Source organism: Grampus griseus (genome assembly GCF_964374135.1).
Source record: "Grampus griseus genome assembly, chromosome: 18".
In the NCBI taxonomy this organism is placed as follows: Eukaryota; Metazoa; Chordata; class Mammalia; order Artiodactyla; family Delphinidae; genus Grampus; species Grampus griseus.
Window position 1 is genome coordinate 62147648 of NC_139012.1, and position 103576 is coordinate 62251223.

General features: G+C 43.2%; 2 protein-coding genes and 1 long non-coding RNA gene across 4 annotated transcripts; 1 reads left to right on the forward strand and 2 right to left on the reverse strand.

Moving 5' to 3' along the window:
- Positions 1–2422: 2422 nt before the first annotated feature.
- On the reverse strand, positions 2423–52576 carry RCBTB1 (RCC1 and BTB domain containing protein 1). 2 transcript variants are annotated; one of them, XM_082676016.1, is made up of 14 exons: positions 52471–52562; positions 51852–51956; positions 36871–36946; positions 36586–36755; positions 35680–35830; positions 26597–26763; positions 23795–23953; positions 20740–20847; positions 20110–20252; positions 18896–19086; positions 15176–15302; positions 12910–13061; positions 11772–11902; positions 2423–4669 (listed from the first exon to the last, which is right to left on the reverse strand). In XM_082676016.1, the coding sequence occupies exons 4-14, from the start codon at positions 36709–36711 to the stop codon at positions 4529–4531; spliced, it is 1596 nt and encodes a 531-aa protein (XP_082532142.1). In that variant the 5' UTR covers positions 36712–36755; positions 36871–36946; positions 51852–51956; positions 52471–52562; the 3' UTR covers positions 2423–4528. The 2 variants fall into 2 exon arrangements, with proteins under 2 accessions (XP_082532142.1, XP_082532141.1); XM_082676015.1 differs by lacking the exon at positions 51852–51956 and having other exon boundaries at positions 52471–52576.
- Positions 52577–54880: 2304 nt separating this feature from the next.
- Positions 54881–69335, reverse strand: LOC309836005. Its single transcript, XR_014298079.1, has 3 exons — positions 69186–69335; positions 68047–68174; positions 54881–55212 (listed from the first exon to the last, which is right to left on the reverse strand). It is a non-coding gene; the product is annotated as an uncharacterized lncRNA (long non-coding RNA).
- Positions 69336–79521: 10186 nt separating this feature from the next.
- On the forward strand, positions 79522–80887 carry ARL11 (ARF like GTPase 11; the record flags this gene model as incomplete). The annotated part of the gene is made up of 2 exons (XM_082675749.1): positions 79522–79632; positions 80282–80887. The coding sequence occupies 2 exons, from the start codon at positions 79522–79524 to the stop codon at positions 80885–80887; spliced, it is 717 nt and encodes a 238-aa protein (XP_082531875.1).
- Between the last annotated feature and the right edge of the window lie 22689 nt (positions 80888–103576).

Below are 103576 nucleotides of genomic sequence, written 5' to 3' on the forward strand. Positions count from 1 at the left end.
GCTGCTAACACTAGGGAAATGCAAATCAAAACTACAATGAGATATCACCTTACACCTGTCAGAATGGCCATCATAAAAAGACCACAAATAGGGGAGCTTCCTGGTAGTCTAGTGATTAGGATTCACTGCCGTCACTGCTGTGGCCCGGATTCAATCCCTGGTTGGGGAACTGAGATCCCACAACTTGCACAAAGTGGCAAAATAAATAAATAAAAAGACCATAAATACCACCAAATGTTGGCAAAGATGTGGAGAAAAGGGAACCCTTGTACCCTAATGGTAGGAATGGAAATTGGTGCAGTCACTGTGGAAAACAGTATGGAGGTTCCTCAAAAAACTAAAAATAGAACTATCATATGATCCAGCAATCCCACTCCTGGGTATATCTCCAAAGAAAATGAAAACACTAATTCGAAAAGATATGTGCAACCCAATGTTCACAGCAGCATTATTTACAATAACCATGATATGGAAGCAACCATGTGTCCATCAACAGATGAATGGATAAAGATGATGTGTGTGTGTGTGTGTGTGTGTGTGTGTACTAGTCAGTCATCAAAAAGAATGAAATTCTGACATTTGCAGCAACATGGATGTACCTGGACAGTATTATACTTAGTGAAATAAGTCAGAGAAAGACAAATACTGTATGTTATCACTTATATATGGAACTTAAAAATAAAACCAAAAAAAATAAAACCAAAAATTTAAAAATAAAAATGGAATTTAAAAATAAAAATATTGAGTATAACAAAAAAGAAACAGGCTCACAGATACAGAGAACTAGTGGTTACAAGCGGGGTATGGGAAGGGGGGAGGGGCAAGGTGGGGGTAGGGAATTAAGAGGTAAACTAGTATGTATAAAATAAATAAACTATAAGGATATACTGTATTGCACAGGGAATACAGCCAATATTTTATAATAACTATAAATGGAGTATAATCTATAAAAATTTTGAATCACTATGTTGTATATCTAAAACTAAGATAATATTGTAAATCGACTATACCTCAATTAAAAAAAAAAAAAAACCAAGACTCCATCCCAGACCCACTGAATAAAGATTTCCCCTGGTCTAGATGATGCTGTAACTTCAGCTTCCCTCCCTGATGATACATCCTATAGCAAAGCTTATCTGAGTAACAGTTCTGATGTCATGATGTTTATTTCTTAAAAAAACCCTCTGTCCACCACTTTACTTTCAAATTTCACCATTCATGGTGGTAACTCAGCACAAGGGAGCAACATGTATTTGTCATCAAGTGGCAAATATCGGGCAAATTAAAACAGACCTGGATTTTTACTTTAGCTGTGTCACTGCTGAAACAATTATTTAATATGAGACTAATTCTGCCTACTTTACGGTACAAAATATGGGCACTAAAAAAGAAAATGCGTGTGAAGCACAGGGCATTAAAATGCCTGGCATTGTGGGAAATAAATGTTCTCATCCACACCACACGCACAAACACATGCCCTCCCCTTGCCAACATTTCCACCTGAGGGGCCCTGGTTTATTTTCCCATTCTAACCAAACAAACTTGCTTATGGTAAAGTTCTGGAAGGCTCATTATTCCGAACCACCTCTAAGCCCTTGCTTGGGCCACTGACCGTTGTTTTGGAAATGAGCTAAAAGGACATTTGTGTTGCCCCCTATGCTGCACAAACATGACCTTCAGAACAATTGCTTCTCATGCTAACCCTACTGGGTTTCCTCTCAATGACTTACGAAAAGCTGTTTATAAATGTTATTATGTTGTTAATTCCTAAACCTCTCTCCCAATAATTTTTACATTCCTTGACGATAGGGACCATGTCTCTCCCTTCATTTGTAAGTCCCCAAAAGGATCCAGATACGTTTTTCTACTGCGACAGTTCAATTGTAGTATCTTTCAGCAGGAACAAAACCAAAGCATATCTTCTGGGGTGGGAAGGATAATTGAGAAACAGCATGTTCATGGTGGTACCTGTTTTTAGTCTGATACCCAAGAATCACAGTACTGGTTTTTTTTTTAAACTGTGGCAAAATACACATTACCATGTTAACCATGCTAAAGTGTACAGTTCAGTGGCGTTAAGTCCATTCACATTGTTGTGTATCGTCCACGCATAGAACTCTTTCCATCTTGCAAAACTGAAACTCTGTACCTATTAAACAATAACCCCTTATACCCTTTCTCCCAGCCCCTGCCAACCACCATTCTACTTCCTATGAATCTGACTACTCCAGGGACCTCATGTAAATGGAATCATACAGTACTTGTCCTTTTGGGACTGGCTTATTTCACTTAGCATAATGTCCTCAAGGTTCATCCAAGCTGCAGCATGTGTCAGAATTTCCTTCCCTTTTAAGGCTGCCAGATTATTGATTTTTGAGAGGGAAAAAATAACTCTACATGCCTATTTTAACAGATTGCTTTATTTATTAATATGTCACTCTAAACATTACATATATACAACCTATATAACTAGCGTATCAAACCTTGTTCCAGTAGGAAGTTCAAGAGTACATTTTAGGGCTATGTGAAGAAATACCAATACTTTGGCTTTCACTATTATATCAGATGAAAAAAACAATTCAAAGAATAGTTTTCATCTCCTGCTATGATTAACAACAAAACCAAGTAGAAAAATAAGAGAGCCTATTTTTAAAAAAAAACCAACACAAGATACTCAAGTACTTTCTGAGAGACTTTTTTCTGTTCTCTTCACTGAAAATATAGTCATACAAATTACTCAGTAATCTAATATGAGAAGTGGTTCTTCACCTATTGGGAACTCAGTAAATATTTGTTTAGTGAATGAACTATCTATGGAAATGGATCTATGTTAATTTGTGCTTTTTTAAAGTTTTTTTTCAAGTAAGAGCAATAGTAAACTTACTGAAGTTCTTGTTTTGTCCAGATCATAAGCCTATAGACAGTGACTGTTAGAAACACTACCCATCATAGCTAATAATCAAATTAATGTACATTTATCAACCTAGTAAGAAAATTCTATTATGTTGCAGAGCTAATTCTAACCTAATAACTCATTGGGCTTCAATCACTTGCAACATGGTAAAGAAAAGGGGGCTGAGACTTCCGGGTTTATTTCATCTATCAATGAATTTCCATCTTTGGGCCCTCACCCCTCCAATATACACTTAGAAACATTGCTAAAAACAGTAGCTGCAGCATCTCTTCACCCTCTTTTTAATTGGGGTCTGAAAATGGATTCGGTCTCTAAATTCAGAGGGAGGACCTTCCAAACATGACACAGTTCACTAAAGGAGCCCCCACAAATGGAAATGAGTCCGTGGGCCAGAGAGCAGAACAAAGCTTTGTCCTTGAAGCAAGCTCAACGGGCACACGTGATAAAACTCAGAGTTGAACACTCTTACTTCCCAAAGTCACATTTCATAGCCAGACCAAAAAAACACCCTCATAATTTAGATCCTTTTTCAAAGTTACCTAACACAATTAAAAGGAAAGGAAAATCAAACGTGCAAGCTGGTGACATTTCAAATAAGCAAAATGTGTGACAGCATTTGGCATAGATAAAAATCGATTAAAAACAAATTCTATTAAGTCCTGTAAGAAACTTGGTTTTAAGAACCACTTATTTGAGTCGGACGTAGCAGATCTGATGATTCAGCAACCACAATTCAGGAAGGCAAGAGTACATTGAATATATCACTATTTTCCTCTTATATGATTAGCATTTATAGGAGAAAAGGTGGAGGGATTTAAATTTGGGTTCTCAAATTTAACCTTAAGAAAACGCTGTTAGTAGTGGAGACTCTGAGTTATAAAATATCCACTTTCACCCAAATGAAGTTTCTTTCATTATCAAGTTTTCACAGATAGTTCTACATTACGACTCTTTACGTACTTAAGTCTTAAGAGAAACCCCGACTAACCTAGAAATTCATCTTCACATAATCATTTCAATAGGCTTATGTTAAACTGAATATTATTTTGAAGTTAAAAAAGTCATCAATAATGCAAATACACAAACAAAAGCCTCAGACAATCTTAACTATTCCTTCACAGTGAAGCTACTGAACTAGCAACTAATGCAGCCCTTCAACAAGCCCCCAAGTCAGCATCTGTCATTCCCAGTGGGGCCTCTACACCTCTCACAGTTGGCACCCTATCCCAACCCCTGGCGTCAAAAGGGTTGTCGATATGCAAGCCAGGAGACTTGCCGCAAAGCCCCCTTTCCAACTTCAGGAGTTCCTCTAATCAAAACCAAACCAAACAAAAATCAACCAACCAGCTAGACTTTCACCCTTGTACAATGTCCCAGCCAAACGTTAAGGTCACATTTAAAATATACACATCTGGAAATAAGGGTTGTTTAAAATGGGTTCAGGAAAAGCCGTACACCCTTCCTGTATCCTTACACAGAGAAGTGTATCTCCATGTGAGCAAATCAACCTGATGGGCTCTTTTACCTGCAGAATTACATCACCCATAGAGCACAAACGACACACCATCACCAGCAGCCCCAGAGCACTCACACAAAACCCAGCAGTCTTGGGCTTCAGTTCTTAAAGGCTCCACATTTACTGGCTTTAGCAATGAATTCCTTTAGCAGAGGGCCATCCATTTGCCAAAATGCTGCAGTCTGTGTAACTTCTGTCAAATGATTGATGCAAAACTTAAAGCAGAATTCTTCTAAATCCTGGACACACACAACAAAAATAAAAACAAGAAGAGGCCTTTTTTAATTAACTTTGAATTACTTCTCTCCAGCTCCCTCACCCTCCCCCAGAAGAGATTTGAGGCCAGAAACCTCAAACTAGGCAAACAAGTGACCACAGGTACATGTCAGAAAAATACAAACTATTTACTCACCACACAGTAAAAGCAATGGTTCCCCTACTCAAGTCTGACTCTTCAAAACACACACACACAAACACACACACACACACACAGTGGGGGGTGATTTCCTCATGGTTATCACATAGTCTAGTCACTCAAAGACATGGTTTTAAAAAAGCTGAAACAACTTTTGTCCATATCATGTTTTACCACATTCAAGAAGTCAGAGAAAAGAATTAAGATGTGGGTCATTTGGTCCAAGGAAGCGAAGACTTTAAGAAACAGAAAAGTGATGAAGAGAAATGGTCAACCTAAAGTGACACATTAAAAATAAAACTTCCAAAGACCTTAAATTCACTTTCATGCTCTCCTATATAAAAATGCCTTCATTTTTAAAGCCACAAAGAATAATATACTACAACTTCCACCATGCTAATTTCTCGGATAGTCAATCCACAAAAGAATAGTCACAGAGACTTGACTTTTCAGTTAGACAAATGGAAGTTACCAACTACCAACATTCAGAGGGAGAGTAACATACACAAGTGGCAAACCAGAACAATTTAAAAATCTATTTCTGGGCTTCCCTAGTGGCGCAGTGGTTAAGAATCCGCCTGTCAATGCAGGGGACACGGGTTCAAGCCCTGGTCCGGGAAGATCCCACATGCTGCGCAGCAACTAAGCCCATGCACCACAATTACTGAGCCCGTGTGCCTAGAGGCCACGAGCCACAACTACTGAGCCCGTGTGCCACAACTACTGAGCCCGTGTGCCACAACTACTGAAGCCTGCGCGCCTAGAGCCCGTGCTCCGCAATAAGAGAAGCCATCACAATGAGAAGCCCGCGCACCACAACGAAGAGTAGCCCCTGCTTGCTGCAACTAGAGAAAGCCCGCGCACACAGCGAAGACCCAACACAGCCAAAAATAAATAAATAAATATTTTAAAAAAGATCTATTTCTACCTATGCTAAGACATGCTTTCATCTCCAGCAAAACTCCACTATATTGTTGTTTGTCCCTTCAAGCATTGGAACAGGGGCTTCCCTGGTGGCGCAGTGGTTAAGAATCTGCCTGCCAATGCAGGGGACACAGGTTTGAGCCCTGGTCTGGGAAGATCCCACATGCCGCGGAGCAACTAAGCCCGTGCGCCACAACTACTGAGCCTGCACTCGAGAGCCCGCAAGCCACAACTACTGAAGCCCGCGTGCCTAGAGCCCGTGCTCCACAACAGGAGAAACCACCGCAATGAGAAGCCCGTGCACTGCGATGAAGAGTAGCCCCCTCTCACTGCAACTAGAGAAAGCCCGTGCGCAGCAACGAAGACGCAACACAGCCAAAAATAAAATAAATTAAAAAAAAAAAGTGGAACATATTTACTAAATCAATTAGGTACCTGGAATGTACACAAAGATGAAGTCTAAGAGCTCAGTTTCTGTAACGTGGCCAACAATACTGAAGGTCAGTACTCAGGGTTCTGTCAAACTAGGATCTCAACAACTGTTAAACTGTAGGGTCTTGGCTTCGTGTTTCCCAGCCACCACCAAATGAGAATTTTAGGCAGGGTGGGGAAGGGCCGCATCCGCATACAGAAACACCCCTTTCAGACCCCTGCAAACGAATACTTCCCTATTCTAAGAGTCTCTCGTCCCTCCCCTCCAGGCAGATAACCAGTAAGAGATAAACCACATTTAATGTCTCTCAGCCAGCTACTGTCAGAGTTTTATTCTCCAGATAATTGAAAATGCATTTAACATGTTAGCACAATACCTGAATCCATGTTTTTTAATAAGAGATTCCCAGTGGGGTGGACAGCTGAATGCTCGGGTGTATTACAATAAACTAAAATGTTAAACAATAGAAAACATTTTCTCTCTCACATTATTATTAAAGAAAAAGGACTACTCCTGGTATCATAACCCAATGGTTAATAAATAGCTCTAGGGACTAAATGATACCCCACGGAAAGATGAAAGTCATATTTTAATCTTGTTTATCAAAAATAGAAAACTAGTTTATCTACATATCACTTAGGAAGAAGGAGCCAGTCATAGCACAAAAGGTTCTTCAAACCATGTAATGTATCAGATAAGGATCTTAAAATACTAAGTTTTAATTATATAATTTCAAATTCAAAGGAGAAAGAGAGGACACTAAATTCTGACACTGCAAAACCTTACCACTTCTATATCTGTTTATTTGGAATTAAAGACCTTGGTAGTATAATGAAAAAGTGAGTTTATTCAGTTTACCTACTGTATAGATTACCTTGAGTATAAACTTTAAGAACTTTTTTATATGGTACAGGTATACAAATGGTGCTTCTAATTACAAATCAGTTCATATACCTATGAAAATAGTCTTATCAAACTGCCTTCCCTTCCCCTCCAATTAGTTTGGAAAGATTTCTCAGTACAGTTGATACTTGAAAACCACAGGGGTTAATCCAAGTACAATTAATAGTTGGCCCTCCACAATCGCAGGTTCAACCAACCGTGGATCATGTAGTACTGTAGTGTTTACTACTGAAAAATACCCACATGTAAGTGGATCTGTGCAATTCAAACCTGTGTGGATCAAGGGTCAACTGTATTCAACAAATGTTTAACAGTTTCAAGAATACTGAAAATAATCTAAATCTGGGTTGTTTAAATAACTAATTACACGTTGGATAAGGCAGAACTTGGGAAAAGGAAGCATTGAACACACTTGAAGAGAGAAACTGGAATTTGCACGTTCATTTGCCTGAACCAGAGAGTGGCACAGCCAAGCACATTCACTTCGCAACCTGAGCCAGTGTGCTATTGATGTTGACGTGTGGATTAGATAAACACCCTTCTGATAATTCTTAAATACTATAAAAACCTACATGATCTGTTCACCTCACGCTGCAAACGATCAGATCTTCAATTACCCAGAAGAAAATGCAACTCTTACCCAACTAATAAGTCAACTATAACAGGACTGCTGGGCTTAAAAAAAAAAATTTTCTAAGAAGGATGAGAAGGACCACTTGACCAGTAGATGAAAAAAGTTCCTAAGAGTCTTCTCAAGGCCATGGAATAAGAAAGTGGGGAAGGGTGTAAAATCAAGGAGTCTAATATGGTATTCTTGGTGTTTTAGAAACCAAAGTCCATGTTTATGACATTCTGTGGTGAAATTATTGTAAGTGGTTCTGGGGCAAATCAGATATCAGATTTGTTATAATTAATAAGGAAGATCAAAATAAAATATTGCTATTCTAAATTTACAAATTTGCTCCAAATCTTTAAGCATTTAAATTAAATTATTCCAATAACTCTACACACTCTGAAAATAAGTTGTTTTTCCTTTCCACAGATTTTCTTTAGAAACAAAACACAGAGAACTGATGGTCTTAATATCCACATTTTAAAAATGCTAATGCAGCCTTCAACGGAGTTCTTATCCAGCCTTAAAATCTAAAATACATGAGAGTGCTAAGACTTCCTGTGGGAGGACACTTGGCCAGGGTGAGACCTCTGTGTCACAGGCCACCCTTGAGACACATTTGAGACGGCAGATACCGAGAACCACACCTAACTGTCCAAACGTGTTGTTAAAATAATTAGATAACAAAACCCAAACACTATAGTCTCTAATTCACTTGATAGTATAGTTGACCCTTGAACAACGCAGGTTTGAATTGCGCGGGTCCACTTACCCAGGATATTTTTCAATACTACATACTACAGCCCTACAGGATCTAAGTTTGGTTGAATCCGCAGATGCGGATGAACCAGGGATATGGAGGGCTGACTGTAAGTTATACGCGATTAATCCCTGCATTGTTCAAGGGTCAACTGCATATCAAGCACAAAATATTCCACATCAAAGTAGGTTTTGATTTTGTTTTTTAGAATGTATTTAAGTGTCTCACTGTACTGGAAAAAAATTTTAAAGGTGTCTTCTCTCACTACCCAAAAAGTATTTTACAGTCTACTGATCACAAAAAACTTTTAATTTAACCCCTTGAAAAAAGAAATAAATGCTGACCATCTGGCTTTAGCGTGAAGCTTTCCAATACTCATATCCCAAATCAATTTTGGAATTAGATTCCTGGCTCATATTTATTGCTTCTCCCACCAAAAGCAAAATTTTAAGACATAGCTGCTCAGAAAGTAGGATTTTCTGGAAAGTTCTCTATTCTGGTTAAACAGAAAAAAATCCCCAACTGTTTCTTCTAATGTTCAAATAGACACAGAAAACAAAAATCTCCTGAAAAGAAACAGTATAAATAGAAGCATTTCAAAATATTAAAAAAAAAAAAAAGTTTATAATGTGATCAGAAATATCACGAGACAATGTTTTATATGCATTTTCTCCCTTGATGTCGATACTTATTCAGGTTTGTACTAGAGGAATATTTAAGTGCTCCTTCTCCAAGTCCTTCTTTACTTTATAAAGACATGCAGAAAGTTTGACAATGCATTCATTAATGCAAGGGTTCCACAACAATTAGCTTACTTTTTAAAATCTCCACAACTACTGAGTCAATACATTTTCGCTCTTTTTATGTATGTCCATTTGCTTCAAAATTCTCTTGTTAAAAGGAGGCATGGGGCTTCCCTGGTGGCCCAGTGGTTGAGAGTCCGCCTGCCGATGCAGGGGACGCAGGTTCGTGCCCCGGTCTGGGAAGACCCCACATGCCGCAGAGCAGCTGGGCCCGTAAGCCATGGCCGCTGAGCCTGTGCGTCCAGAGCCTGTGCTCCGCAACGGGAGAGGCCACAACAGTGAGAGGCCCGCGTACCACCAAAAAAAAAAAAAAAAAAAAAAAGGAGGCATGGAGGAACCACAGTAATTTTTATAGCAAAGAGAAGAAGCATGAGAGGCAGGTAGTAGTCTCCATCCTCCCAGCATTTCAACCAACAGAGTGAAGGGAAAGTCAAGTAGGGTCCCCAAGTTCAATGTCTGAAAACAACGGATTTTGCAGCTAATTTCCAATCTGTCTTAGGAGCAGCTTCCCATCAACTAATAGATATAGTAAGTGGGTTTTATTTTTATATTCTAGAGACTTCATTTATTTACTTTCTACATTCTACAGTATTAAGGAAATAAAACGTAAAGCTACATTAGTCGATTACATAACTCCCAACACAATCAAAACCAAACAACCTAGAAAGAAGGCTTTTTGCCTTCTATTTTCTAATTTTTCTACAGTGAATGTATAATATTTGTGGGGTTGTGAGTTGTGGTTTGTTTTTTTAAAAAAGCAGAACTTCATGGTGAGGTGTTTCAAATATTACACATTCATTCGTTCATTTAACTCAACATACATTTCTGAGTGCCAACTATATGCCTGCACTGTGACAGACTTTGTGGAAGCACATGTGTTTGTGGTCTCAAACAAGGGACAGCTTTTAATGTATCTATACTTGATATCAGAAAAGTGAAAACTACTGAAGGAAATGATCAACCGGCCTGGGTAGAAGTGGAATAAGGCATTTTCTATAAATGTTCTGGGGTAGAAAAGCTGAAAGTGCAGAAGAAATTTCCAGCAACTCAAGCCGAGATATCTGCCTCTGCCCACGTGGTTCTGACTGGTTTTGGTCAGCAAGATGCTAATCCCAAGAATATGGAACTCATCAGCACTGAGGAGGAGTATGGTGAGACACAGAGGATTCTCAAGTCAATCACCAAATGGACAGAAAAGCCATGGACCAATTTAAAATTACATCATTGGGCAGAAATAAAATCTAAAGAAACAGCATTTCTAATAAAAATGTTCACGATGACAAAGAAAGGGTAGGAAAAAAACTATATTTCCATTTCCCATGAGAAATGATTGACTTTGATCATCATTCCATCTGTTGAAAAGGTCACAGAGAAAATCAGCTATATCTGACCTTACCAAATATTTATAATCATAACATAATCTGAAATAAAGATAGGGTACATTTTGAAAACGCAAGACACAATGGTCCATTTCGATCCCCAAATGTGACAAAGATGAAGTCTATCCACCACATCTCCAAAGCCACAGCTGCAGATCTTTGCAGGTGTCTGGTAAATTCCCTGATACCAGGTAATCTGCCTCATCATATGATGACAAAATACCTATAAGAAAGACTAATTGTTCCATTTAGGGTGCACACCTTAGCTAGACATCTGTAACTCCAAAACTCTTGCTCTTTGACTTTTATTCTTCATGAATATGTAGAACCAACCATACCAGCCTTGAGTTCACTAATTATCCTTCATGTATCCTTCACGTGGTACAATCTTCATTCAGTTCAACAAACATTTATCATGTGCCAGGCACAAGGCACACAGATGAATAAGATACAGTTCCTGCTCAGAGGGAGCTTACAATCTGATGATATCGTGGCTCTTAACTTAAAGAAAATGTACATAAATGTCCGAAACACAAGACTCCCAAAAGCTCATTCATTCAGAGACTCTCTAGAGATCCATCAATCAATCCAATATAAAAAGCAAACAAACAAAAAGGAGTCCAGAGCAAGCTCTTCACCCATGAATAACTGTGAGTGATAATTAGACGATGACAGAATTTTCAGAGCACACACAGCTAGCTATAAATCACAGGGCAGCCTTGGTTTACGACAGGGGAGAGCTGGGGAGACAGCAAAGTGGATCTTGAGAAAAATATATTAAGCTGACCTGGAGAAACACTTGAAACTAAAATATGCTGTTTGTTAGTCCCACTAGGTATGGCACTTTATATTCCAACCTGCAGTATAGCTGCTGGGACTTCAGTTAGCTTCCTAGCTTAGGTAAAAATATAAGTAGAGAAACAACCGTGTTTGAAACTATGAACAGAGAATAAAGCAAGCCAGATTTCATTTTTTAGGGGTCAGTCAGTTCAATGATTCCCTACATAGAAGTGAAGTTACTCATCACGCTTCTTGTCTCACACAAGAAAGGAGAAACGTGCTCACGGGGTGTTAAGGGCGGTTTGTGTTTCTGCTTATTATTTTATGTTACCTCTGCATCATATCTGACCGCGGCAGAGAACAATGAAAAGGCATTCTCCACGGTGATTCCTCGCTTGATAATGTGCTGACAAAGTTTCTTCAGTCTGTTTTCACAGTACGATGTCGCCAAATCCAAAAGACCTGAAAGTAAAATGTGGAAAGCTTAACTGAGGTTACAGTAATTTCCAATCATTTATAAATATATATATATTTCACTTTGGTGAAGAGTTATGTAGATAAATCAGCAGAAGCTTCTTAGGGAATAACACTCTGAATTTTATTAAATAAGTTCTCTTTTTCAGTCCATCCCTTCCCCACCTCCCAAACATACCTCTCCTATACTCACTTTATACAATTTCTTCTGTAGTACAAAGGAAGGGGAAAAAATTGAATTTCCCCCCTCATTTTGTTTCCAAAATGATACGCTAAATCCATTAGCAACTTATACTTCAGTATTAAAAAAGTAAAATAAGACCACAGTCGTATAGTGTCCATAATTATTAACCATATCGATACAATACTATCTTTAAAACAATTTTTATTGAAGTACAGTTGATTTACAATGTTGTGTTAATTTCTGCTGTACGGCAAAGTGACTCAGTTATACACAGGTATACATTCTTTTTTTTTTTTTTTTTTTTTTTTTTGCGGTACGCGGGCCTCTCACTGCTGTGGCCTCTTCCGCTGCGGAGCACAGGCTCCGGACGCGCAGGCTCAGCGGCCATGGCTCACGGGCCCAGCCGCTCCGCAGCATGTGGGATCTTCCCGGACCGGGGCACGAACCCGCGCCCCCCGCATCGGCAGGCGGACTCCCAACCACTGCGCCACCAGGGAAGCCCTACATTCTTTTTTATATTCTTTTCCATTATGGTTTATCCCAGGATATTGAATATAGCTCCCTGTGCTATACAGTAGGACCTTGTTGTTTATCCATCCTATATATAATAGTTTGCATCTACTAATCCCAAACTCTGAGTCCATCCCTCTCCCAAATACAGTACTATTTTTTAAAGGCATTTACTTCAAATCTTTCTTAAAAACCATGTAAAAACCAATAAACCTGAAACTTTTTACATTTCAATACTGTAAGAATACAGGGAGTTATATTTTTGACCCTGTGCCCTGGCCAGTCCCAATGTGGCTGGTACCTATGGCATCTTCAGGCGGCAGATCCACTGTATCTGTGTAGAGGTACTGGAGAAAGGCACGGTACACTGGGTAGGAAAACTGGTCTATTTCTATCACCTCCTTCATGTCCTCATTCCAGTAAGACTGGAACATGGATCGAAAGTGCTCACACCTAAAACGGAACAGCAAAAGTTACCTAATTAAGTTGATGAAATCAGGGATAAACAAATATTACAAGTATGCTTAACTACTAATATTTGAGTAGTATTGCGTTGGCCAAAAAGTTTGTTCGGGTTTTTCCATAAGATGTTACAGAAAAACCCAAATGAACTTTTTGGCCAACCCGATACATTCATTCCATGTACAAGAACCCAAACATATTCCGCAGGCAAGGGCTTTTACATTCACCTTTTACGTCCGCTCACTTTCATTTTCTATACTGCCTATTAAATAGTAAGAATTATACATGGAGCCTGGAAGTACCTACCACTTCAACAGTACCACTGTTTGCATCTGATAGACCCCAGTCAGATCAAGCCTTTCTGCTTGCTTGCTGTTTTTAAAAAATGTTGTAGAGAAGGGCATTTTAAACAATGAAATTAAAAGAAATTCAGAAATGAGTGTTCAAACTTTTGATATATGTTCATGTCATTCAAATGATTCATTTTTTGTGTGTCATGTAATCAGCATATTCTTAAAACTGTTTTAAATGTTAACTGAATGACATTTAAGAAGATTTTTTTTCATTACCTTACATGACAATTCTCCTTCTTTTCTGACTCATCTTCAAAACAGCCACCACCCCTATTTTGTTCCTTTGCTCTGACCTGCTCCCCTCCCTCTCCTCCCAAGCCAGTTACCAATTTATTTATGAAACACATTCACTAGAATAGTCACATATTTCAAGAAAACCTAAATAGGTCTTTTTGTACTGTATTTCATACACAAATCCACCTATATGAGGAACTGATTTCTTTCTATTTGTTTATTTATAATTTTGGCTGCACTGGGTCTTCATTGCTGCACGTGGGCTTTGTCTAGTTGCAGTGAGCGGGGGCTACTCTTCGTTGAGGTGCGCTGGCTTCTCATTGTGGTGGCTTCTCGTTTCAAAGCACAGGCTCAGCAGCTGTGGCTCACAAGCTCTAGAGCACAGGCTCAGTAGTTGTAGCGCATGGGCTTAGTTGCTCCGCAGCATGTGGGATCTTCCCAGACCAGGTATTGAACCCGTGTCCCCTGCATTAGCAGGCGGATTCTTAACTACTGCGTCACTAGGGAAGTCCCTATGAGGAACTGATTTCTGAATATTCAATTTTCTTCAAGTACAATATACTTTATAATTTTTTAAAAATCACCTTTTCAAATCCTTTTAAAATGAGTCACACTATAAACACAAAAATACTTTCAATATCCACTCAGAATACTAAAAGAATGGCTCCACTTGCAAAGGAACTTACCTCATCTGGGAAGTAAAAAGATGCAGTTGTCTAAGCAAGAACTAATAGATGAAATCGGTCAGAAAACTATACAGGAAAGGAACAGACTGGATGGCCACAGGTTCACAGATAGAAACATTTCCCGTTCACCTTTTCAGTTAATACTTTGGTGCAGATACTTACTCCCTTAAAGTAATGAATGACATAGCTTTTCGGTTCCTTAAAACTTGTTATTTTTGTAAATAAATATTTAACTACATTTTCAAAAAAGACTTGTAAGTGGCTAGTTTAACTCTCGATGGTCTGATTTTATGTGCCTCTTTCTCTGTAATGGTAGCCTCAGTGAGCAGTGGTCCAGGTACTAATAAATACAAAGTTCCCTCACATTTATACGAAGAACTCCTGCCATTCGCTATATTTAAAAACATTTCTTTAGTTGGGAATTAGATGTCTCTCAGGGCTAGGAAGTCCAGTATTCCTAAGAGTTTTCTGCTTATGGAAAACAAATCTTTAATTAAGAGTAAAAAAAGATATATAGGCTTTTCACTGATAATCTTTTATATTTTCTTAAACCTTATATACAAATTTTTGATCAAAATAAGTATTCACGATCTCCTTCATTTGAAAAACAATACAGAAAAATACTACATTACACTTTTTCTAAAAGGCACGTGAGTGCACACACACACACACATAACACGCAAAACTCTTCATAATAAATAGATTGAGTTGTGCCATTTCTTTCTACTACCAAGATTATTTCTTATTAGTCCCCATTTTGTGGAATAACAAAGAAATGGAGATTGTAGAAGAAAGTAAGGTTATTGATGACTTTAAACTCATGCGAAAATACCTGATTTTCAAAACAGCTTTATGGACATGGATATATTTCCCATCAATTCGAAACTTCAGATCGGCAGTTTCCGGACTGTCAAATTCTTTCTTCAGTGACTCTGCAACTGTTAAAAAGTCTTCATGCTCTGAAGGAAATGAGCACATTAATACAGGAAGCTCAGGAAACATGTTCAAGCTTTGAAAGACTTCAGAAAGATAATGATTAGCATGATGGATAATTCCATCAGATATTTTTCAGAAGAGTTCAGACCTTACTCAACAAATCAATTTCACAGTATTAAATTAAAATCAATGTCACAGAAATTAAATTAAATTTCACAGGCTAATGGGGAAACAAAATCTCAGGGATCCTCATTGGCACTGAATGAAGGTACTATAGATGCAGGAGACAATTTCTGTCGTCCCCTGAGATGAGAAGGTGATTTTCAGCAGCTGCTGTTACCTAAGTGTCCTAAGTGTATAAACTTCAGAAAAAAATACATATTTGGAAAGGCCAAATACCAGTCTGACATGCTAAGTTAGACATTAAAAACGTGTATTTTTTTTAAAAAAAGAGAAAGTTATAGATCATCATGATTAGGTAACTACTTCTCTCAAAAACTGAGTGGTGCTCTTCTAAGGCTAAGAATTTATCAATTTTCTTTGACAGAAACTCTAAGGACACCTTTGCTCTGCTTCAAGGAGTTGGTAAATTTGACTCAAGGAGTCCTAAGAAATTTGACTCAAGGAGTCCTAAGAAACAAACTCACCACTTAGGCTAAGAGTGTGTTCTTTCACAGGGTGACCCTTTTCCCTCAATATCTGGAATCTAAACGTCCTTCTTAACGCTAAAACTTAATGCAGTACAAGCAATAATCTCTACACACTATCTAAAAGCAGAGCAAATTTACTTAGTCGGAATGTATACTTAGAAAGAACAGCTTTACAAAACCATGATCACACTGCCTGACAGGAAGGTGTAAGTACATGTAATTCTTATATTTAAGTAGAATTGTGCTATCATGAAGAAAAGTTAAGGCACTTGTACAAACTCATGCAACACTTTCCTGTGCTTTCCATGTGTGAACAAAGGGCAAGAGGTAGAAGAAGGCTAACGGGGAAATTTTTAAAGTCCAGAGACCCACCGCTGGCACTGAATGAAGGTACCATCGATGTAGGAGACAGATTTCCACGTCCCCCGAGGTGAGAAGGTGATTCTCAGCAGCTGCTGTTACCAGGGCACATCTTAGAGCAGGGACAACTGCTGAAAACTAGGCTGAAGCTTAACAAAGGAGCTTTCCACGAGCTTATCAGAATCTCCCAAGGAAATAACATTTGCCTAAGCCCTATTCCCTTAACGCACATCCTCCCCCTTCCCTGATAATGCAGAGCTCTCTTGGCTGTGGAGGAGGTGGACAAGCTCTCAAAAACCAGGCTTTCCCTGACCCTGTAACCTGAATCCCCAGTGAATGAAAGAAAGGAAATAACTAAGATGGGCAGAGTCCAAGAGTCTAGATTGCTACCAACCTCCCCACAGAAAAAACAGCTTCTTATCAGTGCCTAACTCCTGCATCTAGTCCTAAGAGTTGGACCATCTTGGTTTCTGGCAACAAGTATAGTACCTCCCTTCAGAGAAGAAATGTTCTTCATAGGTGTGAATTCATCCTCTGACTTTCTTCCTGACACACAGCTGAGATCAGAAACTGAGAGGAAACAAACACTTCTGACTTTTGGCGGGTGCAAGAGAAAGAAGTCACCTGGGAGATATATTCAGGGACCATACTTTTTCCAAACTTAATAACAGAAAGTATTAGGATGTTTGGTCTGAAAGGAATGTCTTTTCAGGATTAGGATTTTAAAATGCAAGAACCTGAGGGAAGCCTTTTTTTTTTTTTTTTTTTTGCGGTACGCGGGCCTCTCACTGTTGTGGCCTCTCCCGTTGCGGAGCACAGGCTCCGGACGCGTAGGCTCAGCGGCCATGGCTCACGGGCACAGCCGCTCTGCGGCATGTGGGATCTTCCCGGACCGGGGCATGAACCCGTGTCCCCTGCATTGGCAGGCGGACTCCCAACCACTGCGCCACCAGGGATAAGGAAAGCCTTTTATAAACAGGTCCAGGTTAAGCAGTATATGGGACTCTGAGATGTGTACAGGGTCTATACATAGGTGTGATTACGGCCAAAGAGTCCCATTCCATGAACTAAATTTTCTTTGATCACAATATTCACTGCAAAAAAAAATACTGTATTATAAAGAACCTGAAAAAGTTCCATTTGTTTCACTTTAAGTTGAGCAGCAGTTTCACTTTTCCTAAACATACTCTTGCCCCCATGACCATATAGACTGGTCACCTGATGACAGGACAGCTCCAGCTACCTGACACACCTGAGCATGACATGTTATTACAAGACCTTCAATATCAATTGCTGAGCAACCCAAACCCCATGTTGTCAACAGCTATATTAATTTTCAAGCACAGCGTATCATGACACTTATTTCCTCTGCATCACAAACAAAAGAATGATTTAGAAGAAATACATTAGCAAAAAGTTAGAAATAAACAAGAAATAAAAGAAAAAGAGATTAAAATCATCATGTTAATGGCTACTCAGCTTGATTACATTTTAACATTTTCAATCAACAATGGACCCTTGAAGAAGACAATATTCAGAAAAGGGACAGATTATATAACCAAACATCAACCTGAATCCACTATCCTTTTTTTTTTTTTTAAGGCCGGGCCGTGCGGCATGTGGGATCTTAGTTCCCTGACCAAGAATCAATCAAACCTGGGTCCCCTGCAGTGGAAGCTCAGAGTCTTAACCACTGGACAACCAGGGGAAGTCCCCCACTATCCTTTATAATACCTCTGTTTTGATCCCCTCCTCCCCAAAAAAGTATTTGAGATTCATTGAGAGAAAAATAGGGAAAGAAATTGGAATTAACAACTCCACAAAGTTAACAAAACCACAAGTTTTTCATTTTTTTTTTAAGTTCATTTTTGGTTCATGTTATATGAGATTATGTAATAAATTTAATATAACAAAAGCACTTAAGAACAGGTTCCTCAAACAAATAATTTGTACATGAACGTTCATAACAGCACTATTCACAACAGCCAAAATGTGGAAACCATCCAAAATAAATGGATAAACAAAATGTGGTCTACGTATACAACAGAATACCACTCAGCCATAAAAAGAAAAGAAGTACTGATACGTACCTACAACCTGGATGGGTCTCAAAAGCATTGAGTAAAAGCCAGACATAAAAGGTTGTACATTGTATGATTCCACTTACATGAAACACCCAGAACAGGTAAATCCATAGAAACAAAAAGCAAACTGGTAGTTGCCAGTGGTTGGGGGAAAGAAGGAATGGGTGTTCTTTTAGGGTGAGGAAAGTGTTTTAGAACTTGATATAAATGACAGTTGCACAACATGGTGAAGGTACTAAACGCCTCTGAATCGTACACTTTAAAAATGGCTCATTTTATGTACGTGAATTTCACTTCAATTAAACTGAAAACACTGAAGGGGAGAAAATAATAAATCCATATAATATTCCATAACGTTTTAATAAATTGTATTATGCAAATCTAATTTGGGGAAAGGTATTAAAGCTAAAGGAGGATAAAACATCTTGAACCTAAAAAAAAGCCCACAGCCAGCAAATGTGCAGGAACACCCGTCAGCTGATGACACCCCTCGCTGGGGGGAGCAGCCCTGAGTTTCCTTACCTATAGACAGGAGGCGCCAGGTGACGGCGGGCGTGGCGAAGCAGGCGAACACGTCGTCGGTGGAGGAGAAGTGGGTGAGGTGAGGCAGGGTCACCGACTGGCCCCGGCACTGGCCCCACATGTACACGTGCCCTCCCTGCGTCTTGGCTGCAGACGTGTGGGCAGAGTGGCAGGCCGCAATCTCTATTACCCTGGGAAGTTTTCAGAAAAATGCACGTCACTTCTTTTTCACAGAAGCCTAAGCGTGCCACACAAGGTAAATAAAAAGTTCATGCTCAGAACACCTCAAAAAGCCCAAGATCCAGGGACTTTAGCTAGCACGTCATACTGACAAAAGCAAAAGACTAGAGCAAGAGTACTGTGTGTCTCCCTTCCTGGCTACCCCACTTCTCACGCTAACCTCATTCTGAGTTAGGATAAATAATGCATACTGTTGAAGAAAACCTGGATAAAGGGAATAGAAACCAAAGTAAATGAGGGAAGTGGACACTGGAAAAAAATGTCCTGACAGTTCTGGAGGCTTAGACAGTAGCAAAAAATACTGTATTCAATATACCATTTCCTTACAAATACAACTTTATCTCTCACCCCCTACCAGTGCTCAGAACACTCAGTAGGCTGATAGGCACTGGTCCGGGGGTCATGGACTCTGAATGTCCCAATCCAAATGGACATCAAGCCAAACTTACTACATTCTCCGTATGCTTCTTAGGCAGGGTCCCAGAATCAGAAGTCAACATTCTAACACTGAGTGGGTAAGACCTTACAATATGGCTGAACGAACATTAAGCATCTATTCTAGTAACACACATTAAATCAAATCAATATTTAAACAGATAATGCCCTTTCAAGGGCAGATTTTATTTGTTTAAAAGTTGTTTTAGTTGGCTCAAAAAGAAGAGTTTACACTACGCTTTAAATTTCAACATGGTGACAGACCTTACTTTTCTTCCCTACTAAACAGGCAACAAGAAGCTGCAGGGATTATACCCAGATGCATTAATGCCTGCCTACCAATCTCAGGTGGTTATCTGAGAAAGCTGTGTAAGGATCACGTCAACTTCACGTTCATTCTGACTGGTACAACACTCCTTTGTTCAAAATGAGAATGTTAATAAACAGAAGAGCTACAAAGCCAAAGACCACAGCTCCAGCACACACAGTCCCAAGTCCCAATGCACACACAATTCCAAGACACGGTACTGACAAGTTACCTTTCTTTCTCCACCATGATGTGTGCTGGGCTTAGCAGGTTATTTTTATTGCCAGTTCCCAGCTGCCCATATGTGTTAGCTCCCCAGGCATAGAGCAAGCCCTCATCAGTTAGTGCTAGAGTATGTGCATAGCCGCAGACAATCTGCAAGTAAATTTAAATGGTTACCATCAACAGGAGAACAGGAAGGGCAGGGAAAACATCTACTTAAAGATTAGGGCCAGCTTCTGCAGAATGCCAATTCATCATCAGGTGTGGGCTGACATTCTCTGGAACATTAAAAAAGCATTAGAAAAGCCTATGCCTGAGACTACTCGATATTTTTCCATTCTTTTTTTTACTTATCAAGACCAGTGTGCCAGCACCATGGTCTTGCTTCCCATCATGGGAATTTAGGAAAGATATAATATTAAATGTGGAAGATGAAGGCCCAGGGTACTCTTCAAAAAGACTTACTAAAGAGTAAATCTCTGGGAATTCCCTGGCGGTCCAGTGGTTAGGACCCCACACTTCCACTGTAGGAGGCATGGGTTCGATCCCTGGTCGGGGAACTAAGAGCCTGCAAATATTCCGCCAAGTCAGAGGAGGGAAGATAGATGGGGACGAGCACCTAAGGGTCCACAATACATACCTGGTTCACACAAACGCTGTGCAAAGCTGCCACTCTCACGGGGGTCAGCTGATTGCCGTTGTTTCCCAAGCCTAGCTGACCATTGCCGTTGTAGCCCCAGCCGTATACCTTAGACAGAGAAAGGGGGAGAACAGGCTTTTGAAACTGCTGGTAAGAGGGAAGAGCTAAAAAGGCCATCCATCTAAACAAATCAGATACTTTTTTCACTTCCAACACTCATATTCCACTAAATGTGATCCTACAACTGATCTCCAAACAGAAGATGCTTTAGGGGTAGGGATGACAGAATCTAGCAGACTCCATAGCTTACTAGTTGGATAGCCTTGGGCAAGTCATGAACTCTTGTTTTAGGCATGAGGAAGCTGAGGCTCATTAACAATTACTAAGTACCTACTGTATCTCAGGACCTTGTGAAAGGTACTAGGAATAAGCCTTTGGAAACAGTTTAACAGGAGAGACGGACACATGCAATTTTTTTGCAGCCAGGCGGCAAGTGCTATAATAGAGAGATAATCAAGGCACTACAGGTAGAGAGGAGAAAGGATTTAGCCACAGAAGAAAGTTTAGGCAAGACTTTTCAGAAAGCAGAGGTCTGAGCAGGGCTGAAGGCACTTCAGGGGGAGGGCACAGAATGTGCTAGAGACAGCTGGGGTGGCGGCTGGGGAGAGAACAGAAGGAAAGGTAAGGGCCCAAAGGGCCAAAACACAAACCGAGGAAAGTGCAATGCATCTGTGCATCTCCCACTGAAATATTCCAAAACTGAGATCAATATGACTACATTTGTATTCTGGAAAGATCACGCTGGCGGCAACATGAAGGGTGACTGCGGCGTGTAAGACCAGAGGCAGGGAGACCTCGACATATAACCTCATCTCCCATCAGCAAACAGGTGAGCTCTGATGAGGGTCCAATGAAGGCGGTGACAGCGGCACCACAAGAGGGACCAGGAAAGAGGTTAAAGAAGGAGACATAAGGGAATGTGGCGATCCCTTAGACACCCTAAGCAAGAGGGGGTCATCAGCTGAAAGCAGCAGAGCTGGGCATAGGTTTGACAGCGAGTGTTAAAGGTTTAGAATGACCAGCATGGGACATGGGTAAAGTACTGGTCAGGAACAGACAAGAGGCCTGGCTCAAATCAGAAACACGAGATATGGGTGGCAACAAGCCCCATGGCAACACAGGGCAAACGGGCATCGGCGAGGGCCTTTCCAGTCAGGGTGACAGAGGGAAGTGGAGTTTAGGGTACTAACAAGAGATGGTTACAAGCACTTTCAATGCCAGAAGTCTAATACGTTTGAACTTTCTGGGGAGAAATTTGGCAATAGCTATCAAAAATTCTAATGACATACTCCCTGACCCAGAAATCCTATTTCTGGGAAATTATTCTATAGACATACTTGCATGAGTGTGCAAAGATATACACACTCACAAACAGTAACACAGAAAAGCAGTGCAACAATGTTTATAAACAAATATAAAGAACAATTGGAAGGCCCATCAGGAGAGCTCTGGATGCGGGTCATGTCACAAGGAAAACCAACACCCATACAAAGAAAACTAAGCAACTATTATAATGGAAGCAACTATCAATGGTCTGATAATAGATTCAGGTAAAACATACGTTGTTAAGCAGAAAAGCTGCAGACTGGCCGAAAAAAGCAGTAGGTATAACAATCCCATTGTTTAAAGAAGGTACTTATACTCAACCATACATAACTAACTACAGAGAAAAGTCCAAAAGGATATACATCAAACTATTAACAAAACTGAAGGAAAGGTATTCACTTTTTACTTTGTATCTTTCATTTGTTTTCCTTTGTTGAAATAATCACATATAATTTTAAAATTAAATTCATTTTTTAAAATAAAGAAGTGGAAAATACTGGAATGGAGGATGTTAGATGACTATCCCAAGGAATTCGGAAGCCCTCTGGCGTGATATCAGGATTGATTCAAAAAGTGAGCTAGGGCTTCCCTGGTGGCGCAGTGGTTGGCAGTCCGCCTGCCGATGCAGGGGACACGGGTTCATGCCCCGGTCCGGGAAGATCCCACATGCTGCGGAGTGGCTGGGCCCGTGAGCCATGGCCGCTGGGCCTGCGCGTCCAGAGGCTGTGCTCCGCAGCGGGAGAGGCCACAGCAGTGAAAGGCCCGCGCATGGCAAAAAAAAAAAAAAAAAAAGAAAAAAAAAGTGAGCTAACAAAGCCGAGCATTCAGTAAACTCTAAGCCACCCTCGCACCCCAATGCAGGACGCCGTACGTCTGTGTCCAAAGAAGCATCTTTGAATAATTTTTGTGCACTGAAACAGGCACAGGTGGTAACAAGTCCATTGACATAGAAGCTTCAACCAGAATTATTTTATAGAAATAACGATCAGCTCAAAGGTGACTATGGTAGAAGGTCACTGAAAGGTGGGTTTTTAAAAGTAGCCAATAACAATCAGGACCCAAAATTCTCCTTTTGCCAGTTGCTTCTTCCTGTGGACAAACATTCCAGATGTAGGTAGGTACAGAGCCTTCACGCCCATTAGAGTTACTGCTTATAAACATCACCAGCTAACTTTAAAGAGTGCACATTGCCTCTTGCCTTCTGAGATGGCCCGCACACTCTGTCAGTGGAGTGTGTTTCTCCCAGGGCCGCTCTCACTTTCTGAGATGGACCGCATTCTCTCTATGCAATGAGTATCTCTCTAAATAAACCTGCTTTCACTTAAAAAAAAAAAAAAAAAAAAAGAGTGCATAGTTCACTTTTTCATTGGAAGAAAGAGGTAGTATTAAATTCTTTTATCTACTACATTAAACCACAAACAAATACCTATAAGCATTGGGCTATCTGGATCTGGCAAAAACACATTAGAACCTTTACTTGCAGATAAATCTTGGAATTTAAAAATTCATAATGAGGAGCAAACATCCTGTGGTTACAACCTCAATCAGTTAACTGTCTAAGGAGCTATGAAAACAAAGCACTCTTCCTTCCAGAATCTACCTGGAAAGAAAAGGACATTTCACTGAAGGAGGAGGTAGGAGGAGAAAGGGGGATGCAGACATCGCTCACCTCACCATTGTCCAGAACAGCCATGGACGAGGTCTGACCGCAGGCAATGCCAACCACCCTCTTAATATGTAAACAGTTTGTAACTTTGCGAGGAGTTGGTTGATTTGCTGTAGATCCTGATCCCACCTGGCCACAGTTGTTATAGCCCCAAGCAAACACCTACACAACGGAAGGGGAAAAGAAAAAGAAAGAGTAAGGGTGAAAATTCTACCTCTAACACACAATAACAATCATAAAATAAAAATAAACCCACTTAATGAGTACTTACAATGTGCTAAATGGTCCTAAGTGCTTTACATGCATTAACCCATCTAATCCTCATAGTAATCCTGTAAGATGACCCTGGGATAGGTACTAGTATCATCCCCATTTTATACATGTAAAATAGAAACAGGTTGAGTGACTTGCTTGAGACTCCACAGCTAGCAAGCAGAATTTACTACTAATCTGAACCCAGTCAGTCTAGCAGTGCTCTTAACCACTACGTTATACTGCCACTATAATTACGGCAGCTATATAGGATTTTTAATCCGGCATCAATAGGAAATGGGGTATATGCCACATAAGTATGCCACAGTGATATGAAAAAATCAGCCTAACTCTCTGGGCACAAATAGTCATTTTTTTTCATCGAAACTTTTGAAACCATACTATGCTTTTCCCTCTCTCACTAATCACCAAAAGGAGACATTATATAAATTTTCCTGATGACACAAGCCTACCATCATTGTAATTATCAATCATAGTTCCACGTCCTAACACAGTCATGCTCACAAGTACTAAGGAGATGCTGTCCCTACAGGAATGACGTGGGGTTGTTAGGCTATTCTTGATGACATTTTATGAGTTCTCGTTTGCTGTCTGTCAGCTCCAAGCAGCTCCCCTCCTCAACTGCATCCTGCTTACTTTTGGCCTGTGATCGGCCGTAACCTGAAAACCAGATTTCTAAGGGAGGGAGACACAAATAGAGCTCTACGCAAAGTTAAAGAAGAAAAACAAAACTAAAAATCACTTTAAGTTAATTATTAACTGAGCCTATCAAACAAGAGTGGGACCAGAGAGAAGAATTACAGAGGATGGGGGATGCTGGTAGCAGAGGAGATAACTTCCTCCATCACTAGGAGAATTTGTAAGGACCCCCTCACCCCCTTCACTTGCCTGTGGGAAGTGGTCCTCACACATCCTGAGTTCCGGCTTCCACAATTCTCTTTTCCTCTGCCAGCACTTTCTATCTAAGTTCACGTGTCTGAGGCTGCCCACGTGATGTCTTAAAACCCATGGCTGATGTCTTAAAAAGAATATGTGCTACAGGTTCATTTCATAGGCACGAAAGAAATAACCTGCCATACTTCCTGAAAGTGGATTCACAGGACTAGCTAGTGTAATAATGCAAATATTTATCCAAAGTAGCATATGCTTCAGGTTAAAATAAACCAGGAATCCAGGCTGCACAAATTAGCAAGTTCTAATTTCAACCATCATTCTTCTGCACTTCTTTTCAAATATCCCAAGTTCCCTTCCAATGCAGTTGCCTTTTATTTTAAAAATGGGGACGAGGGTTCCACTAACCAAGAAACAGACTAGGAACAGCAGATTCTGCACATAAAGCCTGCTAGGCCTGGCTCCAGCACATCCCAGCCATGAAACCTTGATCTCCCTAAGGTGCTTTGGTTTGTTCACCCATAACCTACCCTACTTAGTAAAATCACGGTAACAGCACTGAAGGACTTTAAACAGGGAACGATCTGATCTGATCTGCATTTCATAAATCACAGGGGGCAGAGAAGTAATACTGCACAGGCAGACCAACTAAAAAGCTATAGAATAAAAGAGACCATGGCAACAGTCCAGGAGATGACAAGGCCTGACCTAAGGTTATGGAGATGGAGAGGAACAAGACGATACAAAAGACTGGAAGGTAGCACCAACAGGATGAGTAACATTTAAGATAAGCATGGAACTTGGGGGGTGAACAGGTTGTTCAGAACCTACTGGAATGTTGGTAAAGTTATTTTCTATGACATCATTACATTTACTGAAAAACAAAATAGACCTTAGGGGATGGGGGTCATTAAAAAAACAAAAGTATAGAACACTGTCATACACATCTGATTTGTAATCTTAGCAAAAAGCATGAGACTCAACTGCCTTAAGAATTAACTCTACTGTCTTCAAAAGAGTGGTCCTGATCACACAATATAAGTTGTATTAGGAAAAGGGTTCATTCCCATACTGTTCTTAGCGACGCACACGGGGCTGCTATGTTCACACCATATCCAAGTACAAATATGGTCATTTTTTTTGGAAAAGCAAGGCACTTTCACAATAGCCAAAGGTAGAAATGACCCAAATATTCATCGACAGATAAATGGATAAACGAAATAGACAATGAAACATTATTCAGCTTTAAAAAGGAATGAAATTCTGCTGCAGGCTGCCACATGGATGAACCTGGAGGATATTATGCTGAGTGAAATAAAGGCGGTCACAGTGGACAAATACTGTATGATTCCACTCATGTGAGGTACCTAGAGTAGTCAAATTCTTAGAGATAGAAAGTAGAATGGTGCTTGCCAGGGGCTGGGAGTAAGAGAAAGGAGAGAGAGTTAATGTTTAACTGGTACAGAGTTTCAGTTTTGCAAGACGAAAAGAGTTCTGTGGATGGATGGTGGTGAGGGTAGCGTAACAATGTGAATATACCTGTCACTAAACTGTACACTTAAAAATGGTTAAGATGGTAAATTTTATGTTACATGTATTTTACCACAATTTAAAAATAAAGAATAAAGGCAGGGCACTTACCTCTCCATCAGCTGCCAGAGCCATTGAATGATGTGAGCCACAAGCTACTTCAACCACTTGCTTGATCAAGAGGTTGGTGCAGACTTGGATGGGAGCAATGCCTTGGTTGGTCGTCCCATTCCCAAGCTGGCTATATCCATTGTGGCCCCAGGCATAAACAACTCCATCTATACAGGATGGCCGCACACAAAGAATCAGCTCAAAGAAGAAACAGTAACCCCTGTACTTTGCTCAACTCATCTTCCAAGCTTAATTTCTTTTTGTGACATTGTGATTTATAAGAAATACGTATCTGGTCATCCAGATTACAAAAATACACTTATCTTGTATATTTAGTCTTCACCCACAGTTCCAGTCTCACAGCTCCCAAAACCGGTGGAATATCCTAAGTGTTGAGAACGATAAGGGTATCTTTTGTTATGTGACTGAGGTGACTTTTGGAAGCACCTAAGGACGATGGGTCTGTTGCCAGAAGAGCCAACCACAAGATGAGAGGGTTGGAGGGGAGAGGGGCTGGCGGCGGAATTAACTGCGACTACCAATGACTTAGACAATCATGACTATATAATGAAGCCTCCATAAAAACCCAAGAGGACAGCTAATTCTGGCCCCTGTTCAGAGAGCTGCCATGTCGGGGAACCAGAACACTTACATGTGCCACTGTGCCAGGCACCAGGTTCTACGAGGACAGAAGGTCCTTTCTTCGGGCTGTTAACTCATATCCTTTAATATCCTTTTATAATAATCAGTAATCTAGTGAGTAAATGGATTTTCTGGAGTGCCGGGAGCCATTCTAGCAGATTAATCAAGCCCAAGGAAGGAATTCCCTGTCGGTCCAGTGGTTAGGACTCTGTGCTTCCACTGCTGAGGGCCCGGGTTCGATCCCTGGTCGGGGAACTAAGATCCCACGTGCCACATGGCGGGGCCCAAAACAAAGGAAAACCCAAGGAGAGGGTCGCGGGAACCTCTGATTTGCAGCAGGTTAATCAGAAGCACAGGTAACAACCTGGGCTTGTGACCAACATCTGAAGTGGAGGGTGGTCTTGTGGGACTGAGCCCTTTACCAATGGAATCTGATTCTATCTCCGGATAGGTGGTATCAGAATTGTGTTGGATTCCTGGACACTGTGCTGCTACCCGAGAATTACTTCTTGTTGGGGGATGCGTGCGCGTGCGCGCACACACACACATGCACACGCACGCACACACACACGCACACGCACGCGCGTGCGTGCGCACACACACACAGAACTGGGTCCAGGAACTCTCTATTCAGTTGATGTCAGAAACAGGATTTGCAAGAACAGCCCTGGCTCACAGACACGTGGTTTTTGAAGACAAAGGATAAAAGGGCAAGGAATGAGGAACCTTTGATTCCCAGATGGCTACCTAGTCACCATGGTATGAAACTGCAGCTGTGGTGCAATCAGTTACTAAAGGTGAAAGTTACCAATGCCGTTTAGAAATGGGAGCAGACGCAACTCCCAAAGAGTTGGCTCAATGGATATATAAGGAAATGCAAAATAAGAAGCACACTAAATAAACAATCCCTGGGACTTCCCTGGTGGTCCAGTAGCCAAGACTCCACGCTCCCAATGCAGGGGGTCCGGGTTGAATCCCTGGTCAGGGAACTAGATCCCACGTGCTGCAACAAAGATCCCACATGCAGCAACGGAGCTCCTGCGTGCCACAACTAAGACCCAGCACAGCCAAATAAATAAATGAATACTTTTAAATCAGTAAATAAACAATTCCCCGCTTATTTCATATGCAAGAGCCAAAACAAAACAAAAGGCTTGGCCTTGATGCTGATTCAAGCTCAGATCTGGGTCAATCTGAGCTCCAGCCATTAGCCTCGAAGCTGCCTAGAAAGGGAAATGTTATGCAACAGAAAGTACCTCGAGTACCTCTGGGTCGCCAAGAAAATAGTTCCCATAGGAGAAGGGCAAAAACAAGAAACAACTGAAAGCAAGGGATATAAGTGTGAAGGAACCGGCCTGCTTTGAGGAGCAGCAGCAGCAGCTTCCTGAGGAACCTTTACTGAACCGGATTGTGAGAGGAACTAATTCAAGGGCTGTGTCGTTGACGTTGAAGGCTGCAGGGTGGAAGAGCATGTCTGCATTGATGCAGGACCCACTGCTCTCTACTGAACAATCACAGGTGGCTGTACATGATCCAGACACTCAGGGGGTTATTCCCGAGCGGACAGCCAAGGTTGGTGGACTGGACGAAAGCCACTGTAAAGTCTGTTTATCCTGATGAGAGGGATTTCCCAGCTCCCCCTATTGATGCCAGGGGGAACACCCCAGATGAAGCAGCTGAGATGCTTCGTATGCAAGCCATGTGGGACTGGCGTTATGATGACTGGGATATTCACCCACTGAATACGCCCATTACCCAGATTACGGTAAATGCTGTGATTAAGGGGGTCCCTGTTACATGGGCACCTCATGTAACTTTACTGCTACAAAATCAAACAGTTTGAGACACCTTATCTAATTTGCTATCTCAACTTCCCCATAGGGGCCTTACTAAGAACATTAATTATGAAAATAAGGAAAGACAAAGGGGGGAGGATCAAGGGACTCACCCCAGCAGAGCGGAAGTCTTCAAACGGTTGTTACAAAGTGGGATGAATAAATCGGATGCTGATGCAGTTGAAACCAAGGTGTGGCTGCAGCACGACCAGAGACTGGTGAACCAATGGGACCCCATGTTGGTCTCTAAAATTAAAGGGCCCCAAACAAGTCCGCTCTATTTATCCCAGCTTGGAAGGCATTAAAAAGCCAGAAGGTAAAGATTAAGATAAGAAAATTGACCAGGATGCCCTGGGGCAATGGTAAGGAAGATTAATCAAGATAAAGATTGACCTAAAGGCCAGGATCTTCTGGCCCGACCCCCAGCAAGGCACCCAAGGGCATAAGCACATGTGTGGGTGAAACAGCCCTGGGGAGGAGAGGAAACTTTTCTGATACAGGACCCCAATGCACTGTGATTCCAAAACCTGTTGGTGAAGTCTTAACAGCTAAGGTTAGAATGGGGGATACAGATGGGTAACAGTTGATGGGACTCAAGTGAAAATCTGAATGAAAACTGGGGTTTTGGAACAGATTCTGTGTGATGTGGACGCATCCCCCTTACCTGAACGGAGTCTTGGGATGGATATTACATCGGACTGGGGACTGCTCCCCCAACCTAACATTGTAAAACAGAAGGCGTGTAAATCTGCCCTCAGGCCTGTTTTACTGGGCGCTAGATGGGAACCACTAGAACTGCCTGAGCCCGCACAGGTGCTGAACTTAAATATAGAACACCTTGTGGACAGAAAGAGCTCACCATTTTAATTAAAGCTGGAACACTGGTACCAATGCACTCACCGTACGGTAGCCCTGTGAGGCCTGGGGAACAGGCAGGTGGCTCCTAGGGGCTAACGGTAGGCTGTGGAGGCGTAAATAAAGTTGTGCCGCCTACAGCCTCAGCAGTTCCGGTCGTGGCTTCAGCCCCAAAGAAGATGCAGCAGGCCAGCAGAAGCCGGAACCCAGGGGCTGACCTTGCACGTGCTTCCTTCTCGATCTCAGAAAAAAGCCAGCAGCAGTTTGCCTTCATGTGGGGAGGATCCCAGTTTACTTTTACTGTGTCATCACAGGTTTATCTGAACTCACAAGCTTACGATCACAATTTGGTCAGAAGGGATCTGGACTTGACACAGGTCTCAAGTGCAATCATACACTATACTGATGACATTATGACCATGTTGGAAACTGAAGAGCAGGCAAGGAGTGATGTGAATGCCATGGTGACACACATGACCCACTGGGGCTGGTTAATAAATCCCACAGAGGTCCCAGGGCCTCCCCAACAGTAAAATTCTTAGGAATAACCTGCCGAAGCCACGAAGAACATTCCGCCAGAAGCTAAACTAAACTGCTGTCGCCACCCACCCCTAGGACCAAAGCAGCAGCAGCAAGCCAGCATTTGGGTGGTTTACCTGGCATTTGGAGAATACATCTTCCACATCTGGAAACCACGCTAGCTCCCATCTATAAGGTTACCCGAAAGACAGCAGTATCTGAGTGGGGACCTGCGCAAGAGCAGCCCGTGTCTGAATTAGCAGAGGGCGGCAGCTCTCCCAGGGCTTACGGGGCTTTACGGCCCCATCAGATATGATTCTGAGGGTATCTGCCACCTGCACTCCGCAAGAGGAGCTTATGGCAAACCCGGGAGCACCTCCCAGCAGTGACCACTGGGATTTTAGACCAGAAAATTCCCAGATGCCGCTGTCTGGTACACACCATTTGAGAGAAAATTAGTAGCCTGGGCATTAATTGAGACTGCCTCAGTGATTGAAGGACATAAAATAATCATGAGACCTCAGATGCCCATAACATCCTGGGTGGTGTCGGAGAAGCCCTCTAATAAGAAAGGCGGTGACCCGAAGAGTTTCATAATAAAACAGAAATGGTTTACAGGGGAGCGTGCTGCTGGGGGGATGCAGACAGGCGTGAGCAGGGAGCCTCTTTTCATCTAGGACTGACTTTGGAGCTGCCTGAGGAGCTGCTGGAACCCACTGCCTTGTGGACATGCCCTGTGAAGCTCTAACTGAACACCAAAGAGCCGCTTGCTTTACAGACACAGTTCCAAGGTGAATGGACAATATCCCATTTGGAGAGCGCCCACGTTAAGACCAGTGGATGGCAAGACTGACTGAAGGAGTCAAGAATAAATCAGTGCAGTGGGCTGAACTGCAGGCTGTTTTCCGAGCAGTGATGGAAGAATTAAGCAATGGTAAAAACCCGTATGTTTGGGTCTTTACCAACTCATGGGCTATAGCCAATAGCCTGGCTGTATGGTCAGGTAGATGAGCAATGGAAACTAGACTGTTAAAGGGATGCCCACATGGGGCATGGCCCTATGAAATCACTCTGGGAATTTAAGAGGCACATTAAAGTAGGACACGTTGATGCCCATCACAAGAAGCTGACTGGAACCACCAAGTGGACCATTTGGTGCACTCCCTTGACGCGGCCACCTGGGTCCATGGAATGAATGGGCACGGTGGGGCTGCAGCAATGCAGAGGTGGGTTGAATCTAGACATATTTCTCTTGCACTTTGAGAGGCACAAAATGCCAACAAGAACCATTCTGTCAACAAGAGAGCCAGGGACTGCAGATGGCTATGGGGAAAACTCCCTGGGGGGAAGGCCACCCCCCCCCCCCCCCCCCCCCCCGCCAGAGCTAGCAAGGGGATTACACTGGAGCAATGCCAGTAGCCTCAGGGGCTATAAATGGGATCCTAACAGGAAGAGATCCTTTACTCTGGACTGAGCCTTGCATACCAGGTAGTAGAGGCAAATACTCAAAATAGTATAAAGGACTGGAACAGAAAATACTGTACCTTTTTTTTCTTTTTGCTCAGACAAATCACTGATCAATGGCATGGGTAAAATAAAGGCATTTTAAAACAGTGTCTCAAAGATTTCTCTCACACCTGCTTCCTTGAGAAGCTACTAGGGATGTGTTTCACCCAAATGAGGGTATAATCCAAGGAGGAAGACACAGGACACAAAAAATAGGGGATCCAGAAAGGACAAAGGATCCAGAAAGGACAAAGGATCCAGAAAGAACAAAGAAGGGACATCCGAGGATGACGGTGAAATGAAGTTTTAGGCCGACGGCTGTGCAACAGCCTAGAGTGACCAGTCCAGGCTAGAGTAGGGCGATAGAACACTCCGGAGATGTACTGATATGCTCAGAGGTGCCCAGAAGCAACACTGTGCTATAGGGACTTCCCTGGTGGCGCAGTGGTTAAGAATCTGCCTGCTAACCCAGGGTACACGGGTTCGAGCCCTGGTCTGGGAAGATCCCACATGCCGCAGAGCAACAAAGCCCTTGCGCCACAACTACTGAGCCTGCACTCTAGAGCCTGCGCGTCACAACTACTGAAGCCTGCGCGCCTAGAGCCTATGTTCTGCAACAAGAGAAGCCACCACGATGAGAAGCCCAGGCACTGCAACGAAGAGTAGCCCCCACTCGCTGCAACCAGAGAAACCCCGCACACAGCAACGAAGACTCAACACAGCCAAAAATAAAATAAAATTAAAAATTAAAAAAAAAAATACTGGTGCTCGCTTCGGCAGCACATATACTAAAATTGGAACGATACAGAGAAGATTACTATGTCCCCTGCGCAAGGATGACACGCAAATTTGTGAAGCATTCCATATTTTTGTAGTGAGGTGGATGGACCTAGAGTCTGTCATACAGAGTGAAGTAAGTCAGAAGAGAAAAACAAATACCGTATACTAACACATATACGTGGAATTAAAAAAAAAAATGTTACGAAGAACCTAGGGGCAGGACGGGAATAAAGATGCAGACCTACTAGAGAATAGACTCGAGGACACGGGGAGGGGAAAGGGTAAGCAGGGACAAAGTGAGAGAGTGGCATGAACATACATACACTACCAAATGTAAAATAGATAGCTAGTGGGAAGCAGCCGCATAGCAAAGGGAGATCAGCTCGGTGCTCTGTGACCACCTAGAGGGGTGGGATAGGGAGGGTGGGAGGGAGACACAAGACGGAGGAGATATGGGGATGTATGTATATGTATAGCTGATTCACTTTGTTATAAAGCAGAAACTAATACACATTGTAAAGCAATTATACTCCAATAAAGATGCTAAAAAAAAAAAAAAATACTGCGCTACAGAAGAGTTCCAGCATACATTTATGAAAAACAAGTAAGCCCAGGAAAACAAACAGTTGTATAAGAAAGGAGATGCCTCAGCTATAAATAATACTTATCGACTCCTAGTAATGTGAACACTGAATACTGATTTAACCAAAGTGGTGATATCCCTATAGTGACGCAATAAGGTGAGGGAAGGTAGGAGAAAGAGAGCTAAATTCTATCTGCTGTTACAAAAAGTCAAAGGATAATATCTAAAGTAAAAAAATTCAGAAATAGCAGTATAAGCATGTTAATTTAAAAATATGAGAGTAAATACCAGAAAAAAACACCTGAAGGAGTTAAAAAGTAATTCCACCTGAATAGCAGTTTCTAAGAGTAAGGAGGAGTGAGACAGAGTCCTGTTTTCTACTAAAACCCATATACTATTTGATGGTTTAAAGTGTTAAACTGTTTTTAAACTATGTGACTATTTGTAATACTTATAAAATACACACAAATATATGTACCATACATACATTAAACATCCTATATATCATGTATCATATGTATGTTGTATTAAATGTATTATAACAATCAAAACTGAATTAAAAACAAAAAGAAGACTATTCCCACAAGAAAACCAGTTATTTGGGCTTCCCTGGTGACGCAGTGGTTGAGAGTCCACCTGCCGATGCAGGGGACGCGGGTTCGTGCCCCGGTCCAGGAAGATCCCACATGCCGCAGAGCGGCTGGGTTCGTGAGCCATGGCCGCTGGGCCTGCGCGTCCGGAGCCTGTGCTCCAAAACGGGAGGGGCCACAGCAGTGAGAGGCCCGCGTACCGCAAAAAAAAAAAAAAAAAACAACAACAGTTATTTATATTTGTGTTTTATGTTTATTTATATCCTAATTGTAACATTCAAGACAGTCAAAACTGTAGGATCTGGACTCTGAAAATAATTCCAGAAGAAAAGTTATAGTTGCCCAAGGTCATTACTTTGAAGAAAACCAAGAATCCGAATGCATGTGTTTCTGTATGTTTGCTCCAGAAAAAACTGCTTCAGTATTTTATGGTCAGAAATCAATGCCTCATTAAAATTAACATGTGTTAGGAAAATATTAAATCATCAGGTCACAATGGATGACAAGCTGAACCAGTCTGCAAAGAAGCAACTGCTTGAAAGACCCCGTGTGATGCCGGAAGGCATGATGACACAATGCAGAGGCAAGATAATCACCTCATTATACTCCACACCAGTTCCACTCTTACCAGACAATCATGCTCACATCTGGATCTCACAGCCTGAGAAAGATGTGGAGAACTTGGGAGTGGATTCAGATGTAAGTTAAAGGCTGTTAAAAAGCTCAATACCAAGACCCACGGCAACATCCAATTAAGCTGTGATTCCCCAGGCTAGAGACAGAAAGGTGGAGAAGCAAACGCTCCCACGTGCGCCCTACAGTTTACCCAACAAAAGGCTAGAGAGCAAGAACTAATGTGCCTAAAACATAAAGGGAAGAAGCTGGGTTATATACGACAGATTTTCAGAGAGCTCTGGGTGCCCACAGTACAGATAAATCACCAAGGAAGAATGCGCAGGCCCCTCTGGTGATCTTGGGGAGGCAGAGAGGAAAAGAAGAATCCACCCCACATTCTTTCCATATGGCACCCACACGAATGCCAAGGAAAGAACTGAGATTTCTTGAATTCAAGATTCACACAAGGAAAACCAGTACTAACTGTGTTTTTAAAAATGTACCAAGTGGGCTTCCCTAGTGGCACAGTGGTTAAGAATCCGCCTGCCAATGCATGGGACACGGGTTTGAGCCCTGGTCCGGGAGGATCCCACATGCCATGGAGCAACTAACCTTGTGCGCCGCAACTACTAAGCCTGCGCTCTAGAGCCTGTGAGCCACAACTACTAAAGCCCGCGCGCGTGCCTAGAGCCCGTGGTCCCCAACAAGAGAAGCCACTGCAATGACAAGCCCATGCACCGCAACGAAGAGGAGACCCCTCTCGCCGCAACTAGAGAAAGCCCACACACAGCAACAAAGATCCAACGCAGCCAAAAAAAAAAAAAAAAAAAAGTACCGAGTAAAACCTGGACGTTGCCTTGCTACAACAATTCACTGAAAAATTAGGCTGAAGGACCACTTCATCTGCTATAGTTCATCTTCCACAACTTTACATAAGTTGTCGAAAGCCTCAAAAGTTTGCTTAAATTGCAAGTCATCCTATGGCTGTTCCAGAGGGAACCTGAAGTGTTTAACTTTTACCTGTTTTGTGTACTTCCGCTCAGAAATTAAGACACAGATCATTCAAAATCCAATATCTGATACAAACCCACCACCCCTTAGCTTAGAATTAACTGCTCGATTTCCCACAAACAGAAGCTGGACTTATTCCCACTTTACCTTCGGTGCTGAGAAGAACATGCGGTCCACTCCCATAACTAAGGCTCTTAATCTTCTTTCCACATAAGGCTTCCAGCTTTTTGGGCACAAGTGTACTCTGGTTATCTCCAGTTCCTAGACAGTTACTGTAGTTCAGTCCAAATACAAAGACCTGGGAAACAAATAGTTCTGTCTGAGTCACTTGGCCTACATTTACACAAAAGGTCCCTTCTCCACTCTGAATATAAGACACACTAAAACTCAGTTTGACAGCTCAGTAGCTAGGAAGAGACTGACATGGTTGTTAAGAAACATTCAGGGCTTCACTGGTGGCGCAGTGGTTAAGAATCCGCCTGCCAATGCAGGGGACACGGGTTCGATCTCTGGTTCGGGAAGATCCCACATGCTACAGAGCAACTAAGCTTGTGCGCCACAACTACTGAACCTGTGCTCTAGAGCCCACGAGCCACAGCTACTGAAGCCCATGTGCCACAACTACTGAAGCCTGCACGCCTAGAGCCCGTGCTCGACAACAAGAGAAGCCACCGCGATGAGAAGCCCTCGCACCGCAACGAAGAGTAGCCCCCGCTCGCGGCAAGTAGACAAAGCCCACGCACAGCAACGGAAGATTCAATGCAGCCAATCAATCAATCAATAAAATCTATTAAAAGAAAAAAGAAACATTCAACGTCTGCTGACTAAAGTTTTAGAATATTTGGCTATACTATGAAACTCAAACAGTAGTAGGGATGAGGGGTATTAAATCAAGAAACTGAAAGAAAAGACAAATTCTATCAAAGACAACCATCTTTTTGGATTTTAGGCTCTCTTCATGCCCCACTTTTTCTCAGTCTTCACAATGCACACTTTAAAGCTCAACCCCAAATAAGCCCTAAAATTAAGCCCTGGGTTTTGAGAGATGCTTACCTCGTCATTGTCAGTAACATACAGTGCTTCGTTGGCTGAGGTGCCGAAGACACACGCCTTCCGAATAGATGCAATTTCTTGAGGTGAGAGCAGAGTGAAGATTGGCCACTTTCCTACATCCACCATGACTCTGGTTTCAAGTAATTCCTAAAAATAAGCCGACATCTCTGCTGTAACAAACAAACAAAATTCCAAAATAAAAAATTAAATAACCACTAAACTAGAACAAAAAAAGACAATGTTAATACAAGGAAACAAAAGCTAATTTCAGAATAAACCACCTACTTTTGGTTAAATGGATCGCTCACTTGCCCCAGCAACGTGTCCAATCCTTCCTCTACCTTCAAACCTGTGCCTTTTCCTGTAACGGGAGGAACAATGTGCTGGAACCAACTGTCTGTCTTGCCCACTTACAAGTCAGTGCTCATCTGTCACATACATGTTTATGTGCAACCCGACAGCAGACAATGGAGAGAAGACATGCCAACTAGATGAAACCAAGGTCTTGTCAGGTATTTTCCCCTCCAGGGTACTGAGATAAAGTTAAAGGTTACAATACTCATTTGTCTAAGGCAGTTAATTCTCAACTAGGAGTGTGTGTGTGTTATAAAAATCAGAATCATTATTTCTACCTCCCTACTCTCCCACTACCACCCACAGGATGCCCTGAAAGACCCTCATCCCTTGTAGAAAATCACTGCCACACTGAGCCACTGTTTAATGATAGAAATGGGACATCCCTCAGATAGCCCGGAGCGGCAAAAACATTAAGAAGCAGTAGCCTAAAATTTACTGGATGAAAACATAAAAGAAAGTATTATGTTCTATTCCTAATTTATATGACCACATATATACATGGACATTTCATTTCACACGGAGAAAAGTTACATGAACAAGGGTAAGAGAATTCACCCTCATCTTGGTGTCAGAGCTGACGACTACAGAATTCATGCAAGTAGCAATTAGCTTAAAGAGCACCCTATAAAATGTAGAGATATGTATAAATTTCCACAAAACTCTAAATTTGAACTGTTTAAGAAGTTTTACACAAAGAATCCTGGTCATAGTTCCAATTCTTCGAGAGTTAAAAAGTATTTCTAGAAAGTCCAGGGGGCTGCACAAAGCACAAAACCTATCATGCCAAGTGAGTTTCCATTCTGGCTCTCACCTCTGGAAACTGAAACAGAACCAAGCAGTTGATAAACACAACCAGGGTTTCCTAATGGGCTACATAACTCATAATAACTCGGGAAGTTCCTTCCCGCCCACCCTCTTTTCAGACCTCTAAAATTAGCCAAGCGAGCCAAGGTCTTTCTGGCCTCAGAACCTCCAACAGTACCTACAGAAGAGATCCCTGGGGCTTGGGCTTACTTAGCCAGGGCCTCAGTTTCCACCGCCGAGGGAGGTTTTATCCATCAGCACCAGCTTGGATGACAAGGACCAGATGCTTGCAATACCCCAAGGATCACAGCGCATATTCAATAAGCATTAAACACCATCAGGACAGGCTGGTCCCTATCACTGCATAGCCAGACTCCTGGACTAACATTTGAATGTTCTGAAAAGTGTGCATGAATGTGTATGTATGTGCGTGCGTGCGTGCGTGTGTGTGTGTGTGTGTTGGTGGGAAGAGAGAAAGGATTTCGGGGAGGGTAAAAACTAATACATAAACATGTTAAAAAATTTTTGTTTCAAATGGTACAAAAGGATAGAGGAAAGTAAGTCTCTCTACCATCCCTCCCCAACCCACTCCTCAAAGGAAACCACTGAAACAGGTGATTCTAATTCCTTCCACAGTGTAGACTTACATAGCATTATACGTGTGAGTGTGTGGAAGCTTCCCCCGCTGCCACTTAACAGTACATCTCTGAAATCATTCCTATTAGCACATAGAAGAATTACTTCATTTCTTTTCAATGCTTCTACAGAGCATTCCATGACATCGATTTAACAGCTTACCTGTTTCTACTGGGAGACATTTAAGTCACTTCCAGTCTGTTGCTAACATGAACAATACTGAAACTACCGTTTGCATACATTATATACATGTCTTTTTAATATATGTTTCTAACATAAATTCCTAAAACTGGAATTGCAGGGTCCAAGTCTAATAGCTGTTTCACCTTTAATAGCTATTTCAAATTGTCCTCTACTAAAGCAGTACCAATACATAAAAGAACCATCCATGCTGGCAGCCCCTTTCACCTGCAGCCTTGCTCACAGTGTGTTATCACGGTGTCTCAGTTTTGTTTAAACTTTAATTTCTCTTATGATGAGTGAGGTTGGGATAATTTTTTAAAAATAATCACAGTCATAGCAACAATAACAACTAACACTTCTTGAGTATTATGTGCCAAGCACTGTTCCAAGTACTTTACATTTATTAATTCATTTAATCCTCACTTTATAGACAAGGAAATGGAGGTAAAGAGACTTTAAGAGTTTGCTCAAACTAGTAAGTGGCAGATTCGGGACCTGAAGCCACGCCACCCGGAGCCAGCATGTGTACCCTTCACCTCTCGGTCTCATGTGATTAAGAGTCCAGGTGCCATTCTTTTACATAAAGTCCCTATTTTTCCTACTGGACTGCCATTCTTTTCTTTGTTCTTGATTTATAAATGTTCTTTGTATGGTAAGAAGATTGTCTTAAATGCTTTTAGAAGTAATAGAAAAGATGCCCCCCAAGGGCTTCCCTGGTGGCACAGTGATTAAGAATCTGCCTGCCAATACAGCGGACATGGGTTCGAGCCCTGGTCTGAGAAGATCCCACATGCTGCAGAGCAACGAAGCCCGTGCACCACAACTACTGAGCCTGCGCTCTAGAGCCCACGAGCTACAACTACTGAAGCCCGCGCGCCTAGAGCCCATGCTCCCCAACAAGAGAAGCCACTGCAATGAGAAGCCCACACACCACAACGAAGAGTAGCCCCCGCTCTCCGCAACTAATGAAAGCCCACGCGCAGCAATGAAGACCCAATGCAGCCGAAAATAAATAAATAAATTTATAAAAAAAACAACAGAGGGGGAAAACATAAGAAATGAAACAATGTGGATATCTATAAGCAGGTAGATAAATTCCAAGAAAATCCAGATGCCTATTTTCCTAGAATATGAACTGTATCAAAGCCTGTATCAAAGTGTATCAAAATTTAATATTTTATGGTAATATACAATTACATTTTAGATGGGAGGAATAATTACATTGGCCAAAAATATGATTCACCACCTTTAACATTATAACACAAAAGGATATTACCATTCAAAGTTATACAACTTCCTGACAGCACTATAATCATTCTGAAGTCATTAATCACTATACAGGCAACTCTGCCCTAAGGGTTTGGTAATCTGCTGAAAAATAATCAAGCTAACTTGCATAATGATGGCTTATTATACAAACTGAGTCTACCCATTGCTAAATTACTTGAAGCATTATTTAACAAGACATTTCTCCAAACACTTGTAACTTGAGAGTCAATATAAAAGCCAAGTCACATATCTTCCATGTCCACACCCTTCATAAAATCAGAAAGCATCACCAGTACCCCTGGCCTGGTAGAAAGGACAGAGATTGCTGAGGACTGGGTTTTAGTCCCAGGTTTACTTTTTTCTTTTTTGCGGTACGTGGGCCTCTCACTGTTGTGGCCTCTCCCGTTGCGGAGCACAGGCTCTGGACGCGCAGGCTCAGCAGCCATGGCTCACGGGCCCAGCCGCACCGCGGCACGTGGGATCCTCCCGGACCGGGGCACGAACCCGTGTCCCCTGCATCGGCAGGCGGACTCTCAACCACTGCGCCACCAGGGAAGCCTCCCAGGTTTACTTTTAATCAAAAGTAACCATGATAATCTTCCTGAGCCTGAGTTTCCCAAAAAGCTGTTCTATAAAAATCTACAATTTTATGTTAAACATGTAAGGAAGAAGTTATGTGGATTTATGAATGCATGAGAACAACAAAGGCAGTAACACTGGCCAAGCAACAAATTTACTGCTAGCAACTCAAGAAGTTAGTAGGATTCAGCAGTAATTAACCAAGTACCTAAAGAAAGATAATCCAATGTTTTCCCTTCCCATGTTACTGTGCATCAAAAGGGAAGATGCTAACAAAAAGCTAAACTATGTGCTTATTCTCAAGTAAAAAACAAAAACAAACCAAAAACCCCACAAAAACCAAAAGTACTCTGTAAGACTGAAGTATGTTATAAAACAATATGTACTGGGACTTCCTGGGTGGCACAGTGTTAAGAATCCGCCTGCCAATGCAGGGGACACAGGTTCAAGCCCTGGTCCGGGAAGATCCCACATGCCGATGGAGCAACTAAGCCCATGCGCCAGAACTACTGAGCCTGTGCTCTAGAGCCCGCGTGCCACAACTACTGAAGCCCATGCGCCTAGAGCCAGTGCTCTGCAACAAGAGAAGCCACAGCAATGAGAAGCCCGCGCACCACAATGAAGAGTAGCCCCCATTTGCCGCAACTAGAGAAAGCCTGCGTGCAGCAACGAAGACCCAACGCAGCCAAAAATAAAATAAAATAAATAAATTTATATAAAAAAACAATGTGTACTACGTGAATACAATTTTTTTAAGTATAACGTATAAAGAAAAAGGATATACACACACCAAAATGTACTTCATTGGAGAGATTAGAGGTGATATTTTCTTCTGTTTAAATATATTCCAAATTTCTGTAACATACACTTTGTGATCAAAAATATTTTATTTTATTTAACATCTTTATTGGAGTATAATCGCTTTACAATGGTGTGTTAGTTTCTGCTGCATAACAGAGTGAATCAGCTATACCTATACACATATCCCCATATCTCCTCCCTCTTGCGTCTCCCTCCCACCCTCCCTATCCCACCCCTCTAGGTGGTCACAAAGCACGGAGCTGATCTCCCTGTGCTATGCGGCTGCTTCCCACTAGCTACCTATTTTACGTTTGGTAGTGTATATACGTCCATGCCACTCTCACTTCGTCCCAGCTTACCCTTCCCCCTCCCCGTGTCCTCAAGTCCATTCTCTACGTCTGCATCTTTATTCCTGTCCTAAGTATTTTAAATGAAACTAAAGCTTAGTTATTTTAATTATGCTTACCCCCTAAGCTGTTAAAAGTTTTAAGAGGTATTCTTGCTTTCAATTCACAACCTAGGGTGGCAGAATGTTTCAGGCAAATCTGTAAAATGAGTTTTTAATATAAACTTAAATGTAGAAGGTGTGAATGTAAAAGGGTACAGCCAACATGGAAAACATTATGGAAGCTCCTCAAAAATTAAACATAGAATTACCATTTGATCTAGCAACTCCACTCCTAGTGTAAAGATTTTAAAGCAGGGACTCCAGATAGTTGTACACCAATGTTCAAAGCAACATTATTCACAACAGCCAGAAGATGGAAAACCCAAATATCTATCAACAGATAAATGGATAAACAAAATGTGGTATCTACCTACAACGGAATGTTACTCAGCCTTGAAATGAAATACTGACACACAGTACAATAGGAATGAACCTTCAAGACATTATGCTAAGCGAAATACGCCAGACACAAAAGAATAAATACTGTATAAGTCCACTTACACAAGGTACCTAGAATAGTTAAATTCACGGAGACAGAGTAGAATGAGGTTGCCAGGGCCTAGGTGGTATGGGTTTGGGGAGTTATTATTTAATAGATACAGAATTTCAGTCAGGATGATGAGAAAGTTCTGGAGACTGAGAACGATGACACTGGCATAACTTAATGTCATTAAACCGTATACTCAGAAACGGTTAAAATGATAAATTTAATGTTATGTATATTTTACCACAACTTTTAAAAATCAAATAATGATCCCATGGGCTTTTATCAAGCCTGTATTAATAAACTCAAAGATGCATTTTTAAAAATTAAATGTAGAAGTTTCAGACCTAAAAAATAATTCTGGGAAAGTATAATCATAATTCTGTCTTGGGAAGGCAAGCTCAGATTAGGGAAATTCTGAATGGAACATTTCTAAAAGAAATATTACCTTCTTAGAACTTACAGCAATTCAAACTAGACCAAACGAATTGCCTCGATGAACAGGTCCTTCCAGGGCTTGATTGATAATCATAAAAATGAGTTGTAATTAGCATGTCAGTTATGTTAAGTAGTTAACTTGTGAAGTTCAATGAGATAGTGACTTTTTTGCATTATTTTTATTCATTATTTTATTTAGGAAATTCTCATAAATAGCACTGACATGTTCAGACTGAATTATCACTCATGCATTAACAGGTGAATCAATGATTTTTTTGCTCTATGGAGATAAAGCAAGGACAGAAGAACAGAAAAGAAAAATGGAAGCAGAGATTGGAAAAGAGTTTAATGCTCTCAAAGGATAATATGCCAACCCACTTGGATCTCCATATTTTCTTTGGCACTTGAAAATACATCCTGTGTTCCCACAGACTAACTCTGTGTCCATTAGTACTACAGATCTATATCCCATTCCCTGGGATGGCTTTTCCTAGCGACTGGCACTGTCCCTCAGAGAGCTGGTGGCATGGGGAAGAAAAGGTTATTTCATTTTACACTCTGAAAGCAAATTCAATCAAGAGGACAAACACAGACCTTCCAACTTTAGAAATCTATATCTAGAACTGGAAGACTGAAGGAGTAATGTAGCAGCCAATCTTTTGAACCCTCTAAGAGCACATTTGTTTTCCCTTCCCCTAAGAACCAAGTGTTAAGAGAGGGTGAGGGGAAGGCTTTGTTTTACTGATCCAGCAAAAATATATTTGAATATGTCTACAGAGTTTAAAAAACAACATGAAATAAAGAAAATAATATAGGAAAACTTTGTTTTTGATGAAATAATGGTCTCAATACTAAACAATACCAGAAATTTAGGGTTGCCTCGTAAGCCAGCACGTGGCTTCACAGAGACCTCAACGCCCAAATTCTAACCAGGTGTATTTGGCGCAAAGGAGACTGATGTTACTGATGAGACTTTACACCTCCCAACCCATGTTCTGCTGACCTAAGAGCTTGCTAAGGAAAAGAGGTCAAAACAGAGTGAGCAACCCAGAACTGGTTAGCCCCGAGATTCTGACTGCTTTTCTGGTGTCATCCTTCGGGCATGAAGTGACTTGTATCATTCTTTATCTTGGAAGCTGATATCCTCACAGGAAACACGAAGGACTCTGAACGTTGGGACAATCCATTGAAAATGGCCTGTATGTTCCTCAGCACACAAGCCATAGCCAGGTTTAGACTATTTGAAACAGCAATGTCAAATATGAAAAATGATTTTTTAATGGCAAAAAAACTTTAATTAAAGCACTTACACATAAACTGAAGATTCCTAATAGAGGGTTCTCTATTTTCATAAACTGGATGGGTGATGATTTTACTTCTCAGTTTAGTTGCTAACCCGCCTTACAACAGGAATTTATAGTTAATGAGCTACTGATAAAGTCTAAGATGCCTTGCCAAAAAAACCTCTGCCGTTATGATAATGTGAACAAAATGATAGTATATATTAATTCTTCTGACAATGACCCCATATACAATAATGCGGGGGGAAATCATAAAGCAATACAATCATGGCCCCTGCCTCTGAGGAACTTCAGGACTAACAGAAAGTCAATCCTAGTAAGTGGAAACCTAGAATGCAAATGCAGTGAAACAACTAAGCAAGCACTGAGATGCAACATGCAAACATACAGCCCACGTGATACATGCAAATGGAAAAAAAATATGTGCACAACAATTACTATATAAAAATTATGTCTCCCAGAAAACTGTTACATGAAATCCCAGAACTCAAATTCTCAGTATTGTAAGCATATGACAAAATGTAAGCATTTCCTCAGTGAAGATCATCCGGGTTTCCTGCAGGAACAAGTGCTTTTTCATAGCCTTCTTCCTTTTTCACCAACAGAAGTTCCCATTTGAAGACAAAAGATTTAAGGGTGTGGCCATCTTTCCCTATTTTTGAGTACATTATATTTCAATTCTCAGAAAACTTTCAAACAGAGGAAACAGGAATAGGGTTTGGGGTAAACTTCTGGGGCACAACTTTACAACTCATTATGTCATATATCCACGCTACAGCAAAAGCAATTCAAAAAACCTCTCAAGTTACAGAAGAGCCACATGTTACTCATAGCATTTTCTTCCATACTTATTCTGATGAGCTTTTTGAGACTGAGCAGATGCTACAATTCTGATTTGGACACCAAATGTGTTTCCCAGGTCCAGACAAGCCTCTGAAAGAATCGGCCTAAAAGGCTTTTAAATAAAAATACACTTTAAAACTATTTCACCTATCCTCTGGTATAACTACATCAAAGGAGCAAAGTTTCAGAGATTTGCTGAGACACTGATGCTGTTACAGGTAGAACAGCTGTCATCCACTTCTCTTTTCTGCAATATTACTGCACTGCAAGAATGAAAACGAAAGAATGTCCTGAATACTTGACATATTCCACAAAGACTAAGGGACTCTAAGAATGTAGCATTCTCCAGAGGAGTTTCTGCCGTCCTTCATAAAGATGCAGCTGTACAGGTGACAAGGTAACCCTCCTAGCTTCATTTAAAGACCACATGCTGGGCTTCCCTGGTGGCACAGTGGTTGAGAGTCCGCCTGCCGATGCAGGGGACACGGGTTCGTGCCCCGGTCTGGGAAGATCCCACATGCCGCGGAGCGGCTGGGCCCACGAGCCATGGCCGCTGAGCCTGCGTGTCCAGAGCCTGTGCTCCGCAACGGGAGAGGCCACAACAGTGAGAGGCCCGCGTACCGGAAAATAAAATAAAATAAAATAAAGACCACATGCTGCTGTCTTAGAATTTCCTAACACTCACTGTGATTCCCCTTTGCCTCATCAGTTTCCTTCAAATTCATCACTCATTTAAGAAGACTACTGTCACCTCCCAACCACCAACAGGTTACTTAACACGAAGCACAATTTGCAACAATGGCCTCAGGAAGCAATTCTTAAGCCCCATCATCCAAGAGGCTGCTTTCATTTCATTGCACAGAAGCTTTAGGCAATTCTAGGAAGTCGGGAATCTGACCACTCATTGTAAGTGACAAAAAAATTTTACTGAAGCCAAGTGTTCGGGTTAGCAAAGCAAACAACCCAAGTGGCAAAAGCATTAGCAACAAAAAAGAATAACATTCAGGGTTGTGAAGCTGACTATGTTGCTTTTACAAAACACTTTTATTTTCAAAAGGAAACCAGAAAAAAAAAACCTCCATGATTACAAATAATTTTCTTCTATGGTTTTGTGTTTTTTTTTGCACCAAACATACAGACTTTGCAAAATAGACTACATAAAAATAGATGGGTCAACAATTAAAGAAATGGATAGGACACAATAATAGTTCATTTTATTTTCCTAATAAGTCCAAGGCTGGAATGGAGGGGCCCAAGTTCAAACCTATTTATGGTATCATGAACCTCTCCTACGGGGACATCTTTGAAGTGATTTCATCTACTAGTCTCTGCTGCATGAAAAGTATCAACTGTGCCCTGTAATGGCCTAAAGCCAAACTAAAATTCCAGCAATAGACAGGCAGAACCACACTACATTCACTCCGTAAATGTTTACTGAAAGTCCTCTAGGTAAACATGACACACAGCCAACATCGCCCTCTCACCCCCAGCAGAACTTCCATGTGATCAGGGGGGTCTAGGCACATAAACAGATGCTCACCACAGTGTGGCCATGCTCTGACCGGGAGGTTTGGATGCTACTGAATCACCCGAATCAGAAAGTGTCAAGTACCTGAAGAGAAGGCAAGCAGCTGGAACAGTGAACATATATGCCAGGTAAAAGTCTGGTGGAGGAACTGAAAGAAATTCAGCACAGTTGTAGCCAAAAAACTTAGACTATCCAAAGAGCAACACGTAACCACTGAAGGATCTTAAGCAGGGAAGTGGCGTGATCAGGTATGTATGTCTGTGAAAGATACTTTGGCAGAATGTACAGACTAGATGGGGGTGATGGGGGAGACATACTCAGAGCCTAAGGCGGCTGCAGGAACCAGGAAAGAAAGAATGGAAGCCTATGCCAGGGAAACGCAAGTGGGGGAAAACAGGTAGACTCAAAAGCATTCTGTACCTGACTGAATGGGAGGAGGGAGCAGGATAAGGAAAAAGGCAGAGCCAAGGCTTACACTCAGATGCTCAGCTTAGGCAGTGAGCGATCTGTAATGCCACTTACTATGGTAGAGAGAACACAGCTAGTTTCAGGAGGAGATGAGGAATTCTACCCTGGACATTTTACCTTTAGCTACCTGTGGGATATCAAAGTAGGCATGTCCAGGGCTTCCCTAGTGGCGCAGTGGTTGTGAGTACGCCTGCCGATGCAGGGGACACGGGCTCGTGCCCTGGTCCGGGAAGATCCCACGTGCCGCGGAGCGGCTGGGCCCGTGAGCCATGGCCGCTGAGCCTGCGCGTCCGGAGCCTGTGCTCCGCAGCAGGAGAGGCCACAAAAGTGACAGGCCCGCGTACAGCAAAAAAAAAAAAAGTAGGTATGTCCAATAGATATTTATAAATCTGAAGATCAAGAACGATCTGTATAGATACATACATATATGTATAACCACTTTGCTGTACACCTGAAACTAACACAATATTTGTAAATCAACTATACTTCAATAAAAAGAATAATTTTAAGAAGAAAGAGATCTGGATTGGAGATTTGGCAATTTGGCATGAGATCACTCAGGAAAAAGTGTGTAGAGTAAGAAGAGAAGATGATATCGGACAGAACTCAAAGGAACTCTGACAGCAAAGGGACAATGGGTGCTCCATAACAGAGACGGAAGGAACAGGCAGAATAGGAAGATACAGGAGAACAGTGACACAGAAGCCCAGGGGCGTGAGCATCACACAGAGGAGGCAGTGTCAGTGTCGGACGCGGCTGAGAGGCCAAACAAGGTAAGGACAGAGAACGGTCCACAGGATTTAACAAAAATTGTTGCTGACCTTAAGAAGAGTTTCAGTGAGGCTGTGGATGGACAAGGCCAGGCTGCGGCAAGTTGAGAGCGTGTGAAAGGTGAAGAGGAGGAAACAGTGAATGGAAAGAACTTGCTCAAGAAATTTGACTGTGAAGAGGGGCCTCCCTGGGGGTGCAGTGGTTGGGAGTCCGCCTGCCAATGCAGGGGACACAGGTTTGAGCCCTGGTCCGGGAAGATCCCACGTCGCGGAGCAAATAAGCCCGTGCGCCACAACTACTGAGCCTGCGCTCTAGAACCCACGAGCCACAGCTACTGAGCCCACGAGCCACAACTACTGAGCCCGCATGCCACTACTACTGAGCCTACGTGCCTACGGCCCGTGCCCCGCAGCGGAAGAGGCCACCGCAATGAGAGGCCCATGCACCGCGGCGGGGAATGGCCCCTGCTAGCCGCAACTGGAGGGGGCCAGCGCACAGCAGCGGGGACCCAACGCAGCCAAAAATAAATAAATTTATTTAAAAAAAGAAAAAGAAATTTGACTATGAGGGAAAAAGGAGAACGGGGGTAGTAACTGTAAAATGGGCTGGAGCTGAAGGACATATTTTGGATGATCTTTTTATTCCAAACATGTTAGAGACCTGAAAATGTTTAAATGTTATTGGGAAGGAGTCAGTAGAAAGACAGAGGAGAGGACATAACTAAATGAGGTTTCTGAGAAAGACTAGGGAATGGGATCTGAAGCAGAGGTGCACATAAGCTATAGAAAGCTGGGGAATCTTCCACACAACACAAGAGAAGGACAGATACGATGAAAGGGAGTTTAAAGGTTGGGGAACCAGAGGTTGGAGGTAATTTCTTTCTTTAGCATTCTCTCTGCTATTGAGACTCTGCTAAAAGAGGCTGCATTTTTCAGTTCCACCACCAATTTATGAGGGCTCCAATTTCTCCATATCCTCACCTAATTATTGTCTGTCTTTATCGTTATAATCATCCTAGTGGGTGTGAGGTGGTAGGTCATTGTGGGTTTGATTTGCATTTGAGGGCATTCTCTCCTGAGGTCACCAATTCTCCCAGTGAAGGAAGATGGAAGGCTTACTGTTGAGAACAAAAGGGGAGGTAGCAACAGAAAATGGGGTGAAGCAATAAAAACAAGGGTCTCAAGTCTGAAGCAGCCACCAGGGAGGATGGGAAAGAGCACTGACCAGGGAAACCTAAAAAGATGCTAAGACAGAGCCCGGGGGGAGTTGGAGACCATAAGTCTATAAAGGCATCCATTTGATCTCCTGTGAGCTTTTCTTCTCCCAGAAAAGAGGTTTTTTTGGTTTTCTGGGTTTTTTTTTAAACCGAACTAACCAGAATTGGAATGGAAAGTTGCTCAGAGAACTTTTTCATTTAAAGGCAGGAAGAAGTGCCCCTGAAAAATCCATCAGTTATTTTTTAAAGTCCTGCAACATATCCATTAGAAACGACAGTCTGCATAAGATTCACTCTCCTTGACCCTTGAGAGCAAAGCACCTCTCAAGACATGTGTTCACTGCAGATCTTACATCTGTACTGTCAAGACTTATGACTACAAGCATGGTGCTAAATTGAGCAAATGGCCAACTGCAAGGAACACCACACATCTGTCATCTCAACAACTGGCAATTCCTTTAAAATATGTCAGATACTCCTATCACCAAGTGTTAAGACTGATAGTAACAATCATATATACAAATAATAACCAACTACACAAAAGAAAATGACTTTTGACTTAACCAGTTACGTAGTAGTCGACATAGCCAGTCTTCAGTTTAATCAATTCAGTAAGTACATCCCTATGTTAATATGAAGTAAAGATTTAACTCATTTAGAGATTTATCTTTAAAGCATGCCACTGCATATGCTGGCCACAATTTTGTGCTCAGGGATCCCATCTTGGAACTGACTTACATGTGAACCACATTTATACCCAGGGTTAGTTACCTTTTGCTGAGTAATATGGCATTCCTGAAACTCAGTGGCTTAAAACAACGGCAATTTGCTATTTCTCTCAATTCTGTGTTTTGATTGGGCTCAGCTGGGGTCACAGGCACTGGGAACTTGACTAACTAGGGCTGAAACAGGCCTTGCTCGCATCTCTCTCTCAGGTGGGCTCTCTTTCTCCACCTAGTCTAGCCCAAGCCTCTGTACATGCTGTTGGCCTCCAAGAGGGTAAATGCTGGAGCTGCCAGGCCTCTTAAGGACTAGGTCCAGAACTGGCACAATCACTTCCACCACATTCTACTGGTCAAAGTCAGTCACAAGGCCAGCCTAGATTCAGAGGGAGCAGAAACAGACGGCATCTCTTGATGGGAGGAGAAGCAGTAGTGGAGGGATGGGAGGAATTGCTGGCAGTCATCTTTGGAAAACACCTCTACCACAGCTGTAAACAGTATTACTGAATGTTTTACACAATACCACTTGAGTTCAGGATTGAAGCACTAGAGAGGGGATAGACTTTGTCTATTTCCCAAACTAGAACTTTTTCTTAAGCATGGAAAAGAATACCTGGGCAAAATATTCTTTTTCCCCCATGGAATGCTAAGCTTAGAAAAGCCATGGAATCTTTTCTGGGGTTGTGGAATAAATAGAGACCATCCTTCAGGAACGGTCTGAGTATAATCTTCCCCAGATGAGACTCATCATTTTCTGAAGTCATTTCACACTTTACAATATATTATGTATGCATGAGTATGATATCATTTTTTAAAGTATATCTAATACTAGAAAACATAGAGGTCTCCCCAACTATTTGAATTCTTGCTATCCAAACTCTATCTAAACTCAAGAAGCAAATAGATTTGGATAAATTCTTCAATACTCAAACTTTTGTAACTGGCTCTCCTAGGCTCAAGAATGAACTAGATTTGGATATCACAGTATCTCTTACAATCTGGAATCTCACTATCTGAACACAGCAACCCAGTAAATCTGTCTCATAAAAAGGACTTACACCCCAGGGCTTCCCTGGTGGCGCAGTGGTTAAGAATCCACCTGCCAATGCAGGGGACAAAGGTTCAAGCCCTGGTCCAGGAAGATCCCACATGCCGCGGAGCAACTATGTCTGTACGCCACAACTACTGAGCCTGGGGTCTAGAGCCCGTGCTCTGCAACAAGAGAAGCCACCGCAATGAGAAGCCCGCGCACCGCAACAAAGAGTAGCCCCCGCTCACCGCAACTAGAGAAAGCCCGCGCACAGCAACAAAGACCCAACACAGACAAAAATAATTTAAAAAAAGGGCTTACACCCCAAAATATTAACTTGTTATCTTTAGATGATATAAATTACATGTAATGTACATTCTTCTTTATGCTTCTGCTTGGATTCTAGATTCCTTGAGGGTCCAAACCTTGTTTCCCATGCCTGTCTTACTCTTTAATGTAGTACACACAGAAGGAACAGCATAATAATAATAATAAAGGTCTTAAAAATTAAATAAATTCAAAAAAATTTTAAAAAATAAAGAGCGATGCTTTCTCCAAAAAAAAAATAATAATAATAAAGGTCTTTGACTTCCCTTCAGTTTCATCTTCCCCACTCTTTCAGATAAAGGAGGACACTGTCTCAGACTCCTCAGCTTGAACTGCTGATTATTAAGATGTAGCCAAGCTCTTGTTGGACCACAGAGGCAACGCTTTAAAAATTTTAAAAGAATTTTTTTAAAGCTACAAACTTGATTGCATTGGTTTTTATGGCTATTTGATTTCCGAAGTTCTCAGAACTTGATCATTTGGATCACACATAAAAGCCACCGTGGAAGAAATCTCTTTAGAGATTAATATCCCCTCTTCAAGAGAAATGCTGGAGGGTAGAAAAAAAGGACCTGTCTAAAAGTATTAATAAATGGACTGGTATTTTCACAATGATTAAAAGATACCCATTCCACAGATCAACTGCTATATTAATAGAATCTAAATATACAGTTACATATTCAACCCTGAAAGCAGCTTAAAAAGGTGAAATTCACCAGCGCCCACTTCAAATGGATACTTTCTAAAATCTAAAGCACACTATAAACTGTTGTCAGGGTTAAATCATTTTTCCATTCCTTTCAGCATTATATACCTTGGTATTTTCATGTTACTAGCTCACAACGCACACCAGCTTCAGCAACTCATAGTATTTGCCTCCAAGGGCTATAATCTTCCCCCCAAAAAGAAAAGGCCAAAGACAAATAAGACTATGAATCTGGGGGGGGGTTAAGTGTTATAATATTACTTTATAAAATTGTAATCCCCAGGTGCAGAGTTCTGCAGCAGATGACTTCGGAGAGTCTCACATACAAATAAATATAAACAAAAAGCTTACTTACGAGAGCAGACCAGAGCGTGCCTAGATGTTCATCTCAAATATAATAGAGTAGGTAGTCTACCCGAGGCAGGACAAGAAATGTCTTTTCATTCGGTTCATCGCACTCCTGGATAAAAGTCCCTATTAAGTGAAACCCCTTGGTGGACTCCGTGGTGTGGGGGAAAGGGAAACAGCGTATAGTTTGTGACATTCGGAGGCGAGGAAGAGATGCTAAGGGCCGAGGGAGGACCGGGAGAGTCGGAGGGGAGGTCTCCTCTCACGCAAACAGCGTCGAGAGCAGAGACAGACTTCAGCTACGAGCAAAACCGCGTCCCTGAAGCTCAAAAAAGAGAGGGAGTAGGGAAAACTTTCCCGACCTTCTCCCAACCCTGTCCCCCCTCCTCTTCGGAAGAAACGCTAGCAAAGGCGCTAACGGTGCGGAGCCGGCCGCCCCATCACCCGCCCGGATGCAGCGCCCAGCGGACGGGGGGCCGGGGGACCCGGACCGGAGGGCGGGAGGGAGAGCGCAGGAGTAACAGGGCGCGCCGGCCAGGCCCGCGGGGAAGGGGGAGCAAGGAGAAGGCAGGGGCGAAAGGGGCCTCCGCGAGCTCGGGCCCGCGCCCCCCCTTCCCCACGGCTACCTGGGAGGCCAGCCGCGGCCGCGCGCCGTCCATGTAGGCCCAGCAGCCGGGAGCGCCGGGAGGACCTCGCAAGCGTTGCGGGACCCAGCGAGTGGCGGGCTTAAAGGCGGAGCTGGCGAGTGGGCCGGGGGCCGGGCTGCCGGGTCACGTGGGCCGGGCCGCCTCACGTGATACCGCCTCCCAGCTCGCTCGGCCAGCCCCGGGCAAATCCGCTCGCCGGGCAGGCTGGGATCCTGTAGTCTCTCGGCCCTGGGCCGGCGGGCACGGGACTCCTCAAGAAGCCGATTGGCCGTCCGAATCCGCCCCCAGGCTCTGCGGAGAGTCGCGGTCGCGCTCGGTGGCTGCCGAGACTCAAAGGCTTTTGTCTCTCTGGGAACCAGGGACGCGCGAGGGGCGGGCTCCTGCCGCCCTCCCTGGATGATTGATTGGCCGTGGGGAGGGCCGTCCAGCCACCCCAAAGGGACCTAGGACGGACATGCAATTGGAAACTCCTCTCCCTGCTCCATAGCGCGCCCTACCCACGTGGGCATTACTGAGGTGGTGCTTGCAGGGAACAAAGGGCCTCGGAGGAGAGGCTCGTTTTACTCCAGAAACGCCCCCACCATCCCCCCATTTATCTACCGGTCGAAAAGCCCCTAAGGGCCGGGAATAGAGAAGGTGGCAACTGAACCAAGATCAGAAGGAAGGAGGGAGTGAGGCACAGGGCCCAGGTAATGGAAGGAAGGAAGCGGTACCTCGGGGAAGCAGGCTGTCAAGATTGGAAGGGACCTAAGACAGCAAAAGACCCATTTTTTTTTCTTGTTATAAATGAGTAAACCGAGGCTGGGAGTGGAGATGCTTCCTGGTGCTTCATGCAGCCTAACATCTATTGAGACCACAGTCATCTTTATAAAGTACTGCACAGCTTTCTGGAAACTCCCTGGCTCTACAGTATAAAGTCCCAACTTCTTGGCATAACTTTCCAAGCAATTTTGTTTAAACTTTCCCCATTTAAATAGGAAAACACAGCATTTTCTAAGCTAAAAGAAGCCTACTTTTCCTCATCTTCCAGCGCTTGTGCAGTACTACTGGAGGCTCTGGCTGCAGAGAATTCCTGTTTTCCTTGACTGCTCAATTTTCCTTAGATTACTTACTTTTTCCCTCAGTTGCTTTACTCCTCTTTATGTTTGTTCATTCTTTTGCCTCAGCCTGAAATGCCTTGAGTCAGCACCCTCTCCTCCCATAAAGAAAACCAGAACCAGACAGTAGTTAAGGCAGTAAAAACAGATTTTAATCAAAAACTATTGCAATAGGGGAACTGAGCCCAGTTGTATACAGAGGTTTCTTTTCCCCTATTGCAATAGTTCCTGAATAAACTCTGTTCTTACTGCTTTAACCACTGTTGAGCCCTTGTTATCTTTAACAACACGCCAAGGTACACATCAGTCTCCTACTCATCTTTCAAAATCCAGGTCAAATACCACCTACTCTTGTCTTCCTACCCTGCATCCTCCTCCTGATTCAACAGCATCGGCAGCTGAAGTTCATTCAGATGGTGTCAGATGTAACTCCTTCCCTGATTTCCAGGACCTTGTACATATTCTGATACATAAATCTCACATTGCTCAAAAATGTACTGTTCACTTCCTCTAAGAAGTAAATTATCTATCCCTATCTTCTTCCCTAGATTATAAACTCTTTAAAACAAGACTTCTGGGCTTATTTCTGTGCCCTCAGTAGCCAGTGAATGAGGAGGGTCCATGTGGTAGGCCCTCAACATCCACTGAGGGAAGGTCCACGTGATAGACCCTTAATATCCACTGAACGAAGTGGCTTGACCAAGGTAGCGGTTCAGTGAATTTACTAAAAGAGGCCTACTTTTCTCAAAACACTGAAGTCAGTTTCTTTAGGTATCAACCTGATCAAAATTACTTCAATAAAACATGTTTGAGAAAAAATGGGGGTTTGCGTCATCGAACACTTCCTGAGCACTCACTGCTTATCGTGTGCCTGATGCTGTATTTGCAGCATCTTGGAGGATGAAAAGTTGAATAAGACATGGTTGCTGATCTCAAGGAAGGTGTAGTCTGGTTATTCCAGTCCAGGGTGAAAAGTGTGATACAGAATGCTTAAGTGAACACATATGGGGGACCACGAATTATACAGGGGGTTAGGAAAAAACTTCCTGGGAAGGTGAATTTCGTGGACAAGTGGTAGTTAGATGAAAAAGGGAGGGAAGGCTCTTCCAGAAGAGAGAGCAGTGTGTTCAAAGATAGGGAAGCCTGAAACAGTGTTATTTAAGAAAAGCAAGTAACACCTGACTGGCTGCACTTGATTACCTCATTTACATCTGGAACAAAGGAAACCTAATTAGGTTAATGTTAATGTACTTGAAAGAATTAGCCATTTATTAGTATCATTTATTGGACTGAGTAACTTTCCATTAGACAAATCCTAGGCTCTTCACCTAAAATTGACCTGTGCACTAGTGCTGGGTGATTTCTTTTTTTTTTTTACTTTTTTTTTTTCCAGCTCCAGAAGCTCTCTATAATTGTTATCTGAAAACAGCAAAATTAGTTGTTCCAAAGAAGATTATTTTAGAGCTCTCTAACCTTTTTCTACAGGGCAAAAGGCTGTCAATTTACAAGTAGTACTTTAAGAAGAAACTGGGCTCTATCTCCAAGGCGCGCGAGGACGAGGACTCTTCCTCCTGGCGTTCACGCTAATACAGGACCATGCTGGTGAAAAGCATCTGTCAAGAACCTAGGGAAACACAGTTAACATAAGGGTTAAGGTGGGTGGGACACAGAACAATTCTAATCACTCTTAGAGGCTTCAGAAGTTCATTTCAAAAGGTAATCTCTCAGTAAATGGAAAATTAGAACATCATCTTTTGTTTGCTCCCTTTTCTTCCACTGTGCTCTTCTTCTGTAGGTGTCATTTGGGGCAGGTGTGGGTCAGCCAATCCAGCCCCACTTCCTTCAGCTGGACTTGATTGAGTGCACCTCTTACACAATTTTCTTTGCCAAGAAAATCTTCTGAAGGTCCCCCAGGCGGACACTTGTTTTTCACGCGTCACTAGAAAGTTCTTGACAGTCAGCAAGCAAAAATAAAAGGGATTTCAGTTACTTCCTCAAAGACTTGAATGTTATTTCTCCTGAGAGAATGAAAACAGCTGGGAGCACTCAGATTATCTCCACCTTTTCTTCTCTGCCCCTCCCTCTTCTCATGGCTGGTCAAGATTGAGAAAGATAAGCCAGAGGACCACCAACTCTTACAATGGCTAAATAGGGAATATTTAGGTCACTATATAAGATTGTTTACCTGTGTATGTAATTCATAGTCAGGAAATCTGTCTGACATTCTCAAAAACATCATTATTTCTGAGAATTGAGAATGACATAACTTTTAGGGTTTTGCAAATGTAATAAAATATAGACTCTATCTAGAGGGAGATTCCACCGTGATTTTCAGTTAGCTTAACCAAACAGGTAAACATGATCAGTCACAATGAGTTTTACAACCTCAATCCTTATTGATCAAACTACTTTGGGGATAATTTCTGCTCTTATAGTTGGGATAAATAAACATGGCATAAAACAGGGCAGGGCAGGGGGAAGCTTGAGAGAAGTGATAATGGAGACTAGGAAAAGAATTTTAATTCTAATTCCTTTTTTCCCTCACCCCAAGAACCAGATGAATTCCCTTTGCTCACCATGAAAACACATTAAATAAACAAACAAGTATCTTAGCCCTGGCTAAAGTAGACTACTCTGCTGATTCATATCTTCACCTGCACTGAGGCAGACGCTATGCTGAACAGGTGGCATAAAAAGATAAACCTGGGGTGGGATAGGGAGGGTGGGAGGGAGACGCAAGAGGGAGGAGATATGGGGATATATGTATATGTATAGCTGATTCACTTTTTTATAAAGCAGAAACTAACACACCATTGTAAAGCAATTATACTTCTATAAAGATGTTAAAAAAATAAATAAACAATAAACAGATAAACCTACTTTGCTCCCTGGACCAGACATGAGACTGCTCCTCTCATAGTATCAATATCACTCCCACATAAGATCACCTTTATGTGTAAAAGTGATCCAATACACTCCGTTTAGAATTGCTTCCTTGCCCTTTGTCAGATGAAAGAGCTTCTTAAATATGGAATTCAACCAAGGAATCCACTTTATAACAAAGGAGAGGTAGCAGTGGGCACATGGCTGTGGAATCCACTGGACCTATCCCTTGGCAAAACACCCAGAAGCTACTGGCCTAATAAGCAATAGAGCAGCCTGTTGAAAGCTTGGCTGAATCGTCATCTTGGGGATGATACCCTATGAGGATAAAGTGCTACCCTCAAGGATGTAGTAATGCTCTAAATCAATCACCATTATATGGTGCTGTATCCCCAGAATACCTGGGAATGAGATCCAAGTGTGGAAGCAGGAGTGTCCCTGTTTACCATCAATTCCAGTGACCCACTTGGGGAATTTCTGCTTTTTCATCCTCACAACTGTAACCACAGGTTTAAAGGTCTTGGTTCTCAGAGGGGGAACATTTCTACCAGGGAACACAGCAGGAATATCCATTGAACTTTAGGCTACACCACCACCCAGGCACTTTGGGCCCCTCATTTCAAGGACCAGCAGGCAAGAGTAAGATCCTGGTGGGCGTAATTGACTCTTACCATCAAGAGGCAGTAGGGCTACTGTTACACAGTGGAGGCAGGGAAGCATGTGTTTGGGGCACCCAGATAATCAACTTAGACATCTTTTAGTACTGCCTTGTGCAATTTTGATGACAAATGGACAAGAGCGGCAGGTGCAGCCTGAGAAGGGCATGGTAAACAGTAACTGGAACACATGGGTTTAGAGAGTCTGAGTCACTCCACTGGGTAAATCACCTAAACCTTCAGAGGTGCTAACTGACAGTGAGGAGGCAGAGGATGGCTACTGGTCGCAGCCTCAAGACCAACTGCAGCAGCAGGGGGGGGTTGTAGTTCATCTTACTAACCTTCCTCTTTATAAGTTTCCCAAGGAAAAATGGCACCCCAGTGTCCTGAAGGAACTGCTCCTTAGATTCGTGTGAAGGAAGTGGATCTGAGTGGCGCAAGGCATGGACCGTCCTGCATGTGATACCGCCCTGCCCAGAACACAGCTGCAGCCCTCTTAGGAATCGCTTCAGCTGAAGAGAACTGGTTTGCTGAAAGTCAGCCCCCTTCTGGGAAGCCAGCCTCCCCTGAATGACTGCTGCTCAGTCTTACTTTCTTTTGTTCAATAGGTGTTAATTAGAGTCCCTCCTAATAAACTTTCTATGCGCTAATCATCTCAGAGTCGACTTCCCAGGAAATCTTATCTTTGACAGTCTCTTTAGTGTAGATTGCTGTTTGAAGGAGAAGACACTAAACAAGTAAAATAAATTCATGACTTGTACTCTGAAGGAGATGAGCAAGATGCAGTAATAGCAAACACAGGGAAGGTGTACTTGGAGAGGAGGTGACATTTAAGCCAAAAATTATACGATAGAAGTCATGGGAAGAGCAGGTAGGAGAGCGTGTCTTAGGAAGAGAAACATCTTGGATAAAGGCTCTTCCCAAAGAGCTTAGCCTGTTGAAGTACCACCCAGAGATCTGTAGTCCTTTCAAAGGATTTTTTTTCAAATGCAATGGGAGGCCTTTAAAGGGTTTTTAAGCAAGAGTGTAAAATGCTGTGATTTGTGCTTTTAAAAAATTCTCTCTGATAGTGAGGAAAAAGACGGGATGGGAAGAAACCATTAAGGAGGTCACTGCAACATCAAGAAACATGCCCACCCAAAGTTTGCCCCTTCCCTCCAAACCATGTTCCAGGTGCCCAAGACCCTGGAATTCCCAGTCCACTTCTAGGATCTGCATGGACCTCTTCCGTATATTCATCCCCCCTAAGACAGACTGCACACCCTTAGGGCCATGGGGTGCTCAGGGAGGGACTGTTGTAGGGCTTGGAAGTTGAGTGTCCCCAAGCATATGTGTAAAGCTCCTTGCAGTGTGAGATGAAGCCAGGATTGGAAAAGATGGGAGGTGAACTCTGGGACAGGGACCAGGATGGTACTCCCTCCCTGCTGTGCCAAGTTCCAATATGGAACCCCAAAGATTCCAAGAATACTAAATTCAAGGCTTGGCCATCCAGGTTTTTAAAAGCTGTATTTGTCAAGACACAATAGAATATATTTTATTCAAGTTGTTGGCTTGATTTTTAACTCATAAATTTTTAGACATATGATATGTGGGCCTCCATTTGTAATTTTGCACTGGGTTCTACAAATGTTAAGGATGGGCCTAAAAGTCACATTCACCTACAAAGAAACAATACACATACAAAGCTGGCTTCTTATTACAAACAATAGATGCCAAAGATAATGAAATAATATCTTCAAAATGATGGGGGAAAATATCTGTTAATCTAGAACTTTCTATCCAGTTAAGCTAACATTCAAAGGTGAGGATAAAATAAAGACATTTTCAAACCAAGACTAAGAGAATTTCCCACTCACAGACCCTTGCAGAACGAAGAAAAATAAACCAAGGAGGAAGGATTAGAATGCAAGAATCAATAATGAGCAAAGAAATCAGTAGATACATTGGTAAATCTAAGTAAACACTGACTATAAAAAATTACTAATTTTTAGAGGGTAAACACAGGGTGAAACTAGGATATTACACAGCAATCACATTGAAGACGAAAGGCAAGATTCAGAGTTTAACATTCTAAGGTCCTTATGATGTTGCATATACAATGTTAAAAAATTTATCTATTAATTTTAATATTTTTAAGGAAAACATCTTAAGCAAATATGCAAAAAAGAAGGGAAAAAATGAATAGTTAGGATGGACTGAAAAAAGCAAAATAAGTTTAACCAGTAGTACATATAAAATCATCCTCATTTCAAAATGGAAAACCAGGCACCAATGTATTCTTTGTAAACTTCCTCTAACCGAAACCATTGACCATAAAATACCATCTCTGCCACTATTGTTCCCCAATTATAAAGTATTGTTCAGCTGTTGCTCTTCATTCTTATAAAACTCCATGGAAGATAGATACTAAAATGTTAGGGGGAATCTCATATACTTGGGGCTTTTATACCAGTGAGTCTAGTATCAATAACTATTTGCACAAAACTCTACACTTTTCTGTGGGCAATACCACAGAAGATCTCGAGGAGACCTTCAAGACAGCAGAGGAGTAAGATGTGGAGATCACCTTTCTCCCCACAAACACATCAGAAATACATCTACATGTGGAACAGCTCCTACACAACACCTACTGAACAGAAGACCTCAGACTTCCCAAAAGGCAAGAAACTCCCCACGTACCTGGGTAGGGCAAAAGAAAAAAGAAAAAACAGAGACAAAAGAATAGGGACGGGACCTGCACCAATGGGAGGGAGCTGTGAAGGAGGAAAGGTTTCCACACACTAGGAAGCCCCTTCGCGGGCAGAGACTGTGGGTGGCTGAGGGGGAAAGCTTCGGAGCCGCAGAGGAGAGCACAGCCACAGCAGGGGTGCGGAGGGCAAAGTGGAGAGATTCCCGCACAGAGGATCAGGGCCGACTGGCACTCACCAGCCCAAGAGGCTTGTCTGCTCACCTGCCGGGCTGGGCAGGGGATGGGGGCTGAGGCTCGGGCTTCGGAGGTCAGATCCCAGGGAGAGGACTGGGGTTGGTGGCGTGAACACAGCCTGAAGGGGGCTAGTGCGCCACAACTAGCTGGGAGGGAGTCCAGGAAAAAGTCTGGAGCTGCCTAAGAGACAAGAAATTATTGTTTCGGGGTGCATGAGAAGAGGAGATTCAGAGCACCGCCTAAACGAGCTCCAGAGACTGGCGCAAGCTGCGGCTAACAGCTCAGACCCCAGAGATGGGCATGAAACGCTAACGCTGCTGCTGCAGCCACCAATAATCCTGTGTGCAAGCACAGGCCACCATCCACACCTCCCCTCCCGGGAGCCTGTGCAGCCCACCACGGCCAGGGTCCCATGATCCAGGGACAACTTCCCTGGGAGAACACATGGTGCACCTCAGGCTGGTGCAATGTCACTCCGGCCTCTGCCGCCGCAGGTTCGCCCCTCATCCATACCCCTTCCTCCCCCCGGCCTGAGTGAGCCAGAGCCCCCTAATCAGCTGCTCCTTTAACCCCGTCCTGTAAGAGCAGGAACAGATGCCCTCAGGTGACCTACATGACCTACATGCAGCGTCGGGGTCAAATGCAAAGCTGAACCCCAGGAGCTGTGCGAACAAAGAAGAGAAAGGGAGATCTCTCCCAGAAGCCTCAGGAGAAGCAGATTAAATCTCCACGATCAACTTGATGTACCCTGCATCTGTGGAATACCTGAACAAACAACAAATCATCCCAAATTGAGGCGGTGGACTTTGGGAGCAACTGTAGACTTGGGGTTTGCTTTCTGCATCTAATTTGTTTCTGGTTTTATGTTTATCTTAGTTTAGTATTTAGAGTTTATTATCATTGGTAGATTTGTTTATTGATTTGGTTGCTCTCTTCCTCCTTTATATATATATATATATATATATATATATTTCCTTTTTCTCTTTTTGTGAGTGTGTATGTGTATGCTTCTTTGTGTGATTTTCTCTGTATAGCTTTGCTTTTATCATTTGTCCCAGAGTTCTGTCTGTCCTTTTTTTTTTTTTATTACTGTTTTTAGCACTTGGTATCATTGGTGGATTTGTTTTTTGGTTTGGTTGCTCTCTTCTTTCTTTCTTTCTTTTTTCTTTTTTTATTACTTTTTAATTTTTTTATTTTTAATAATTATTTTTATTTTAATAACTTTATTTTATTTTTTTCTGTCTTTATTTCTTTTTTTCTCCCTTTTCTTCTGAGGCATGTGGCTGATAGGCTCTTGGTGCTCTGGCCGGGTGTCAGACCTGTGCCTCTGAGGTGGGAGAGCCGAGTTCAGGACACTGGTCCACTAGAGACCTCCTGGCTCCACGTAATATCAAACAGCAAAAGCTCTCCCAGAGATCTCCATCTCAATGCTAAGACCCAGCTCCACTCAATGACCAGCAAGCTACAGTGCTGGACACCCTATGCCAAACAACTAGCAAGACAGGAACACAACCCCACCCATTAGCAGAGAGCCTGCCTAATATCATAATAACGTCACAGACACCCCAAAACACACCACCAGATGTGGACCTGCCCACCAGAAAGACAAGATCCAGCCTCATCCACCAGAACACAGGCTCTAGTCCCCTCCACTAGGTAGCCTACCCAGCCCATGAACCACCTTAGCCACTGGGGGCAGACACCAAAAACAATGGCAACTATGAAACGCAGCCTGCGAGGAGACCCCAAACACAGTAAGTTAAGCAAAATGAGAAGACAGAGAAACACACAGCAGATGAAGGAGCAAGGTAAAAACCCACCAGTCCAAACAAATGAAGAGGAAATAGGCACTCTACCTGAGAAAGAATTCAGAGTAATGATAGTAAAGATATCCAAAATCTTGGAAATAGAATGGAGAAAATACAAGAAATGTTTAACAAGGACCTAGAAGAACTAAAGAGCAAACAAACAATGATGAACAACACAGTAAATGAAATTAAAAATTCTCTAGAAGGAATCAATAGCAGAATAACTGAGGCAGAAGAACAGATAAGTGACCTGGAAGATAAAATAGTGGAAATAACTACTGCAGAGCAGAACAAAGAAAAAAAATTGAAAAGAATTGAGGACAATCTTAGAGACCTCTGGAACAACATTAAACGCACCAACATTTGAATCATATGGATCCGAGAAGAAGAAGAGAAAAAGAAAGGGACTGAGAAAATATTTGAAGAGATTATAGTTGAAAACTTCCCTAATATGGGAAACGAAATAGTTAATCAAGTCCAGGAAGCACAGAGAGTCACATACAGGATAAATCCAAGGAGAAACACGTCAAGACACATATTACTAAAACTATCAAAAATTAAATACAAAGAAAAAATATTAAAAGCAGCAAGGGAAAAACAACAAATAACATGCAAGGGAATCCCCATAAGGTTAACAGCTAATCTTTCAGCAGCAACTCCGCAAGCCAGAAGGGAGTGGTAGGACATACTTAAAGTGATGAAAGGGAAAAACCTACAACCAAGATTACTCTACCCAGCAAGGACCTCATTCAGATTCGACGGAGAAATTAAAACATTTACAGACAAGCAGAACTAAGAGAATTCAGCACCACCAAACCAGCTTTACAACAAATGCTAAAGGAACTTCTCTAGGCAGGAAACACAAGAGAAGGAAAAGACCTACAATAACAAACCCAAAACAATTAAGAAAATGGTAATAGGTACATACATATCAATAATTACCTTAAATGTAAATGGATTAAATGCTCCCACCAAAAGACATAGACTGGCTGAATGGATACAAAAACAAGACCCTTATATATGCTGTCTACTAGAAACCCACTTCAGACCTAGGGACACATACAGACTAAAAGTGAGGGGATGGAAAAAGATATTCCATGCAAATGGAAATCAAAAGAAAGCTGGAGTAGCAATTCTCATATCAGACAAAATAGACTTTAAAATAAAGACTATTACAAGAGACAAAGAAGGACACTACAAAATAAGCAAGGGATGAATCCAAGAAGAAGATATAACAATTGTAAATATTTATGGACCCAACATAGGAGCGCCTCAATACATAAGGCAAATGCTAACAGCCATAAAAGGGGAAATGGACAGTAACACAATCATAGTAGGGGACTTTAACACCCCACTTTCACCAATGGACAGACCATCCAAAATGAAAATAAATAAGGAAACAAAAGCTTTAAATGATACATTAAACAAGATGGACTTAATTGATAGTTATAGGACATCCCATCCCAAAACAACAGAATACACTTTCTTCTCAAGTGCTCGTGGAACATTCTCCAGGATAGATCTTATCTTGGGTCACAAATCAAGCCTTGGTAAATTTAAGAAAATTGAAAATTGATATGATTATCAAGTATATTTTCCGATCACAATGCTATGAGACTAGATCAATTACAGGGAAAAGTGTGTAAAAAAATGCAAACACATGGAGGCTTAACACTACACTAGTTAATAACCAAGAGATCACTGAAGAAATCAAGGAGGAAATAAAAAAAATACCTAGAAACAAGTGACAGTGAAAACATGATGACCCAAAACCTATGGGATGCAGCAAAAGCAGTTCTAAGAGGGAAGTTTATAGAATACAATCCTACCGCAAGAAACAAGAAACATCTCAGATAAACAACCTAGCCTTACACTTAAAGCAATTAGAGAAAGAAGAACAAAAAAACCCCCAAAGTTAGCAGAAGGAAAGAAATCATAAAGATCAGATCAGAAATAAATGAAAAAGAAATGAAGGAAACAATAGCAAATATCAGTAAAGCTAAAAGCTGGTTCTTTGAGAAGATAAACAAAATTGATAAACCATTAGCCAGACTCATCAGGAATAAAAAAGGGAGAAGACTCAAATCAATAGAATTAGAAATGAAAAAGGAGAAGTAACAACTGACACTGCAGAAACATAAAGGATCATGAGAGATTACTACAAGCAACTATATGCCAATAAAATGGACAACCTGGAAGAAATGGACAAATTCTTAGAAATGCACAACCTTCCAAGACTGAACCAGGACAAAATAGAAAATATGAACAGATCAATCACAAGCACTGAAATTGAGACTGTGATTAAAAATCTTCCAACAAACAACACCCAGGACCAGATGGCTTCACAGGAGAATTCTATCAAACATTTAGAGAAGAGCTAACACCTATCCTTCTCAAACTCTTCTAAAATATAGCAGAGGGAGGAACACTCCCAAACTCATTCTACGAGGCCACCATCACCCTGATATCAAAACCAGACAAAGATGTCACAAAAAAAGAAAACTATAGGCCAATATCACTGATGAACATAGATGCAAAAATCCTCAATAAAATACTAGCAAACAGAACCCAACAGCACATTAAAAGGATCATACGCCATGATCAAGTGGGGTTTATCCCAGGAATGCAAGGATTCTTCAATATACGCACATCAATCAATGTGATACACCATATTAACAAATTGAAGGAGAAAAACCATATGATCATCTCAGTAGATGCAGAAAAATCTTTTGACAAAATTCAACACCCATTTATGATAAAAAAAAAAAAACCTCCAGAAAGTAGGCACAGAGGGAACTTACATCAACATAATAAAGGCCATATATGACAAACCCACAGCCAACATCGTCCTCAATGGTGAAAAAATGAAATCATTTCCACTAAGATCAGGAACAAGACAAGGTTGTTCACTCTCACCACTATTATTCGACATAGTTTTGGAAGTTTTAGCCACAGCAATCAGAGAAGGAAAAGAAATAAAAGGAATCTAAATTGGAAAAGAAGAAGTAAAGCTGTCACTGTTTGCAGATGACATGATACTATACATAGAGAATCCTAAAGATGCCACCAGAAAACTACTAGAGCTAATCAATGAATTTGGTAAAGTTAGCAGGATACAAAATTAATGCACAGATATTACTTGCATTCCTATACACTAATGATGAAAAATATGAAAGAGAAATTAAGGAAACACTCCCATTTACCACTGCAACAAAAAGAATACAATACCTAGGAATAAATCTACCTAAGGAGACAAAAGACCTGTATGCAGAAAACGATAAGACACTGATGAAAGAAATTAAAGATGATACCAACAGATAGAGAGATATACCATGTTCTTGGATTGGGAGAATCAATGTTGTGAAAATGACTAACTACCCAAAGCAATCCACAGATTCAATGCAATCCCTATCAAACTACCAATGGCATTTTTCACAGACCTAGAACAAAAAATTTCACAGTTTGTATGGAAACACAAAAGACCCTGAATAGCCAAAGCAATCTTGAGAAAGAAAAATGGAGCTGGAGGAATCAGGCTCCCGGATTTCAGACCATACTATGAAGCTACAGTAATCAAGAGAGTACGGTACTGGCACAAAAACAGAAATATAGATCAATGGAACAGGATAGAAAGCCCAGAGATAAACCCATGCACATATGGTCACCTTATTTTTGATAAAGGAGGCAAGAATATACAATGGAGAAAGGCAGCCTCTTCAATAAGTGGTGCTGGGAAAACTGGACAGCTACATGTAAAAGAATGAAATTAGAACACTCTCTAACAACGTACACAAAAATAAACTCAAAATGGATTAAAGACCTAAATGTAAGTCCAGACACTATAAAACTCTTAGAGGAAAACATAGGCAGAACACTCTTTGACATTAATCACAGCAAGATCCTTTTTGACCCACCTCCTAGAGAAAGGGAAATAAAAATAAACAAATGGGACCTAATGAAACTTAAAAGCTTTTGCACAGCAAAGGAAACCATAAACAAGATGAAAAGGCAACCCTCAGAATGGGAGAAAATATTTGCAAATGAAGCAACTGACAAAGGATTGATCTCCAAAATTTACAAGCAGCTCATACAACTCAATATCAAAAAAACAAACAACCCAATCCAAAAATGGGCAGAAGACCTAAATAGACATTTCTCCAAAGAAGATATACAGACTGCCAACAAACACATGAAAGAATGCTCAACATCATTAATCATTAGAGAAATGCAAATCAAAACTACCTCACACCAGTCAGAATGGCCATCATCAAAAAATCTACAAACAATAAACGTTGGAGAGGGTTGGAAAAAAGGGAACCCTCTTGCACTGTTGGTGGGAATGTAAATTGATACAGCCACTATGGAGAACAGTATGGAGGTTCCTTAAAAATCTAAAACTAGAACTACCATATGACCCAGCAATCCCACTACTGGGCATACACCCTGAGAAAACCATAATTCAGAAAGAGTCATGTACCACAATGTTCATTGCAGCTCTATTTACAATAGCCAGGACATGGAAGCAACGTAAGTGTCCATCGACAGATGAATGGATAAAGAAGATGTGGCACATGTATACAATGGAATATTACTCAGCCATAAAAAGAAACGAAATTGACTTATTTGTAGTGAAGTGGATGGACCTAGAGTCTGTCATACAGAGTGAAGTAAGTCAGAAAGAGAAAAACAAATACCGTATGCTAACACATATATATGGAATTTTAAAAAAATATGGTTCTGAAGAACCTAGGGGCAGGACTGGAATAAAGACTCAGATGTAGAGAATGGACTTGAGGACATGGGGAGGGGGAAGGGTAAGCTGGGACGAAGTGAGAGAGAGGCATGGACTTATATACACTACCAAATGTAAAATAGATAGCTAGAGGGAAGCAGCCGCATAGCACAGGGAGATCAGCTCGGTGCTTTGTGTCCACCTAGAGGGGGTGGGATAGGGAGGATGGGAGGGAGACACAAGAGGAAGGCGATATGGAGATATATGTATATGTATAGCTGATTCACTTTGTTATAAAGCAGAAACTAACACACCATTGTAAAGCAATTATACTCCAATAAAGATGTTAGAACAAAACAAAACAAAACAAAAAACACAGTCTCTCTCATCAAGTAGTTTACAGTCTGTTCAGGAGAAGCAAGCTCTATAAACCCACCTGAAAATAAACCCTACTATAGAAGAGAGCAAATGGTTAAGAGCCTTGGATTGTATAAATGTTACAGTTCAGTGTAAGTAGGATCCTTTCCAACCAGGATGTCTTGGAAGTCTTTGAATATGCGAAATTTGATCTGGGCTTTAAGAGAACTGGGAATAGGCATGAGCAAAAGTGTTAAAATATCGGAAAGTGTTGGAGCCAAGAAAAGACATTTTCAAGAAAGAAAGATAAGCGTTGTGTGAAGTACTAAGAGAAATCATTGAATGAATCATAACACTGAAGTCATCAGAAGGAAGAAACAATTTAAAATATTATTTTACACAGATATAAAGAACAAACTAGTAGTTACCAGTGGGGAGAGGGAAAGGGGGTGGGGCAAAATAGGGGTAAGGGATTAAGAGGTACAAACTATGTATAAAATATACTGTGTATATAATACATAACCTACAGGGATATATAGTACAACACAGGGAATACAGCCAATATTTTATAATAGCTCTAAATGGAATACAGCCTTTAAAAATTGTGAATCACTATGGTGGACACCTAAAACTTACATGATATAGTACATCAACTATACTTCAATTTTTAAAATGTATTATTTTAAAGATAGCACCAACTTAAATTTTTAATTCAATTTTTCTTCTTTTATATTGTTAATTTTTTCCCCAAAGTGTATGTAGCAAATATAAATACAAAATACTGACTTTCTGCAAGTTACATAGGTGAACTGTTCAGATTTTTCCTACTTCTACATTCAACTTTATTTCTCTAGTTTTTTTTTTAAAAAAGGGGGGGCCCAAGTCTTGTATACTGCAGAAGAGATTTCCATACTATTGCTTGTGTTTTAGGCTCTTGGTCTGTATTATTAAGAGTCATGATATTGGTAACATCTAATATTTATTAAACAGGTACTGTGCTAAGTGCTTTACATGCTATTTTAGTTAATGCTAGCTGCCATAACAGATAAATGCCAGAATCTCAGTGGCTTAACAAAATCGAAGTTTATTTCTCACTTACGTAAAGTCCAAAACGAGTGTTTCTAACAGGCATAAAGCTCTCCTCCACACCGTGCTTCGGGACCAAGTTTCCTTCCATTTCCTGAAGATCGTTGTCCTGACATCTTTAACAAGTAGCTTCCGGGGAAACTGCAGAAGTTCAAAGAACAAAGATCACAATGGGAGATTTTTGAGAGCTGAGCCTAGGAGTGACATGAATTTCTTTCTCTTACATTCCATCGGTCAGAATTCAGTCTTATGACCACAATTAACTGCAGGTGACGATGTGAAATGTGGTTTAGCTGATTATCCAGGAAAAAAAAGAGATGATTTGGTGAACAGTTTGCGAGTCTCTGCCACACATACATTTTTCCGCGTTTAATCCTAACAACCCCGTTGGATATGTAGTATAATTTATAGCACTTTACAAGTGAGGAAACTGGAATTTGTGAAGTTCCTTACCTCACGGTTAATAAATGACAGAACTCAAATTCAAATCTAGGCAATCTAACTAAAAAACTATATTCCTTATCAAGTTAACTGCAATATGACTGAAATTCTTGTTACTGAAGAAGAATGTTTAGGCTTTTTTTAGTTATAGGAGAGGTATGACAATTTTAGAACTGTAAGTAACCCAAGCCCATCATTTTAGTGATGAAGTAATTGAGATCTAGAGGTAGAATGTCCTGTTGAAGGCTCAAATCACTGCTGTTCAGGCATCATACAACGTAAAGTACACTTTATAAGAAAATATAATCTTGACAAATTAATAACTTATGTCATACTTTCTAAAAGTTAACTTTCTAAAAAGATTTAACGTAGTTAAATGCAAGCATTTAGATTTGCTGCTTGAAAAGGAAGCACAACACAGAGTAAGCCTGCCACCGTGTGGCGTGAGCCAAACTTAACATCTGTTAAATGTTTTATTCCCATTTATTGTGTTTGCTTCTAGTTTATTTATTAACCAACCTAGATTTGACACTGTCTTTGATACGAAATTCAAACCCAGCTATGGTAAATGCTATAGGTTTAACTACTTTTTAATTTCAAGATACATTTCTTCATCCAACTCCAAAAATAACTGCAATATTTCCGATCCCGCTACAGGGGTGACCAACTTTTAAAAGGTGGCCCAGGCACTTCCACAAGAGGATTACTTACTTCAGTGCTTCACAAACAAGGAAACAAATTCAACAATTAGTAGGATTTGTCTCAGTCCACTCAGAAGTGAATCAATGAGCCATATTAGAAGGCAGAGTTCCCAATCTTACAATAGGGATCTCCAAGGAGTCTTCAGGTATGGATAAAACACCCCTAGGAAGAAGGAGAATCAGAATTTATACAGGAGTCACCATTTCCTAGAGTTTTAGCTTAATATGTTGTAACACGCCAGGCAGACATTTTCCTGCCCTCTCCCTGCATTTATCAAAATAAAAATGGTCTCTAAAGTTGTTTAAAAGGCAACAGATCTAGCGGGTGACTAAATGGAAATCCGGTATTGCTGCTGCCTCTAACACTTATTTCAAATGATTAGGGGTGGGGCATTGGTATTCATATCCTGATATAGTTTTTACATGTCCCTCTTTCCTTTCTTAAAGTCTTATTCCTACTTCTTTCTTTTTCTACCACGGCAAACTCTGAAATATCAATTTCACATATAACTCACCTGATGTGACTGGGGAAAGCAGTTAAAGGGAAGAAAAGTTTTCAGTGTTTGAGGGTTTAAAAAACCCCACATCTTCCCTTTCTCTTTTCTTTTTTTACTTTTTTGGATGGAGGGTTCATGAGAATAAGCCCACACAATGGTATGTAAATTTGTTATTCCTACCTAATGAGTTAATTGAGATGGGAGCATCAATTTAATCCAGTGACTGTGTGTCAGTATCTCTCTAGGGGAAAAAAAAAAGTGTGTCAACGGAAATCCAAGCTTCTCTACACTCCAGATTTCGCCCCATCTCCTCACCTCCTCCAGCCTCCACATCTTTCCCAAGCACAGGTATGTACCAACCTCAAGAACACCACTTAGGCAATGTTTGCTAGGGGCCAAAAGTATCTGAACAATCCTATGTTGTGTAAACACCCATTCTTTGGGGAATGCTCTGCCTTCCCTCCAGAGCAGCCATTGATCTCCCATCTCATCGATACCTGTGCAGCCACATAAGATTGGCCTGGGGAAGCTGCAGCACTCCCTGTTCTAGAAAGGTCTCCTGCAGATTCTGAAAATCTCTAGGGTCACATAATTTCACCTGTTTTAGTATTATACTTCTTATGGCCTTCTCAATATTTAATAAATTATTTTAAAAAATAGTAACAAAAGATAACCAAGGTAGACTTATATGTACTAACATGGAGAAATCACTGCAACATTGTTAAATGAAATGTTACAGATATCACAATTACATTAAAAAAAGACCTAATCAAACAAAAAAAATAATAAAATATCTGCTCCAAAATATGTGAGTATATTATAGAAATATCGCTGTAAAAATGTACATCAAACTGTGGGTTACCTCTAAGGAGGGGAGTAGTGATTTGGACGGTAAGCTTAGGAATTTCACCCTGTAGACTTTTATGTTGTTTGACGCTCATACAGAAAAATATATTCATCATACCTTATATAATGATTTTTAATAAAAGGAAGAGAGTTGAAGTAAACACTCTGTTGCTTGCTGCCCAGAGTGACAGTAACTCATCTGGGAAATGTAGTAAAGTCTCAAGTGCTGATCTGAGTTTCCGAGACGTGACCATCCGAGCTCCTTCCTAACCAAGTGGTTTTTTTTTCCTGTCAACTAAAAATACACTATCCAGTTCAGGAAATGTGGCTGACGGAATAGCAGCTGCCGCTGAGGACCTACTTTGCATATTAAAACAACCCTGGAAGATAAATAGCAAAACCTCCCTGTCATCAGTTCCTGTTTTGAGGCACGGCTGGAGCTCATCACACACGTCCGTCTTGGCCTCCATATTATCCTTCCTGCATATTTTCAGGAGACAGTCTCTGGCCACTGTTTCTTTTCCCCCTTAGTGTCAGGAAACTTCCTGCAAATATTGTAAAAGCAGAAGCTGAAGGAGCTTCAGTGCAGAGCTAACACTCTTCAGATCTTTCTTACACTGTTTCAGAAAGCAGATCACCCACTGCTGTTTCCTTTTCATGTGTTTTTTTGAAACGACAAAGATCAGCTGTCAAGATACTATTTATGTTCAGAGTGAGAGAGAGAGAGAGAGTAAAAAGAGACAGGCGCAAAGCTTTCCCCCGACTCTGCCATGTTCTTTACTCAGTTATAAAGAGATGGTGTTTCCAATAAAATGGAAACTCAAAACAGTGAAAAGTTCTGGAAGATGAGCTGTGCTGTAAATGTAAAACACAAGCCAGTTAAAGTGATAATACCTCAAAGTACAATTTGTAATGCAAAATAAAGACATTTAAAAAGAGTCTGGAATACTATATTCTATATGTAATTCTGTTACATGATGTCCTAGTCTCCATGTACATGAATAATGTTGACTTCTTCCATTCATATGGCATGCAGATGCATTTTGAAAGGTTTTTAAAAAGATAATGTAAAAAAAAATAATGTGATAGACTGTACAGAGCACTGCTCATAGCTGCTCAGTAAAAACTGCACTGTAACTATAGAATATTAGAGCGGAACAAAATTTAGAGATGACCTAGTCCAACCTTCTTGCTTTACAGATGAGAAAACTGAGGTTCAGAAAGATTAAATAACCTACCCAAGGTAACACAGATAGAAAGTAGCAGATCTGGGGCTAGAATCCAGATCTCCTCGTTCTTCAACCTGCCTTCTTCCTTAATACATGATGGTGCCTCACTAACCCAGCCTCGCTATCCTGCCCTGTCTCTCATTTGCAAGATAGCAAGCAAGAATTACTGCAGCATTTCCACTGATTTCTTATCTTTGGACTCGATGACCAGGCTACACAAGCAACCAAGTGTGAGCACCTGGGACGTGCCTGCTGGCACACACACGCGTGTGCACACACACACACACTGTTAGCTCATGTTAAAGAGATCTTGGAAGAAAGCATGTATGTAAGAAGACAACCCTCTACCATGGAATGCTGGGGAAATGCAGTCGACACTGTTGCCCACCCAACACTATTCCCACTTTCTTCTCACTAAGAATAGTGCAATTGTATTCAGCTATCAAGAGACAGAGACAGTACGCTCAGAGGTGAACCCTGCCTGGTCAAATCAAGTCATTTCATTCTCTTGGACAATGAGATATCAGATAAAATTGACTGGGAGGCTCTGGGGGAATATTTCCTTCCTGATAAAATAAATACACACACACACATGCACACAAACACATGAGAAGACTGCCACCTTTCCCTTCTTCCTGCTTTTGAATTTGGTTGTGTGAGGATGAGAAGCTTGGTGTTGCTGCACCGAGGAAAGGAAACATCACCCAGAAGTTGATGCCAACGCAGAAATGTGGAGAGAGACTGGCTCCCGGATGACACTGCTGAGCTGCTGAACCAACCTGGGACCTCCTCCCTCCTTACCTACGGTCGAGTGAGATCATAAGAAAACCTAGCTCAGCCACTTGCAGCTGAAAGCAGAGTTACTTTGCCTCTCTGAACCTCAGCTTTTTCTTAATAAAATGGTGATAACGATACCTACCTGGCACAGTGGTCAAGAGGAGGAAATGAGATCATTAAACGCCTAACATAAAGAACCCAGTAAATGGTGCCTACCAGTACCGTTACCATTCTCATCATTACATCAAAATCCTCAACAGTGGGAACGCTTCCTCTATTCCCCAATCTCTGCGGCACCTGGAAGCTTTTCCCCACAACAGTGTCTGGGGACGGTACATCCAGCTACCACCTCCTCTCTGAAGGCTGAGGAACTCAAAGCATGGGTGCTTTGAGCCTGGGAACTGGAGGGCTGGACAGTCTGTAAAAGAAAAAAAGAAAAAGAAAAATCCAACTTGTAAAATCAAGGCGTAACTCGTAGTGCAACATGATGACATATTGTCAGATCTGAGCAAGCCGTAAAGCGTTCATTTCTTCCGTCCTAGAAATACCAACTCTGGCAATTCAGCCAATGGAAATAATCCAAATGAAGAGAAAAACTTTATTCACAAAATCTTTAATTCAGCATTATTTTAGAATCATAGTATTTCTCCTTGATGTAATATAGTTATGAAGCCAACACAAAAGTTTTTAGTGGAGACTATGTAGGGGTAAGGCTGTGTAATTTTCTATATAGACTTAAATGAAATAAATCAGAATACAGACGGGTATGTACACTCTGGTTACACCCACGTGGAACAGCTATAATTAGGCCGGACTGTAACTGGCAAACCGATTATTAAGTGCAACGGAACACAAGAAATAAGGGGGCTGTGAATTGTTGAAGAAACTCTGGCCAAAAAAGGGAGGAAAGATGAGAAAATATGAGTGATAGTAGTGGGGCACACAAAGGGCATTTGTCTTCTCTCCACTAAGGCCATTAGACGGATTTCAAAATAATCCAGGCGGCTGAGCCCAGAGCTGAAGGCGCGGGCAGCAGAGATGCAGATGTGGGCCCACAGCTGTGCTCTGGGAAGGCCTCCCATCAGGAGTCCCAGGCCTAGGACACTCCACGTAGGCACTGGGGAAGATGTACCGGGAAGTCAGCCCAGCTCTTCAGACGCTGTGAGGCAGGCACAGAGCATCCCAAACCCAGGATTTAGGGAACACAGGGAAGCAGCTTCCACAGGCCATTTGCAGAATAAATATTTCTTGTAGAATGTTTCCTATTGATTCACCCTCTGTTAGGAGAGCCTCATGTGTAGTGAAAGTACTAGAAAAGCATAGGCAGACAGAGTTCTGTGTTCTGGGAAGATCTGTGGAGGGCAATATATCAGCAATATTCCATGAAACCAATTGCCTAGGAAAAGCATGGAAAGGCACAGAGCTATCACAGATATATCTCTTTAAAAGGTATATGAAAAAATAAAATAAAAATATTTATATATTATAAATATCTTTGCAATTAGTATCTACTGTATCTTATGCCTGATTTAGATCTTCATACACAAAAATTCCCACCCACGATGAATGTGGAGTTTTAGGGTGGTTGACTTGCTCCTGCACCTGGCCCCTGTGCAATACTGAGCATATGGTGGGACACTGTTCTGCTCCAAGGGGGTCCATAGGACACTAGAAGCCAGAATTCATGAGGGTGAGACTGCACACTGCCTTGAAGGAACAGACTTCACTGATCAGACAGCAAGAAGCTGTACCCTCTGGCTGTCACCATCTATGACTTCTGATGTGGGGTCCCCCATTGTCATTCCACCTGGCTCCCCCATGACTGGTCCTCACTCATCCTTTCCTCTATCCAACTATCTCCTCCTATGGGAGGGGCCCCAAACAGCAACTCACCTTTTGTTTTACATAACACATATTTTACAATGTCCAATATTTTAAAATCAAGAAATGAAAATCAGAAATGATAGAATCTACCTGCCCACATGGTCTTGAAAGAAAATCAATATAATGCTTTAACTAAAAGATAAGGAATAAATAAAAGGAAGGTAAATGTAGTAAGAGAATCTCTGTTTCCATCATAAGTGCTCAGGCACAATCACAGCACCTAAACATAGAAATAATGTGGCCTCCTTGCCTGGTGGCGCAGTGGTTAAGAATCCTCCTGCTAGTGCAGGGGACGTGGGTTCAAGCCCTGCTCCGGGAAGATCCCACATGCCGCGGAGCAACTAAGCCCGTGCGCCACAACTACTGAGCCTGAACTCTAGAGCCCGCGAGCCACAACTACTGAAGCCCGCGTGCCTAGAGCCCGTGCTCCGCAACAAGAGAAGCCACTGCAATGAGAAGACTGTGCACCCCGTTCGCCACGACTAGAGAAAGCCCGCAGGCAGCAACGAAGAACCAATGCAGCCAAAAATAAATAAATTAAAAATAAAAAAAATTTTTAAAAAGAAATACTGTGGCCTTACTGGCACCTGATACAGCATTTTCCTGTGTCTCATCAGCAACTTAAATGCCGCAGGCATTGCTGCTGTCAGAGATGTGATTTTTTAAAATGGTGAACAGCTCACGCTAAAACTCCAAACAAAACAAAGCTTTCCTCAATTCACAGAGTAGTGACATTTCTGGAAAACGTCATGTACGTGAAACGATGCAGAAAATTGTCTGGGTTTACATATAAAACAAAATTAGGTTCTAGGATCAGATAATTTTTACAAATAGTGGGCTTTTAAAACGACAGAAATGTCTGGGGCATTCGAAAGCTGAATTCAAATTCAAGAAACATTCTTTCTTGTGCAGAATTATCCTGGGCACTGTAGCAAGTCTAGCATCTCTGGTCCCCACGCACTGAATGCCAGCAGTGTGCACTCACCAAACTTTCCAAGTGCTGCCACTGGGAGTCACTGGTCTCAGTTTATCCCTCGACCTTGTGCTCTCTACCCACTTTCTCCAAGCCTGGGGAAAGCCTACCCATGGCCATACCTACCTGTAACCAGGTTCCCATAAACACACTGCACCTGTGGTAACCACCCCAAATTCAGATACACTGCTTAGGGCTCCACGGGAGTGCCTAATAAAGGATAGTCACAGATGGAGTTAAATGTCTGAGAGAATTTCCACTTTTAGCATGGTTGGAGTGTTGATTCCCACCACAATACCCCACTGGGGTATTTCACATGCCCCTCACATCACCCACTGGGGGTGGGGCTGCTGGCTGCAACCCCTCCCTGCCTCTCCCACTGACCCTTGACAGAGCCGATGCCTAAGAAAGTGATTAAGAGAAGGTTTACTCAAGAGATTAAATGCCTCAGAGTATGTTACCATTTGGGGAAAGAAAGAAAGGAAAACCATGAAAAACTAATGTATCATACTTGCTTACATGTGCACAGGCTGTCTCTGGGAAAATATCTAAGAAGCCGATGATGTGGGTTTCTTTTCCCAGGAAAGCACCTGCATGGCAGGAGGACAGGGGTGAGAGGGAAACTTCCTTGACACTTGACCCTTTTGTACCTTTTGAATTTTGTATGGAGAGCTTGAAAATATAAATGAATAAAACCTGATCTTCGGGGCTTCCCTGGTGGCGCAGTGGTTGGGAGTCCGCCTGCCGATGCACGGGACATGGGTTCGTGCCCCAGTCCGGGAGGATCCCACATGCCATGGAGCGGCTGGGCCCGTGAGCCATGGCCGCTGAGCCTGCGCGTCCGGAGCCTGTGCTCCGCAACGGAAGAGGCCATAGCAGTGAGAGGCCCGCGTACCGCAAAAAAAACACACACAAAAACCCAAAAAAACCCACCTAATCTTCGAAAGATGCAGTCCTTGGAAACCACTTACTTGGGTATTGCCAAGTTGAGAAAGTGAGAGACTAGAGAAAGATGAGGCTGTAACAGACAGACAGAAAGCCAGGTTCCCCCATGCAGCCCAGGAAAAGGACGGCTGGAAGGAGGAATTTGTCAGCGTTTCTCCAGCACTTTCCAGGGGAACAAAGCTCTGATTCTAGCACTTTCTCCCTTTGAACCTAACTGTAGAGAGGAGAAAAGAAAGCCGTCACCAGGCTCTGTTCCATGATAAACAGTCCCTTAAAATCCACCAACTTTCCATTGTTTCCAAACAGCCTGTTGGGACGCAGTTTCCACGGTTGATGTACTCACCTGTGCATCCGCCATGTCTCCCCTCCTCCCACACCTTCTCCAGGTGTGCTGCATGGAAAACTGGTCCCTGATCTTGGGCCGAATAGATCCCATTGGAAATGTAAGAAATAGCATTCTGGCCTATAAATAATTTCTTTGTGAGTGCAGAGAGTATGCCTTGATCCTCCGGGCCTGAATATCTGCCCAAGAATTGGCAAAAAATAGATTTCTAAACTCGTTCTCTGAACCATGGGGCGCTATCCAGTGGCCATCATGGGAAGTCCTAAGTTCTAGGGACAGTAGAGGTGGGGGCCCAAGACCCTTGTCTCTCCTGGTATCAGTGAGCCCAGCAGAGACACCCGTCTTTATTATAGTTCTAGAAGCTGCAGTCACAGGCTTACAGAGCTGCATGTCCCTCTCCAACCACGCCTCTGTTTTTGATGGCTCCCCTTCCCTTATTTCACAGTACTAACCTGGGACTAGGTCCCTGATGTGAGTAATTAGTGATGTGCCTTAACTTATGTAATCCTCCCAATAACCCTTCAAGTTAGGTACCACAGTATTAGCATCATCTCCATTTTACAGATAAAGAAACAGAGGCACAGAGAAATTCAGGAACATGCATGAGGTGACACAGCAAATAAGTAGTGGAGACCAAGTGTGCCCCCAGATGGTCCCAAACCAAAACCCACTCTGTTACCTTCTGCTCTTCATTGCCTCCCAGGTCAGCGGCCCTTCTATCAGCAGCCGTTCTATAGCTCCCCACACGAGGGCGTCCAATGAAAAGCTTTCCTCCTTGCTGAGCCAAAGGGATGGGGTTGGAATGTACAGGGGTAATTCGGGCCACACGGCCTCCGGGTAGAACTAGAGCCCCATTCAACGTAATGGCTGTTTCCTTGCTTCTCACCTTCTCCAGATTATAGGGACCTTAGCCCTCAGGAAAGGCTCCTTTATTTCCAGGGGAGACTGGTCAGTGCTCAGGGGTCCTCCCCCTGAATGCCTGTCTAGACCCTAGAGGGCGATGTTTCTCTAAGAGCCTGACTGTCAGTACCAAAGCCGGGCTTCCAGATGGCGTGCATGCTGGCCCTGGGGCCCCAGGCTTCCCTGGAATCCTCAGGGCAGGAGGCAGGGGGAGTGCCTCTCCCTTCACTGTGTCACCTGGGGGCACTTAGCACCCAAGCAGCCTGGTATGGTGCCTCTGAGCCCCTCAAGTCAATGGCTTCTTCAGTCTGCCAGACTCCCTTCTCCCCTGGGCTCAGACAAGGGGAACCAGGGCCAGAGTATCATCCCTGGTCCCTCAGCCCCCACGCACACCTTATCCTTAGCCCGCTATATCCTTATCCTCTGCTGGCCCCAATCCTCCTACAAAGTCCTGGCAGATTCCTTGCAGGATTCCCACTGATTTGTCAGGCAGGCCTGGACAGGGCTGGGTCACGGCTTCATCTAACTGCCCAGCACATGCGTGAGATGGACAAGCCCCCCTCCAGACAGTCCTTTACCGCTTTGAGACTGTGCACTTCCTTATAAAATCCAGTTTTAGCAAGAACCCTGCTAAGTCTGTTTAATGAGAATTTCCACCCTCGATATCTGACCAGGTTCCTCATTCTCCACCAACCCCCAGGTGATGTCTGATCACCCTGGCCTGTCTTTAGTGACGACTCTGTTAGGTCAGTTTAGCCAGAACCCCCCTTTCCGATGATGTCTCTTACTAATTTTCCATCCACTGACACCACAGCCCTAGGCTCCTTGGCTATAAATCAACAGGACACAGTGGCGCCCGGGTTTCTGATTTTTCCCAATCGCTTCCTCCTATTAAAATATAGCAGCCTAATGACAACTGTTACAATAAGGTGTTTGCCATTTGCAAAGCACTTTCTCCATGAGTAACACGACATGGTGAAAGAGAAAGAGACGAATTATAAATCTCAGCAAGACCATGAGCAAATAATGTACCCTGTCTGAGCCTGTTTCTTCGTTGGTAAGATGAGAGAATCACACGCCCCAACCTGGTTCTTGACATTGTAATGAAAGAATGTGCCAGAAAGGAGAACTGTCATTGGTTACGAGAGCCAAATCACTGGAGCTCCAGATGCAAATCAGAATCTGCTACAGAAACAAGGGCTTCTGACTGGCCAACTTTTTCAAAATTCTATTTTCTGAAGGCATCATTTTTACTGGGAGAAACATAATTACACTGTTCAAGAAAAAAATTTAAGCAATGAGCTTAATCACGCATAGTTCTACCCATTAACACAACTTTTTGATTTTTATGGTTTACCTTCAGTATATATATATATACCTATTTTGGTTTACCTTCAACATTTAAACCTATTTTTTAAGAATGTTTTAATCCTACTTAGGCAGTTTTTAAGCACATATAGTTCCAAGCAAATGAAAGAATCTCCAGGCACCAGAAACACACTGAGGCATGAGCTGAAGGAAGAGGTCTGATTCTCAGATTTCTCCACCGAGGGGATCCCAGGATTGTGAGAGGAACAGCAGGAGATCAGCGGACCACGGCACGGTGCTGAGCTGGGTGCCCTCCCTCCTGCATATGGAGTCTGAACGGCCAAGAACCGGGGAGTCGGCTCTGGGCCTGGCTGGGGGCATCTTTGTGGCACATCCTCAGCAGGACTGCTCTGCTCAGGGAGCCCCAGGGGTGAGGGCGGGGCTGCGGAGCCTGTGCCCCGCCCCCAAGCACCTGGGAAAAGGAAGCACAAAAAGGGAGAACCGGCCACAGTCACTGTACTCGTTTCCCATCTCGCTCTCAGGACTGAGCGCAGCTGCAGGTGCAAGACCACCACAGAGGGGGAGCTTTCGGCCGCAGCCTAATAACACTGAGGTAACTTTAATTTCACTCTTCTACCCCTGGCATGAGGAATGAACAGAGGCTATCTTATTTTCCTCCAGGGGCAGCTGAAATATACTCCCCTGGGTGTGAGATGTCCCTCCCCCTGTTCCAGCCAAGTTTTCCCTGGACTAAGGTGGGAACAGGTCTTAGTCTTAAAATTTGAGATTCTTGAAAAACCTGTGTAATGTCCTGGAGGGAATTTACCTTAGTAAGACACTGGAGGAAAGCACTTTGCTCCGAGCCGTACATGTGTCCAAGGTCAACAGTATTTATAAAAAGCACTGTTTACAGGATGCGGCCTGGTCCTGTGGGGGGGGGGGGGGGCAAAGGAAGCAGAAGTTACCATGAGCCGACTGCCCTCCTCCATCAGTGCACTGACCCCAAGATAGCTTCCCCTTCGGGGTTTAGGCTTACAGGAGGAAAACAGAGGCTAGAAGCCACAGACCTGCAAGAACTGAAACATCTTTCAGTTTGTCTAACTGGAACTTCGTTGTGCCTCCCTGCTTTAACTCCCAAGGAATGTGAGCCCACATTCCGTGTCTTTTAGGGGGAGGCCCTGCCCTCTTCTCTGCAGCGGGCACCCCCCAGAGATAGGTCAGCGGATGCTGACTCACACACCCCTACTTCCCTGCCCTTTCGAAGCCCAGGCCTTTGTTTGAAATATGACACTGTAAAGATACTTTCCTACTCGGGCGTAGAAGCTCTTCTCCCATGTGCCCGCAAGGATTTGTGTTTCTTCTGAAAAGAATGGCTGATGTGTGCACCCGGCCTTTCTCCCCTAGGGTCTGGCAGTGGCCCCCATGGGGTCTGTGAACTCCCGAGGCCACAAGGCAGAAGCCCGGGTGGTGATGATAGGCCTGGACTTGGCCGGCAAGACCACGCTCCTGTACAAACTGAAGGGCGACCAGCTGGTGGAGACCCTGCCCACCGTGGGTTTCAACGTGGAGCCTCTTGAAGCCCCTGGGCACGTGTCTCTGACCCTCTGGGATGTCGGGGGGCAGAGCCAGCTCAGGGCCAGCTGGAAGGACTACCTGGAGGGCACGGACATCCTCATTTTCGTGCTGGACAGCACAGACGAAGCCCGCTTGCCCGAGGCAGCGGCTGAGCTCACCGAGGCCCTGGCTGACCCCCACCTGGCCAGTGTGCCCCTCCTGGTGCTGGCCAACAAGCAGGAGGCAGCCCACGCCCTGCCGCTGCCTGAGATCAGAGACAGACTGGGCTTGCACAGGTTCCAGGGGCACTGCTGGGAGCTGCAGGGCTGCAGCGCCCTCACCGGAGAGGGGCTGCCCGAGGCCCTGGAGAGCCTGAGGCGCCTCCTGAAATCCCACAACCACTGTAACTCCAGGTGCGCGCAGGGGGCAGGCTGTGGGGAGAGCCAGAGGCCTTGACCGGGGCAGAGCAGCCTGTCTTCTTCGCTCATGTGGATCGGAAGACCAGCTAATCCTGGAGAATCTCAAATTCAGTTTCTCAAACAAGGAATCCCCCTGCGCTCGGACAGCATATTTTCCTCTTGGGACTTATTGTCACCGGTGTTTGTGTTGAAAATCAACTATTCTTTGAATAATGATACTCTGAGGGAAAAAGCAAACCTCAGCATACTTCATTTAGTAACTCATTACCACGTCTAACTAAGCAATTGTAATAACAGAAAAAGTGGTTGCAGAATAATTGAGACCTAAATTCACAGAGGGAAAGAGATTTCAAAATCAAATCAGAATATCACCTGGACATGGGCATGATCTTATGAGTGATTTTCCCCAGGAGCCCCTGGGTGTGTGTCACCATCACTCTGAGGGCAAGGAGTCAGGGCCAGCAGGATCGAGTCTGCTTCTGCAGGATCTTGGGTTTAGAAGTTCAACGGGGCGCTCAGCCCTGGGCAGAGGCCAGGAGTTCAGGCCTTCCAAAATTGATCCTCTTCTTTGACCCTGATTAACCCTTCTCCAACTTTTTGTTATCCTGTACTGGTCTTTCTCTAAAACCCTTCATTGTTTTCTTTCTGTTTTCCTTCTCTTTCTCTCTCCTTCAAGCACACAGGTTTCCTTGAAGATCAGATTAATCAATGATTTCATTCATTTATTTATTCACTTTATCAAAAAATATGCCGAGTATTGAATCTGTGGCAAAAGGCAATGAGCTTTAGATATGAAGCTGGACCTCCAGATGGCAGGTGTGAATTTTGAAGATATGTATAACAGCAATGCACCTCTCACTATTAATAGTGAAAGGGAAAGCCGAAGCGTTTTCAGGTGACGTTACCTAAGATCCATGAAGCTCCTGAAATTATTTGCAAAATGTTACGCTTTGGGCCATTTTTCTAGGGAAGAAGATCCATAACTTTTGTCAGACTTTCAAAGGTACCTGTGACTCCCTAAGATAAGAATCACTGATCTGGTCTTATACCTCATTCCACCCAGGAATGCTTTCTATACTTTTTAATGGCAAGTAACTTCCATTTGGTACCTATTCTCGTGTTAAACAGCTCTAAATTTGGATATTCCTTCCCATCCTGGGCTACCATCAGCCTCCTTAGAACTCCTGATGGTGGTTCTGCCCTCTCTGGAGTGACACAATCACTCCAACATCTGAGAGGTCCCTCTACCCAAAGTCTCCCCTTCTAACATCAAGTTAGGTGTGCCTAGTTCTTTCCACCATGTGTCAATCAATGTGTTTCAAGACTTCCTATGTTAGACACAGAAAAGGGCAAAGATGCAAAGACAAAGGAGACTCCAGCCTCATGGTCCTCTAGATGGGGAAGCAGGAGGACATGACTCCCATAAAAAAGGAGAGGTTGGGCTTCCCTGGTGGCGCAGTGGTTGAGAGTCCGCCTGCTGATGCAGGGTATGCGGGTTCATGCCCCAGTCCAGGAAGATCCCACATGCTGCGGAGCGGCTGGGCCCGTGAGCCATGGCTGCTGAGCCTGCGCGTCCGGAGCCTCTGCTCCACAACGGGAGGGGCCACAACAGTGAGAGGCCCGCGTACTGCAAAAAAATAAAAAATAAAAAAAAGGAGAGGTTGAGAGTTTACTGTTTACTGATCACGTACTGGGGCTGGTTCCGTGCTCAGTGTTCTACAGAGATTATCTCTAATTCTCCCAACTCTGCAAAGTAGGGATCATTCCCATTTTATATAATTAGACACTGAGGCTCAGAGAGGTTGTGACTTGCCTGAGGCACTGCTCTTAAGTGATATTTCTGGAATTCGAAACCAGATATTCTAGCCCTGATGATGCCTGCATTTTCCCACGACATCATGCTTCTAGAAGGTTGAAGCCAAGGTTGACCTTCAGTAGGCAGATGAGATGGGAGAGCAGCCTAGTCAGAGGGAAGAGACAGCTTGGAGGCATGAGGGAGAGTGTAGGAAGGACAAACAAACCAGAAAGGCTGAAACACGAGGTTGGGGTGAGGGGTGGGATGTATTATAACAGGAAACAAAACTGGAAAGAAAGTTTAGCTCCAAATTAAGGAAGGCTTAGACTTTCATAATCAGGAGTTTGTCTCAGAGAAGTGAAACCATCTGGCTTCCATTTAAGAGGCTAATTTAGTGGCAGTGTGGAGGTGAAATAAAGAGAAGGGGGGACGCTGGGGACGGAAAAGTGGACAGCCCAGCTAGATGCCCATCATGGTCACAGAGGAGAGGAGAGGGAGGCAAGGACATTGAGAGCCATTTTTAAGACAAAAGGCTGAGAAAGGAAGAACTTGAAGGTGCTCAAGGTTTTGAGTCTGTGTGGCAGGTGGGATTGGAATGAACTGAGAAGGTGGACACAGGAGGGGCAGGTTGGGAAGGGGCTAGAACCTCTGAACCCTGCTTTTGGAATGCTGGGTCCGAATGTGTTTATAGCTCTTTTCAGACTGTTCCGTTATCTGCAGAGTTTGAGGCACTGAGGACCCTCTGGAGGCATCTGCTGGTTTCTGCTCATGGAGACTCATTTCCTCACATGACTTGTCATTTTTTATTGTGAGCTCATCTTCAGTAGGATTTGTTTTTCCTGTGTGACTCCCGTGTGCTCTGGGTTATGACAGTTTTTACACAGAGTGGTTTCACATTAGCGTCTACCAGGATCCTGGAGGTTTCAATTGTTTTAGACCAAATATTATGTTAGTTTCTCTGTTTGGGGCTCACGGACCTCACAGGTAGTAGGAATTTGAACTCTGTGCTCATTCATGGCACAGGCCCCAGGGATTCGGTTTCTGACAGGCAACTGTTTTTCTTTGCACTCCCAAGATAGACCGTTTGCTTTGGCATGGCTGGCTGAGCTGGCGGGCAGAATTTTCCAATCCCCTTTTAAGAAAGGGGTGCCACTTCAATGCTCTTGCTTTTCTGCTGAGCTCAGATCAAAATTTTCTCTCCTCCAAGCAAGAGTGAGGCCACATCTCCTGTTCCTGTACAGGTGCTATGACTGCAGCCTGGTCCCTCGAGCCTAAATCAGGCTCCTCTAAGATCCCCCTGGACTCCAGGCTTCACTCACCTGCTTCAGCTGTGGTTTCCCTCTTCAACTGGTTTCTGCCACTTGAGGATTTCCTTTTTTTTTTTTTTTTTGCTCAAGGGCAGCCTACATTAAAACAATTATTTTTGATTATAGTTTACCCAACACTTATGACTCCACAGTGGAAAAGGGTCCATCTGCCATGCCACTAGGCATCTGCCAGGGTCCCTGGGAAAGGCTGAGCCCACAGAGGTGGCCAGAGAGGGCAGACACAGGGCCCAGAGCCAGTGCCGGGGAGGAGGTGAGGATGCTCCATGGCACACAGGCAGTGGCCTGGCTTTGCCCTCTCCAGTTCTTTCATCCTTCCTTCTCCCGTTCCAGTAATGTTGGCTCTGGAAGGAGGGTGAAATCCCATTCTCTTTCAGAAACTTCCCTGAAGACCATGGGGTAGCTGGTCTTGCCTGCCGGGAGCAAAAGTGGCAACGGGACAAAGCTGGCCCGTAGGACTGGGAATTCCACTCCCATGGCCACTGCCAACTGAAGGGGAGGGCAGTCAGGGGCCAGTAGGGTAGCCTCAGCCCTTGCCTCCCCACCCAAGACAAGCCAGAGCCCGCCAGGGACATGGTGGGGGCAGACGGAGGGGCTTCCCTCCTGCTCTTCTGCTCAGAGAGAAACATACACATATGTATGTATACAGGTACTTATATCACAGAGCTACAGCACAGGGAAGCTTAGCAAGAAACAAATCATGCCTTCTGTTTTGTTTTTTAAAAGGTGCTCTCCTTATGAGAGGGGTATTTTGCGTGTTCCAATTCACCCACACCTTTCAGGTCCATCAGCCTCCCGTTAACCCACGAGCGGGAGTGAGGAGGTGCGTGAGCAGATGTGGCTGAAAAGCACGAATCTATTTCCTCCTTATATATAAAGGAATCTGGTTTTCTTCTCCGCAAACACTGTATAGAGTGAGATTTGTTCCATGTTGGAGAGCTGATTACCTCTTTGAATATGGGTTGAGTTCCTCCCTTTCTGACTCATTGATTCTGAAGATGTTTCTCCTTCCCCTCTTGGATAGAAGCAATCCTTTGGTGAAAGTAAGAACTGCAGGAGTTGGGGTTTAGTTTGGTCCTGCTGAGTTTTGGGTTTCAGCTGTCCATCCTCACAGATTTCCACAGTCATCTCCTCCCACTGGGGCTGGGGGAAGCTGTGTTCTTTAAAGTGGGCTAGGCCCCCATCCTCAGCACGTGGTGAGCTGGGACCTTGCCTTCCTTCTCGTTCTCCAGGTTTTTTTTTTTAACTAATTAATTATTTTTGGCTGCATTGGGTCTTCATTGCTGCGTGCGGGCTTTCTCTAGTTGCGGCGAGCGGGGGACTGCTCTTCATTGCAGAGCGTGGGCTTCTCATTGCGGTGGCTTCTCTTGTCGCGGAGCACGGGCTCTAGGCATGCACGGGCTTCAGTAGTTGTGGCACATGGGCGCAGTAGCTGTGGCTCCCAGGCTCTAGAGCACAGGCTCAGTAGTTGTGGCGCACGGGCTTAGTTCCTCCGCGGCATGTGGGATCTTCCCGGACCAGGGATCAAACCCATGTCCCCAGCACTGGCAGGCAGATTCTTAACCACTGCACCACCAGGGAAGTGTCCGTCCTCCAGGCAGGTTTTAGAATGCACGACACCTCAAGTGTCCTGGCTGCAACCTCAGGTGGTACGGTGAGGTCACCTCACAAAAGACTCGTACTTTCCCCAGAACCCACCTGATGCAACTCAACACCAGCGGGGTACTGCTCCCTTCCAGAAGCCCCAGCCCCGAAGATGGACAGAGGCAAGGCAGTCAAGCAATGAGATTGTCCAGGCTGTGCCTCTTGCCGCAGAGCCTGGGTCAAGGTGGGAGAGTCCCTGAGTGAGCGGGAGGTGGGGATCCCATTCTTGCCATTTTTTGGGATTGAAAGGGCAAATACAGATGAAAAATAAGAGGCTTAGCTTTCCCTGTTGAAAATAAGGGAAGATGCTTCTCCTTCCTCCCTCTTTTTAGAGCATTCACTTGAGAAAACTGGTAACTCTAATTTCTTTTCTCTGTCTCTTTGAAAGGTATGTAAAGTTTTTAAAAAGCTAACTCAGACTCCTGCTAGCTTTAGGACTGTCTTTCTCAAGGACCAGGGAGCCATCCCTTTGAAATGCCATCATCAAGGGAGATAGGGCCCCTCTCCCATCTCTGTGGGAGGGTGGGAGCCTTGCTCCTTGTTGCAAAACTACCTCCTGTCATAAAGATAGGAGAAGCTGGTTTTTCTTTAGGTTAAAGCCAATTAGGTAACACAGATGGTGACCCCAATTACCAGGCAAATCCAGGATGAACTTGGTGTGAGGACTGGTTGTTATTGTGTAGGTAAGGGCCTGTGTCTGCCTGCCTGTACAAAAGGCTGAGATTCCTGTCTGTCTCTGCAGTCTCTTAGCTGATTGCCTGTGCTGCACATCGCATTCTGGTTTGATGCTTATTCAATAACAAAACTGTTTTCTTTCTCTCCTACCTTTGTGGAGAAGGTTTGCTGGGTTGGCAGATTTGTTTTTAATTCTCTTTTCCTAACAGATTCCATTGGCCTGGCTCTGTGAGCTCCTGATCGCACCCATGATTAGTAACAAGACATGGGTGAAGAGTAATCACCCCGAATGCCTCCTAGAAGGTTTTGGAGGGCACTTAATTAGGAATGATACCTGTGGCACTCCTCTCCCACAGGATTATGGAAACCTGTGATCAGAATCCTGTGATTGCCTCTGAACTCACCGAGAGAAGCATTTCTCGGTGCACTGAAGTGTTACCCCTGTATTCCCTTCCCACACGTCTCGTAAAAGCAGTGGCTCAGGAAAAACAAAATAATTTTAGAAAGGAAAAAAGGAGTCTTTTATTTTTACCTCATTGTCTTGATTTCCACTCCTCTGATATATTCACCCCCAAGGAAATTTGGCTATGGAAAAGTATTTAAAATTTTTCCATGAGAAATGGTATTGTTCTGCCTCAGATTTCAAGCTAAAAACCTAATAATGAATCCTTCTCCCTCACCCTGGTCCCCTCCAGCAACCTGGGACCCATGGGCATTTTTGCAGCTTACTTCAAGCATGAAATTACAAACCTAAACTAATTAATTCTCATCAAAGCACTTCCAATTCTTCCAAAAAAAGGAGGCAACATTATTAAAAATTATCTCCGGATTATGAACATGACACCATATCATTTTGCAATGTTTGTTCTACCTTTTTTCATATTCCACAAACTTCAATTTCATATGGCACTAAGCGTTGGCTTAGCCTGGAGGAGAAATATAAAGGATTCAGAGAAACATATATAAGGATTTTCAGGGTTATGAAAATTCTTCCATGAGAGAATTGCTACCAAGATGGAGACGCAACCCCATCCTCTGCTCAAGTTGGTGCCGTCTAAACGCGCTTGGCCTGTGCCCACAGGCTTCGAGTCTGGCCTTGAAGTCAGTCAGAACGGACTAGAACAGGAACTCTATAACTCACCAACTGGGCAAATTATTTAACCCAACTACGCCCCAGCCACCTCATCTACAGAATGGGAGTGATAATAGGGGGCACCTCGCAAAGTTCTTATGAGAATTCAGCGAGATAATGTGTTCATCAAGGCAGCTTGTATCTCTTGAGCACCTACTATGTGCAAAACACTGAGCAATGTGCAAGGGCTACAAGGATGGAGGAGATACAGGCACTGTCCCTGCCCTCGACATACAGTCTAGCTTTCAATAAGGGACAGCGGTTAATATTGTCACACTGAAGCACGCTACAAATGCAAATGAAGCCAAGTTCTGGGGGCCCAGGCTTTTCTTGCAGATCCCTCTCCCACCCTCAGAATTCTCCAGACTCAGACTTGTTCTGGGGTGAAGAGGGGGCCAAGGCTGGTGGAAGGGTACAGGGGTTAGGGGTGCAGAGCCCTAGACTGCTCTTCTGATGTCTGAACTCTGGACACTTAGCCTCTACCCTCTTCCCTACCACTTCTATTTAACATCCCCATTCTAGAGCTTCTCCCCTGGCCTTCCCACGCCAGAGCACGTTTAATTCGAGTAGCCAAAGCCCAGAATTAGTATCTCTTCCACGCACTTTAAATGCACCCTCCCGTTGCAAAGCCTGGTGGACTGAATAGACAGACGAATGATTTGAGAAGATGGGGGGTTGAATCCCACCCTCAATTCTATTCCTCTCTGAAATTCAACAGTTACAGATTCATCCCTTGGACTTCGGTTTTTCAAAGAAAATATCCCTAGAAGAAAGGTAGCAGGGATAGTTATTGGCATTGTAATGTGAATGAATTGTCAGGGTCTTTTCAGAAGAGGTTGTGTAAAGGAAGCAAAGCTAAATGTTGAGAACGGCTGAAAGAAGTATAGGAGGTGGGGGAACTTCCCCAGAGGTCCAGTTGTTAAGACTCTGCGCTCCCAATGCAGGGGGCATGGGTTCCATCCCTGATGAGGGAAAGGAGATCCCACATGCCTTGTGATGCAGCTAAAAGAAAAAAAAGTGTGGTCGCGGAGCCGGGGGCTGCCAAAAAGGAATGAACCAGACTTCACAGATTGCCTGAGGCTGGGATGAACGTGCCCGCCCCCCTCACTGTACACACAGCAAGGACCTACTGTATGCAGAAAGAAGGTCCAGAAGGGAGGGTCTAGGTGTGTGGACCACCATCTTCTCAGGCACTTGGAAAAGGTGGCCTCGAGCCAGGGAGTGCAGAACTAGGGGGCTGGGCCAGGAGCACCCCTTTAGGCTGAGAGTGGGCAGAGAATCATCTGGCCTCTTCTTCCTCCCACCCTGTCATCTCAGTCCAGTGTCTCTATCAGCAGTTGCCTTCCCAGGGCACGGAATAGAGCAGGCAGGTCTGCAGAATGGATCTGGGGTCGGGAGGGGAATGGAAAATGGAAATAAGCGGCCCAAGCTCTTTATTACCGTTCAGTAGAAAGCGCTAAAGTCCAAGGGACGACCAGCCAGAAGGCGGCTTCAGATCTAACTGGAGAAGCCACTCTCCCTCAAACGTATCCTACACTTCAAGTGGGGCTTCTGAGTTTAAAAGGGCAACGTCATGACCCAGGCAGAAGAGGATCACAAAACTCCGTGGGCCTAATCCTACCTGGGGAGGAATTCTTTCTTTTAAACCAGCATTCCAAACTCTTCAAGCAAGTCATTCGCAAAGGTGCCCCCTTCTACCACTGTGAAGACAGGATCAAGTTCTCTAGGTCGATCGGGTGACCCCTAGGAATCAGGAGCTCTGGGTGGGGGGGCGAGAAGCCTGCTGGCTGTTTGGTGCTGACACAGCCATGGGCCACAGCTTCTTACACAAGCTTCAGGGTGGCTCCACCACAAACCCTTCCTTCCCCTCTGCCAGTGATGGTGACTCAGGAGATTCCGGAAAGGAGCTCATGGAACACTCAACCAGCAGGTTTATCCTGAGGTGCTTCTCAGCATTTTCTAGATAGAACATTAGGAGCTGGTTCCAATCTAAGAAGCCTGGCGTTCACTCCCCTGGCTCTGCCTGCAACACTCTGTGAGTTCAGGCTAGAATATGATGAATGTACGGAAGGGGGGCTTTAGGAGAGACAAAGAAAGAAAGCAAGCTGTTGAGACTTGTGGTTTGATGTTGTGAAATGCACACATACATGTAACTCTGCTAACTCCTCAAACCTGACTGGAGGGACAGTAAAGGGATTTTTTTAAAAAAGGCCAAACCCCACAAGGAAAAAGAAAGCCGAAGTGCATATAGCAGGCTTGAGATAGCACTAAAATTACAGAAGATACAGAGACCTCACAGATCAGAGAAAGTAGAAACCTAAGTTGGTGGGGGCTGGGAGGTAGGGGTGTGTGTGTGTGTGTGTGTGTGTGTGTGTGTGTGTGTGTGTGTGTGTGTGTGTGTGTGTGTGTGTGTGTGTGTGTTTAGTCAAAGGACTTAACTCTGTATCGGGCACTGGTCTAAATGTTGAAGGTGTGTTAGCTTACGTAATCCCCCAACAATGTGAAAGTTTGTAACCTGATTTTGCAGGTGAGGCATAGAGAAGTTAAATAACGTGTCCCAGGTCACACGGCAGAATGTGAACCTCTGCAGGGGTGTGGCCCACAAACCATGCTCTACACAGCCTCACCGTGATTAGCAAGCCCTTCTGACCCAAACCCCAGGGGATCTCAGGACTTGGGATATCAAGCAGCAACAAAGTGGGGCAGGAAACAGAACTGGTGGAAAGTCTGTATGAAGAGACATACTCTCAGGCTCCTTCCCCTATTTTACTCAGCCCAGGCGACTGCCCCTCTGCTCCCTGGTAGGATACCTTCAGTTTATTCTCTGGAGGCATTGCCCAGTTGGGGATGGGGTGAGACATCCATGAAAAAGTTCCGTCAAAGTCTGTGAACTGAGTGGAGAGGCTGCCTGGACCCCTTCTCCATTCAGCTCGCAGGGGCTGGCCGTGAGGTTTACACACTGAGGCAGGCACTGGGAGCCCCTCTCCGGGAACTGACTGGCTGGAGAGAAGACACACAACACTGACATGTGAAGGTCTCTGGATGAAACAGTTGCCTCACCAGTTGAGGAGCCCTTCCTGCCCATGTACCAGGACTCACACAAACTTCTAGCAGCTTTTTGGTATCTCCCTCCTTCCTCCACCTACATTTTTATCACGGAAAAATGTAAACATATAGAAAAATTTTAAAAATACTATAATGAACACCCATATACCCACCTCTTAAGTTCTACAATTGTTGATATTTTAACATATATGCTTTATCTTTAGATATAGGTGTACGTACAGTATTTTCTGAACCATTTGAAAATGACTGCAGACATTATGATATTTCACCTCTACATATTTCAGTATCTCTATTCAAAGAATAAGGATCTTATATAACCCAAATGCATCACACCTAAGAAAATTTAAAATAGCTTCCAGGGCTTCCCTGGTGACGCCTGCCGATGCAGGGGACACGGGTGCCCCAGTCAGGGAAGATCCCACATGCCGCAGAGCGGCTGGGCCCGTGAGCCATGGCCACTGAGCCTGTGCGTCCGGAGCCTGTGCTCCACAACGGGAGAGGCCACAACAGTGAGAGGCCCACGTACCGCAAAAAAAAAAAAAAAAAAAAAAAAAAGCTTCCAAATATATTCTAATATTAAATCCATTTAAAATTCAAAATCCATTCAATCCATTCAAATTTCCCCCACTGTCCCTAGAATCTCATTGCATTTGGTTATTACGTCTCTTTATTCTCCTTCCTAGAACAGTCCTCTTTCCTTTTGTTTGCCCCACAATGTTGACTTTTTGAAGGGACCAGGCCATTAACTGAAGAAGTGTCTCACAGCTGATTTGTCTGATTGGGTCTTCTGTCTTTGAACTTGTCCCCACATCTCTTGTAAATCCTGTCAAGTGGAAGTTAGATCTAAAGGTGCGATTAGATTCAGATCAGATGTTTTTGGTAAGACACATAGGTGACATTCTCTACTTCATGCTGCATCTCATCAGGAGACAACTTCTGCTTATCTCACTAGTGGGGAAGCAAAGCTCCACCTCTTGGTAAAGGCAGTGGTTGCTGGATCACTCCAACGTGAAGGGACCTTGGGTAATACCTGACACAGTGTGAATATCCTGCTCAACGCCTTGCAGGAACAGACAATAAAGGATGACAGGACAACTGAGAAAAAGTCTCCAACATAAGAGAGAGAGACAAAAACAAGCAGGAAAAAAACAACTCAGAGGAAAGAGTGATCACTGCAGGAAGCAAAAGAAAACTTCCCCCAAATGGCAAATCTCCTTAGAAATAAGGGAAAATATCACAGCCATGAAGCTAGATGGCTATAAAAAATATTTAGAAAGCAAGAAAGAGCTCTTGGAAATCTCCACTGAAAAATCCAGTACAAAGTTGGAAGATAAAGTAGAAACAAAAGTCTCCTAAAAAGTAGAATAAAAAGATTAAGGATGAAAAATTGGAAATTAAAACATAAGAAAACTAGAGGATTAGTCCAAAAGTTTTGCATCAGAATAATGGGTATCCCACAAAAAAAAAAAAAAAAAAAGAGAAGGGAAAAGTAGAGGGGGTGAATTATCAGATAAATAAATAAAATATGAACATTTCCCCAAAACCCATGAGTTTCCAGCTTGAAAGGGTCTATGGAGTGCCCAATACAAATGCATGTTATAAAGATAAACAAAAAAGCACAATACTGTAAAATTTCAGAACATCCTAAAAAAGAAAAATGGGTCACTATGAAAGGTCAAGAATCAGGCTACTATTAAACTTCTTAATAGTAATACTGAAATCCAAAGGACAACAGAGCAAAGCCTTCAAAATTCAGAGGCAATTTGAACAATAAAACTGTACGATAACCTCTAGAATAAAATAAATATCTAGGAGTCCATTTTGATACAAGTGAATAAATGAATGACTAAGTACCTGGAGGAGAAGGGACAGCTCTATCTTACAAAAGAATTTCATTAATAAATGTAAAAGAAATGAGAGAAATAGAAAATTATCATTAAGAACATTACAGTAATAATTGTAGGCAAGATTCACCAATGGATGCTAAAATCTGTAGGTGAAAGTTTGAGGATAAACAAGATATTTGCATAGTCTTAAATTATGTCTACCAATATATTTACTCCTTATAAAAGGAAAAATGGTAACTTGACAGTGAGAAGCCTGGCCTCAACTACTTAGCCAAGTGATCAAGATGAATACCCTGAGTAGTACACAGCACCATCATGTACCCCTGATAGGATGCACTCAGATGGACACATCATCTCTGTGGTATTCTTGCCCCAAATCCATAACCTCAATTTAATCATGAGAAAATATCAGACAAATCCAAACTGAGGGACATTCTACAAAATAATTGACCAGTATTCTTCGAAATTGTTAAAGACAGACTGAGGATGTGTTCTAGATGTAGGAGATGAAGAAGATTCAGCAGCTAAATATAATGTGAGATCCTGGATTGGATCTTGGAAAAGTAAAACGACACTACTGGAAAAACTGGTGAGATCCAAAGTCTGTCACTTTGTTAACAGTAGTGTGGCAACGTTAATTACTTACTTGCTTTTTTTTTTTTTTTTTTGATGTTGTACCCTGAGAAGTACATCAGAGTTAACTTCTTTTCTTTCCTTTTTTTTAGTTAATTTCTTAATTTTGATCACTGTACTATAGCTATGTAAGATGTTACCATTAGGGGAAGCTGGGTAAAGGCACTAGATAGAGCTCTGTAATGTTTTTGGACTTTTCTGTAAGCCTAGAATTATTTCCAAATGAAAAGTTAGGGCTTCCCTGGTGGCGCAGTGGTTGAGAGTCCGCCTGCCGATGCAGGGGACACGGGTTCGTGCCCTGGTCTGGGAGGATCCCACATGCTGCGGAGCGACTGGGCCCGTGAGCCATGGCCGCTGAGCCTGCACGTCCGGAGACTGTGCTCCACAACGGGAGAGGCCACAACAGTGAGGGGCCTGCGTACCGCAAAACAAAATAAAAAAGAAAAGCTAAAACATTCCGAGGGAAAATTATTTCCAACACAGAATTTTACACCCAATCTAGCTATCAATCATGAAGATAGAATAATGACATTTTCAGACAAACAAGAACACATGCTTCTTTTATCAGAAGGCTATTGGTAGTCATGCTCCCTCAAGAGAATAAACCAAAATGGACACCTGGGATGCAGGCAATGTGGAATTCGCCACCAGAGGGAAGCAAAGGAGTTTTCAGAACAACATTCCCAGAAGGATGTCTCAAACGAACCAAAAAACCCAATAGTTTATCTTATCTGTTTGATTGTATCAGTGAAATTTTCAGTTTTGACAGTCTAGGGTTGTATTTTTTATTTATTATTTATTTTTGGCTGCGTTGGGTCTTCATTGCTGCGTGCAGGCTTTCTCTAGTTGTGGTGAGCGGGGGCTACTCTTCGTTGCGGTGCACTGGTTTCTCATTGCAGTGGCTTCTCTTGTTGCGGAGCACGGGCTTTAGGCGCGCCGGCTTCAGTAGTTGTGGCACATGGGCTCAGTAGTTGTGGCTTGCGGGCTTAGTTCCTCCACAGCATGTGGGATCTTCCCGGACTAGGGCTCGAACCTGTGTCCCCTGCACTGGCAGGCGGATTCTTAACCACTGTGCCACCAGGGAAGTCCCTCTAGGGTTGTATTATTGATAAGTATGTAGAAAACCAAGCAAACAGACAAAAAAAAAGAAAAGAAAAAAGCTCCTAGGGAAACGAAAGTTGCACTTTTTGTAATCACAGTATACTAAATGGCTCAGTTGTGAAAATTTTTTACATAAGTCATAATAATGTAAATACTAAAATATTCATTTAACCAAAATATCTATATTGGGAAGATGCGGGGAAGGGAAATGTATGTGTGTGGGTAGAGCATGGGGGAGAATGTAAGAGAGTTAAATTCTCATTTTCCAAGGTAGGAAGAGAAAAAGATTATGTCTAAGGTTGAAAAATCAAGAAACAGCGACACAAATTTGGAAAAAAAAATGTAGGGAAAAGATAAGAAGGCACAGCTAAAACAGTTGTTTCTGGGGAGAAGCAGTCAGGGCTTAGTAGGGATGAGCAGAAGACTGTTGTTTTCCATTATAAGCCTCTGTTTTTATTTCACTTCTTAAACTAGATACCTGGTTATTTTTATAAAAATAAAAACTAGGGACTTACCTGGTGGCGCAGTGGCTAAGAATCTGCCTGCCAGGGCAGGGGACACAGGTTTGATCCCTGGCCCAGGAGGATCCCACATGCCGCAGAGCAACTAAGCCCGTGCGCCACAACTACTGAGCCTGCGCTCTAAAGCCCACGAGCCACAACTACTGAAGCTCGCGCGCCTAGGGCCTGTGCTCTGCAACCAGAGAAGCCACCGCAATGAGAAGCCCACGCACCACAACGAGAGTAGCCCCCGCTCGCCACAACTAGAGAAAGCCTGTGCGCAGCAACGAAGACCCAACGCAGCCAAAAACAAATAAATTTTAAAAAATAAAATAAATAAAAACTACATTTTAAATAATAAATAAATAAGGCATGAGCAACCAGGACATCACGGGTAACCTTGCTTACCCAATGGTTAATTTAAGCGTATAAACCCAACTAACTGTAGGCTCGAGTCAGGGTCTCAACCTTGCCTATTTGGTATTTCTTCCTGCTCTGATTTTGGGTAAAGCTGGTCTTCCCCTGGCTGGCCCCAGTTCTGACCTCCTCAGTGCTTTCCTTGGCATCTGTATGTCAGAGCATAACGGTTCGCACCCTTAGCCGTGGAAGGGCACTTTGGTGGCCGCACCACTCTCTGCACTTCCGTTGCCTACTGTCTCCTCATTTGGGCTCCTGGGCTACCCACCCCCACCAGAACCTGAGTTGGACTGATCAGGATGGTCACCTGGTTCTCTGGTCACAGGGAGCCTGTGGGCTGTTTAACCTTCAGAAGTTTCCCCCAACTGCTAGGCTCCCTGTAGCATCTTTGTTGCAACAGAACTCTGCTAGCAGCAATTGGCAGAAGAAACCCTTCATCTCGTCCCTGTGTGCCACAGGTGAGCATGGTGGTATTATTGGCCCCAATTCTTCACTCCTTTCTCCATCCACACACTTGCTATGGCTTCATCATGGATGGAATGTCCTTCTTTGTCGATACTGGGGTTGGTCATATGACTTTCTTTGCCAATGGGATGTCAGTAGACGGACACAAGCAGGGGTTTGAAAAGTGCTTGCACACTGGGGTTTACCCTCTTCTGCCTCTGCCATCAGAAGAACAAGCTTCAGCTAACCTGCTGTCTAAGGAGGATAGGATGAGAGGCATGTAGCGCAAAACCACCGAGTGGTCCAGAGACCTGAAGTGAGTAGCAGAGCCACTGAGCCACTGCAGCCTTAGCAGAGTCGACCAGCTGAGCCCAGCCTGGATCAGTCAAATCCCGGATGACCCACAGAGCTCTGGAGACAAACGCTTATTGCTGCATATGCCACTGAGAAGATTTCTGTGGTTTTTTTCCCCCTCAGTGCTGGGTGACTAACACAGGCACTAAATGTTGGAAACCACCTATCTACAGTTTTATACCAAGATTTCACAGGTTTATAAAATAATGCTCAGGGGTGGTATCCCAAGGTCAAATCATAAAAAGAGCTTGAGTCTTTAATCATTTACGAGTTAAGGAAAAGAACTTTTAACCTCAGACAGGTGTGGTGGATGACAGAGATGTCCTACTTACTTAGCATATGCTTTGACACTTTTTACTGAAGACAGTCTAACATAAATGTGGCCACGCCGGGGGGATATGCACCCCTAGATGTTGAGGGTGAGCGTGCGGTGACAACGGCTACTTCTCAGTTATAAGTTGTGTGAAATTGCATATTAGACTTCTTAGATTCCTTAGTTTCCCAATTTCACATGCTCCCAGGAGGAGTCCCTGCCCACAGAACTCTCTCCCATCTTGGGGGTGTTTAGCTGATTCTAACTTAATGGGAATGTACTGATCAATGCTATGCTGAGAGCAGGTTTCAGTAAAGAATGAGGAGCAGGCAATGGGTTCTAAAAGCCAGAGATCCCAGAATGGATTCAAAGCAGTGACTCCTGTAGGACGTTGACCAAAGCAGAGAGGAGGAAAACATCATAACGCACAGGGGAAAATGCACCTTAGCTGGGCAGGACCCCCTGGGATTTAATCTCACCCAGTCCTGTAACAAACCACCCTCGTCCTGACTGCAGTGTCTCCTCTGCTTGGAATGGGGCTGCCAGCTGGGAGAGACTCAACCGAAACTTGGGGGTCTGGGGATGTGAAGAGGAGGGAAACCAGGGATGAAGGACAGGTAGATTCAAGGACTCTGGTTGACATCTTGCTTGGATTTAAGATAAAAAATAGGGTAATACATTCTCAGAATGGCCAGGGTAGCCAGGGCTGAAGTCTTCCAAATCAGGACTGAGGCTGTGTGTGGGACGGGTTCACTTAATAAAAGGCTCCTCCCAGGCCCAGGGCGCTCTAAGCAGATGTGGGGAAGCACAGGCTGAGGAACCAGAAGGGAGGAAAGGAGGGAAAAGCAAGAAGATCGCCGCCCAAGGGGCTCCTGGCCTCGAGGTGAGCGGCACCTCTGGGTGTGGATGGGGGCAGGGACGGGGGAGATGGCTGTGGCATCTCTGGGAGGATTTGGAGACACAGGGGAATCCTCCCCCACCTGCTGCCGCATGACGGCTCAGCTACCAGGCCAACTGGGAGGTGGTAGAAAGCCAGGGCTGAGTGGGATTAGCAGTGGGGAGATGGGCCAGGCGGGGCTGACTCATGATGGGATGAGCTCAGGTCCGCTTTCAGGAGGGATCAGTGTCCGAGGAGGTGTCATCGGGGGTGGATGCAGCCACGAGTTAAGGCAGCTGACAGCTCTCACGGCTCTCAGCTCTCATGGCCGTGGCATGGTTTGTGCCCGTGCTTCCCAAGGTAGGATCTGTGAAACACTAGCTCTGAAGGTTGCGAAGGGCTACTGGCCTGAAAAGAGGGTTCCATGGTCCAACAAGCTTGAGAAACGTGGGCTTAATGGAATTACACAGGTTTCTCCACTGTAGGACATCTCAGAGCCCTGAATATGATGATGGGAATAGGCGATCTCTAAAGCAAGGCAGGCGGGGGTATGGTATAGCACTTTTGATCATGACCACGGAACCCTTTCAACACAGAACGTGACTTCAGACTAGTGAACTACTGACGACGCTTTCTTACTGAACTACTGAAGCCGGAACCAACAGGAAAAAGACCTGGTTCCCACGTGTCACCTCCACCACCACCGCCAAGCCCCTCTCCACCAGTGAGGTCTACTTAGAGTTTCAGGGCCAACAGGCAAATAAACTGAGGTTCACGACAGATTCTATCCCCATGGCAAACTGAAGTGCTACCTACACAAAGCCACGGAGGCAGAGGTCCAGCTCTAAGGTACCCAGGCACCCAGCTGGGAGGCTGGGGCCCAGTGGGCCCACAGACCCATGGCAGCCCCACCCAAAACTAAGATCAGCCTGGCAGCGGCCCTATCCCCCAACTGGGGATAGACCTCGAGGCTCAGGCCTTGTCAGGCTTGGCTCTGGACATGGGAGGGGCAGCCGCGGAGAGGACAACCCCAGGGGTCCAGCTCAGCTGGTCTGGGTGAAATGCAGGAGTCGGCAACTCACAGTCGTAGCTGTTTCCAGCTCCCGCACCGCAGGAGGCTCTGTCACCTGTTTTCCCAGTTTCCTCTGGTCTCTCCGGGTGCTGACAACGTTCCATCCAGGTGCTGACGAAAATCCCTCTTCTCTGAAGCACAAGCAGAATGTTTCCTTAGAAAGGAAACAAAAAGATTCCGAGGACAAGGAATCACAAAAGCCCCGATGCCACCAAGTAACAGCAGCGGGAAAGTAACTCAAACTCGGTCTCAGATGGTCAGACTGACAAAGCCTCCCGGCCCACAGGCTGCTTAATTTTTACCTTTTATTCTCTGTGATGTGCCTGCTCAGAAGCCCCAGGTTTCGGCCGGTTGCTCTGCTCCAGGCCTGGGCGCCTGGCACGTTTAATTGCTGATTCTGAGATTGTCTCTCACACGGAGGCAGCGGCGATGTCGTATGTTCAGAACCTGGACAACAGACCCAGTCAAAAGCTAAATAAACGTGGAAGCGTTTACTTGGATCAGAACAGCGGGTGGAGTGTTTGATATGTGCTCATCCTCACAGGAGTGTGTGCCAGGTACCACGACTCCGTTTCTGGATAAGGAGACTCAGGAGCCAAGCAGCTGGGCCCCAAATCCCACGGCATGTGAGCCGGGGCAGTGGGTTCGAACTCAGCACCGCTTAGCGGCAAAACCGGCACAGCTCGGCTCCGGGTTCTGTCCCGTGTGCTCCCTGTGGCGCGGGACAGATGCTCACCTTTCGTGGCCAGTTCTTCTTCTGTAGAAGGAAGATGATAATCCCCGTCCACAGAGCGTGAGGGATTATCGTGAGGATCAGATAATACAACGAACAGAAAAGAGCTTTGAAGTGGAATGAATACAGGTGCAGGGCGTTAATAGGACCCAGTGTTTTCCTAGATACCAAATAACTTGGCATCCCAAAGGTTTCCACTTTCTCTAGTTCATGCTTACAAACTGACCAAGCAAAGGAAAAAGGCAGACAGATTCAAGAAGACGTACCAAGAACCTGAAAGCCTACAGGAGGTTAGGAAACAGACAGCACCCCCCCCCCCGCAATTAGGAGGCTTTCAACTTGAACCTTGGAAGAGCTAACTCCCCCAGACCTCACCGCTGCCTCCTGCCCACACCCAATCCCACTCCTAAAGGCTCCACACACTAAAAATACCCCAGCCACCTGCTGCCCAGGCAGGCAGTAAATCACTGGCCCTCGAACACCAGAATCCAGGCCAGGCCTGGCCTGACGTGGCTGCTGGCGGCTGACACGCGCCAGATGGGGCAAGTCCACTTCTTCCCAGCCCGGCGGCCAGGGGGCCTGGGAGGAGAGTGCCCCCAGGAAGCAGAGGCACTGCTGCAGGTGCTTCCTGGGTGTAGGGTGATTGGAGGTGGGTGTGTCACAGGAGGAAACGGGGCTCCCTAGGAACGGGCAGTGGCTCCTACGGCGACAAGTATATATAGAATAAGGTCATCTCATCAAAATACACAGATCAGCCACTCGACTGCTGTCCTATTACCCCAGGGCCACCAGATGTCACTGTTGCAGGGGGCATGAATATTTGTGGTCCCATCTCCGGACAAGCACTGGCTTTATGGAGACAGTTCAAACTGTGGGCACTCGGGGCACACCAGTGAGATCCATTTCCTGCTTCCAGTTCTTAGTGATTCGATCCCGCCCTCCCACCCCCACCCCCGGGACCAAAATCAGTCCGACGCCCAAAATGCAACCAAGAAATGCCAAAAACCTGTTCACAGTTACTTCCAGCACAATACAGTGAATCAGAAATGAGAGGCCAAGACAGAATATTTAGTTTATTTTTAAACTAAAATGCATCATCAGCAAACACATTTGTGGGGAACAAGAAGTCACGTGCTGTCTGGAGTGTTGCTCAAATTTGAAAAAGTGGGGACCCTGAGAGCACGTCCTCCACTTTGTCACCCCTCCCCCTAGAAAAACCAAAGCATTAAAGTTAACTGCTGCTACCTGACCACTTGGTCCAACCAGTGACAAATACTTACAGGACAATACAAAACACAAAATCAAAACAATGAAATTGAGAGCCTACTCAAGTATAATGAATAGACCTAGATGATCAGGAATGTGCTGAGGTTAAGTTTTTGTTTCCATCAAATTGAATAATTTTCATAGCTTGCAGGCTTCTGGGAACATGTCTAACACTGTTGGGCTAGAAAGAGTACTTTTAAGTGCACTAGGTTCTAGTTCACTGAAAAGCTCTGTGGCCTTGGGCAGGTTATCTAACCCCTCTGAGCCTCAGTCTCCTCGTATATGAACTGGACCTGTCCAAGGCCCCTTTAAACAATACATGATTATAGGATTCTAAGCGTGGCCTTGAGGGGCCCCTGTGTAGCTGGGAAGGTGGATGTCAAAAATAACAAAACAATACAGGGCCACTTAAGTGACACAGACAAGGGCTACAGGAATTCAGAGTCCTCCCCCTTCTGACTCCTGGGGGACTGAGGGAAGGCTTCTGGAGGGGAAGGGATTAAACACCTAAAAAGTAACACTGCAGCACGCTCGGCATACTGGATCCCTCTCTTGAAGAGTTGGGAGGTGGCCAATCCAATATTTTAAGATGTCAACTTGATCTGTGTGGACATAAACAAAATAAACGATAACTGCTACCTATCAACCTCTATAAGCGCATGAATTTCTCAAGAATGGGAGCATGTTCTGTAATACTATCCAGTCGGTTTTGTGTGTACATGTACAACTGCTACTTCTTAGATGATAAATCTGGGGCAAGGGACAGAGAGGAAAGAAGGGGAGAGGTTAAAGTCCTTCTTCAAATGTTAAAAGCCTCCCCCAAATGTTAATACAAGCACAGGCAAGAGCTTGAGAAATGGAAACTAAATTTGTAACAGTGGTTCTGTCTGATGATACTGGGGGTAATGATTATTTTTTTCTTTTTGCTTATCTGGATTTTCCATTTTTCAGCAACGGACATGAATCAATTGTATATTTTTTTAATGCAAATATATTCGGGACAGATAATACATCAAACCACTATCAGTTATTAGCATCTTAATGTGAATTAATGGATATGATTTGCTTCCTGCAGTGAAGTGGCAGTGGGATATGGATTTTGTTAGGTCGGGTCTGCCACTGGAAAGGGAGAGAGGACGTAGAGTTTCCAAAAGCACAGTGGGTGGAGGAGGCCTGCCAGGCCCCTCCCTATTACCTCAAGGGCATTTTATTAAATATAAGGACAGCAACAGTTAACCTTTCTCATTCATGGTTTTGCCCAAATATTCTCATTATAAATTATTTATTTTTAGATCCAAACTCCAGCTTTCCAACCAAACAAAGAAAAAAGTGCTCATGGATTTTAAGAATAATTTGGAAAAAAAAAAAGAAAACAAAGGATTCTTCTCCAAACTCTGTGCATTTTGGTTTCCATCAAGCCTTGTTTGGACAAAGTTTTATTTTACTATTTCATACTGCAGTCTGCAGATTCTTCCTGGAGCCTCAGTGCCAGCACTTCAGGAGTTGTAAAGCTGACATGATTAAATACAAGAAAACGTCATCATGTAGACTCTGATTTTAGATGGCTTATGCCGATAGTTGCCTCAACATTACCTGGAAAGGCAGAGCATGCCGAGGAAATTTCTAGTGTAAACAATACTGGGGAGTGATGGACAGTCTGAAGGAATCCAGTTACCATCCACATAAGCAGTTCATAACTTATTGCAAATCATCTGATACGTTCATCCAAATATTCCTTCTATGGCTGGCTCCTAGGAAACGAATGTGATAGAAGCGGGGTGTGCGGGGGGGCGGATAGGGAAGTCAATGATTCCTGAGGTCCCAAGCAAAATTGAGGCTTAAAGTATATTTGAACTATCACCTCCAAGTAGCTGGAGATATCGAGGCTTGAAAAGAGGAACAATATTGAAGGCAGTGACTTATTTAATTGAATCTAAGATGCCATCAGATTATAAGATGGATTATAGTTTTGTAAGAAAAAAACACTGCCAACTCAATTATGACACATCAACTGTAAAATACATTCTAATTTTTAAAATGTTAAAATGTGGGTGGAAAATATCTATCTTAGAGTTAATGAGATACAGTATGACCTATGTCACCTTGCCCCTACCTCCCTGTCACAGGGAGATGGGCTCCTATTCTCAGTGACCTGTTAGACTTCATATGGGGACATCAATCTTCCTTCCAACTCACTTAAGGGTTAAAACATTTAGATCTGTCCTTACGTGGCAGTAGAATGTATCTGTCCTCCAAGTTCCTGTCAGAGTCTATAATCTCCATTTCTCTCCCATCCAATACTCAGCAAAAACTCAGTTGAGAAAAAAAATCATGTTTTCAGGACTGTCTGCAGGATATGCAGCCCATCCATTTTTCTCTACTCTGTTTACCCTCAGATTGAGCCAGATCAGCAGAGAGCAAAGTACTGGAAACAACTGGGTAATCCCTCATAGAAAGGTTTTTACAGACTCTCTCTCTGGCGTCCTGCCTTCAGCCCACGTGGGGGACACTGTTACAAACAGCCCGAGTTGTACTAAATCCTGTCGTCAAGGACATAGCGTCCTCTTCGTGAGGACCCACTGGAGACACATTTCAGGGCTTCATACCAGGAATCTTTAAAAATAAAATGTTTAAATTGAAGTATAACATATATCGACAAAAGCACACCATTCATAAAGGTACAGCTGAATGAATTATCGCAAATTGTAACAACCGCTCAAAGGAAAAAAATAAAACATTACCAGCACTTCAGAAGCCCCTTCATGGCTTCTCCCCATCACTATACCCACCCTCTTCCCCAGAGGCAATCTCTGTCCTGATCTTTAACATCACAGTTTTATCTGTTTTTGAACCTTACATTACAAAAATAGAATCATACAATATGTATCCTTTTAGTCTGGCTTCTTTCACTTATCACTATTTCTTTCACTTATCACTAATTCATCCATGTTGTTATGAGAAGTAGGTTGTTAATTTTCATTCCTATAATTTTCACTGTACAGTAGTCCATTGTATGTATATACCACAATTTACTCATTTAGGTTTTTTCCGGCTTGGGGTTATAATGCTGCCATTCTGGTACACATAGTAAAGCACTTCTGTGAAGTATACCTAAGAGTCAGATTGCTGGGTTTCAGGGCTTGCACACGTTCAGTTTAACTTCAAAGTAGTTTTCCACTTTACCTTCCACCAGCAGTGTATGAGAATTCCAGTGGTTCCACATCTTCACCAACCCTCATAATGGTCAGTCCTTTTAGTTTTAGCCATTTTTATAGGTGTATAGCAACATCTTATTGTGGCCTTAATTATCATTTCCTAAATTGCCTTCTCTTTTATGAAGTGTTTATTCAAATATCTTGTCAACTCTTCTATTAGATTGTCTTTCTCTAATTGATTTACCCATTGGGATAGGTCTTTTGTCAGTTATATGTACTACAAATATCTTCTACCTTCTGGCTTTTTTTTTTTTTTTTCTTAATTTATTTTTGGCTGCGTTGGGTTTTCCTTACTGCATGTGGGCTTTCTCTAGTTG

Bases quoted from the DNA above. Each gene is read 5' to 3' on its own strand.
- RCBTB1 (XM_082676015.1), bottom strand. From the start codon at position 36,711: ATGGTGGATGTAGGAAAGTGGCCAATCTTCACTCTGCTCTCACCTCAA. The intron at 26,764-35,679 runs GTAAAGTGGGAA...CATCCTGTATAG, and splicing joins TGTTCTTCTCAGCACCGAAG to ATGGAGTTGTTTATGCCTGG. The intron at 13,062-15,175 runs GTATTTTCGCAT...GTTCCGTTTTAG, and splicing joins AAAGCTGTTTTGAAAATCAG to GTGTGAGCACTTTCGATCCA.